At 41.4% G+C, this 144,179-nt stretch overlaps 1 long non-coding RNA gene and 1 pseudogene across 1 annotated transcript; one reads left to right on the top strand and one right to left on the bottom strand.

Annotated features, from left to right (window-relative positions):
* The first annotated feature begins 4,090 nt into the window (after positions 1 to 4,090).
* On the top strand, positions 4,091 to 99,464 carry LOC134476293 (uncharacterized). Its single transcript, XR_010047869.1, has 4 exons — positions 4,091 to 4,299; positions 26,855 to 26,991; positions 83,784 to 84,029; positions 99,043 to 99,464. It is a non-coding gene; the product is annotated as an uncharacterized LOC134476293 (long non-coding RNA).
* Positions 85,679 to 85,807, bottom strand: LOC111755620 (small nucleolar RNA SNORA2/SNORA34 family; annotated as a pseudogene).
* Positions 99,465 to 144,179: the final 44,715 nt, after the last annotated feature.

The raw sequence follows: 144,179 nt of genomic DNA on the forward strand, positions 1-144,179 counted from the left end.
AGGAAAGTTTAAAGACAAAAGTAGTAAAGTAACTCCTCACAAATAATAGTTGTTAGAAATAATGTCATTACTGTTATTTTCATATCTGTGTATCTTTATAGAAAAAGAGATAAATCACTTTAATAAAAATGATGCTAAATACTGTTTTAAAATATGAAGGGTTACCTTTAACTTGACTAGAATTTAATAGAATAAAAATATGCCTAATGATACTACAGAAATTATTGAATAAATAATTCTTTGCTGTAAGATATTATTTCATGAAATATCCTTAAGTTTAATCAATGTGATTATGTGAAACATCCAGGAATGAGAGTCATGCCTGTTGTGATGGCCCATGTTTGTTAATCGCAGTTACTGAAGAGCTGAAGCAGGAGGATCACAAGTTTAAAACCAGCCTGGCAATTTTACAAGACCTGGTCTCAAAGCAAGAAAATAAAAAAGCCTGGGGATATAGCTTGACGAGCCTAGATTTCATCATCACTTGCACCACCAAAAAACAAATAAATAACCAAATAAATAAATAAATAAATAAGTGAAAGCTCGCAATCTCTTTAAATAATTTTTGAAAAGCTGTATTGAGTCCCTGGCTGCCATTTACTTTCTCAAAAGGCACCCTGCTCCCTACTACCCAGGCCCCACATGGAGAGTCTCAGTTTCTAAATCACAGAAGCATCCATCTGAGAACTTGACTGGAAAAAATGGGTGTCAGGGGCCTCAAGTGCCTTCTTCAGGGCCACGTAGCACAGGATGGCAGAGGCGGGATGAGAGTCCAGATCTCCTGGCACCGGAGGTGGGGACAGAGCCATTGTCTCATTCAGCTGTGCGTCAGCTGGGCTTGGGCTGGGCAGGGTAATGATAGCAGTGCTCTCAGACTTCTTCCATGTCCCTTGGCCCCAAATTGGGGTTTTACTAGTTATATCTTCTTATTTTTACATAGTTCTAACCAAGAGCTCCCTCTTTATGCTCAGTAACTAGAATAATTTTCATATTTCATGCAACTATTTAATCCCTGTTGCTCTTGACTAGCTTACTCTCTGTTAGATGGGGCGGGACCCAAATAATAAATAACAAAGACAGAGGAGAGTAATGGGTGGTAGGCTGAAAGTCAGAAGTAAAGCAGGTTCAAGGAGAGTACGATGTTGGCTGGATTGGGGACAGATACATTTGCGGTGAAACGGGGTGCTTCATTGAGAGGGCTGTTCAGTGCTGGAACAAATATTACATGGATTTAGGGCTTCCCATCAGTGCTTTTTCATGGTGTTTCAATTTCTAAACTCTTTGTTTCTTATTTGGCTGAATGTCATTGTGTCATAGTTTTATTTGAGAAGGGCTCCTGGGTGCTGTCCTCCTGGGTTTTGGATCTTGGAGAAAGTCCGTTGCTTCTTTACATAACAGCACTCTTGAGTGTCTGTAATATTCCGGGGTGAGTTCTCTTTTTCTTAGAACACTGTGAATGCTGCTTTGGTGACAGTGTTACCTGGAGAAGGCTGAGATGTGGTCTCGTGTATTCTTAACTGTCTGAATGTTTGAAATGTCATTACTTAACCCGTATATTGCATCTACTTGCATGGTTTTAAATTTTGTGGGAATATTGTATGTCTTTCAAGTTTGCATACCCATTTTTCTCTTTATTTAGATAATTTTTAAAAATTTTACGTTTGGAGTTGGATGCTTATCTTTTATTGATTAGGTGCTTTGAAAATCTATTAGCTTCTTTGTACTTGCTCTCATGTCTTTGTTTTAATCCGCATTTACTGTGATTATCTCAAAAACCTCTTTCGCATAAATAATTTATTTGCAGAGAAATATACCTGTTCCTTGCTCTCTCACTTTTTGTATTAGGTCTGTAATGATGTGGTTTGGGTCTTCAATTTGTTTCCTTAGATCTTCAATCTCCTTTTCTGTTTGTAATCTCATTATCTTATCTTTGAAACCTTTACATTCCTGAACTTATCTTCTTATTAAGATGTTACACAGTGTGGAAATATGGTGAGAAATAACTTCTTATTTTTTTGTTATTTGTTCTCCTGGATTGGTTCTTTCTTTACTTTTTTTTAGAATTCTCTTCTCTCTTTCTTCTTTCCTCCTTTCTTTTTTCTTCCCTGCCATCACTTGCCATCACTGTCCATTTTCTCTTGCAATATGTTTGTATAGTTCTTAAATGAGAGGACTTTCTGTGATGTTGCTTCTACTTAGCACCATCACATTTGTTGCAGCTCATTATAAGGTGTCTGATTTCCCGTCTCCGCCTTGAAGAGCTTCTGGACATGCATTTGAGCTTATCTTTGTGCTTAAGACTCTGGGAGAGCCTGAAGGCCTTCCACCTTGTTTCACCCTCCATCCAACATGGCGGAGTGAGATGGAAGATTTAGAGAGGGGAGAGAGGAGCCCATGGGGCATCCTGACCACTGGTAGCCATGACCTAGTCCAGTGGGGAAAAGGCCAGGACCCAAAACTAGGAGCCTGGAGAAACCTGAGGAGACAGGAAGCCAACTTACCATACCCACACTGAAGATTGCTAGTTGTTTTCTGCAATGGCTGAGAGGTAACATCTAGAGACGGATAAACTAGTACTATATTTAGTCCAGGCATTGCAGGATAACAGCTTTGTCATCTTGATTCTCTGCGTATCTGTGGAAGGGAATTAGTAATCTGACCATTCTTGTAGAGTTATTATGAACTTTACTGCAGTGCTGGCAGCTTTAATAAGTGCTGGCGTTTTCCATCATTATAATGATATATATATATATATATATATATATATATATATATATATATATATTTCTGATAGACATTGATGGGGCATGTATTGTCCAAAGGGGACCCTGAGCAATAGAAATATATATTAGTGAAAGTGACTCAAATATAATTTGGTGCCAGCACATATTTGGGGTGGCTATGGGTTGATTATTCATAGTGGGATCCCAGGCTCTGATTGGGAGGCCATAGAACTCAGCCCCTCCCCCACAGTGTTGGTGAGAGGTGAGGGACAATGGGGAGATCATAGGGGCCAGACCAGGTTCTTACCTTACGTCTTTCAGATGTCCCTAGATGAGCAGCATCAGCTTCACCTTGAAATTCCTTAATAAAGCAAATTTTCCGGCCCCATTCAGGCCCTGTGAATCAGAGATTCAGGAACTAAGAACCAGAGTTCTGTTTTACCAAGGCTTTTGGTGATTTAGGAGGTCACTGAAGTTGAGAATCAGCCTCTTTCCTCCAGTCAGGCTGGTGGTTGGGTAGCTGAGTGGCAGAAAGGGCAGGTAGTAACTTTAGGGTGCTTTGGAACAACTCAGAACCAAAAGTAGGCCGTGACTCTGTGGGTAGAATTAGACTGGGTTGTGCCTGGTAACAGTCAGTGAACATTTTGATAGGCCTACAGTCAACCTGTGTATTTATTCTTCTAAATATATATCTTCTTCTCTTCAGATCATCATCATCTGTATAGATGCGAAATGCTGCTGTGCTTAGCTATTTTTTAGTGAACTATAATTTTGATTATAAAAAGATAAAATACAGAAAAAACACTTGACTCATTTTTAGTTATGGTAAAAGCCTGGAGCTCACAGTAAAACCAGAGTGTCATCTGCCATCTGGTGGCAGCATACCCCGCTCACAGGTTTCAACAGCCAAACTTCAAAGCAGGGATTTCTGAGAGGGGAATCTGGGCTCTGAAGATGTTAGCGAAGCTACTCCAACAAGTCAGGCCATTGTAGTTCCTTTTGGGAGAAGAGAGACAGGGTGGAAAAGAGTATAGACTCTACAGTCGGGTGGACCTGGGTTGGCCAATCTCCCTGTCTCAGAGCTGCTGTCTCCTCACTGTGTAGTGGAGATGGTGGTAATAATAACGTTACTTTCTGCCTCCAGGTTATGGAGGGGGTCAAATGAGGGAACTGGTGGGAAACAGCTGGATGTGTTTGGAAAATGGTGAAGAGCTGCCCAGCTGGGAATTGTTTATTATTTATGTTTAAAACTGCTCTGTGGTTGTGGAATGCACTATTCTCTGTTGGAGGAATTCTAGGTATTTGCAAGCAGGTGGAGGAAGTATTTGGTGTTTGGTTTTCTCTTGAATTTTTTTAAAGGCTATCAGAGAAGGAACTGTGCATTGGGATTATACCAGCTATGATTTAGGAACAAAGGAAGAGTGACCAATGCCCACCCCAGTGAGGCGATGGGAAGAGTAATCAAGCATCCCGGTCATCAGCCATTGTGTTGCTTCTTGGCTTTGAGTTTTCCTCAGCATGGGCAAGAAAGGATAATGAGAAAGAAATGATGGACTGGAAGCTTCCAGAGACAAAGGTAAGACAAAGAGAAGGAAAGGAGAGAGAGAGTGAGACAGGGCAGAAAGGGGAGTCGGTGATGAGAATCAGAGAGAGGAGGAACTTGGAAGAAGGTAGGTGAAAGGGAGAGTCAACAGAAAGAAGCAAGCAGCTAGAGCCCGACACTGCTGTCCTGGGAGGGTCTGGGCCTTTCTAAATGGCAGCACTTTTCTATGAGTTGGCTTTTTGTGACTGAAACGCATCTTTGCTCAGGGACCTTGTGCTTTGTACATGTGAAGAGTTTGGATCCAATGTGCTTAGTGAAAGGGAAGAGTCAGACATCGCTGGAAAAAGAGACCAGATGTCTTTGAAATCATCTAAATTGTCTCTATTTTTAAAAAAGTTACTCTTTCCATTGCTGCCAGATCTGAAAGTCCAATTTGCCAGGATAATATATCCGGTGTGGATAAAGATTTCCAAACTTGAAGTGTTTGTCGCTTAGCAACCCGGAGGCGTGAAGGGCTCACTTGGGCCATTCAACCTTCCAGGGAGACCAAGTTTTCTCCCGCCGAAGGGGATTGGCTAGGAATTCACTCAGGTTACTCCGTCAGGCCTTGGGCCTACTGTGCGGCCCCCTCTAGACTTCCCCACTCAGGTTTTCTCCCAGGAATTTGAGGCTAATGCAGTCTACACCGATGAAAAAAAGAGAGCTGGAGGAGAAAGGGAGAAAAGGGGGGTAACAAAGAAAGACTCCTAGTGACAGAAAGAGTTGAAAACAGAGCAGGGAAAACAATTGTGCCTCAGACTCCATCCCTGGCCTTCAGCACAGATTCAAATAACTCTTCTCAAGTGGTTTGGAACAAAGGTATTTTTGTTCTCTCTAAAAATCTATTTTTAATACTTTTTAAACTCTGCACATTATCATTATTGCTACTGTTCTTATTACCGTTAAAGAGAAGTGTTTTGGTCTTGACACGAGGCTGAGCTTTCTTTTTCTTATAGACCCAGAATCTATCAATGCTTTGAGGCCTCCTGTGTCGGTGGCAATTGCCCGTGCTCCCAACCCCATCCTAGGGGACGAGGAAAACAAGGAGTGGGCATTGTTGCTCATCACAGTGCCCATTCTCCATTGTCCGGGAATCACTGGACTCTTGGCTTGGTTTCTGCCTTCTGTCTCTATATTGTTTCACACTGATTTAAAGGTGATTTTACACCAGGGCTGTGGTTCCGAGCACATAGAGGTACAGACCCTACTTATTGGCTTAGGACCTGATTTTTGCCACTAAGCTACAACAAGAGAAATCTGCTAGGATTCCTGAAGAGCTCGTTGGTGTATCTGGAGAGATATTCTGATGAGGCCTTCGGGTCCTCCCTGGATGTTTACAGGTATGTTGTAATTGCGAGGGGGAGACTAGGGTAAAGCTGAGTACATGACAGGGAGGGTGAAGACAGAGGAACTAACGCACAGAGATACAAACAAGTAAACACATTCTTGATGACATGGTGAGACTGCTGAATCAGACTTTCATGAAGTCCAGCTTTTGATTTGGATCTCCATTTGCATAAATCCTTCATTGTCTGAGCCAGTTCAAATTTGGTTTTCTGTTACTTAGCACTGAACATTCTTCAAGAATACACTGACATTTATTGAGCACCTAACCTAGCCTAGGTTTTACATTCCATAAAAAGTTTTTATGTGTGTTAGTCTCATCTGATCTCCATGGAAGGCTGGCAGGGAAAGCATTGACACCCCCTTTCTTTCAGCAGAAGAAAGTAGTTGAGAGGATTGATATGGACTGGTTTGTGGCACAGCTGGGGTCCTCAAGCAAGGGAGCCTGGCTCCCCTCAAACTAAGGCTCCAGCTGGCAGAAAAGATCTGCTCCGTAGAAACGGAGGGAAAACTGAGGAGGGAGAGCATCTCGGATATCTAAGTTGACAGGATAGACAAAGGCCACCAGGAGGGTGCTAAGAAGAATCAGAAGTAGTGTCGGGTGAACTGGCTCATTTAGGATCCTCATGCAGCATCCCAGGGACCTGATCTGGCCAGGTTCCAATATGCTTTAAAGAACCAGCACTCTGGACACTGTGAGAAGGAAAAACACGATGACAACTTTCCTCCCTAGAAACATTTGCAAATGGATTTGTGAGATTCTGTTTTATTTAACCCGAGACCGTTGGAACACAATGATGCTGATTAATGTTGGTTGATTCAGTATGCAGTAGTTCATGTGTCAATAGTGTTCTGACAGCCTTTTATTGCAAAAATAGACACTGAGGCTCAAGAGAGGTAGGATAGCTTGCCCAAGATCTCTCAGCTAGATCTTGCTGTCTTAACTATGATGCAATAGTGGCTTTTCATGTGGACAGAATGAAACAAATCTCCTGCAAAGGTCCTTGGCAAATAGAATATAGTAGGTCTAATGATAGATTGGGAATTCAGACCCTAGCACCAGGATGACACCATTCAGTACAGGCATGAAATGAATATGGCTATGAAATTATGAGGCAGGTTGTTTTTTATCTAGTACATTGACCTTGCCATGCATATGACTCCCATACTTTTAAGTAACTCTGTACCTTATACCCTCATTTATGGAATTTAAAAAAAAGACTATATTAAAATTTTTGAAAAGTAAAATTGTTGAGGAGACTTGTACTGCCAGACACCAAACATACCACAGAGCAGTAATGATCAAAACAGCATGATACTGTGAATGAAAATAGACAAACGCAGACTGATGGAAAATGATTTGGTATGGACTGGGTTTGATTTGACAGTAAAAGCATGTCATCTGTAAAGGGCTGAGCAAAAACTATTGCCTAGAAATGTGTTAATCTGGATTGCTTCCTACTTGAAATATGTAAATATTTCCCATACACAACATTAAATTCTGGATAGATTTAAAAGTAAAATATAAAGCTAGAGACCACAAAATACCCAAAAGGAAATTTATGATCATGATTAGAGGAGTGTTTCCTACATATTGAATCAATAGCAAAACCATAAACACTTATAGATTTCATTGTATAAATATTAAATATATTCATAAACAAATATACCCCAGAATATGTGAAAGACAAAGAGCACACAGCCTTAATATATAAAGAACCCTTGTAAATCAGTAAGATAAAAAGAAAGCATAGCAACATAAAAACATCAAAAGGTCAGTGTGCCTTCATAATCAGCCAGTGCAAATATAAATTTGTACATGATGAAACACAGTATGGCAAAATGCTTCAAAGATCTTAGACATCTGACCTTGTAATTCCTCTTACAGAAAAAAATTCATCTTGAAAGAATGCCTGGACAAATGTGCAAAAGCATTTGTACAAAGGATGAACACCACACTGTTCTTTACAGTAATCAAAAACAATTGAAATCAAGATGAATTTCCAAAGAAAGAGTAGGTTAAATAAATAAGAGCATCCATCCATTCAAAGCACATAATAACATCGATTAATAAGCACGAGCCAAGACAGGTAGCTGCGGCATCAAAGCCATGTTTGATTTGTTGTTAAATGAAAAAAGAAAGATACCAATAGGTATAAAAATAGATCATATTTAATTAGATATAGCTGTATTTCTCGATAGCTGTATTAATTAGATATAGCTGTATAAAATGCTTGGCAAATTATTCACTCATTCTTTTTCAGTTTTCTTCTAAAATAAATACATATCTCTATGTAATAAGCAGTACTAAATCATTTCATATGTACCAAACAGTATACAATTTAAACACAAATGAGTCCATAGATAATAAAGCTTTTTTCTTTTTTCTGATCTGAGTGGCAGATGGATTGGCCCACTGGGTTGTAAGAAAGTATATGGCCTTCAAAACCAGTACAGCTTGGGCTGAAATCTCAAGTATTCGAATGGGCCAGTTGTGTGAGTACACTCTTCTTAACCTCCTTGACCTTTGGTGTTCTTTTCTGAAAAATGAGAAAATATTCTCTACCATAGTTAATGTATGGGATGTTAAAATGATACTCTGCCCCATCAGCGACACACAGAAGTGTCCCAATAAGTAGCAATAAATACACACTCCTTTAATGGTGAGCTCAAATGTCTCTGAGGGTGTCTTTACCACTACCCCCAGACAATTCATTCTTCCCTCACAGTTTCTCCTAACATTTTACATACACCCGTCACTGCTTGTTATAGTTTTCCTCACTTGTCAATTCCTAAAAGTCAAGGGTCAAGTGTGTGCATCTTGGTGTTTCAAATACTTAGCTCAGTGCCTGGCACATAGTAAGGTTTCAATAAAATATTCATTAAGAGAAGAAAGGAGAGAGTGACTAACAATTATGCTTAAGTACAACAAGGAGCTAAGTAAACGTTTCCTCAAGAGAGTAATTTTGGAGGCATATTCTTACGGTCTCAGTAGATTCTAGTGCTCTAATTTTTTAAACTACCTGAACATTATTTGGAATTTTATTTTAGGAAGAGGATAGCACTGTGTTATGACAGTGCCAAGAATAATACTGAATGCTTACGGTAATTTCACCTATTCCTCTAAAAGTCAGAAAAAGAGGAAATCGATGAGGAGAGAACATGTCACCTGCTTTCGTATCTAGAAGTAGCAGAACCAGGATTTGAACCCAGTCATCCTGACTGATGCTGACTCTTTTGTTTTTAAGCAGAACCTTCTCCAGAAGGGCATTTGAAGAGCTTCATTGAGTGGAACAATGAAATCTTCTGCACAGCTGGACCATGGGTCTCAGCAGCATAATATAGAAGGCTGAGTGGAGGAGAGAAAAGAAGGAGAAATGTTATATCCAGAGGGACATTGTAGAGGGTTAGCCCAGCTCTCAGTGACCATCTTGGTCTGTGGCCTTGGGAGGCAGCATTTTACTACTTGGGCAAAATTGTGAAGCTGGTGACACTTGTAGCGTACTCAGGGCAGGGATGAAGATCAGATGATCTTGTGCTGTATCTGGAACACGTGCTTGGTAGAATCCAGGATGATACTCGATTTGTGAACTGATTTAAATGCAGCACTTTTAAAAATATATACAAATGAGGGATTTTATTTGATTGCGAAGATATAAAAGATCAGCCTTTTTCAAACTAACAACGTTTATTTGTTATCAAATTAAATCAAATTGGCTTGGCCATGCAAACCTCAGCAGTAGGAAGAGGAGAGGTCTCCCCCTTCGCCACAGACCCTAACCTCCCTGCAGCCAGCACCCCCAAGCCTTTTGGTGTTCTATTTCTGCTAATCCTTGCTAAGAAGTAACTGGTGAGCCAGAGGTTAGCTGATAGGGTCTCAAGGTGTGACCTTTCCCAGGAGTATTTGCATGTTAATAGAGGACACTGGGAACCCAGGACAGCCTCCAGGTCTCAAATGAAAGGAGTCCTGAAGGTGGACAGAGGGGTGGGCACAGCCCCCCAGGGGCCCTGCTGCGTGGGCCACGTTGATTCTGCCTGTGCTGTGCGGATGGCCACTGGTCTGGGCTTCTCTCCAGCTGCTTTTACAAAGCAGTGGCTTGGAGAAGAACAAAGCAATTGTATTTATCCTCAGGCAAGGACTCCATTGCCAGGGCCAAGTATGCAGTGCCCAGCTCAGTCTGGACCCAGTAGGCCTTGCTTAATGGTTATTTGTTGAATGAATGAAGAAATCCTTTTCCACCCCTGCCGCTAACCACACACACCTTTAGCTTTCTTGCCCATGAGCTGTTAAAGCCGAGACCCAAGCCTAAGACCTGAGCAACTTCTTCCTGACGATAAGAACATTTCCACTGTTTGCACTTTACTTTTTTTCTTCCTTATAACCAGAAAACCTCAAAACTTGTGCTGAATTGCATGACCTCACTGACCATGTTTCAAGTTCCTTGTTGAACTGTGGTGAAAAATCTCTTAACTATGGCCAAACTGCAAAAAATAAAATTCCTTCATGGACACATCTTCCTGCACACACACACACACACACACACACACACACACACACACATATTTCAAAGCGGTGTCCTAGAAAGAAGAGGGGGGGGGGACTGGGAGGGAGCCACGAGGACAAGACTACTTTTCTGTTTGGCTGAATTCATCAAAAATGTCCAAACCCCATACCGAACATTCATCACTAATTAAATCCTAGCACCATAATTCAGAGAAAACAATTACAGCATTTAGAATTTTTAAAGGAACTATTATTGCTGCCTTGGCCCTTTTAAAAATTATGCTCCCCAAAGGACAAAATGTGATCCATTAATATGTATGTATTATTACTTTTTTGTAATGGGAAGACTGCTGATGCCTGTGAATATGGAAGCATTTATTGGTTGCCGACAGCCGCGTAGTTGACTTGCAGTTTTAAGTGCAGTATTTTCTAGAATCTAAAAGGCTGTAACATTAATTACCTTTTTGCCTTCAGCTGGTGTCCTGCTAGTTTCTATCCTGTGTTCTCTTCCCGAGCTACGTTGGAGACTGGTTAGCGAGTGAAGGGATTGGTCGGACCCAGGGAGAGTCACAACCATCACTGGGAAAGCTCATGCAGTAACTCATTTGATTTCAGTCAGTCCCTTCCATTTATTTACCTCTAGAACCCAAGAATATACTCTGCTAATCCCCAGGCTCAAGGCGTCTTGGGTTTCTAAGTCAAATCTGAGATTCTTCTACTCGACTGTCCCTAGCTAAACTGGGATCTGATTTTTCTCTCTTTCATTTTATCCTTTTGAAGCACAGGCTTCTTTGTCTTGATAATTTAACAGAGTAATTGAGAGGTGAGTTATCTAGGTCTGGCACTAAGGGACCACAACTGGCCTTAATACGTTATGATGTCCTGTGTGTTTGACTTGTGTGCATGCTGTGTGTGTGACCATGTGTGCGTGGGGGGTGCACACGGCACATAGGTAGATATGTTGTGCATATACGTGCATATAAAGGCACGACTCCGAAATTTCCATTCAGTGCTCTGATCAGTCTATTGTCACATGCATTTGGCATTCATTATCCATGAGCCTCCGGCGCCTTTGGTCCTGTGCCCTGGCTAGCAGTGATTTGGTTTATAGAGATCATATGGCAGGGAAACAGACCTTGAAAGACAGAGCTCTGAGAAGCACATTTGATGAATTTCCTATGATTTGAGTCTGGGTTTATTCTTCCCTGTGGCGGGGCAGACACCCCAGAGCACACGCAGCCAGCCCAGGAGCCCCGGGAGGAGTGGAGGCTATGACAATAAGCACACTGTTTTTTCTTCACACGTCTCGGGTTGCATTTCCTATCTGGGAAAAAAAGAAAAGGCAGCCTTGTAAAGGATCCAGAATCTGGGCAGGAAACCACACAGAGTGAAGGTTGCCATTGTCATTAGCAATTAATGTAACCACCAGGGCTGGAAGGAGGAGGCCTGCCAAGGCTGTGGGGGAGGGGAGGGCAGGGGCTGCAGGGGGTGGGGTGGGGTGGGGGGTGGGGGTGGGGAGCTGCTCACCGCCACTTGCCAGCCACAGCTGGTGGGCGGGATGAGCCGGACACTGCCTCTGGTGCTCCCCAGAGAGACCACTGCACTAACAGTTTTGATTTTTAAAACAAGGTGCCCAGAACTTGATAAGTTCTAAAATTTCTCTGCCACCCATTTTTCCTTTCTGTGGCTCCAAGTCCAAATCCTTAGCCCCTCGGTAGATGATTTTTTTTCCTAAGGAGTCGTTTGAGATTCATTTACTTAGCAGTATATATGGAGTGCCTTCTGTGTGCCAAGTTCTTGGGGTGCTGGGCGTAAGGCTGATGCTGATCTATAACAGATGTCGAGCGTGTGTGCAGCAGGCACGGAGCGCTGTGGTTTCCATTCATTACCTCATTTGGGCATCATTACAACTCTGAGCTGGGTTTTCTTCTTACTCCATTTTACAGATGGCATAAGTGAGGCCCACAGAGGTGAGGGAATTGTGTTCCAGGTCATAAAATCAATATGTGAGTCCACATTCCCAGTCCTGGTTTACACCCTGAAGGAGCCTACAATCTCGGGAGGATTCAGAAAAGTCAGTGGTGACTGGATGACAAGGTGATGTGCTGGAGGAGAATGTGGTCTGGGGAGGCTCACGGAAGGCTTCCTGGAGGTGGTGTGGTTGTCTGGCGAATGCCATGTTGGTGTCTGCACTGCCCACCATGTAGGTGTAGGTACGTCCTCCAGGCCTGTCCAGCCACTGAAATGTCTTTTACTCCCTTCTTTGTTCTATATGAAGTCCCCATGGAGTTGTCAAAGGGGGAGTTGCAGTATTTTTTCTATATTGTGGGTAGATTCAAATCCTTCTCCTGTGCTTTCTTCTGCCTCCTGGTTTTGTCTCTTCTTTTCATACGTCTCCTCTTCCCTCCCAAACTCCTTTTCTTTCTTTCTGGTAGTTTAAAAAAAATGCCACTTTTCATTAATGTGACCAAAATGTCATCAAGTAGTTTAATGCTCTTTAATGTCCTTGTATCGTTTACGTTTTGTGAACAGTGTGGAAATGAATCCCATCTGTGGGTTCAAGAACATCAAAAAAGTCGGACAGGCTATTTAGACGTGCTGCTTCACATTGCATTAGTGTGTACAATGTCAGGGGGGCCCAGCCAAGCGCCGACCGTCCATCCGGGCCTCCACCGCCCCTTCCCGGGGCCTGGGAGTGACAGATCGCTCACCTCTGGAACTCAGAGTCTGTCCTGGGCCCAGCTCTGGAAGGCTGCCTGGAAGCCCCTGGAAAAGTATGAAGCCTGATTCAGGAAAAGCTTTCTCTTCCTCTCAGGTGCCAGTGTACCCCAATAATAGCTTCTTCATCTCTTGGGTGAGAAGCTAGTTATAGCACTGTCTGCTTCAAAAGTGCTTAGCTCTGCTTTGTCTGGGTCCTTGGAGCTCCACCCCTTTGTTCCCAAGGGAGGGAAGCTCTGAGCCTAAAATTAAGTTGACAGCTTGTAAGGAAGCTGTTAGAAACCTCAAATCACTGCAGAACATCAAGCTGGGGGCCAGGAGAAAGTATAAGAGAGGGGCTCTGAGGGGGACCCTAAAGAAGAGGTCTTATAGCTTAAATCAACAGAGTGCTAGCCTCAGTATGGTTGTTTCATGGGAGCATTTTTGCCGTGGCTTGGCCTCTGGCTTCCCCACTTACTAGAAATATGGTTACATGTACCTTATCTGCAAAATGGGGATATTGATTATATCAACCTAGTTAAATGGGTGACTGCATGTTGGAGGCTGAGGCAGAAGGGTTGCCATGAGTTCAAGGCCAGCCTAGGCTATGTAGTGGGTTCAAGATTAGTTAGAAATACATCATAATACCCTGTCTCAGAAAACCAAATCAAACCAAACATAGCACACACCAAAAAAATAAATAAACGAGCTGCTGGGCCTGAAGTGTATAGCCTTGTGTCTGGCCAGTCAGTACTCAGTAAACAGGAACAGTGCTCCTTTATCAGGACCCCCTGCAGCCCTCCTCTGGCTACCTCTCTCCACCTGCTGTCAGGTGCAGACAGCCCCTTCCTCCCTCTAGCTGAGTACTCAGCCCAGGCCTTCTCCCTATAAAGATGGAGGCGGGGTGAGGGGGACCTTGACTCCAAAATATCCTGGCTTTTTTCCAGGTCTGGAGAAACCCCTCATTCTAATGCATTCCCTGGAAAGAAAGATATGGCTTTTTGTTTCAGAAAAAAACAAAAGCTCCTATTCTTCCTCAGACACGGGGAACAGCAAGAGTAGAGTTTTGACTGTTAATCATTAAAGCTGCATGAATAATAATCCACCTCTCTGAAGGCCCCAGCTCCTTCCCAGTAGTGCAAGCCCTGTCCTATTTTGCATTTGCCTGTACACATATCCTAATATGCTTTAATTCTTATTATAAGTCTCAGGAGAAGCATACACTTCCAATTGTTATTTCACAATTCTTAAGATAGCGTCATTTTGTTTTAAATCTTGAGTTAAACAAACAAAATCATTCCTTCGGTGCCATTACCAGGACGGTTGTTTCTAAGTTCTTTATAGGCTGAGCAGAGGCCCCGTCGGTTATGTATGCTAGGATGACTGGGAGATTGAAGATGCCACTGCATTAGATCTGGAAGCCTCCGGGGATGTGTGAGTGCAGCTTACGCTGTAGCCACTGCTCCAAGCCTTTGTGCTCGGGGAAGGACACCAGGTTTTTAAAAACTGACAAATTTGCTCTAACATCTGACTGCCTTCCCTGACCCCTCGACTTTCCATTTTAACTCTCTTGTTGGCTGGGACATAGTTATGATGGCGCAGAACATAGACTCAGGAGCCAAATTACATGGGTTTGGATCTTGGCTCTCTTACTTGCTTACTCTGGACAAGTCACCCATCTTCCTAGGCTCATAATAGTATCTGTCTCAAAGGATTCTTATAAAGATGAATTGGGTTAGTATGTGTTAGGTATTTAGTCTACTGCTTGATGCATAACAAGTGCTCTGTATAAATATATTAGCTGGCATTATCCCTCCAATTATTTAATATCACCTTAGCACTGCACTGTGGGTTTTCTGAGGGCAGATACTGTGTGGCTTCTGCAACTGCCACCATTTAGCACAATGCCGGGCACCTGGAAGACTTGCATTGTTATTTGCTAAATTGCATCGAAGCAAAATAAAGGATCTGAATTTGTGTTGTAAACTACCAAGCAAGAAATTTTCATTATTAGCTCTGGAAGAAGTTTATTGAATACAATATCTCCAGGGCTTTCGCAAAATTGCTTTAGTTGCATGTAAGATCTCGAGCATCCACTGACAGTCAGTTAGTGAATCACCTCTGTTGTCAGTGGTTGGGTGTTTAATTCTTTCTTTCCTTGTTTGTGCTGAGTGATTTACTAATATTATCTGGAAGTTCATTTCTTCACAGCTGTTCCTTTTCTGGAGATTTTCACCATTTCCTTCAACACAAGTTATCAGGAAACCGCTTTGTGACTTAGTGGAAATTGATGCTGGGAGCGACCGTAGTCATCCTTTGAGGACTGAGCTGAGATCAGCTGGAGATGAGGAGACTGCAGTGGAGCTGAGCTCTGCAGTTGCCAGAGGTGATATTTCTAGGCGAGGAGTGACACTTCCCTCAGGGTTTCTGATTCCAAAGCTGGTGTTCTTATAGCTTCACGGGGTGGCAGAAATCGAACCCATTTTTTTGGTAGTGAAGGTGGGAAACAAGCTGAGAGAGGAATGCTCTTGTTTGGGGTTGTAGTTAATATAAGAACCGAGGGTAGCAGCCAGGTCTCCTAACTCTGATTCTGGTGTACCTAATGGATTTCAGTGACCACCTGAAGAGGAATGAAAACACTAAGTGATTTATTCATTCACTCCACCAACCAACCCTAATTTCGCATTAGAAATGAGGACATCGTACCCCAGGGCCTTCTCCAGCAGTGTCCGATTGGCTGGAATTGCACCCCATGTGCTGAAATCTAGCCCACTCCCTGGCTAAAGACAGGACCGACTGACATCTCTCCTGACTTCCTCCTCACTCTTTCTTGTCCCTCTAGCATCCCCACAGTGTGGTCTAGCAGGCATCTCAAACAGAACACAGATGAGTCCTAGTGCTAGGTCTTTTTCCTTTAGGAGTGCTCCTTCTCCCATGAAACACTCCTATTTACTTAGTTGTGTCAGCTTCAGACTTCAGAGTTTTTCTTCACTGTCTTTTATCCTATGTAAAACTCATCAATAAATTCTGCCTTTACCTACAAAACAGTTCCCAACCCTACAGGTGATTGCCCTCCACCCCCAGTCTGGTGCCGTCCTCCATCTGGCTGGTTACTTGCTCCGTCTCTGGTCTGTCATGCTCTGCTTTTCACGTGGTGGCCATGGTGATCCTCTGAAAGTGTAACTCAGGTAAATTCCTGGTGGAAGACCCCCGAGGATCTCTCATCACATTGAAATCAAACTGCAAAATCTCTCCTGGGACCAGCTGGCCCGCACCCATCTAGCCACACTGGCTCTTCTCATTCAGCACCCGGATTATTCCAGCCTTGAGGCTTTGACCCTGCTGTTTTCTCTGACTGCCATGCTTTTGCCTTAGAGTTTCACAAGGCTGGTGCCCACCCTTCGTTCATGGCTCTGCTCAAATGCCACCCCCCATTTCATCTTATCTGAAATAACAGGTCATTTCCCTCTCCCTTTATTCAACTTTATTTTTCTCCATACACTTAGATTTCTTGGCCTGACATTGCATGCTTGTTATCTAATGTATATATTTGTGTGTTTTTTTCCTGTCATAAGCTGAATTAAGGCTGCAGGAAGGCAGTGGTTGGTTTTATTTTTCATGAGTTTGTCCTTAGTGCTTAGCATAATGCTTGACACAAAATGGGTACTCAATAGTGCTTATTGAATGAATGAATAGATGGATGAATGATGGATTCAGACTAGTGAAGACTCACCCCCTGAGGATGGAGATGGGCCATGTTCTAGAGGAACATGCTTGTGTAACAGCGTTGGGTCCCAGTAGTCCAGGAGAAATGGGAGAGGGATGCCCACTAGATGATCAGCAGTGCGTGCCCCCTCAGTCTTGTCCATTTGCTCTGATTACAGTCCCTGAGCACTTTTGAGAAAGCTTCACGTGTCCCACTCTGTGGTTTCAGTAATGTAGACAGGCAGAGTTTTCTGGGGCTCAGCCAGGGTGAGAGCACAGGATGTCTACTTTCCAGGCTCACTGCAAGACCAAGAAGTGAATTGTGACTTCTTGGGGCAGCAGGAACTTGTGGCTGGGGTCCGTTTGTTATCTCCCCTGGTGACAAGTGGGTCCCCGATGATGTCATCTGAGCATCTGCAGGCACCTCTGCCAGGAGTCCACTAACTGGAAATGACATCAGCCACCAACCAAGTGGAGACTTGGGCATCCAGCAAACACATCCCTCTGAATCCCATCTGAAGCTCATCTCCCTGCCTACCTGGAAGTCTTCTGGCTGGCACTTTGGCAAACAAAGAGGCATTTGAGAGGGAATTAAGTTGAATTTAAAAGATAACCTCAAAGTGTTTTCCAACACATTGGGCGCTTGCATTGAATTATAGGTGCTAATAAAGCTGTCAGATCCCTGGCCTGCGAATCAAACTCAAACTGAAGGATCCCTGGGAAATGATGAGAATTTATCTGGGCCTGCAAAGTTAGTCCCCAGCCCAACTGCAGGCTCACAAACATTCACAGGCCAGGAAAGGGCTGGAATGACCCATCTTCACTGGATTGTTGATTGGCCAAGGGCTTGCCATGGCCTTAATCTAGAAGACAGCTTCATTCTTTCTTCTCCCTAGGCTACTCTTCCAAGGCCAGAGACTGTTTCTCCAACTATCATAAAGTGGCATGCCATGCAATGAACCTTCTGTGCTATTCCTCTTTATCTTCTTATGATACTGATTCCTCTACATCTCATTATGTCTTGAAACTGCCTTGATCCACTCTAAAATACTCAGTGTGGCCTAATTTAAGCATGGTGACCACTGGTATTGTAACAGAGGCACAGTCTTGAGACTGCTTGGGAATTGAAGATATCACAGAGCATTTCTCCTGGACCTGACCTAGGATCAGGACCCTAAAATGAGTTTATGATAAAAAAAGACAATTAGTAAAAGATAAATCCAAGATCTCACATGGAACTCTACTTTCTGGGAGTTTTTTATATGGTAGGCTCTGTACCAAGTTATTTACATTTGTTATCTTTTGAAAGCATCCATTAGTTCTATGAATAACTGTATTTACTCATTTATTTCAACAAATATTTATTGAGGGCCCTAGACTGGATTCTCAGGATATGTGAGGTATAAATAAATTACATATTTTGTTCTGGCTCTTGGATTTAGTCATATGAGAACATTACCAGGGAGTTGAAAATATAATGAATATGAAGAAGCCCTTCTATGAAAGGCCTTTAACCAACTTTAGGCCTTTACTTGTTAAGATCACTGAGTTAGCAAGAAGTGGGTGTTAATTCCCAGTAGTGGGATTCGAGGCCTCGAGGGTTGGGAAGAAGGTGCTGTATACTGCCCTACATGGTCACTGCAGCCACAGTGATGAGAATGAAAGAATCAGAGCTCCCAGACACACCTGCTCTAAAGGCCCCCGGGAGACCCTTCTGAGGGTGAAGCCTGTGCTTCAGCTCAGCTTCTTTCTAAAGTGCTCATCTCCAGATAGTGAATCTTTGACTCTTACCCCAGCTTTACCCTTCTCCAGGTTCCTCCAGGTAGGGTTCTCTTGGTCCTTCACAGCTCAGACTTTGCCCTTCCGGGCTGCCGTGGCAGTCAATGTCCGCAGACCACGAGGACCAGGAATCTCACATTATGCAAGATTCTTCAAGATATGAGTGGTAGATACTGAATTCAAACTACTTTAGAGTATGTGAGGTGAGACTATTTCTTTCGTAGCTCAGGTACCGAAGAGATACTCACCTGATGTTTGCAAAACCCATCATTGTCCCTGATAGTTTGCCAAGTCATAAAACCAAAGCACCAAGGAGGTGTGGCTAGATCTAGGTGCTGCTGACAATTTATTTACCTTGCCTTATTTCTCAGAGCTACTTATATTTGTAGTGCCTTCCCTCAGAGTAGTTCATTCCTGACAAATACTTCCACTAACAATAATACCGCCTCAGCTCAGCAATTGCAATGGAAAGAACTTCCCTTTTGCAGTGGTTTTAGGTTGTGAATCTCATTGGATCTACTTGAGTCCTATACCCATCCCTGAGCCAGTCACCCTGACAAAGGAAATGATATTTGCAAAGTCCACCCTGGTCCCTTATATGCTCACGGATAAAAGTACACCAAAGTTACCACTAACAGCAATGCTTTAGTTAGTGAAATGAAGTGGACGTTTCATTTCTTTTCACCTCTTCCAGCTCTGTACACCTCTCACAGGTGGACCTGTCTTGCAGAGACACTTCCAGCTGGAGAACTCTCGGCAAGTAGCCAGTTAAAATGCAGAACTGGACCCCACCTGAGGATCCTGACAACTGGCTACATTCTATTTCATTTCGATCTAGTTTTTCTTACTATTTTTTTTTTCAGGATTAAGGATTGTCTCTCGACAATCTTATACAGAATATATTATCATTCCTTTGTTTTATATGTGGAAACTGAGGTTTAGAAAGATTAAGTAGACTGCTTTACTCTAGGTTTTATTTTCATCCTGATTTTTATTTTCCATCCATATGGTCTTTTTAAGAGGTTTGCATTTCTTATTTTAATTTTGCTTTCTTTTAGTAAGGCAGAAGTGTTTAGTTGAGACACCAGTAAACTATTTTGTAAGAGGCCAGGGTATAAACAAATGCTGACCTGAAGAATCATTCACCCAAGGATACCCGGACCTGGAGCTACAGTCTCAGCCAGTCCACAGCCTGTGCTCCCTGGATTTCCTGCTGCTGAAGGTGCCCACCTCCTGCGGCGGAGAGTGGAGGTCTTTAGGAGAAGGAGTGGAGGATAGAGTTGCACTTGGAACTCGGAAACAATATGATTCACTGACCATTAGCCCTCAGATGCCTTTTGCTTTCCCTACTAGACATGAGCTCATGGAACCAGTTCAGGTTCCTTTGGTGGATTTTCCTTTTCCTGCAGTCAGGTTAAATAGAGCCATCACAGGGATGCATTCATCAAGAGCAGCCATTGGCTCGTAATGGGATAATTGTGCTGGCCATGGAACACAGAGATGATCACTAGCAGTGCTATAAGAATGCACAGAGGCCACATTTACCTTTTAGGGCAGCTCCTTTGAACACTTTGGCATAGGTCCCCCACACTGCTTTTCTTCCCGCAGCGTGATGTGAGAACACCGTTACAGTGCGTGCCTTGTTTAAGCACAAGCCAGGCACTGTGTGGCCTGGGAGGAGGATTATGCCCCAGATGAATGGCGGAAATCCTCAGCAGGGATGGGTTCAGCTCCCACAGGCTCAGCATATATATATTATGATAATGTCTGTGCCCACAAACTCCACGGATATCATACCAGTGTAAGGAATGGCTGAATGTGAAGGAACAAACAGATGTTTTCATTATTCATATTCTTGATCTTGACATTGAAGGCGCCTCTTGTTTTAGTTCTGTCTTCTTTTCCAGGTTTATTTTCTACTGCTGATGTGTGTGTGTGTGTGTGTGTGTGTGTGTGTGTGTGTGTCTGTCTGTAAGTCAAAGGAAAAATAAACTGTATTCTATGTACTCACTCTGAGCATGTGAGAGTGGTTGCCTGGGACACAGTTTTGAGAAGGACTCTGAGGCCACATCCTTTCTTATTCAGCAGGACAAAGCTCTATGATTGATTAGTGAGGTCTGTCATAGGCAAAAGTGAGGAGGTGGTGGACAGACACACATCTTCCATCACCTATCTCTGCCCAGCATATTAGTTTTGTTAGATAGATTACAGACTTTCTTGCCTTTTCCCATTTATTAGAAATTCTTTCCTTGTGAATACCTGGTCAAATTCTTCATTATTAAAGAACCATTGCAGATCTGCAGTTTTTCCATATAGCTCTGAATTCCTCGAGGTAAGCATCTTTTTGTTTCTTCACCGTTTCTTTGGTCTTTGGCAATACTCTTAGTTGAATACTATTTTCTAGCATAAAGAGCGATGCCTTTTAATTCCCGGAACATTGAATACTTCTTGATGGCAGAAATGAAATCTCTTTACTTTTACATCCTCACAGCCATTTGTTGGCAGAAATGCTTGATTCCAAGAATGGGTGTCCGCTTTCTGGGTCAAGTGACCACATTTTACAGATGGAAAAACTGAGGCTTTGGACAGGATGGGAGAGTTGCCAGTCACAGCAAAACACAGACTCTTGGGGCGTGAAAATTAGGACTCTCACAGGCTACTGGGAAGCTCTGACTGTGGGGACCTCTCATCTTTGCTTGCTATTCTCCGTTTTGGACTTTGATGATCTTGTTTCATTGTGTTTGCTTTTTGTAAGCATGACTTTATTGTGAACTGTACAAAAGAAACATTTGTGGAAAGAAGCTGAGAGTAAACAAATAAGTATGAATCAGTCCATTCATTCACACATTTATCCAAAGAAAATTGTTGACCTTATTCTAGATTCATACGAAACAGCCAAAAATCTGGGCCTTTATGGGGTTTGAACTTAAGCAGTATGATTATGTTTGGTTCTACTTACGTAAACTCATTAAAGTCTCACAAACTCTTAAGTTACAGTGTTATAATTACTTACATTATATGGACGAGGTTATCAAGGCTCAGAGAGGTAAATTAATTTCTTCAATGCTGCATCTAGATGATGATTGGGGTAAAATTTGAACTCAAGTGCTCTCACTCCAGCCCTGCTCCCCACATCTAGATCAGCCACATCTAGATGGCCACATGTTACACATGGACCATTGAGACTCAGGGAGGCTAGTTTCACTAGAAGCCACACAGCTGGTTTATCTGACTCTTACACTAAGTTTTGCTAAGGATGCCAGTCTGTCTTTCTTTCCCAAACTGTGAGAGGGCATGGGACAGACTACACTGATGGATACTACGGCCTGCAAGATCTGAGAACATGTAATTCTCTTGTAGACTAGACTCAAGATGTTTCACACTTTGGCAAGGTGGTGGGAGGGTGGGGGGCAGACTTCCAACACACTAAATATTACCCTAATTGGCTCAAAGGCCATGATTGTATCAAGTTCCAAAAATTATGAGTAAACCAGACAGGCCACTGCAGCTGGGCAGGAAATTATTGGCCCAAGTATTGTGATTATTGAAAGAGAGAAGGAGAGAGACAGAGAAAGACAGAGAGACAGAGACAGAAACAGAGAGACAGAGAGAAACTCAGACACTTAGCCCAAGATAATTGATCCAAAAATTATGGGTTCCAAGAAGGCCAACACTCACTTAAATTTAGATTTGGACTCAACTCCTGTCACACGCACAAAAATGACTACTGTTTCCTGGACACCCACTCAGCACACACAATCGGCCCCTCAGCTCTGCCAGCCCGCAGGAACAAAAGGGATTTTGATTCTGATTATTTTTAAACTTTAATGACAAATCCTTTCCTTCTCCACATTAAAAAATAAAGGCTGTGCAGAGTACCATTAAGGGACTGCTTGCTGCTGCTTGATTCTCGGAGGCACTTACGTTGTTTAAATTTTAATTTCCGGGTTGAAATTTTTATTGAAAACATCACTATCTTTCTAAACAACAAAAAAAAAGTTTCTTCTCTTGTCACTGTACTCGTTTGTCGTTTTACTCATTCTCACTCTGCCTCAGTGGGAGGTTTTCCTGCTTCTCCAGGGCTCCTTCTGGAAAGCCCTGTGATCTAGATTTGCTATCCCTGCCCAAACAAGTGGTCATTATTACTATTATTAGGATCATTATCTTTGCTGTATAATCCAGAGCCTGTTTTAGGGGCAGGAAAAAGACTTGAGCCTTCTGATCACTGAGAGGCAAAGTCTCTCCAACTATGGTCATGACCATGACTGTGACACTGATGATGATGGTGATATCATTATAGTGCTCATCACAAAACCCTTTAATAGCTCCTGAGCATTTCCCATGTGCCAGGTCCAGCTGCAGCACATCAGCTTCCTGCTTTGTTTAACTCAGTGGGAGAAAACTAGAGAAACCCTCATTTTGGAGAAGTGACAGAGTAGAAGGGGTCACTGCATTAAGGACAGGGAGATGCGGCTATGTATCACTGGAAACTAATGTTGACAACAATAGATGCCATTGGAAAATCAGACGTGAAGGATTCAGTGAGATCTAAAGTGAAATGTTTTTAGCAAGCCACAGGCAAAAACCAGGAAGATTTCATAATAAAGACCATTTGAGATAAATGTGGAAAATGGAGCAGGATTTAGACATAGAGAAAGTAAGAAAAAAGCCAGAAAGTATCTTTAATAAAGGGAAAAAAAGTAGTATGTTTAGGAGAAACTGGCAGATCTGTTAGAGGAAGAGGAGGAATGGAGGTGAGGCACGACGCAGGGAGGCTGTGGTGAGTTCTTAGACGGTCTTGGACATCAGCCCACTGACTTTGTTCTTCCCCACTCTGGTAGTGGAGTCATCCAAGCATTTTAACCAAGGGAGCAACTACATTGGAATTGTGATTCAGAACGATCACTCTAGCAAAGGGGGAAAGGAGATTTAGGGGAGGTAAGGAGGAAGGCTGGGAGACCAGAAGGTGACTTTGGCAGACACACTTCCCAACTCCATTTCTTGTCCGACCGACTGTGCTCTGTCTGGTGGCTGGCCTTGGATCTAGGTCCACCACTTTGGACTTTCAGGTGGCCCCAGGGGGTCCCAGTTTGACCCTCTGATAGCTCTCTGCTGCCCCCACCTGGCCAAGTAGCCCCTGCCACAGTTCCCTCAAAGGCCTGGCCCCAGGCTCCAACTCCTGTGAATGTCACAGTAAGGAATACAGCGACATTCACAGGAGCTGCCACTCCAACCAGCGCACATGCTCTGTGTGGGGCATGTTCATGGCTTTTATAAGCATAAAGTGCTTACCAGTAACCTCACAGGAAAATGGGCACTAATATTACTTTTTCTCAGCGATGAGGACTAAAGCATAGAAATTCTCTGTCTTCAGGGTGGTAAGGTGGGAGGGTTTCACCAGGTACCCACTCAAAGATCTGGAATTCCTGTCTTTGAGCCGCTTCTGTCTGGATCTTGTGGGAGGGCCTTTCCAGAGTCCCCAATGGGAGAAAGTTGAGATGCAGCTAGAGTGTGGCTGTCTCAAGTGGTGGCCTGGGCCTGGGCTGAACCAGCCTGAGGAAAAGGGCAGGACTGTGGGACCAGAGGGAAATGGGAAGCAGGAAGAGAAACAGAAAAAGCCAGAGAGGAGCCAGGCGGATATCAGAGCTCTGCTCCGTGTACAGAGCGACTGGCACAGGGTTTTAGGGCTGGCTTGTGTATTTGTTGTTTTTCTTAAACAGACAAGGTTCTTATTGCTCCAAGAAACCTTTCCAACTTGATATTTTGGGGTTAGGACTCTGGCTTTTAGAAAAGTCCTATTAAAGAACCTTTCAAATCACCTCTCAAGTCAAGAGCAGGGGCCCTGAGGAGGTGGGAGACAGAACAGATCATTTTAATGGAAGCACAGTGGGGTGAAAAGAGCCAGGTTGGGCCAGCTCAGAGTCAGCAGGAGGGAGTGGCCTGGAGATGGGTGGGGAGAGGCAAATGGGAACTTCTCTCACTTCCCAGTTTTGCCTGGGGCCAGCCCTGGGCACGGTGATAAGGTTTCTATAAAACAATTCACAGGAAGCCTAGTAGGAGAGGGCAAAGAGGCCTACCTTCCCATCGTTAAGTGCATGCTGCCAACTGAAGACCTTGCTGAGACCAGCTCAGGCTATGACTGTGTCACACCAAGTGTCACACCAAGGAAGGGAGTAGGGGCTAGAAGCCTGTGTGTTTGCAGTGTCACTATTTCCTTATGCCTAATAGGTCATCTTGGTGTCCCAAATGCTTCCTGCCTTCTGGATGATGGTGAAACGCAGCCACAGCTGAGCCCCTTCTCAGACAGACTAATGAAAGGATGTGAATAAAAGTGGGAAGGAAACCTTCTGGGGAGTGTTACTCATATTGTGTTGGCAGAAAATGGGGACCATCTTAAGATCAGAGAGTTTTTTTATAAGGATATTTGTAGGCCAAATAGGATATTGGCTTATGCCTCAAATCTAAGCCCTGTGAACTGACTTCTCTCCTGGGCTGTGAAGTTCTGAGTTAACAGAATCTTTGTTTCCATCTACTCGGATCAGACCCCAAGACCAAGGGAAGAGTTGTGGCTATGCTACAGCCCAAGCTGTGGAGGGAGTCCGAGTGACTGGCCTAGCTGATTACCACTGCGTACATTGGAGATCATGTCGCAGGGTACCACCTGGCCAGCGGACAAACCAACCTTGGACAGTAGTGGTCCAGTTGCTGGCCCCCTGGTACTGCAAATAGCTTATGGTTCCTTTAGTACATGTGTATCCAGGTTGGTTTGCACAGAAGAATGTGCAGAAATAGATCTCATGAATGATATATGGAAGTTATTCTAGGAGTAGGAGAAGGAAGGAGGGAAAAAAGAAACCAAAGGACATACATAGAATTTTCTGGAACTATAAATGTCAGAGGTGACATAAAGGAAGTTGATCACTGGAGAAAGGAACCAATGTTCAGATAATAAAACAATTCTTTTATTTCTAAGGCTATCTTCTTTTCTTCAAACTGCCCATCTGTAAAAAGAGATTTTTCAAAGCAGAAGATTTAATGGATCTGCCAGTCTCTTTATGTGTAAAGGATAGATCTGTCCTACTCATTGAGATTCACTGAGAAGTGCTTAAGTAAAGATCTTGTCAATACAAAACAATTGAACTATGTAGGATTAAGAATTAAATGTAGGGGATGGAGGTTTAGCTCAGCGGCATAAGCACCTGCCTTGCAAGCAGGCGGTCGTGAGTTCGATCCCCAGTACCCATAAAAATGAAAAGACCAAAAAAAAAGAATTAAATGTAAAAGAATCAAATCACACAAATTAAAATATGATTATTTGAATTAGAAATGGATTTTTAATTGTAAAACCAATGTAAGTACCAAAAGGAAAAGTTGGTATATAAAAATATAATACTTCTGTATGAGAAAATTAGTAAACAAATTAAAGTAGAAAAATAGTAATTAGCATAAATGGCAATGAATTAATTGCCTGATTGTATGAAGATTTCATAAAAATTGATGATTAAAAACACTAAAGTCTCAATGGGAAATATGGAGAGGATATGAGCATGCATGAAAAGGGGGAACTATATAATTAATAAATATTTGAATAAAATGTCTGCTAAACTAATCAAAGCAATAATTAAAATAGTAACTCAATGTTCTGCTACCCACTTAGCAGAGATTCAAAACTATATCTTATTGCAGGGCCAGTAAAACAGCTGCCCATTTATAAAGCAGAAATAAATTTATAGGGATGTTCGTTTTTTGGAAAATAACACAGGAATAGGTGTCTGGCAGTTTGTTACAGTACCAGTAGAACAATTCAGAATTTAAAAATGTTCATGAAAATATTTATCATAATTATTAGGAAACCCTTATCTTTATGTGAACCATGGCTTCGTATGTGTTGATATATATCGATTTAAGGATATTTCTAACAACCCATCCAAATGCTACATCATTTGGGTTAAAGTCAAACTTCAACACACAACTACGACCATGTACAAAGGAGACAAAGCTAAAAAAAATAGCACCACAGCACATGTGTAACAGTGCTGGTGCTTCTAGTACTTAATGGACAATTCTGAATCATTCTGATTTTGTTTCTTGTTTCGTCGTGTCACTTTTTTTCTTTAGCCTAAATGAACATGTATTATTCTTATAATATAAACAAAATAAAACAGAAAGCATCAATGTGAGATGTTGTTTGAAAATGACTGCAACAGGTAAATAAATAAATGGGCTTGGGAGTTAGGGGAGAACGATGTGGGGCTGAGGCTTCTTTTCTCTCCGTTCTTCCCCTGTGATATGGCAGCTTTGCGATGGGATCACTGGTTTGAGCTTGAACTCTGAGGATGGGCCCTGGCTGCTGGAAACCAGTTCCTGTGTGCTCCTGAAGCTATTTTGTCTTAGTATCCCAGGCACCACCAAAGGGATCCTGATCATTCTCCTGGAGAACTGCCCAGTAGGCTGAAGGAAACCTTTTCAAGTTGACGCTCACAGTATTTCTTCTCTGTTTTCCTGGTGTGAATGAGGAAGCACTTGGTTCCAGCTCTTGATGGTTGCCATCCCACAATGCTGAAGGAAACCAGCCTGTGAGAAAAATCAACACAAGAGGAGGACAGAGCCTGGAGGACTGTGGGGGAACTGCAGAGCTACACCCTCAGGCTTTTCCAGTAAGTGAATTTACAGTGCATTCGTCTGGCTTGAGTTTTGTCTTGTTTTTAACTTGATACAGAGTGATGTGAGAGACTGCTTTCCACTGATGATCAGAACAGCAGCAGGAGGAGAGGGTAAAGATAACTTGAGGGCATACATCTGACTTCACTGTCAGGGGAAAGAAGAAGGGCCCAGAAACCAAGATGAGTCTCAGAAGCTTATGATGAAGAAACAGGTGTCAGTGGCTTAGAAAGAAAAAGCCCTTTAGAAATGATGACCTGTGTAGCACAAACATGGCCTTATTGTCTCTTCTTCTTATCTCTTCTCTTCTTATCATCTCATGTCTTCTTAGTCTTGAAATTATGTGGATGTGGACTGGGAAGAAGAAAAAATGCTAGTAATGCTAATGTTTCCCAAGAGGGATCTTATGCCCTTGCTTAGCATGTCAACCAGGTTCCAGATTGCCTGGGAATCGCGGTGTACTTGCTGGCCATCTGGATGAAACCTGATGTCGTGAAACACGTGGTATATGCCATGGTCAGTGGTCCATTCTATACTGACAGCTGACTCCACCAATGAGCTACCAGTTAGGGATGAAACCAGGGGAAACCCTCAGTTTTGGGTTTTTGGAAGAAACTTCTTAGCTCATCTAAGAAGTCTCATTTTGAAATTAAATGCACATTACCGAATGTGTGTGTATGTGTGTAATAAAGTGGTAATAAAACAGTGACTTTTCTGTTAGACACTAAGTTGCTAAGAAATCTCTGCATACCTGGTAAATCCCTACTCAGTCTCCTGGACAAATTCCATTATTCATTTAATAATTTGCTCGTTTTCACAAATGTTTGTTGGGAACCTATCATGGGTCATGTGTAGTACTCTGGCTGGAATATACACAATGCAAATAGTAAAATATATTTCTTTACTCCTTTCTTTTTTTTTTTTTTTTTTCTCTTCTTTACTCCTTTCTAAACACCAAGACTATACTAAGTCCTTGGGTCACATTATTTTATTGTATTTCACCTACCGAACATGCCCACTACATCTCAGAGCTATTATTTATTTCAGCTTTACAGATGAGGGAACCGAAGATCAGAGAGTTAACTTATCCAAGGGCACACAGCTTGCAAGAGGTGGAAACACAATTCAAATCAAAGTTCAAATACACTTAACCTTCATGCCAACCGAAAGACAGAGGGCCAGATAATGAGTTAAATTCCCAGGGTGATCATATTGGGGAGAGAAAGTGAGAGGTTACTGATTCTGTTGGGGAATGCTTAGAAGAGAAATCATCATCTAAAACAATGTTGATGAATACAAAGAATAGTAGGTGTTGAGGAGGAAGTAGATTCCAGCAGACAGAACTTGAAAGAAGATTTGGAGATGAACGAGTGTGGTGAGCCTGCCTCTGAATGAGTTTGGTGTGACTATAGAGACCAGTTCAATTGCAGCAGGAAGAAAGATCATGACAAAAGCTCTATATGTAAAACTTTACCTTGTAAGCGAGGGCTTCTCTAAACAGGGGTTTACTAGCCTAAGACAACATGATCATATTTGTGCTTTAAACTCAGCTCATACGTAATGTACCAGCTGGATTAAAAAGGGAGAGACCAAATATATAGACACTTATTGGTGGAGGCTCTCCAAATGCCAGACACCAGCAGTAAGACGATTTTACCCACCCTTACCCTAACTCATAGTCATTAGCTGCTAGCTCTAATATGGAGTTCTGGATTTCTAGAGTTATGCCTAAAAATGGAAAGGCAGTGTAATATAATAAAGGTAACTTTGGTATCAAACTCTCTTGCCTTCAAATCTTGGATCTACCATTTATCTAATAATGTGTGACTGCCAAAATTTACTATTCTCATGTAGAAACTAGTAAAACACCTAACTCATAGGATATTAGAAAGATCAACTGAGTACTTATATAAAATGCCTAGCAAAAATAAATACTATAAATTATAGTTCCCTTCTCTACCTCTTCATACTAATAAAAAAAAGGACAGACTGGTACACACAGATCAGTTATAAGACCTGCTACATACTGACCATTTTCAAAGTTGAACAAAAACATTTAGACTTCTGACTCCATTTTTAAATTCTATTTACCAAATTTTTTAAGTATAGTATTTTTCTACCATTCTAGCTATGCTAGTCAGTACAGACCAGCATAGACTAGCCCATGCTGCAATAACAAATTAACTCTGGTAGCTCAGTGACTTCATAACATCGAAGTTTACTTCTTGTTCACTTTATATTATCCTGACCAATCATCAGCGGTAGTGTTACATCATCAAGTCTCTCAGGAACACAAGCTCATAGAGACCCTGCTCCTGTGTGACTACACAATTTGAAATGCAAGGTCTTCAAGTGTCCTATGGAATGGAGGAGGAAAAAGAGAAGGCACACAGGATTGCAGCGATTCTTGTGTTAGAAGGGGCACATGTCACATCCACTCCTGGCCCCTTGTTCTGAAATAGAAAATGGCCTACTCCAGCTACAGGAGATACTAGGAAATGTAAGACAGAACACAGTATGGTGAGCTCTAATAAGTTGCCTTTCTGCAAAAACTATGGCCACAGAAAAATTGTAAAAAAAACAAAACAAAAAAAAACAAAGAGTTCTATTTTCTTCTGGTTAGGATTTCCAATCATTCTTTGCAAATGAATTTATTCTTTCTTGTGTTATTTCTCATCATGAGACTTTATTTCAGAGTAACTCATTATGAAAACCCCCACACCCTTTATCATGAAAGACTCTTTAAATAGCAAGAGGTATCTCAGAAAGAACTTCGAGATCAAACTCTTCATGGAAATTTGGGGTCTTGATTTGTTGTTTTTATGAGACATACATAGTGAGCTCAAGGCGTAGTGAGCTCAGGGCTGGCCTTGAGCTCACTATGTATCACAGGCTGGCCTCAAACTCCTGGTGATCCTCTTGCCCTAGCCTTTCCAGTGCTGGATTCCAGGCATGCACCACGACATCCAGCTATACTTTGTTCTGACTCTTGCTGCTTTACTTAGAAAGTCCCTATATGTGCTAGGGTTTAATTCAGAGTAACACATACACACAGACAGACAGACAGACAGACAGACAGACAGACAGACACACACACACACACACACACACACACACACACAGACTCCTATAAAAAGCATTTAACAATGCTTAGTCTTGCTTTGAGAGTAAGCCCAAGAAAAGGCGATCCATTTAAATGTTATGATTCATTCATGGGCACATCTGTAAGTCTTGGTGGGATCAAAGCAGGAATAGCTATATTTGACTGCAAAGAGCCATCTCATGCAGGAGTCAGTGAGGAGCAAGGTCAAGTGTTGCCCTGAGGGAGGGGAGTCTCTCAAGGTTGATCTGTCCTCAGAGGATTATAATGACCTGTGCCAGAGAGGGAGACAAAGGGGACATTGTTCTCCATGCAGCAGCAGTGCCAGCCACAGGGAAGAGGACCAGGGCTCTACAACGGCATCATGTGGTGGGGAGAAGCGTTACAGCAAAGACAGGGATACAAAGTGACAACAGAGTTCTTGTTCAGAAGCCCATGTTCTGGGGATCCCTTGCTCACTGTTCAAGCCTTCAGGGTTTTTGGCCAGTGGGTGGTGAAGCGCTCTAGAGTGGGATGTTAGTTGAAATATCTGCTTAGGGGTTAGAAGCTGGGGGATATTTGAAACTGAGTTTGAAGAAATGAAAGCCAGAGTCTTGAAAACGGCCAATTAATGCAGATGAATACATTTGATATACCTAATGTCACTACTCATGTAAACCACCAGAGGCAATTCTTAGCTCAACAACTTTGTTTACATAGTTTGTATTTCTTCTTATCAGACATGAAAAACCATATATATGCAGTTAGACACTGTGTATGGTGTGAAAACTATTTGACCTCTCTAAGCCTTGTTCCTTGATCTATAAAATAGATACACTCAATTGCCTCACTGGCTTAAATAAAACAATGTAATAGTATGCCTTTTACAGAGCCTGACATATAACAGATAATTAAACAATCATTGGCTTCTTTCTCCTTTTAAAAGATCACTCCTAAGGAAGAGAAATGCTAAAACAAAAATACAGGAATGAGGAACCCCAGAATTCTTACTGACACTTGCCAGCCCACCTGGGTGTTTGGCAAATGTCTCAGCACTTATAAGCAACTGATTCTGAAAGTCAGATACTACACTAAAGATACGTGGGAGGAAAAAACCATTGACCTACTTCCTGGAGAAAGGGAGAGATTCTGCCAAAACAAAGATGTTCCCAGAGAGTGGGTTGGTTTTGATAAACAATTAGCTCGTGGATTTCATTGTGTCTGGAGGAGTAATTGCAGCAGCATGTTCACGCCCCTGGAGTTCTGTTGTTGTCACATTTTCCATGATAAAATCTCCCTTGAACAAAAAAATGTGCTCAGCAACTTGGCTATAAAACAGGGCCCTGCTCTGAAGAATGCCACGAAAACTTTCATAGTTTATGGGTGACATTTCACTTGGATCAAAAGATGTTCTATTGTTTCCAACTGGCCTTAATTAAATCAAGGTGAATGAAATTGTATTGCCTTGGGAAGTATTTCATGACCACCAAAGTAGAACAACCCTCGTGTTGTCCTGTTGAGAACATTACTCCACTCAGCAGTTGCTAAGCATACTGTCACTTGCCAAATGTCTTTCTCTGTGCCAGCTAGCTGTTAGCTTAGGGTGTGACTACAGCAAGAGCTAGAACTAAGGAGATGTTTCATTATGATATAGTAGGGAAAGTGCTGAACTCAAGAGACTGATTCAACTATAAGCTCTTTTGCTAACAAAATTTAAATGTTTCAATCTCCCTTTCTATGACACAAAGTAATGGATTAAATAGAAAATAACTTTGAATTTTTGGGTCAGTACTGGTGGTAGAGCCTGCATTGAATGGCATTCTTAGGTTATGGTGGGAAGGAGCTTTATGCAAGAATAAAGGAATACTTCAACTATTCTGCATGGGACCATAGAAGAAGAATAGGAAGGAGGAGGAAAGAATTTGAGCACAAGAAGGAATTAAAGACACCAAGACAGAAACGAAGCTGTGTTCTCATCAATCTTTATTTTCCTTCTGGGACTTTTATAGCTACATTTCCCAGCTTCGTTTACAGTTGAATGAGACCATGTGACAAAATTCTGGCCAATGGGATATGGGAAGAAATGTGTGCCACTTCCTGACATGACCCCTGAAACACCCTGTGTAGTTCCCCGTACTCAGTCTTCCTTGCTTGATCCTTTTTCATCCCAGTTGGATTCAGTGGATGGAAAGGAGAACTCTGTAATGGAACCACTAGAGAGAAGGAGACTGGATCCCTGGAGCACTGCTTAAGGCTTCCTTCTAGATTCCTATAGGGCAATGATATAGAGAAAAAAATCCTTTTTTAAACTATGAAAAATTTTGGATTATTTGTTACAGCACGTAGCTTATTCTGCCTGGAAGACTGTGGGAAATTATATGGGAAGGGGCCAGAGGGAGCCTCCCAGTTGTAGATGGTAATGCTGAATATTGGTGTGGGCATCCCTAATATCTAACTTAGTCACCTTCTTATGAGAGCTATCCTCCTTCATCTCAGCTGAACCTCTGAATGCTTTGTGAAAATACCAGTTTTTGGTGAAGTTTCAGAAAAAGGACAAATGTAATATTTGGATTGATACAGACAAAAGACTACCTTAAATGCAGAAATAGTGACGTAAATACATCCAAAGGATTGCCTAGATCCTCTAGGAAATTACAATAACTTCATAGAAGACATGGCCTGAGATTTTGACTCATGTTTGTCTAAATAGTATGGGGCAAGGGAGAATCTAGCTGACCTCAGGGTTACCAGGACTAAAGGATTCAAAGCACACTAGCAATCCAGGCCTTCTCTGAAGCTAGGGTCTCCCTTAGTACTTTCCTTCGTGTCTCCTGTCCTCTTTCAAGACTACTCAGCCCACAGGAATGCTGTGCTCTGGAGAAGCCTGTCAATCCGGTAATGTAAAGGTTCAACATCTTTTGGTGATGGGGCTAGAGTTTGGCTTCGGATTTTAGATAAGCGAAATAAAATTAAATCTTGTGGAGCAGGGCAGCCTATTTCTCTTCTTGAGGGATGGAGCTGCTTGCAAAATAAGCTTGAGTTCTATGACATTCCTGGGATAGATACTTGTCTGTTTTCTTAAATGACACTTAGATAAAAAGTTGGATTGGTATTATTAGCTACCAATGAATCAGTGCCAATGGGCAGTGGAATGATTTCCTTTGGATCAAGTTTTGGCATAACTCTAAAATATATATATATATATATATATATATATATATATATATATATTTAGATGTGTATTTCAGATTCAAAGTGTTTTCCTTTTGCTAAGACTTTTGGGAGTGGTGCCAGGTGAATGTGCTGACTTTCCAGACCAGTGGTTGAAATCCGAACTATTGTTTTCCTTTGAAATTGTTTGTTAAATCTTAATGTTTCAGGGCTGGGGATTCCAGATCTAACCCCTGTGCTGTTCACAGTTTGTGTGTTCTTGGATCCAAGGTGATTTAATGATGTATTAGAGCCCAACACCTCTTTGCTTTTCTGCTCCCTCCTTAGAGCTCCCAAAGCCAAGAGAATGGGAATTCCCAGAGATCCAGGGCTAGTACTGTTCATTTTAAGAACATCTAGTATTAGGAGATACTGAAATAATGCTTGATGCAAATTAGTTGCTTAGGAGCTGGACAAAATATGATCAAAGAGGTAAAATGATGAATCTGAGTCAGTAAAAGAAAGTGTCAAGTGATAGAATATTTTTGATGTACTATAATTTGATTAAATTATACTGTAAAACAGTATGGGTAGAAATGAAAAATAAAAGTAAGAAAAAAGGATAAAGGTTTTAGAATGAGAATATGAAAAGAAAGTTATCCCTCCAAAAAAGATAATCTGTAAATCTTTCTTCTTCCCCAAAATAAAATTCAAGTAAACAGTAGAATGAACCACAGCTAAAACTAGGCAAGTGCCCCATGTAATACTACAAGCAATTGGAAAGTGGCTTTCAGATTCACAGCAATTTGGGTAGAATTGAAAGAAAACACCTGCCATGGGTGTCCTCAGAAATATTGAAACAGAATAGGAAGAAAAGGGAGGAAAAGCAGAACTTTGCCTATATTCCAGATTTGGAGGCATTTGGATTAAAATACAGAGTGCTCCGGGGAACCATGTCCCATTAAGAAACTTTTCTCTGTGTTGATAAAAATGGACTATAAACTCTGGGCTGGCATCGCTGCTAACATTTCTTTTGACCTTTAGCAGGACAGATGGCATGAGAGGGGTAATTTCTTGGGACTCAGTGTTTGGATTGATCCAGAAGCAGCAAACATAGGCTCAGTAGGGTGTGAAAAATCAGCGCATGGCTAAACCAAGCCAAAGACATGTGAAAAACAAGGACAGCCAGTTACCTTGAGTGGGAAAGTCAGCCCAAATCCAAGTTCTGTTCCTCCACGATACAGCGGAGCTGTGTCACCAGTGTAGTGCTCACCAGCTTTGGTTATTTCCAAAAATTATGGAGAAAGAAAGCAAAGACAAAATTCTTTAATTGTGGTTACACAAAACCCCGGTTCCTTGTCCACACCCTTTGGGCACTTAAGTGACTACAGGGGAAAAAATTCTAGTGTTCCAATTCATATTCCAAGGAAAAGATTCAAACAGTGCTCACAGCAACAGGAAATCCACACCAACTTGGGAAAAAGCAGCTCTAGATACAATGGCCCTGTTCAAAGGCAAGTTAAAAGCAATTCTTGCAAATAGGAGACCATAGTAAGAATTAGGAATAATAAATAATACATGAGTAAATGAACCACAGATATAACAAATACAAAGAGAAAAAATTTGAAAGAAGATACACTTAAGGAAATAGAAAAAACATTTCAGTTGTAACTAATTCACACACTTGAGAAGAAATATTTATGAAATGGGAACTGTACTGATCATTATGCACCTGATTAAAATAGAAAGCAAATTGGCAGAGATGAGTAAAGAAATTAAAGTGAAAAATAATGTAAGTTTAAAAATGCAGCAGTGGGCCATGGATATAGCTCAATGGCACAGAGCCTGCCTGGCAAGTGCTGCGTCTTGAGTTTGATTCCTGGTACCAAAACAAAACAATGAAAAAAGAGGCATTAATTTCCAGAGACCTAAATTAATATCTGAAAATGTTAAATCAAGACTATGGAGACAGCATTGAGAAAACAAAAAGATGAAGACCAAATAAAAAAAGATTGAAGCATGGGATAATACAATTAGGGGAGCAGACACTAGAGGGGAATCTGTGGTAAGCGGAAATAAATGTATTCCACACTTACAAGAACTTTTCAGATTTGATGAATAACTAATATTCTAATGTAAAAAGCTCATCTGTGTCAGGAAATTTACCAGGGAGGAAAAAAAAAAATAGCCCAGTGAAACTATTAGATTTCAAACAAAAGGGAAAAAAATCTTTCACATGTCAAGAGAGTTGTATTACTAAAGGAGAAAACCAAACCAAGTTGACTTTAAGATGCCTCCCCTGCAAAATTGAGCTATAAACAAAAATTCTATGACCAGTTAAGTTGCCACCAATGTGTAAAACCAATGAAAGTTATTCTTCAGTACAAAGGATCTTGAAGAATACTTGGTCTACACGTTTTCCTGCAAAATCTACATAAAGATGTAACTCAGACAGATAGGAGATTTAAAAAAATAATGTAAGAGATCAGGAGTGGGCAAATATGAGTATGAAAGGGCTGAATTGAACATTAAATATAAAATATAAAATATAAAATATAAAAGCGTAATTATACCTAAGAACTGCCAATTACAGTTAATATGATCTGTAAATGTTACATATTTTAGAGAAAAATAAGATAACATTAAGATAAAAAATAAAATTAAAATCTCAAAAGCATTGTAATAGACTGGTGAAAAAAAATCTATAGGATCCATTTTATCATGCAGAAAGGGTTGTCCTGTCAATGGTATTGGTTTTTGATTTCTTACTGTATTTCTTGTACCCTTGCATTGCTTTGTTTTGTTTTTTCTATTTTTCCTTTTAAATAAAATTTTAAAAAATTCACACTCCCATCTTATTTATACATTTTGATATACAAGTTCAAAGAAATGAAATATTAGATGTGATATTGCTGGCTTTGAAGATCGAGGAAGAGATCACAAGCCATGACATGTGAGTAGCATGGAAAGACCAAGGAAATGAACTCCCTTGGAGCTTCCAGAGAGGAACGCAGCCCTGCCCACACCTTCATGGAGGCTCAGTGAGAATGGGCTTGTGAGCTCCAGATTTGAGGTAGTGAATTTGTATTGTTGTGGTAGGTAACACGGAAGTCATAGAAATAATTATGTCTACTATCTACTATTAGTATTGAATGCCATGAATGTGAATATTAGAAAAGAAATAGCAATTATTGCTTGTTGGTATGACTGCATAGCTGGAAAACTCAAAATTGTCAACAAATAAGTAGAAAATAGCAGATCAAGAGGATCATTTAAAGATTAATGTAAAAATTAATATAAAATACAATAGTATTTCAATAATAAATAGCAAGTATGATTCAATAAAGTACCTATTTATTTTAGCAAAAATACATATAATACATGGAGTAAATTAAACAAAAATGTGCAAAATATGTTTGGGGAAAATTGATACACAACACTTGAGAAACATGAAAAAGTGAAGGCATTTCCTCATTCTCACTTTAATAATAATATTATAAAGAATTTCTGAAAAATTAAATTGAGTAAAATCCCAGACCACAGCCCCACAGTCTTAGAGATAAATTTTTTCAAAATTACTCTAATATTCATCTCTGGAAGATTAAATGTATAAAATTAAGTAGGAAGAATAATGCCATATAATAGAGTTTTTAGTAAAAACATGAAGGTGTGTTACTTAAAATAGTTTAGGATTAAAGATAGTTCAGTTACAGAACTGAGCATTTCAGAAGTAGATTCCAGGAGATAGAGGAGTGTATTAGATGATAAAATGATATTTTAGGTGAGCTATAGAAAATAGTTACATGTTTAAAAACTAGTAGGAATAATTAATTGGCCATTTAGAAAAACAATGAAGATGAATTAATACTTTATATATCATACAAAAATAAATTTCAGACAGCTCATATATTGAAATATAACAATTGAGTTTCTGAATTTCAAACAGTGATGATAAGCATTATTATTTTCTTAAGCATAAGATCATAAAACAGAATTTATAAGCAATAAAGAGAGATACTGACTTTGCTGAGCATTTCTGTGTAGAGAAAAATACATGAAGTCAAAATTCCAGAAATAAACTGAAATACCTTCAAGTAAGAAAAAAAAAAACAAAGAATCTGATAATATATAGGCTAAAAATTATAGGTAGCCATTGGGGAAAAATAAATATGAATGCCCCTACACAGCTGAAGAAATAATTCAACTTAATCTTCAATAAAATAAACACATAAAACCTGTGACATTTCTTTGTAGCATATCAGATTGGTCAAGAGAGATAATATAGCTACCATTCAGAGTTTGCAAGGATATAAAGAAATGGGAATATTCAAATAAAAGTTGATAGGTAGGGGAGTACAACGTAGCTGAAAGGCAGAATTTAAAAGGTACGTGTCCTATAGCCCTACTATTATGAATTTATTTTATCAAGATCATTGGGAAAAAAGCCAAGTGCATAGGAATATTTGTTATAAAGAAAGGTAGAAACACTGCAGAAAGAAGCTTATGTAAGTAATGCTCGTATATTTGTACAATAGAGTATGTATAGCAAACAATTATGTTGATTTTATCTATTTTGTAGTTTCTCAGATTCTATTAAAACATAAATTAGCCCTAAAAACATGTAGATGTCTATATATTGTTACGTGAAAAATAAGAATCTGACACTGAGGGGCCTAGAAAAATATTCATCATATCTTGATGCTGGAGGTTTTGTTGTTGGTTGTTTTGTTGTCGTTAAAGTCTACAAAACATATTTTTACGTAATTTTGGATTTTCTACAATAAAGATACACTTATTTTTACAAACACACTTCAAGCTCAGTAAAGTTGGTGAACATTTAAGAAACAAAAAACTCAAACCACTTATCACAATGATACTGCTAAAATAATTTTATGAACAAAACATTTCATTTTCTCATAGCTATCTTATCAGAAAAAAATGTTTAATTTTCTCCTAACAGATTTCCTGTTATGGAAACATTTTAAACTAAAAACAATTGCTTCAAGTTATGAATTATGAAAGGAATTATACTCTGGGCTGGTAAGACTGTTACATGACCTAGAACCATCTTTCACCCCTGAAAGTATTTCCTTTGGTACCATGGTAAGAGAGATCACTCTCGTGGCCTTGATATAACCTCATGGTGGGTTAGCAGATTTAATGATGAAATATAAGAAGCCATAGTATTACTGAGGTGAAACAAAGCTTATTTCCACTAGCTTCACTTTACAGTACAGAAAATCATGCTTTGAAGTTAAGTGATAAGGAGACTCACACAGTGAGTTAGTGAGAGGTCGGAGACTTGCCTCATAGCGATGATCTACAAATTGTTTTCTACCATGTTCTCTCTACCTTGTCTATGGAGCTGCTTCAGGGGCCTTGTGGGTGGGAAGGGGTCTCTGCAGATGGATGCAAACAGAGAATCTCTGTCTTAGTCTATTTGATATATTGGCTTCTAGCACTGTTTGAAAAATCAGTCTACTAGGTCACATTCATCCTGCTTAGCTATTTGCTCAGTGAATATAAACTAAGTCCTCTGGTGATCCAGCCCTGGGTACTTTCACCCCTAGATTTATTGCTATCCTTTGTCCACAGGCTAAGTTCCTCAGATTCCAGTCTAAGGTCTTAAGTCAGTTGGCTTGGCCAGCTGGTTAAATAGCATTCTCCATCTTTTCTAATTATTGGGAAGATTCCACATCTGGATGTGATGCCACTTAGAAACTGTTAGAAAGTGTACTTGATGATGTATATGCTTGCTTATCTGGGTAAATAACTCTGCCTAAAGTAACTGAATGGCAGGCAACACATGCTGTCCAAAATTATGACTGTGGTCAGGTATTTGTTGCGGTCATTGATGAAGTCAAGCACAGCACACTCCTCAACCTGTGAATAACTCGAAGCTGAAAGAAACAGTGAAAACCTTAGTTGAGCAAGAAGCAGGAATATAAAAGATTCAAACAACTTGGACAATGGGTATGAATTAGGTATCATCATTGTCCAAAAATGTGTCCTTGTTAAATGATGAAGTCCCATTTATATCTGGAACATTAAATCATCTGTAGTGACAAAAGAGAGATTCTGGGACTTCTGTTATTCTTTTTAACTGGAATTCTAGTTGATACACACAGTTCTCTTTAAGAAGTGGTATCAGTGAATTCTTCCTTGACATCATTCTTCTCCTTGCTCAATAAGAAACCAATAGGATGGGTGCTCATTGGATACTGAAACCAGTGCCACTGGATTGATGAAGTTTTTCAAGGACTTTGCCAACTTCTGCTTGGTGGATAAACTGACTCCTAAGCCTCTGATGAGACTCGAGGTTGCTGGTAGAGTTATGGGCCAAGGTAGAAAGGAATATGAAACAAATCTGAGAAATCACAGGGTAAAGCAGAGATCCAATGAGAATTTGTGACAACCAAGGTGACTTCAGTCCAATTCATCTTCTCCACACCACTCACACAAGGCATCTCTAAATTCTTGAAATCACCTATAAGAAAGAAAACCACCATTTCCAGTCTGTATATCTGTGAAGACAGAACTATGGGTGACAAGGTTTATATTCTTCAATTTTGTTTATATGTTACGTAGTGTATCAGGCAGTGTGGAATGAATGTGTCACCCCAAATTCATATATTGAAATCCTAAGCCCCAAAGTGAGATATAGGAAGTGTGCCCATTAGAGTAAGAGCAGGTCATGAGGGTAGAGCCCTCATGAATGGAATTAGTGCCCTTACAAAGAGAGTGTAGAGAGCTCTGGATGCCTTCCTGGCATTTAAGAACATTGAAAGACAGCACTCTACACCTTAAAAAAGGCTGTCACCCTGATCTTGGACTTCCGGCCCCCATCATTGTAAGAAATGAGTTTTAATTGCTTATAAGCCAGTCTATGATTCTTGGTAGAATCACGGAATCCTGAACTGACCAAGACAGTAGATATATCTATCACTTAACTTCTGTCTTAGTCCATTTGGATGGTTAAAAACAAAAACAAAAACAAAAATATATTTCCCATAGATCAAGTGGCTTGAACAACAAATTTACTTTTCATAGTTCTGGAGGCTGGAAGGACCAACAAGGCGCTGGCAGACTAAACGTCTGGACAGGGCCTCCATCCTTGTTCACAGATGGCCATGGTCATGTTATAATATTTGCTATCTGCATGTAAGACTTTACAAAAAGGTCTGCTGACTCCTTCTTTATTGTATATTTCTGTTCACTTCTACACTTTTAATTGAAATTTCTTATTTTTCCCAAACCCAGGGATGATTTTAATTTTATTGTTGTTTTTGTAAAATTTGGCACATTGGTTATTTGTAGGCAAGAATATTCTGGCACAGTTTCTAACACACATGAACCTTTATGTGTGTGCACCATAGCAAAGCAATGACTTCTTGGGTTTCACACCCTTTTTATAAGGTTTGCCTGTGGCCATGGGGGAAGGGTAGTGTCCTGCTCCTTTTTTTGCAAACCTCGGTCCAGACTAGAGAACAGGAGAGCTGTGTGGTCCAGGGGTCTATTTTCTTTGCTGTTCCTACTGGTGGACTCATTAAAGACTAGTTAGAGCCGGGAAGCAGGTGCCCAGACAAGAATGAATATTTGGCTTTATTGTATACAGACCCTGAGGTCTGAAAATATTAGTTTAAAGCACAAGTCTTAGGACTATTTTGAATGTTTCAAAAAGTCCTATAGAAGTTGTCCTGTTCAATAGTGAACATCAGAGAACTGATTTTGCTTCCATGTGTTCCCTGTGTTGCAGGACCATCTTAGTGAAATAAGATGTCTTTATGTGGCACTCATGGTGATCCTGATGGTTGGCATATTTACATGCTTCCTCTTCTTGATCTTGCTTTTCCACTGCCCTAGTTTTTTTTTTTTTTTTTAATTTCACTTATTTTTGTTCAATATTTGCGTTTGTGTAGTGTGGCTACTTCAAACAGTTAGTGGAAAGAAATGGGGCATGAATGCACACCAACAAATATTCGGATAAATAACTAAGCCTAATGGAAAATGTACACTTGCACAGAATAAGACCAGGCAACATATAAACATGTCATAATTTCTGTGCTGTGGGATGGAATTTCTTTGGCTGTCCCTAGGGATCCTGGTTATTTCGTGTGGATGAGAAGTTCTGATTGTCTGTTAGAAGGACTTTTGCAGTCCTTTGGAGGGAACGTAGGAACAGCAGTTGTTAGCACTGAAAAACAGAGCACCACTGGGTTAAATCGAGTGTTCCAGACCCACCCTGGATGTGTTTTCCTTGGCACCATCCATGAGCAGTTATGACTGCACAAATACATGCGGGCAAATAAATGCAGATCTTTGGAAGAGTGGGCCAAGGCTTATGCAGAGTATCAGAGAGCAGAAAAGTGCTAGACAATATTTTGGGCAAAAGAATATGATCTAAAATTTTAGACAGAACTGGTTTTGCAAAACAGGTGTGATGTCGACAAAGATCATTCCCAGTGCCCCTTTGCCTGCCCTTACCACTTTGATTTTCCTGCATCTTCTGAGTTTGTTGATGTCATATTGCAGCCTGGATTAGCTCCTTATAAGATCAACTTGTCCCTGATTAATCTCCTTCATGAAAAGTTATCGGTCCCTTAGAGTTTTGTTTCTTGCATGAGCTAATGTGATGAGCAGATTTTGTAATCCACAAAGAAATGGGTTTTATTTAAGTCAAGACCTCTTACAGGGATCTTCTCAGAGATAACCTTTGGAAATTTTAGTCATTTAACAACCAAAAAAATCTTGGGCAGAATGAAAGATTGCCAAACCAGCCATCACAAGGTCTGAGTTGTGTCCTGGCTCAGTTGTACGCCGCATTGACTATGTGACATTGAGTAAGTCATTGAAACTCTTCCTATATCAGGTTGCTAATCTGTAATATAGGGTTTGAAATCCTACATAGACAGAGTTGCTATGAATAACAGATGATTATGCCTGTGAAAGTATCCTAAAACCCTAAAAGTCTGCATAAATATGAGGTACTGTATTATTACCAATAGTTATACTTTTCATTTCATACCATTGTGACAGTTGATACAAGGCCATTGTAAAAAGTGACAGACAATAAAGTGATATTTCCAGTGCATCTCCGGACAACCTATCATTCGGTGTTTTGGCAACTCCGGGCAGTGGCACCACAGACAGAGTAAGGGTGGCCAAGTGTGGGATAGATGATCATATGCTTACTTTGGCTTCTGGCTCTTTGAAAGTTTTATTCAATAGGAAGTGAAGCTAATGTTAAAAGTGTACTACTATCTGTGTGGCAGACTTTTTTCTAAGCATATCTTATAATCATTTAATACTTACACTAATCCTGAGAAGAGGAAATAAAACATACCAGCATTGGGGAATCGAGACTTGGATGTGCTAGCTAGCATGGTCTCTCCAAGGCTCTAAGCTCCCACTAGGGATCATTACTTGGATACTATTCCTACTTATGTTGTGTCTGGCCCATCTGAGGCCTCTTTGCTCATGAGCAGGACATTCACAGGTAATTGCTGGAGTTCTAAGAGTCAGTGTAATATTGGAGAACTACACCAGTCAGAACTGGCGTAGTTTTAAGAGTCAGTGTAATATTGGAGGGCCAAAATACCAGGTACAAAACATAGAAGGTAATGCAAAAGAACAATGCTCTTTTAGTTTTAAAAATTATTTAATTTTAAAAATTAATTGTCCAGAGAATAAGATTCAAAAGCCTCGTTCAGGTATATGTATGTCAGAAGAACATTCAAACACTTTAAATAGATAAAAACTCAAAGGAACCACAACTGTTTTGCAAGTGCTTAAAAAGGTGGAAGGTTGTATTTATAGAACTATGTCATTCAGACCAAAGTGGGCGATTGGCACTGCTATCTGTATTGAGCAAATACTGCTGTTGAATTCAGCTGATAGGGTAGAAATGATTCAGTTTTTCATCAGGCTGGAGAAACGATCAGAATCATAAAAAAATAAAAAGCAAATCAGGCGGTTAAAATTAGAAAGGGTGGAAGCCAAACGAGGCTCATAATGCTCCACACATAAAAATGGGATTAACTGGGGTCATTGCTCAGATGCCAGGCCAAAGCCCATGCAAAGGGAAAAACAAAACAAAACAAAACAAAACAAACAAACAAAAAACTTAAGGTTGCAGAATTTGACTAATATGGGAAGTAACTTGCTTCTCCTATTTTTTAATGCAGTGAAGCTTACTTTTGCTGAAATAAAGCAATCCTACTGGTTTGAGAATATTTTGCAACATAGAAGAATGCAGCTAAAAAGAAAAATTTAAACCTGAGCCCTGACCTTGGCATCCTGAGATCATGGTGAACTCTGAATAGGCTCCATGAGAAGCAGAACCATACAAAATCCAGCGAATTCTTGTCGGACAGTGTGGTGATTTGAACAGAAGAGTATGAAACATCCGAGAGCCTATTCTAAGGGCTGATTCCATTCGTTAGAATTGTGCATAGAACACATTCAGCCTTGTGCATCCCAGAAAGATCACTGGCACATTTCCACAGAACTTCTGTACGGGGTTGATAATGTTCAGCATTCCAGACCCTAGAATGTGACCAGTATCGGGGAGGGGGAGGGTTATTGTATGACTCTCAAATCTTATGTAGTGGCAGCTGCCACCCCTGTCAACCTCATTTATGTTATACCTTATGGAAGTTTAGAATCAAACTATCACTTAATTTTAAGAAAAATCTCCCCCTCCTCCAATATCAAAATCTGAAAATTCAAGATGTTCTCCCCTGAGTAGTTCTGAGTGTGGACAAGAGAAAGCAGGTCTGGAAGTCAGAGAAGGCCAGTACGGCCATTCATGATGGTCTGGGAATGCAAGGGACAGGCTATGTCCAATGGACAACTCAAGGGCCTAGAAAGTGAATCAAGTTTAGCATCTGAGTAAAAGCCAAGTTAAAAGGAAAAAAAAAAAAAAAAAGAGGAACTAAACAAGTAACAAAAAATAAGCCCTTGAGCAGGATATCAGGGAACACCACTTAGAATGGAACTGTCCCCATCCCATCCCAGTAAGTCCTTTTTCCCAGTCCTAGAACTCTCTGTCAGGATCTCCTCCCAAAGCTTAGTACTAATCTTTAAATGGTAGATGCAAAATGGGGAGATGTGATTCAGAACAGGGCTGAAGAAAGGAGTCCTTGTAAACGGAATTGGTTTCATACGGCATCCTGATGACACAGAGAGTATGTTCTCAGGTGGTTGGCGAGTGCACTGAGCCAGAGGCTGCCTTTGATCCGCTAAAGCCAGTGTGGGTGCTGAGGGTGGTGGTTGCCACACAGTCCTGCCTGCCCCACCCCAAACCGCGTCAGTGTCACATGGAAACAGCCACACCATCCTGCATTCCTCCCAGTCTACTGTAAAGCCTCCAACTTCTTTTTTCTTTCTTTCTTTCTTTCTTTCTTTCTTTCTTTCTTTCTTTCTTTCTCTCTCTCTCTCTCTCTCTCTCTCTCTCTCTCTCTCTCTCTCTCTCTGTCTCTCTCTCTTCCTTCCTTCCTTTTTTAGTGGTATTGAGAATTGAACCCAGGGCTTTGCAGTGAGCTACATCTTCATCTTTCTTTGCTTTTTATTTTGAGATAGGCCTTGTAAAAAGCTTGTAATCCTCTTTCGTTAACCTCCCAAGTGCTGGGATTACTGTGCCTGGCTCCAATTCACAATTTTTGAACAGTAGTTAAGTCTAATTCAAACTCAGTGAAATACAAAAGGAGCTAAATCAGGAGAAGGAAAAGGTTCCCAAGGAACTTTTTAATCTGCATAAAATGCTTTTCTCCTTTCAAGTACTGAGTAGAAATACTAACTCTGAAACTCATAGATTAGAAACTATTACACACAATAATCATAGGTCTGTTCTTTTTTACTTTACTTACTGAAGCAAACTTCAGGTCAAACGTCCTCTAAAGGGTCTCTCATTTTACCTTTGATATTCCAGCTTTTGGCAGGGTCAGAATCAGTAACTGAATGGCTACTGTGAAAGTAGTTGGTGTTTGCTCTGGCTTTCTATTTTGCAAAGGCCCATGGATCCTCTTGCTCCTTTTATTTATTTATTTTTTTTATTTTAAAATTTTTGTTTGAGGGGGCACTGTTTTGAGACAGGGTTTCAAGATGTAGTTCAGACTGGCCCTCAACTCACTATGCAGCTCAGGCTGATCTCAAACTCATAGAGATCCTCCTGCCTCGGCCTTCCAAGTGATGAGATTACAGGCATATATCCCCATCCCCATCCCCTAGCTGCTTTTACAGGCTGGAAGAGCACCTTCTGGCCTTCAGGGATGGATATCATGCACCAAGACAGGGAACCATAGACTCTTAGACTCACTGATTCAGAGTAGTTTGCAATTTCAGAATTATGAAGTCCTGGAATCTCAGACTGAGAAAGGTCATGAGAGGTCACCCAGTATCCAGTCCCAAACTTTGGCGTGAAAAACATTACAGTAGAAAAGAGAAGGGACAAGGAGTCTAGCCAAATTTCAGTAGCTCCACCAAGAGGGATTTAATCCATTTTGTTTAAATTTAATTTATGAGCACTCTGGATTGGTAACATTGTTGGTAATGAAAGCCTAAAATATGACTTAGTCTTTGATTCCAAATAATATCAGATTTCTTTATCCCACAGAGTGGTAGGTTTATTTTTTGTTGTTATTGAGCTTTGTTTTAATGGCTAAATCAAAACATATCCAGTGCTTTTTTTTAAACTCCAGCAAAGGCTTCAGGACCTTTATGAAACATTTTAATGATGAAAAGAAATCTTCAGGAAGATAGAATACTTAGCAAGGACATTGGAAGCGACATGCCATTATAAAGGCGCATGTCTGGTTTGGCCCAAATCCTACCTTTGTCTCCAGAGCTATTTTGCTGTAAATTTAGAACAGAAAAACCCTTTCTGGAATAAAAATGTAGCTTTGTTGGCTACAAGTGCATGTTTGCTGCTTCACAATTTTAGAATTAGACGATGGACTTATTTAGTAGACATCGGAGGGTAAAAAGCAAGAGCCCATAATTTAAAACATTCCACTCAACCACAGTCCAAGAAAAACACGGACCGGTGAACAAAACCAGCAGTATTGTAATAAGAAAACAACTAGGTGCATTTTTTCCAAAACCTAAAAACCAAGAATCTAAATGTATGAGTTACTGGCTAAAAGTTCTATTTTCATGTCTCAGTTTGCAGCTGGAAAAAACAACCTGGACCTGATAAACATAGTTTTAAAAAATGCACAAGTTTCCCTGCAGCCCAAGGTGTGGACAGCGGACTCCCATCCCTCTTTCTATGCTCAACGGCGCTTTCCAAAGCGTTGCCTGGAGGGAATCTGCTAAAAGGATTTTACTTTGCATCGATTCATGGACTTCCCAGTCAGGCCTGTGGTGATTTCTGCGGTTCCTCCCCACAAGTTATTTGGCAATGACATTAAGGTATTTTATTTTTTCCCCCCTAAACACTTTGAATATCTGTTCGAGACTGACAGAGTTTTCCAGGGCAAATGATGTGGTGACTCTTACACAGGTGGGCTTGCCCAGGCCGAAGGCAGGGGGAAGAGCTTTTCTTCAGGGTAGACCAGAAGCAAACACACAGGCCTCTGTTCTAAGATGGTTGTCATGGGCTAGTATGTAGTTCAGGCGAAAATGTGTTTCTTTATGCACTACCCTGGATTTGATACTTGACACCACAAAAGAAAGAAAGAGAGAGAGAGAGAGAGAGAGAGAGAGAGAGAGAGAGAGAGAGAGAGAGGAGGAGAAAAAAGGAAGGGGAAGGGAAGGAAAGGAAAGGAACTTATAAACACCCCCCCCAATACAAAACTCTATAGGTAAATCACAGCCCACCTGAGAAGGGAAAATGTGCTCTTGGAGTTTTAAGCAAGGCTAACTCAGCAAAGGCTAAGAAATTTTAGTTCTATCGTAGTGGAAGCCCCGATAATGAAAATGTCCAGGAAGTTAGACTTTTGTGAAGAAAGAGACAGGAGACAAGAACTTCTAGAGAAGATGAAATTTCCAGAAAGGACAGAACTTTTCCTCATCCCTTTATTTCTAGGGCCCTCCCCCACCATGCTCCCACCTCTGCGCCTTGGTTCTGGGTAACACCAGGCAGCTACCAGGCTGGACACCTCAGGGAGGTTTTGAATATATGAATGACTGTGAAAGAGTTTGCACAGCAAGCTTGAGCTGACCAGTATAAAAGTCAAGATATCACAGCAATTGTGATTTATATCACACACACCCCAGTAAAATCCCCTGTTTAACAAAAGTTACGTTTCTTTCCTTTTGTGTGTGTGTGTGTGTGTGTGTGTGTGTGTGTGTGTATGTGCTTCTGTGGAAAACAAAAGCAAATAGTCCCATCACTTGCCATTTAAATAAAAGAGGGCTTATTACCTTTAACCAGCTGTTATGGCAAGAATGCACAGCAGAATGTGTCAGAGGTAGCTGAGTTCCCAGGTTCCTGGGTGACTTTCCCGGCCTCCAGAGCATTCCATTTCTGTCTCCACTGCCTACATGTCTGGAGTCGGGCCCTCTGGAGTGTAGCCAGCAGAGAGCCACAGGCTGGGCCACTGTGACCTCGCTGCAAACTACGTCTGGTGGCTCCAGAGCTGTGGCTTCTTCAGAATGAAAGTAGCTGCCGAAAGATACCTGTCCCTTCAGTGCCCACGGGACAGTTCGTTCCTTAAAGGAGAAGGAAGACCACAGTTCGCAGGGATTTAGGTCTCGATACCATCTTGGGCACCAAGCGGTTGGTATCTTAAGCAGGATACTAGAAGGATGTGGGCTGCTGAAGTTGGGGCTTCCATCAAGACCTCACGCTGATCTTTGTCTGAAGACTGACCACAGACAGGTCTTTAATTAAGGACAAACCGACGAGGGCAGGATGCCTTTCTAGACACCCAAAATATTGAATATGAAATGGCTGAGTGTTTGTTGTAAGAACAACTTGAAACTGACCGGCTAGACCACTACGCATACAGCAGGGAAGGCAGAACGAGCCTTTCGTGACTTCTCCCAACATCTGACTGACCTGAACTACAGGCTGTATAAACTTATATTCTAGGGAGCTCATAATCCACCCTGCAACCCTGGACCCATTATCCAGATCCCTTGGTGTATTTATATTACTAGTGTATTCATAGTGTATTAGTATTTTATTGGTGATAGTATTGGGGATTGAACTTCCTCCTTTTTTTTTCTTCTTTCTTTCTTTCTCTCTCTCTCTTTTTTTTTTGAGACAGGATCTCACTGTGTAGTTCGTGCTGGCCTTGAGTTCATTATGTAGCACAGGCTGACCACAGACTTTCAGTAATCCTCCTGCCTCAGCTTCCTGAGTGCTAGGAGTACAGGGCATGCACCACCACGCCTGGTTCAACTCTTTTTCTTTTTGTTTTTCTTGTATTTTCTTTATTTTTTTCATTTTGAGGCAGGGTTTTGTTAAATTGCTAAGTTTCCAAGGTTAGACTCAAAATTGTGATTCTCTTGCTAAAGTTTTTTAGAGTCCTGGGATTATAGATGTGAGTAGCAAATGTACTGTTTACTCTGACTGTTAGTATTATGCTGTGCTTATTATGGATTTAATAAACTCTCTTTTTGACTGTAAGTATCTTGAGGGCAAGGGTCAAACTTGGCTCATCAACACAGAGCCTAATACAAAATAGGTATAAATAAAAATACATTGAATAGGCTTTTTAGATGACAAGGGAACTGAAGGATGGAAGGAGAGGGTAGAGAGAGTAGGAAAAGTCAAGAGTTAAGATGTGTTATACACACGCGCTAGGTCCTCATAATCAGTGCAGTCATAGACACTGCAAGCAAGTACTAATAAAAATAGAAGAACTTCCAAAAATATGGGAACAAATAAAAGAATAAATGCTTTATCTCAGCTATCAATAATTATATGTTTTGTAATGTTAATAATTAGGCATGTTCATATTTCTGTAGCAATTTAACTTTTCAAGGACTTTTGTTTTTCTTCACCAGTTTGCCGTAGGAGGGTACAGTGGAAGTTAAGAGCCCAGACCCCAGGGATACCCAGCAGTTCCCTAACCCCAGACTGCGACAGTTAATCCCTGAAGGAGACAAGCCTCGCAGAAGTGCCTCTGTAGACTTCTTTCTGCACCATATGCTCCAGGGTTTCTGGAGTCGACCTGGTTACTGTACTTATTCCATTGTCCCCATGGATTAGTCTGACTTGTCAACCATGTGTCCTGATTCTTCCTTTAGAAAATATGGTCACCATGTGCAAGTTATAAAACTTGGGTCCCTGGCCTAACTTCACCTTCGGATGCAGGTGTTGCCAAATTTCATTTCCTGCTAAATTGTCTGAACGTGCTTCAGACAAGTGCTGATTCTGGCCCTTTGCATTGATCATGAACGGATATATCACCAAGTACATTAATAAGTGAGTTGTCCGTAGGAGATGATGTCAACAACTTATTAGGGAAACTTTCCTTTTCAAAGCATATTTGAAATGTTTCTCTAATGTGTGGGGTTTTTTCCCCCCTAATCAGCCTCAATCTTTTCTGATTTATATAAACAGAAGGTTTATGATGACTCATACAGGGATCGATGAAATTAGAAAAATAAGATTTGACCTACTATTGGATTTATTTATTTATGTATTTCCCATGCAGGAGACCAAGTCAAATGGATGTGTGTGATGAAGTTGATTATCTGATTCCAAGGGTTATTCTGGATGGATGTTAGAAGCAGTCTGGTAATGGAACAGACACTGTTTCTTGTTTAGACTTGGACATGAGTGTATTTGGTGACTTTAAATCCACTCCTTCTACTCTCTGGGCTTCAGTTTCTTCCTTTGTAAATTAAATAACTCGGTCATTATGATTGTCTTACTTTGTCCCATGGAACCTGTCATTTGTATACAGTGGAATATTATTTGGGACAAACTTTTTTCACAACTAAAATAAATGATGTTTTTATATCCATATGGATCTATAGTTTCATCTTATGTCTTCACTAAAATATTATATAAGACATCTCAGATTTGTATGGGCAGATGCAGGACCTAGTCTTGCATACGAGAATGATTAGCATGAGGTGTATAGCAGTAAAATCAGCTAAAGGAAAACAGGCAGAGTTTGGAAATAGTGTCAGTCTGGAAAGAGTTAATCCTTGAGTATTTTTTAGATCTTCTAGAGCAGGATCAAAGTGATCAAAGTGAAATTTATGCCTAGATAGGCATCTCTGGTGGGAAAGATGTAGTCATACTATGAAAATGGACTTTTAAATTCATCAGATAAAATGACATATATTGACTTCATGACATGAGTCCAACAGATATGTGTATGCAGGGAACAAATTGGGTCTAACTTGGAAAGTTCCAGGGTCAGTTCTGGACATCACGAGTTGCTGACACTGGTGCCTTCAGTCAAGGCCATTTGTCTGAAGAACATTTCTTAGACTCAGTCCTGTCTCTAGGAGAATACAGAATTCTGTTTGTTGCATTCGGCGCATTAATCAGTAGGGCTGGGGTCATTTGTGGTTCCAAGTATCCTCTGAATTGTAGATTATTCTATTCAAATTAGATTTTTATTTTTATACTAACTTTGTGGGTAGATTTTTCTTTGACCTAAACTGGAGCTAAATTCAAAATCAGGCTAACCACCCTTATTTCAACATTTATATTTGGCTCTCACCTGAGAGTAGCACTGATCCTTTTGCTTCTAGCCCATCAGACTGCACTGCTGAGATTCTTGCATAAATTGGAACAAGTCTGTCAAAGTTATAACCATGAATCTCTCAAGCCAAGATGCTTAGAAAGCACAAGGCTTTGGGCTGGAATCTTAAAGATCTGTTCATTCTAGCATTCTAGAAGTCTAGAGAAGGGCGCTTTCCCATGGTGGGACCAACCACGTGGAGGGTCACTGTGAATGCAGCTGTGTTCCAGCCCTGGCAGTTTATCCAGGACACTAGGCTTAGTGGTTGCAGCATCCTGTGGCGTTACCCTGCCTCTTGAGGTCTGCTGTGGCCACTGTAGCCGGGAGCAAATTTAACTTTCCCTCATTTATTTTCTTTTTAGTTCTTGGCACCACACACTGTGAATCCATGGTGCTGTCTCTATTAGTGTATCTCCAGCCTTGCCCCTGTCCTGGCTCTTTTCCAGGAACTTTTGGTCTTTCTCCAAGGACCAGAGGCATTTCCAGGAACTGAAAGCTATTTCAGAGGACAACTGGCTTCAAAAAGTTCCCTATGTCCCTTGGAACCGAATTCTAGCACCACGGGGCTAGCGTTACCTCACCTTGTACTCTCTCCTCTAGGACCCTGCCCTCTTGAAATAGCAGAGTCCATGACAACTTAGTTGATTTTCCCCAAATGTGCTGTGACGAATCTGCTTCCCCTAGAGAGAGGTGGTGTGACTGCCTCATTATATATTCTGACCTTCAGAGGCATAAACCGCCCCAGTCTGGTGCCCAACTCTGACCTTCTTTGCAGCCCTCCGATCCCTGTGGTTCTGACAAGAGCTAGTGCAATGGTGATATCTGAACTGTGTATTCTGCTGTCATTTCTACAGACATATTTGCTTTGTTCTCCTGTGGTGACTCTTCAAGATAGGTTCAATCTCTCCTTCCCTGTTCAATCCACTACCACTCGACAGAACTCAATACTCAGCATACATGATAGTTGAACATGGGTTAACAAAAACCTGTGTGCTTGTCCTGTTTAGGAAGCACATTTTCTTATTACATCATGAGCTAGAGGAATCAGGAAAGATTGGTGATCAGCTGCCCTCAGCTAGGATGCTAAGATGGCTGTGTTTTCTCCCATCTTTCTGTAGTTGAGGACCGTTCCCTCTGCCTGTGACTTTTCCATTTTATTTTCCTAAGTATACTTTTCAGCAAGACTTCTTATAATGGTAGCTCATGACTCCTTAAGGTTCAAAAGTGGTCAAGTATTATGAAAGCTTAGAACCAGTTTTGGCCCTGAATAATCCTACATTCTGTTGGTTAAAAATGAGTCACAGAAAAGCCTATATTTAATGTAACAGGATATTACAATGGGACATGAATCCTGGAGGTCTACCAGGCATCATTTTGTCTTTAAACACTACAGAAACAATGTGTGGTGTGTTTTTGAGTACAGGGCTGTGTTACTCTCCTAAGTTCTTGGCTGATGAGAAGAATGGCCAGGTAATTAAATTAGTGACATGAATTTCTTCCTTATGAGAGAGGGAAAAAGTAATAGTTCCGAGGAGGGAACTGGAAACTATTTAGAGGGAGGAACTGTTAGCTCCCCAAAGAATTCTTTTATTAAATTAAAGTGATGCTCTGAAGCCTTCAATTGAGGATGAAGACAACCTTTGGCATGTGACTAGGTTAGTCTTACCAAATAAGTAGGTTGTGCTTTTCCTTACAGTGTACCTGAATGCACAAATAGAGATAGATTAGCAGCAAACTAGAATCTGTCTCAGCCTGTCCACTCGTGAGCCCAAAAGAAGTAAGTGGGAGAGGTGTATGGTGTGCACAAAGGGCAGGAACATCTCAGTGAGACGATACAGGTTCAGGTCCCCGTGATTTCACTTAACAGCTAAGAGAGCTGTCATCCCTGTTTCAGAACAGAGATTTCATAACTCGTAGAGTTTCTTTTTATCATTTATTTTTGTGCATTTCAGATAAAAAGGAAGGAACATTTGGAGAGACTAAACAGGTAATGATCTCTGTGCTTGAAATGTTGATACTTGATGGCTGGAGCACTTAAAGGGTGAAAAAGAGAGAGAAGTTGAGAGTTACTCGTCAACTTGCAGCTTCTGGAAGACAGTTAGATGGCAAAGTCATTCACTGCATTGAGGAAAGCAACCGAGAAAGGGCAGTTTCTTGCAGCTGGTAGGAGTTCCCGGTCATTAAAACACCATCTCTGAAGCACTGGGGCCTTGCCTTAGAATTCACATTCCTGGTGTGTAAGTAGATGTTAGCTCTCACTGCTAAAGGTTGGCATTATGTGGGAGCAAAAATAAACCTTTGTTTTAGAAACCACTCAGACTTTAGGCTGTTACCATGGTCTTACCCAGTGAAAGCTGACTAACATCAAAATTGGTACCAGAAGTGAGGTGTTACCATAACAAAACAAAACTGAAACAACCAAACCTTGTGTCTTTAGAGTCAAGCAGTGGGTAGAGAGGAAACTATTATTGAAGATGGCAACATAGTGACTCATGTTAGACAGCACTTAAACATTTGGTAAAACAACAATTAGGTAATTTGAGAGACAGGCAATTTTTCTAAAGAAGCTTTTACCTTAAGTGAAGAGATTGGCCATTGGAGTGAGACCTGTAACTTGACTGTACTTAACATCATGTAAGGAGATACTATAAGAGAGAGATACTTAGAAGAACACGACCAGTTTTCACACAGAAATAAAATGGAAAAAAAGAATCTAGAACTTTCAGAGTTTGCAGGGTGTAACTGATTCATATACGCACATTATATATTCATATATAAAAGGTAGAAAAGTTAAGCTGGGAGATATGTTGAGCAACAAAAGCTAATTACATCATGGTCTCAGGGAAGTATTTATGTATGTAACCTCCACATCCCTTGTCAAAACCTTCAATTCCTTAAGATGGCTGTTAGTAAATTATTTGAATTGGACAAAATGGTCCAGGAAAAGGAAACCAACAGATTTCTGTTTCATTAAAGTGAAACTTTGAAGCTCTTCAAATTAATTCTGGAAAAAGAGATCTGTCTTAAAAAAGGAATCTGAGTATAGCTATTACATGTTAGGTTGGTTGATTAATAAAAGCCAGTAAGATAGTTTTGAGCACCAGGACCCTCAGGCTGAGCTATGAGAACGTCAGTGTTGGGGACATAAAATAATTTAGGCTGCAAAATTTCTTCCATTCAGCTCCACAGAGAACATTTTCTCTAGTATTCTTTGTCAATATGTCCAAAGATATAATGAGTATTACAGCGTAGAGTCACAGGATGAGAAGTCTCTGCTGGCTGTGTACAGGATACAGGCTCTCTCCCCGAGCACTGGGGCTACAATATCTTCCCAGCCAAATTTCAGAATTGCTATTGAACAGTGACCACCCGGTGCTTTGTTTCTATTCTTCTCTTTTTCACATGAGAGAGTTCACTGTAATTAGCTTTGCCCAGCATGTGTGTGAGTACTGACGTATATTGAGTTTAGAAGAACAGTCAACTATGTTTTGTTTTGTTTGTCTTTGGTTCACAGGTCTTTTGATCAAGAGGAACCATTTACATAACATTTGCTATACACATTATTGTAAGAACCTGGGCTTTAGACTTAATGTCATATCCCATTAGGCTTTTGACTTTGTCCCTTGGAAATGCTGTAGCTACATTTCATGTGCAAAAGGAAGGGAAGCAAATATTAATGTGCAAGATGTGTTCTGCAGAAGATTGCATCATTGTTCCCAACTTTGGCCTCCTCCTTTTCCAAATTATTTATCCTTGTCTCTTGCCATGTGGTTTGGAGAGCATCCCTGGGGGAAGTACATACTTCCTTGTCCCACGTTTTGGTTCCATGTATGATTTTTCTGATCAGTTAAATGTGAGTGAAAATCTCAGCTGTCATTGTCAACAGAAGCTTGAAGATCCATTGCTTGTTTCCACTAGTTCTCTTGATCCTTTGTCATGATGCAAAGATAAAGGATGATTTCCCTGCCTCGTTTCCAGGATAAAAAGTCCGCATATAGCAAAGCCATGGAAAACTGCCAATCTGCAGTCAACAGGTAATATGAGTAAGAAATAAAGCTTTGCTGTTAAAGTCTTTGAAATGTGGAGGCTTTTGATATCACAGGCTTGCTGTAGTTATACAAGTGACAGATGTATATGGATGTTGGACAAATAGCCTCTTGAGATCCAGGTGGTCTTGCCCTAAGAATCTTGGATTGCATCCCTAGAATGTCACTAAATAGTTTCTTTATTAAGCAGATTAATAAATATTTTTATTAAAAGGAATTTACCTCCTGCCCTTCAGAAGTTCAAGCAAGTAAGAGATATTCTTCTTTCTGAAGGAAGCAGTCATCTTATGACAAAACTAAATATATTGCTGTAAACAAGTACTTGCCTAAGTACAATAAGAATAGTACTAATAACACATATTAAAAACTGTATTTAACATGTGTGCATGCAAAATGTTCCAATATCTGTTTATCTTTTTCTCTCGGTCACACACCAACTATAGAAATTTTTTTTTTTTTGTCTTTTTCATTTTTATTGGTACCAGGGATCGAACTCACGACCGCCTGCTTGCAAGGCAGGTACTTATGCTGCTGAGCTAGATCCCCAGCCCCAACTATAGAAAATTTAACAGATACAAAAAAGCATAGCATACAGAAAGAAATGGTCCCGCACTATTATATCTTCAACTTTTAATTTAAAAATAATTATGTGTCTGAAACAATTAAAACTGAATTGATCACATGGTACTTCCTTATTTCTGAATACTTAAAAATGTAGTTGCTTTAAAAAAGTAATTGTTTATCATAATTGTTTGTCAAAACTAGGAAAGGATTGTTGATACAATGCTATCTTCTAATTTGTAGATTTTAATCCAACTCTTTAATTATCCTAGTAATATCTTTAGTGGCAAAAGAAATTGTGCTTCAAGATCAAACCTAAAGTTATGAATTGCATTTTTAGCTGTCATATTTCTTTGGACTCTTCAACCAGAATGGTAAGTTCTGCAGTCTTTTTTTGTTTTGTTTTGTTTTTTCTTTTATGATTTTGACACTCATGCAGAGTACTGGTCAGTGTTTTTTTCCACATCAGCCTTCAGTTTGGCTGTGACTTTGGTTTTCATGACTGAATTCAACTCAGGCATTTTTTGGCATGAACATCACAGAAGTAAAATTTTATTTTTCTCATTGCAATATATGAGCCCCAGGATATAGATTTGTTCCATTACTAAGAAAGTTAACTTTGATCACTCAGCTAAGGTAGTATCTACAGGCTTCTTCATGTAAAGTTACTATTTTTTTCCCTTTGAAATTAATAAATATTTTTGAGAAGTTGCTTTGAGACTGAATACATAGCTTGATTCTCATCAAAATTCTACCCTCTAGTGATAGCATATTTGATAATTCTTGCTTGAATAGTTTATTACAATGACAGCCAAGTAGTGATTTTCTAATTTTATCAAATTTTTGTATTCATTTGCTGGCTGGCATTCTACTGGAAGGAAGAATTTTCATCTTTTCCAATTTTGTTTGTTTTAACTTTTTAATTCACTTGTTTATTTAATTTACTTTTTACTCTTGATTCACAAATTCTTTTTATTATTGCATAGGTTGTAACTTGTTATTTTTATTCATTCAGATTGTCAGAGTGGTCTAGATTTAGCCAATGAGAGTCTCTTCAAACTCATTGATGGAAGATCTTTTGATATTTTCCTATTATTATTGAGCACTTGCATAATGCTTGGGAAAAGATAGTGTTCCAAGCAGATCTTCTGTTTTCCCAGCTCCAGTATTAGAATGAAACATTTCTCCAAAAATTCATGGTTCTTTTTGTGGACTGTGGAATTTAAAAACTATGATGTTGATGTTAAGTATTGTTATTCTTACCAAGAAAGCCATCCTTTTAACATTTTGATGTTTCTCTTCATTTTTCTTTCTTTTTCTTAAACATTATTTTTACAAACTTGAAATGCACCATACTGAAATTTTTATTTCCAATCATTTATCAGCATAAATGTCTTCTTGGCTATTCTGGGGTCTTTTTTTTTTTTTTTTTTTTTTTTTTTTTTTATAGGTACCAGGGATCGAACTCACGACTGCCTGCTTGCAAAGCAGGCGCTTATACCGCTGAGCTAAATCCCCAGCCCCCTCTTCTTGGCTATTCTAAGTCACTCTTTAAATAATTAGATAACTTTCACCAGTGGATAATGTCAAATATTACTTTTTTACTTTACATCATTGATATGATATTTGTAGTTTATTTTTGTAACTCACAGTAACCAATAATGGATACTTTAGTTTCTAAAGTGCTTCTCAAGCAGCCTTTACTGTAATTCCAACAGCAATCCTAGGAGGTAGGCATTTTGGTGCCCTTTAAGGGAGAAAGACCTGAGACCCTGCGGATTCTGTGCCTCAGAGATGAGCAGTGGTGAGCTAAGCTCAGTGGAGATAAGCTAAAGCCCAGGCCTTCTGGTTAACTCCTGCTGTGGTTGGTAACTTGCTCATGTGTATGCTTTTGTCTTTTGAACTTAACTGTAAATCACTTGATGACAGAGACTGTGTTTTAATGTGCGGAACGTCCCCTTAATTCCAGTCCATGGCAGATGCTCAATAGAAGTTTATCACTTGGCTCGGGAAAGTGTCTGAGAAGTCTTCGCCCCAAGCAAGTTCTAAGAAAGCTTTTCCATGGGGAGTTAGCTATAAAAACACATCTCTCTCTTTTTAGGACATTGGTGACCAGACATCTTAATTATTGCTATTCTTTGCAAGGAATGCCATCAGCAAGGGAGGAAGAGAGGAGCAATCTGTATGGATAGGGAGGGGCAAACCCAATAAATTTGCCAGCTGCACTTGATATCTCAGCAGCAAAACAAGCCATCCCACACTGCCTTGTAGCCGCAACACAAGGCAGAGGACACGGTTGTTAACTACCTCAGGGTAGGAAGACTTATCCGCAGCAGATTAAGGACCAGAGACCTATGGGGACAAATTTGTAATAAATGATATTGTTCCAATTAGGACCTGGTTCAGCTGAAAATTAAAAGCACAAAATCAAAATCCTTCCATGCCTAGCCACTTCCTTGCAGACATCCGGACCAGGAGGCTTTTTGATGTTGATTGTCTCCTTCCAGCTTTCATTGGAGGACAGAGCCAAATTGCACCACTTGTGCTAATTATCCCTCTCCTGAGATTGCAAAGTTCTTAGTTAATCGGGGAGTTCATCCAAACTACTTAGTGAGTTTTCAAGGAGGCAGCTTTGTGTTGGGGACCTGGGTGAGTCTAGTCCTCAGCTGCTAAGGGGTCACCAGCATGAATTTTGCTTCTCAGTTCATTTACTGGAAATTGAGGGATTTTAGGGCCTTGAAAAAAAGAAAAAATCAGATACTTCTGCAGGGTAAGAGGATCCATTCCCACCTCTGGGTCCCTAAGTCAGCCCATGGCCTCCTCACCTTCCTGGCTTCTCCTATTCCACTCTTCAGCATCTGTGCTGTTGCCCCCAGGACCTGAGCATTCATCCAGACCCAGTGCTTGTTCCTCTCGGATTTTCCCCGCATCTTGTCTCATTGCCACTGAATTGAGTCAGTCAGCCCCTGGAGTCATTTAGGTGACAAGAAGTTGAAGTTGAACTTGAACCTAAAATTGACCTACCGAGGTTCATCCTTTTTGAAGCATGGTGTGAGCTTTACTGTTTTTAGTTTACTAGTCTAACTGCAGTGAAGTTTTAGTGGGGTTTAAAATTGTGCAGCAAATACTGAGCAAAAAGTTTTTCATTGCTCCATTCTGTCTAGGAAGGTGTATGGAAGCCATCTATCTTCTTACTTAACGGTTAAGACCATATTGCTATCACTGGAAAATTCTTTCTGGGATGCTATAACACAGTGAGAAAGCATTTGCACCAAATCTCCTCTCTAAGCCACCCACCCTTCTCTCCCCTGTGCTGTGCCCAGGCACTGGGCTCCTGGGAAGCTCTGCTTGGCCTCTCATGCTCTCTGCTGTAGTTGAGTTAGATGAAGTTGAGTTAGATGACTGGGAAACACCAACAGGATAATGGAACACAGAAGCTGGCTACTCCAGTCAGAGAGCTGTAGTGGGCTGGGTTCCTTTCTGAAGGTTCCAGCTTGTGGCAGGTGACCTTCTTAACAGCTCCATCTTCTTCTTCTTTCAGCTTTCTTAACCACTGCCCCACTGCTTCCTCAGGCCAAGGAGAGTTGTGGAGAGAGCATCAGTGATGCTAGTCCTGGGGTGCTGTAATACTACGTGTTGATTTGCATTTAATCCTCCTTGTACTTCTAAAAATGCCTGCCTATTAAGCCCTTATCTTTTTGAATGTGTCATCATTCCATCACCAGGACCATCACTCAGGTCTGGGCACACAAAGCAGAGATGCTACATCACTTAACAATAACCTTGTGAAATAGGTACTTTTGGGGGTGTGGGTGGTGATGGTAACTGAGAATTGAACCCAGGAAGTACTGAGCTACATCCCAGTTTTATTCTTAAAATCTTTATTTTGAGACAAGATCTTACTAAATTGCCAAGACTAGCCCTGAATTTGTGATCCTCTTGCCTCAGCCTCTGGAATAGCTAATATTGTGGGCTATTTTTATTGCTATTTTATAAATGAGGAAACTGAACTGAAAAGAGGTTAACAGTCATATTTAAGTATGTCCATCCTTTTGTTTTGACTGACTCTGTTTTGTTTTGTCACGTTTGGTTTTATTCTCTTCCAAAAAAAGTAATAGGAACTGTGGGAGTAATAAAACCCAAAATGTGTAATTGTCATTGTACAAAAGAAAGGAAAAGAAAGTGCTCTAAAGAATATAACTGCATGTATATTTAAGTGTGTAAGATAGATAACCATATTACTAAGTTTTCATTGGATCATTGAACAGAACTATTTGCAGTCTCACTGTTTGAATCCACTCTGTATGCTTTAATTTTGTAACTATTTCTAAGATGACAATATGTAATCTATTAACTAGTGATTTCTTACTGTTTATTTTTTGAAATTATGTAATACTTGTACACTTTTTCTGTTTTGTTTTGTTTTTCTCTTTAAATAAAATTTAAAAAATAATCATATTTAAGTGTCTGCACCTTAATCTGTAAATCAAAACCAGGTAGTCATATTTCAGGGAGCCTTAATTCTTGATTGACATTTCAGTTCTCCATTTGGACAGGAAGTCAGATGTACTGATAGATACATAATAAGACTAGATTTCATCACTAAAATCATAGAATCATCTGAACATAACTTTTAAGAAGTCATAATGTATAAAAATTATTTTTAACTTTGGGATTTTTAGCATAAATGCTAACACCCAATAGGGGCATTGTTAGCAACCTGTAATTTATCTGTGTGCATGGAAATGGGTATTAAACACAAGTCTGGATGTTAAACACTATTTGAGCAGAATCACACTGTGTAAAGGACTTAAGAGGCTTGGGTCCTGCCATCCATTAGCTGCATGACCTTGAGAAAGTCACTTGGTCTCTTGAAATCCTACTTTCCTCTCTCAGGCTTCATGAATCTCCAAACATTCCCCTAATCCGATTTACCTTTTCTTATATCATCATTCTGACATGACTACCACCATCCTGACATCACCAACTAGTATTTTGTTTACTGGTTTTGGCTTAGACCATCCAGACACAGAGAAGTTCTGCCTTGGCTTAGGGAACCAGTGCACTTGCAGGGCAGTTAGAGCTCCTGTGGGTATTCAGGTAGATATGGTGTTGTATTCATCCCTATGGAGAACAGGAGCAAGGAAGTGTTTTCAACTAGTAGTGAAAGTTTAGAAGTGCAGCTAACAGGATGATGGATAAAAAGGATGGTTTAGCAGAAGGACTGTAGGAAACCTCTTTTGAAATGAACATTTATTATTACCAAAAGGTTTCAAGATTGGCTGGTTTACTCTCCTCTGAAATTTCTCTTCTTTTTTCTCTCCATTCCTTTGTGGATGCTATGAAACCTTCCCTAAAAGGACCTGCAACTCTCATGGACAGAAGTCCTGGGAATCCCATCAGAGGTCCTGTTTCTTCCTTCCTCCAGACTTCTGTGATGTTCAGCTTGGACCTTGATCATAGCATGTCTGCTGTGCTGTGCGTTGTCATTATATGTGTACATATCAGGTCTCACCCACTAGAGGAGAATTCTTTGTGCTTGATTTACACGTGCATGTCTAAATACAGGGAATTGGGTCTTAAAATCTTTGCCAAGACAGATAGACACAGACACACAGAATTCTCAGATGTTACATCTGTATACTTATACTCCTCAAAGTGGTATTTGAAATACTTGTGATGAAATAGTCTTAGTTCTCAACTCTAAGAGATACTGGGAAATACCTTGGAAAACAATTTGAAGAACAAGGATATACTTTTACTCATAACTTTAGGTACTTTTTATGACCTTTTTAGGGTAAGTGTGTGTGTGTGTGTGTGTGTGTGTGACTAGGAACTGAACTCAGGGCCTCAGGTTTCATGCATGTTAGGCAAGTGCTTTTCCACAGAGTTGCCTCCCTAGTCCTTTTAATTGTATGTTAATACAAGGTCTCGTTAAGTTACCTAGATTGGCCTGGAAGTTGCTATTCTCTCGTCTCAACCTCCGAATTATGTATGACATTTTAATTCCCCAACTGTATTAGCTCTCAGGCCAGCCAATGACGTCACTCAGTGTCAAGGGCAGCCACCAATTCTGAAGTTGTCCAATCCTTCAAATCTTGGTAATTACCAGTTTCATACCCTGTCGCAGGCCAAAATCAAGCCTTTCTTGCCAGTCCTTGCGAGGCTATTGGCTTGCATGACTGCACTGACCACTATATAAAAGGCCAACTTTAAAATGGCAACTTTTCTTATTCTGCAGAAATAGTAAAGTTAAGGCAAACAAAGAAAATCTTGTTGCAGAGGGTTTAGAACCACAGAGTAGTATTTCACCTCATCAGCAGATCGCAGCCTCTGAGTTATCTTTTTTGGCTGTACTCTGGGGAATAGAAGCCAGCACCTGACAACTTACAAATGGGAGAGAAGAAAAAAGGGTGGAATGTTTGTTGAGATCTTCGTGGTGCAACCAGGCCACACCTGGAAACTTATCTGTGTTTGATAAGCAAGAGGCTTTTCATTGTAACAATATTCTTTTGGTTACAAGTAATCAATCTCCTGGTGTTTAAGTAATTGTTATTTTTTTCTCTCTTGAAATAACCATAAATAGAAGAGTTAATATCAAAGCCTGGAGGGAGAGAACAGTTCAGCAAGGAAGCCTAGAGAAACTGACAGCAGAGTGTGAGTGAGGAGGGGAGGCTCCTCTGCAGATCCAGGAGAGACTCTGAGAGCTTTGAGGAAATCAGAGTCCGGAGAAGTCCAGAGCATGGCAGAGAGCAGCAGTGGAAAGGACAGGGGAAGCTGGGCTGGCCCGTGCAAGGTTTTCTGCTGGGAAATTGACAACATACTCATCTGGGACACTTGGTTTAGTTACTGATTTCCACTAGACTGTAATCACCAGGCGGACAAGGGTGCCTGCTTTAGCTCATCTTTCTATGCCTCAAACCTAGCTCATGCCTAGGACGCCACAGGCATCTGTCACTATGCACCTATTGAATAAATCTCTTCCCTAGTCAAGCCCTCACCTCAACCCCTGTACTGTCCCCAGCTTCCCTGCCCCCACCCTAGCGGTCCTCAGCCTGAGCCTGGCATCTTCTTCTCACCTAACCCTCCTTAGCCCACAGGGCCACACCTTGACCTTGTCCGGCTCTATATGGCAGGTTTAGGGGATGCAGCATGTTGAGCCACTGACGGGAGGCTGGCCATCAGTGTCAGGTCTCTGGAAGGCACCTTACGGCGCACACTGCCCCTCCTCTTGGAACCATTTTATCTGTATCAGGACATTTTTTCTGGAACCCTCAAATGCAAGGAGAGGGACGGGCACAGTGCAGGACTGTGCTTGCCAAGACAGTCCTCGGCTCTTGGGAAAGGAGACAAGGTGTTGGGCCTCTCCCTTCCCTGGGGCTATCAGGTGCGGATCAGACGGATCAGACGAGCTGACAGTCATCTGTTTATCAGGCCGCTTTGTGCCTTTCAAGGGAGCTGGGTGGCACGTAAGGGGCTCTCTGCAAGGCAGGAATCTGCAGGTTGTGAGGAGCTCAAGTGCAAGCTGTCATCCTGCAGCACTGTCCTCTCTTTCTTGAGGACCCAGCTAGCAGTGGTGACCCTTTCACAGTATTACAAGTAGCCTCAGCCTTCTGCTTCAGCCACTGTGATCAAGAAAGGGAATTCTGGCCATTGATGACTTCAAATTAGATGATATGATAATAATAATAATAACTTGTATTAAAAGCTCACTCTATACCAGACGCTATTCCAAGGACTTTCTTCTTCACTTGGGAGGAGCACTGTGATTAAGCCCCATTCCAGGTGCTGCAGAGAAACACAGATCACGACTTGTCCTATCACACAGCTATTAATTATTAGAATCATGAGCCGAACATTGGGTGCTGAGTCCTAGCACACATGGCTGAGATTGTCTATTCTGCCCCTTGCGTGGATTTTTTGGCCTAGCAAATTCTTTTCTCTCTCTCCAGACAAACCAGATTTTGTTGTGTTTTGGTGACTTTGGACTGGTCCCTCTTCTAAACAGTCAGATGTCAGCATAAATGTGACCTCAGAGAAGCCTTTTCTGCTCACCTGCATTTGTTTGTTGTAACTAATTTATTCTGGCACTGTTTTAGAGGCCACAAGTCTGAAATCTTCCTTGGCTGGTAGATGTCTCATCTCATCGTTGCCTCTTCTGTCTTCTCCTCTTTGGTCTGTCTCAAATCTTCTGCTTTTTTCTTGTGAAGAAATTTGTCATTGAATCTTCCAGGATGATGTCTTAATTTAGGATTCTCAGCTGTAAAATCCCTATGGTATCGGCAAAGACCCATTTTCCAAGCAGGTAACATTCATGGGTCCCAGGGATGAAGACCAGGACATATTGGTGGTGGCTTGGCGGTAACTACCATTTAACCTGTTAAGTTACCAATGTAGAATAAATTCCACTGTTTCTCCCTGCCTTCTGGCCGTGTTTTCTTTCTTACTGAATATCTGTCTCTACCTGGAGCCTTTGTATTTCTTTACAAATTTTCCAGTGTTCTCAAGCAGGTTATAGCTGACATTTTGAACAGGGTAAATATTTACTGTATAGAAGAGAAATTTTCATTGCAGGGGATTTAGCATTTCATATGTGTAGGGTGGAGGGAGATGAGGAGAGGAGCGAATCTTTATGGTAATCAACCCCCTGTATCTCCTGCAGATGTCCATTGTCCCCACCATACGGGCAGGATCAGCCCAGGGTCAGAAGCACCAGGGTACCCACATGTTCTGTGCTTACCATCTTTCTCCTTCCACAGGAATGAGAGCTCCACAAAGGAGGACTTAGCCTGTCTTTCTTCCTGCTGTCTTCCCCAAGCCTTGCAAAACATCTGTGCAGGCACTCAATATATATTCTGTGAATGCACAGAGAAGAGAGGGCTCCTCTTTCTGGAAATGCATGCAAGACATCTCCTTTTAAGGGAACTCAATTTAAGAAGAGAACATCAGGGGATAATGACACAGGTCTCAACTACAGTGAGGAAGAGATAAGGTAAATGCCTCAACTCTTCCCGAGGTCTCTTACCTCCCACTCCTCTGCCCCATTGTCTCCTTTCCTGGGCAAGGTTTCATGGGGACTCAGAGCCTTTTTCTCCTCCAGGTGTCTTTCCTTGACATGTGGTTTCTTCAACGTTTTCCAAAGCATTGCTCTCATACTCACCTTCCAAGGGTTTCCTCTCAGGTCACTGTTGCAAAATTAAGAGGCAAACTTCAGGCCTGTGATCTTGCCATATGGCGGGGACACTGCCTCTTTGCCTCTGGAAGATCACCAAAGCCAACTGCCTGTTTATTTATCACTCATGTGAATGTGGGCATGACACTTCACACCTGCAATTCTAGGAAACTTCATTTATGAATCAGGAAGGACACTATGGATTTTTCATAGAAGATCATCATTATACTATAATGCTTGTTTCTTTCTCTTGCATTTTACAGGAAAAGAGTGATTAGAGGGGACACAGGGAAGTTTCCACCTGTATACGAACCACAAAGGAACTCCAGTTTGGAGGGTACAAACAAATCTAGAATTGGCTGAAGGGACCCAGGCAAAGCCTGCAGTTACTGGTAGCTGTATGAATCAGATTGGGTTGGTGGAAAAATTAGGAAGGCAGTATTGCCTAGGGGCTCGGCAAAGGGGCTTTAAAGAAATAGAAGGGACTAGAAGGGACTATCACTTTGAATCTTTGTGTCTTTCAGCAATTCTAAGTGTGACCTTGCATAAAGTATCTGTAAAACAGGGAATATAAATAACTATCCAGGTCATACAGCTGGACATGGAAGAGCTAGGAACTGGATTTTGCAATAACAGAAGTTTGTGCTTTTCCTACCGCACTATGCTGCCTTCCTTGCATAGTCTCACAGGAACAATTGCTGCTGAAGGACCCGGGCTGAATCCAGCCAAGAAAAAGGGCTTCGTGCTGCTCAGTGTATGACTGTTTGAAGGAATGCTGTAGGGCGACATGTTAAGAAACAGAGGTACAGACTGTAGAGATCACTATTTCCCCCTCAGACTCTATGTCAATTTGACTAGGATAATTTGCAATATGCATACAGACACACATGCATTATCACAATGACTGCCGCCCTATAAACATTGCCCCAGCTTGAGCCAGCTCGGGAAGTCAGCATGGGCCTGAACAACCACAGGAAAAAAATATCAGCAAGGCTGAAGCAGAAAGCTATGTGCAGGTAACAGAGAGGTGATTGTGCAGGGATCATCGCCTCCATTTAGGTGTCAATTGTGTAATTTCCAGCTGTTCCTCAGCTCAACAGCTGGAGTTCAATATGCTCAGGGTGTATCTGAAGGCCCCTAGCCAGAGAACTCAATATTAAACTGGCTTCTAGGATCTGGGTGAAGCAGCCTGTGTTGCAGCAAACCACAGAGGAGAGGCTCCTTTTTTCCATCCACTTAAGCAATGGTGGCTCTTTGGGAATAAAACCAGCATTGCCTGAAAGTGGCTGGTCTAAGACAAAATAAAACAAGGGAGGAGATATCCTAAGACAAAGTACATAGCTTGCTAATTCATTTCGTCCATTCCGATGTTGTGATATTATTAATATTATTATTATTTTATTTCTCTTTTACACAAAGAAGATAAATTGTTTTTGCTATCCCAAACAAAGCATATTTTGCAGAATTGATAGCCGAAGCCTTATCTCCTTGGCTTTAGAACCTGGGCTATGCATTCTCTACTAATCTGAAGCAGTTTCCAGGCAGCACTGCGCTGGTTTGGAAATATGCTACCAGCTCCATCAGATTTTGTCACTCAGTAAGTAGCCCTAGAGGACCTGTTCCAGGTGAGAAGAGAGGAGGACTGACACGGAGTTCTCAGAGTATTTAGCTGGCGGAAAACTTGCACTGAAACTAAGATGGAAATGTCTCCTCTTATGATGTCAGCATCAGCATCAGAGTAATTGGGAGGTAAAAGATTGTGGCTTTTATCTTTCATCTCATCTCTGATACCAATTTATCCCTCTTTGTCTTCCATAAAACAAAACGGCATGCTTTCCTTCTTCTCTTTCCTTGATGCCACCTCATTATTTCCTCCAGAGTAGCAAATCTCCACCACTCTATGCCATGTGCTTCTGAGCCCAGGGCTGGCTTTGCTACCTACTCACAACATTTTTTCCCAGAAAGTCTTCAGTTTTTTTCTTAAAGAATAACTCTATAGAGACTTACTCCTAAGTTGTTGGTTTGTGAGCTAAAACCTGACTGAACATTTGAGTTGCTGTTTACTTTTTTATTCATTCAGTATTTACAAAGGACCTATTATGTCAGGGCCCTGTTTCAAATATTGAGAATTCAGCAGTGAGTAATGGAAACATAATCTTGGAATATATGTTTGGGCAGTATAGAACAATCACCCAATAAATGTGATGAGACAACTGTTATGATTTAGATCTAAAATATCTCCACAAAACCTCAGGTGCTTTATGGGTGGTTGGATCATGGGGACACTACACTCATTAGAAGATCCATCCATTGATGAGTTCATGACTGACTATGCTGTTCCAAGGGAGAGGTTGGCTGCAGGCAGATCACTGAGGAAGTGAGCTGGAGGATATATTGTTATTCCTCTCTCTCTTTTTCTCTCTGCTTCGCTGTCTCTCTTTGTGTCTCTGTCTCAGTCTCTTTCTGTGTGTGTGTGTCCTGGTAACTATGGCATGAGCAGCTTTATTTCATCATCATCTTCTACCATATAGTTTCTACCTTGGAGCTGGCAGACCAGGGACTAAACCCCCTGAAACTATAACCTCCCTTTCTTTAAATTGTGGGCACTGGGAATTTTATTTCAATGAGAAGAAAGTGACTAATACAAAACTTAAAGGACAAAATAGTTTATTTCAGTCTATGGTTGACTGATTTCCAGGAAGGAATGTTGCAGCAGAAGGACACAGGAAGACAAACTGCTCACTTCACAGTGAACAGGAAGCAGAACACAGGTAAATAGTGCCAGGAAAAAGTACACTCCTTAAAAGAATTCCCCTGCCATCACCTGCCTTTGACAGCACTTTCTTCTGTGAGCATAAGTGGATTAATCCAGCAATGGATATAGCGCCTTCACGATCCAATCGTCTCTCGAAGGTCTTTTAATTCAGTCAAATTGGCAGTATGAACTGGCACAATAAGAAAGGGAATTCAGAACAGAACAGAAAAAAAGGAAGGAAGAAGAAAATAGCTTATATTGAAATATTCTCAGATGATGGAAAAGACACTGAAGATTTTTCTGCTGACACAAATGCAGTAGAGTTGGATTTGCCCTCATGGAAGTGGATTAGACAACCTGAACAACAGAACTACAAATTAGTGAACAGGTACATAGTATGGTGGCAGGGAAAGCCCATATATGAAGAGCTCCATCTAGGCCCATGGTTTAGTTGATTATTTTACGCTAAAATATATCTCCATTAAAATAAGATGTATATAAATATCTATTTGGGTGTATACATGTACCGTACATCTGTGAGTGAATCCATCTTCGGGTTAATACACTGTCTCTATATCTTAGTCTGACACTTAGCCAGGCCTCAGAATGTTGAATAGTGGAATTGGAAACAACTAATTTTTTCATCTCTAGTGCAGTAATTCCTTCTGTCTTCAGGGGGATGCCATACAAGGGCATATACTCACACTCTTCTGTTCTTGCTCCAAAGGATGCTCTTATTTCACTTATAACTCTCTTTCTTATGGTGCTTTTGATGCACATGATGTTCCAAGGTCCACTGCAGTTTTTCGTGATCTAATAAGGACACTAGCTGGCCACTGCAAAAATTAGAAAAGTTTTCCATACAACTTGATTCAGTGTGGAATAATAATGATAGTATTGATACTGTCAATAGTAACATGCTATACTTTAGATGCTACCATGAGGCAGGAACCATTTTATATACTTCTCACACATGTAAGGGTAAGTTACATTTATTGTTAAAACAATCATTAATATTGTTAATTACATGAATGAACCAAACATGCGCTCAATATTTTACATGGGTTATCTACCGCAATCTTACATATCTCTGTGAAACAGTAATTAATATTTGCTTTCTGCAAATGATGTGATTGAGCCCTCAAGAGGCCTGAGGAACTTGCCCTAAGTTACGTAGACAATGTGAGGCCATCAGAATTCACACCCAAAGGAAGCTATCTTCAGAGCCTATGCAAATTAGAATGGGACACTCAACCAGAAAAGTGATGAGAAGTACAGGCAACACATATCACAGGCTCTGAGAAGGGGGAATCACCATCGTGGCAGGTCCCAGGGTAGCAGTAGGACTGGAAGAAATTACAGGAGTCAAATGTCCAGACTGGCCAGGTGAATAGAAAAGTTTAAGCATCAGTGGTTCTTCCCCTGTCCCCTAGGAGCAACGGATAGCGTGAAAGGTCTAGACTTTTTCTTTTTTGAGTGGCAGGCACATATTTCTAAGGCAGTTTTGATGGGGACTCATTTTCAGTGGCTGTAGAAAAACTCATAGAAACGTTCCCATTAGCCTTGTACCTCTGATGGTCTCACACACTGATCTTCACGGCAGAGGTTACTGTGATAGACCAATAATAAAGCTAATAATAGCGAAGTGCAAAACCCCCTGACTTTTTTAATACTGTAAGATTTCTGTCTGAAGGATATCATTTCTTTCAACGGCTTCAACTTTCTTCAAGGCAGAAAACCATTGAAGCTGCAGCGTAGCTGAACATCTGTCTTATCATGTGGGCAGATATTGGGATTAAATTAACTAGAAATGAATAGAATGATGTATGACAGGGTGCAGATGTCCCAGGCACAGTGTGATAATTTCATTGCAAAACTATGTAATGAATTCCATACATTATGGAAGTACAAATGTACCACTTTAGGTAATTGTGATGAAAAGGTATAATGTGCAATGCATAAACAGAGTGAGCCCAGGGGCACGTCTCCTCTGCTATTTCTCTTTAGTCATTTCAGAATGACTTTCAATGGTTTAATGGAAGCCTATTATTGTTATTAGAGCTTTAGTTTTTTGGTTGGCCCCTCCAGCATTTCTTGCCTGGTTGGTATAAGAAATTTTTGGAGTTGAGGAATAGAGTTTGGTCAGGCCAGAGCTTTGACCTCCTGGAGAGTGATTTCTGGAGACAACACAGAAGCATTTTGTTGTGAGCATTTCAGAGTCAGAATCTCTCTCTATATATCTCTGTCTGTCTGTCTTTCTCATCTCTTTCTCTGATTATCTCTCCTTTCTTTCTCAAGGGCTAGGGAGACTGTCTCTACTGACTTGTGCATGGGTTTCTTGTTTGTATAATAAGAAAGGACATAAATTTAAAGCAGAAACTGAGGTTCCTCTCCTGTGACTGCCCCGTGTCTTTGGGTAAATCACTCCATCTCTCTGAGCTGTTATTTCTAAGTACCCGTAGTACTTTATAAACAGAAATAACAGCTCAGAGAGATGGAGTGATTTACCATCATCGTGTTGTCAGGTCCAAAGGAGGGAGCCAGAGCACAAGCTTGGACAAGATAGAGACTGTGACTCTCTTGCTTACTGTTTTACTCTCAGTGCCTAGAAAAGTGTTCACATAACCGTTAACGTTTAATAGGTAAATCAGAGAAATATGTGCTCGGCAGAACGCATAGCACAGTGCCTGGCCCTTAGGAGGCATTTAGTTAATATTTCTGGACTTTCTGCTGGTTTGAATAACCTGCAGAGACCTTCAAATTGAGTTGTTTGCAGCACATTCAGTGAACAGCCTGTTCTTACGATTAGAGATGAGCTGAGCACCAGATACACTGGAAGCCCAGAGCAGGGCTGCAGCTCTTGCAGCGTCTGATGGCACAGTAGAGACAGGGCCAGATCACCTGTTTGGTGGTCATGCTCAGTCTGCTGATCACCTGCCTCAGTTGCCCATGATGTCTCCCAGGCTGGGATAAAGCAGCCAAGTCTGCTGTGGGAAGCAGAAGTCTCTCCTCTCTGAAGAAACAGTGTACCTTTCTTAGCATATTTCTGATTGAGGAATAAGACGAAAGCTTTATTTTGCAGTGAAACACGGGGCCCACAGCCCTGGCTGCCAAGTGAGCCGGAGAGCTGCGTGATCACAGCTGGAGCCAGGCCCAACCTGCTTTTCCCTCTCTCCCACCACTCAGTTCACACAGTCTCTGTCTTTCCCTTTAAGTCTCCTCTCCACCAATTATTTGCCTGGGGTGACATCAGTGGAAAATTTGAGGAGATGGCAGCAGAGCCGAAACCTTAGCCTTCCCTGGGAGGCCAGAAAAGCCTGTTTTTAATGCTCCGATTGGTCCTTGATTTCCCCAGCTTGTTTGTGCCATGTAATGCTTTCAGCACAGTTGAAGAGGGATGCCTGGGGGTGACTCAAGGCCACCAAGGGCCTGGATCCCCTTGCCCACTGGACAGATGCTTTGCTGCCTGGCCTCATTTCTTAGCCGAGGGCACCGTGGAACCAACCCCAAGGAAGACTCACAGGAGGAATCCTCACGGTGGGACTCCCTCCTCACGGTGTCCTCCTCCCCTTGTCCCCAGTGCTGTAGCCTCTTCCTCTCCCCTCAAGCTTCAGAAGTCTACAAGGCAGTTTGCATGCCTTGAAAGTAGCATTGTTTGAAATGGCGAAGGAGAAAGGTGCTAGTCTTCAGCTGCTTGTCAAATTTGAGCAAAAATACGTTGACATCCCACTTTCCCATGTGCTGGCTCAGCTCTTTTGTGTTTCATGGGAAGACAGGAACCAGCTGTGCATGTTTAGCGTGGAGGAAGACTTCCCAGCCCTTGTCACCTGGCTCCACAGAGCCAGAGGTGGGACAGGCACCCAGGTGCTTTGAGTCCCCCTCCCGGCAGCACCGCCCTCTTCCCACCAGGCACCTGTCCTTTGCCTCTGCCACATTACTGCTTAAATTTGCAAGGAAACAAATATCATTGTGGAGAAGTGAGAGCTTTAAATATTAGAGAGAGCTTTTCATTTTCTCCCGATGCAAGACATATTGGGAATCATCTGGCTTTCTAAGCAGATGCCCAGTTTCTCTCACTTTAAATCAACTCTTTCTGACTGGACCTTTTCCTGGATGAATTAATTGAGCGTAGCTAAAACCAAAATGCTCTTGCGATTAAGGAGCCAAGCAGAGGGGCGCCAGGTCAGGGATGTCAGCCTGCGAGGAGGGTGGCGACTTGTTTACTTCTCTGAACAGAAGGAGCAGGCAGGCGCAGCCCACTGGAAATAATTTTGAATAATCTCACTCTATTACTCTGAGCGAAATTGAGTCTGCACAAGCTACCCCAGTGATCCGACATTTCAGCAAAACAGGGGAACTAATATCCAATTCATGCAGCATAAAATAAGTGACATAAGGAAAAACAGGACGAAGCTGGAGGAAATCTGGAAGTTTTTAGTTTTCAATTTGTACGGCTTGTCTTCCATTACTGGATCCACTTGCTAATGCAGCTCACACAGAGGAGGGAGTTTTTATTAAGCTGCTGGTCATTAGTTTTGGTGGACATGTGTGTGTGTGTGTGAGTGTGCACGTGTGTGTGTTTCTGTGTGTGTGTGTGTAGTGGCTACTGATGCCTGACGCTGATATGAAGTGCACATTTCCTGCATAAATCAAATCTAGAAGGAGAATTTGACAAAGAAATGGAGGTGGAACCCTGAGCTTTCATGACTGAGGGGGTAGGTGCCCTAGAATTTAGGTCTGACCTCTTAGAAAATACTCCCAGTGGGAGGGAAAAGCTTCATTAGCTTCACTCGCCCACCAGGCCTGAGAAGGTCTCTGCTCCCACAGACATGCTGTCCACTGTGGAGCTGATCTTCAGAGGCAGGGGAACTCCACATCTCTCTTAACTGCTTCCTCCATCAGAGCCCTTACACAATACCAGTGTCTGGCTTTAGATTCTCTGTTGTATCCTTTGCTTCCACTATATACCTGGTAAACTGACAGACCCCATTTTTCTAGGAATGCTAACTGCTCTTTATCCTGCCTAGGTCTTACTGCTTTAAACCATCCTTGTTCTGATTTCTAATTCTGCTCAAAAGTACCAAATGGCTCCTCACTGTACTTCGGTTCCGGGCCTCTTTCTAACTCATCCTCCCACATTTTTCTTCATTCATCCCAAGCTGTGGCTGGGTAGAAGTCATCCTGATTTCTTGCCGTGCCGCTGTTTCTGTCTGTCTTTACCTTCACGGTTTCCTGTCCTCGGGGTGCCCCGCCTTGCCTACCCATCTCTGCGTATATGGATCCTGCCCATCCATTTAGATCTACGACAGGTGCTACCACTACCAGAAAGACTTTCTGGACCTTGTGATTGGAATGAGTTCCTTCCCCACAGGCCTGCCTTTGCTCTTACGGCTCAAAGCAGTAATGCATTAGATCATACATCAAGTAGTGGGCAGTGGAGTCAAACACCTCAGTCAGAATCATAGCTGTGGAGCCTACGCATAGATTCCGTGTGCCTCCGTTTTCCTTATGCGAAGCTGGCTGAATGAGAGTGTTTACATCTTAGAGAACTCTGGGGCTGTCAAAGGGATGGTAAGGGTGGTGCAGGCAGCATGGTGCAGGTAGCATGGTGCTGTCTTCTTGGTAAGGAAGATTCCACAGAGATTCTTTTTGCTTAGTTACTACTCTCTCACAGCACAGATATTAAAAAGAGGACTTGTAGCTTTTTGCACATCTCAAACCCCTTGCTAGGATTTGAGAATAAATGAAGATAAAGAAGATAGAGTGTCTGCCCTCAAGGAATTCAGAATCAGGATGAGATGTTTCTTCCTTCTTGTGAGAGAGGGAAGAAAACAGTAATACCCTGTGGATACAGGTGAGGTGGCTTAGCTCTCGGCTCTGGAGCCAGGCTCCTTGGCTTGGAACCAGCATGGTCATTCCTAACTGTGCGACCTCATCCTTTACCTCTCTGTACTTTAGTTTCCTCACTTGCAAAATGAAGATGCTAAGCAGTGCAAACCTCAGAAGGTGGTTCTGAGTGTTACATGGCTTGGAAACCAAGTCACTCCCAGAGTGAGGCCTGACATGTCCTAGGAGCTCAGTCATGGCTAGTTATCAGCTGGTAACTTTGAGATCTCACAAAGGCTTCGAGTTTAGATGATTTGTTTCCCTGCTAGAGGAGTGAGCCTTTTTTGTTTGTTTGTTTGTTTTGTTTTGTTTGAAGATAAAGACATCATGGCTGAGAAAAGCATCCCTTCAAGGGACATAGGCTATTCAGCTGTCTCTTTGGTGATGCCTTTTGAAGGCTTGCCCTCCTCTCACTCTGCTGAGAGACCCCCTCTTTTGGAATGCACACTACTCCTGCCCATATCTTGGATACAGAGCTTCCCCTCCCTCTGCTGGGTATAGGCAAGGCCTGTCACCAGCCAGAGTCTTTAGCTCAAAGTTTTAAAGTTCTCTAGAGCTACATGCAACAACTGCTTCTGCCCTCCTGGGCTCTTGCCCAAAGAGTTTCCATCCCAAGAACGCTCCCACCCCTGTCATTATGCATGAACTGAGAGACTTGATATGACAGGGATGGGTACGGCTTGGCCAGCCAGTTTTTGTGGTCTTGGCACTCAGCCCTTGTGAGGCAAAGAAGCTCTTCACAATCTGCACCCCAGTCCTTACTTCCTGTGCTGGAGTTGCTGCGTTTGGTCGGAGCAGGACTGGGACTCACAGCTCAGGGAACTTTGTGGTGTGACTGGGTCAGGCCCTTCTGATGTGACAGCCAAGGGTTTCCCTCCAGACAGTGCTGTCCTTGAGGGAGGAGTTGACAAAGCAGGGCATCCCCAGCTCTGACAGAGCCTTTGCTCAGGCTGGATGTGGACAGTGGCTACAGAAAGGTAGGAGCTTAAAATACCGAGAGATAATGTGCAGTGAGTGTCAGGGCGGGGTAGAGAGAGGGAGATAAAAGGGAAGATTTACTGAAAGGAATCTTGTAAATAACAACTCTTAACAAGTTCCTGGAAGGGAAGGACCATTTTTATTCCAGAAAAGGCAGCCATCACTAGAGCAGGATGGGTCAGGGCTCTGTGTGTGCAGTGTGTATGTGTTTGTGTTACTAATGAGAGGCAAGACTGAAATACAGCAGTCACTCTGAAGTCAGTGCATAACTGCATATCCGGGGTGTCTAGCTCAACTGCCTAGGTGAGGAAGATCAGTGGGTGTGTGGCAGTGAGCATGGAAATGACCCTAAGCCCTCCTCAGCCCCCTCCATCTCCTGCAAAGACCTACCTGACGTTGGCACCAGTTGGGATTTCCTGATGCCTACTGAAATGGGAAAGGATTTCTTCCCTTTGGTGTCTTAATCAATCTTTTCAGGCTTCCCAAAGGGAGACTTCACTCATCTCATAAATGTTTTTTGCCAAGGATGCAGGTCTGGGGCTAAGGGATTCGAAGATCTCTGCGGGTCATCTACCAGCATCCCAGCTCAAAGCCCAAGGCCCCCAGATTCCCTTTACATCACAAAACAACTCGTGTCTACTGCAACCCTAGAAAATGACATGTATTCAGACAAATGTTTGTGGTCTGGGACACAGGGCCTCTGGGCTCTCCCTGACCAACCAAAGCAGCACTCTTGTGCCCTGGGAGGAAATGCGACTTGTGGGTCCTAGGATGGACCTACATAAGAGCCCCATTCTGACATTGCCTAGTGATTTCACTGCATCATTCCAAGCGCCATGTTTCTTAATTAAAAAATGGAAATAAAATACCTTCCTGCAAGATCATCGTGGGAGTTTACCATGACGCATGCAAAGCAAATGGCCTGGTGTCTGGCAGGCCTACACAGTGATAACAGCAGCTTCCATTGATTTCCTTGCTCATCAAGTGCCAGACCCTGCAAAGAGTTCTCGGCACATTTTAGGAGGGTTGGTTTTCACTTGTTGCTTATTTTTTCATGCCTTTCTTTCTTTTTATTTATTAATTTTCTGTTTATGAAAACTGATTTCAATCTGCCATCTTGCTTGATGGCAGACACCCATGTCAGTCATAGCCAGGGAATCTCCATTGCGTCAGTGGTTTCTAAGCTATTTTGTGTTTCGGCTCAGTAAATTCCAGCTTCTGTTTCTTTCCTTTCCTTTCCTCACATTCTGGAGCTGAGACGCAGCCGGTTGTAAGAGTGAGTATGGGAAAGACTGAGGCTCTGGCTCCCATTTTTCCCCCTGGTAATAGTGCTGGTTGTTAGGATGAAACTCCTGGCCTTCAGTCACTGGCATCTCGTCCCCAAGCACGCTGGCACTGAGTGCACTGCCCCTCCTCGTCCTTAATGGTTCATGCTGTCTTCTCTGGTAGCACCTTTCTCTCTGAATTCTAAGGCCATCTCATGGGGGTCCAGGGGACTTGCTTTCTTCCGGGGCGTGCTGGGGCCACTGGAGCCTTATGGATTCTCAGGGTCTCTGGAACCCCGTAGATCTGTCTCTGCTATGAGGTGTGATGGAGAAATAGAGTAAAAGTTTAAATTTAAAACTTTTATGATAGTTAAAGACGTATTGACACGAATACCTCTCTAAATACACCCCCTCTCTTTGACTACAATTATCTCACTATTCTTGCCGCTGTCTGAAGCAGTTCTGGAAATCCTCTTTTATGAATACTTTTAGTTGTACTGTCCGGGCTGCCTTAGTGTTCTGAATTGATTCAAAACATTGACTTTTCATGGTCATTTTGACTTTGGGGAAGAGCCAGAAGTCTCACAGTGCCAGGTCCAGTGACTAAGGCGGATGAGGAGGACACCATGGAATATTTTTACAAGCCTGTCCCTTCTTTGGATTGCACTTGGCAGTAGCATTCACTATATTTTTGATCACATCTTATAAACACTCATGAAAGAGAACTTGCAGAAGATGGTAAGAATGATGGGATCACTGTATGAAAAGATGGGTCTACTCTGAGAAGGATTAATAGCAATGTGTCTGCTACTGCATTTTTTTTTTTTAATTTAAACATTCACCATACATTTTAATCACATCTCATACCTGCTTCTGAGCCTGTGTGAGCTGCTATCCCTCACATGGCCAGACTGGAGCATGGTGACAGGCCCTCTGCTCTTGTATCCCCAGCTCTCCTGACCATGCTCCCTCCTACAGCAGCCACTAGAAGGAGGGGAAGGGCAGAGTGGAAGGGCCATTTGTTGGAGAGAACTCTTCTTTCTCTCTGATGCCGTCTCTTTCCTCTCTGCCTTACAGGATATTATGGGGATGGATGTTGGAACAGGCAAAACTGGTTCTACTTGATCACATATCCTCCTAAATACTTTTTGTGTAACTTCTGGACTGAGAGCATTGAACTTTAAAGCCAAGAACATGATGTCTCTATTCTATGGTTCTATCATGACAGCTGTTCTGATGTATTATAGTAGGACCACAAGTCTTATTGCCCCATGGGAAAGCCTTGAGCTGAAAACAGGAAAAGCAAGGTGGATGAGTAAGGGACCTATCACCCTCTCTCTCGCTGCACAAACGCTATTCTGTTAATCCTTCAAATAATCCTATGAGGTAATTTCTATTATTAACCCCATTTCACAGATGATGAACTCTGATTCAAAGAAGTGACTCATGCAGATCCAATTTATTCAGCCAACAAATACTTATAGAGTGTCCACTTTGTGCCAGCCACTGCTCTGATTTTCAAAAATACAGTAGCAAACAAAGCAGACAAAAATATCTGTTCTTGTGGGCCTGGCATTCAAGTGGGGTGGTGAGAGCAGGGAAGAAAGAGTAAGGAAGAAGACCAACAGGGAACCGAGTAGTTTAACCTATGAAGACAAGTTTTAGGAATACATAGTAATCACAGAGAAGGGACACCAAGAAGGACGTGCCTTTAAGTAGGGTGCCTCACCAAGACAGATCAAGAGAAGGCTTCGCTATTAAAGAGAGACCAACACCAGGAAGCAGCAGGAAGAGCAAAAGTGGAGGTCTTGAGCTGGGAGTGTGATTAGCTGAGCAGCTAAAGGAAAAGAAGAGGCAGGATTTGAGCCCAGCTAATCTAACTGCAGGCTTTAAGTGCTTCCTTATCATCTGAGAGAGCTCAAATTATGATAGTCATTATCGCTATCATTATGTTTTCACCTTTGGGTTGGCATCCAATGCTCTTCCCCTTTATGCCTCAAACAATCCAGATGCCCCTTTTCTAGTTCTTTCTATAGCCATGGAACAGAGATTTGCCCCTGGAGTAACCAACAGAAATAGTACGAGAAGTTAGAGTTGGACAGAGGAAAAGCGTCTTATGGCCATGGTGGTTGGAAAGCATCATAGGTGGCTGTGGTGGAAGTCGTGTGGGACAATATCCATGGCTGGTTATAAGTGCGGGCTGTAAGATTAGGGCCCAAGGCTTGCATATGCACCTGACCAAAATTCTGTGATGTGACCTTGGACATTGTTTGTGGTAAAACTGCATATCCTGAGCCAGGTCCCTGACTTTATGGCCTTGCATCAAACTAGCTACTGTCCATTTTTCTCTCTCAAAAGTAACATAGCTTTATTTTTAGTTCAATAATAAAAATGCACTAGATAACAAACACTTCCCTTTTTATTCACCTACCCTAACCCTTATATTTAGACTTTGCAATTTTTTTAAGGTTTGCATGATGATAAATAAGAAATAGAAATGTTATTAAAATGGAAGTGAATTTCCTTTTGGGCTGTGGAAAATAATGAAAAAGCTATTTCATCTGTTTTTTTTTTTTTTTTCCTGTTTCAAAATATAAGATGGGAGATGAGGATGCTTGCTGTTTTGACACTGTCAGGCATGTCTCAAACACCCCGGGTGGTTCTCCCATCACTACAACAGGGCCTTCCAGCCACTGAACTGAAGTGGTTCCTATTCATCTCCTCTATTCTGATGTCTAAGAGCAGTAAAAAGACCAGCATCTTTTTGGCACATTTGGCTTCACTTGCAAAACAATATTTTTGTTTTTTTCCCTAAAAATACCTTTGCTTATATGAACCAATTTAAAATTTAAAAAAAATCTTCTTCAGATACATTGCATCTTAAAGATACTCATACTTTTATTAGACCCTGTATTTTCCTCTTTTAAATGTTTTCCTTTGTTTTTATTTTTTACTTTAGCCAATTATGGACAAAACTTGAAGAATTATATAGCGTTAGCAGTCTTTGGCCCCAGATCATTCTTTTTCCAGGAGTGGCAGCTGCCAAAATATGACTCCTAGTCTGCTAGAGCACGAATTATGGAAATTATGGTTAGGTCAATTGTGGAATAAAATCTGAAGAATTAAATAGATTTAAAAAGCCAACTGCACCAATGAAGCTCCCTGTCCCCCATCTCCTCATTTCTCCCTTCTTGGAAGCAGTCACTTCGCCCTGAAGAGCTAACAGTTTTGTTAGAGGCTCCTCTGGCTCTGAGTAATGGTTATTTTTCGAGGGTTCATTTAGACACTCTCTATGGATTTCCCACAAGGGACGATGAGAATTTAGCTTTTGCTACCCTGACCCAACTCATACTATTTCCATAGCTCACATCTTTCTAATTATAGCACAATGATATTATAATTTCGTGAGATAAATATTCAGTGTTTATATTATTATCCTCATGTAATGATTTTTACAAACAATTCATTTAGTCAGCTTATTTTCCCTTTCCCTCACAACATTTCGCTTTTCTTAGAGTTAATGTTTGACCTTTTCTCCACTTGCTTAGTACTGTATGTACAAATCAGCAATTAAATAGCAAACCCTTTGCCAAATATTTAAATCTCCTTCCATGACTCATTTGCATGAAGGCTTCTAGTGATTTCTCTGCAGGAGGCTTCTGACCTCCTTCATTTGGCCTCTTGCTTTGTGCATAGCAGCTCCCAAGGTCCAGGAGCTGCCTTCACCTCTCCCTGTCTTGGTCTCCTTCTGTGCTTGCTCCCATTACTCCCTCATTTTGTTGGAGTGCATCCTCTAGTGGCTCCCCGAGAAAGCTGAACTGAAAGCAATTTTCTGTGACTTTGCTGGTTTAAGAATGTTGGTTGTACCTTTTTACTATCTTGCTAGTTTGAGAATAGAATTCACTGCTCCGTCACCTTTCCGCCTCCTCCCTGATAGTGGTTACAAATCAGTCTCATTTCTGAATCTTTGTGATACATTTTTTTTTCCAGAACAGAACAATTTAAGTAACATAGTGTTTCACCACAAGATAACCGGACATAAAGGTAGTTACCATAGTGCCTCTTTCCCTGAAATATTTGAGTATAACTTCATATACCATAGCATCAAACATAACAAGACAGTGTAAAACCATTCAAGAGAATAACAGTATTTAAGAATAACAGACTAACAGAATAACAGGGTATTTAGAGCCAACTAACAGAAAATGAACAATGGTTTCTATATTATCTCCTGATCTATAAAAGTTTTTGTTTGTAGTATCACAAACAATAAAATCCAATAAGATACAACATGTTAAGACCAATGGAGACAGAAGAACAAAAGCTGATGGCACTTCAAAACAAGATGATATTAAATCGACACTAGCTATTATGATGTCTTGTTTTCTTCAAAGTAACTATTCATGCCATCATTTTTACACCTCTGGAAACTTGTAGGACTTCTCTTGGTCCTTATTACATAGAAATTTAATAATGAAATGCTTTTCTACAATTCTTAGCATTTTCCCTCCATCGAATTAAACCTTCGATTATATTTTTGATGACTGCTTTTCTTTCATTCCATCAAATATCCTAGAAATCCTATTATAGTTTTATTATTTTTTTACTAGATGTCTTATGTTTAGTTTATTTCATATTTTACTACCTGATTTTTCATCTGTATACTTTCTGGGAGACTATACTATAAAACTTTCTATTAGATTTTCCTTTTGTTATTTATTTTAATTTTAAAATCTTTTTACTATCTGAATTTATCTCCAGCTTTTTTCATAGTTGCAATATTAATATTTTAAGGATGTAACTGATAAATATTTTTAAGGTTTTCTTCTCGCCAGTTATTCATGTAAAAAATTAGGATATCAGAAATTCTCCTTAGACACCTAGATGTCTGATAGGCTTTGGTTGTCTGACTATATTTCAGAAGGGAGGAAGGTGAACCTGAACAGGGGCATTAGACACACATATTGTAAGATATGTCAATTCTGAATTTAAAGGTAGGTGATTTGCCTGGGCTTTCATTGGAGAACTTCCCATGTTGGTACTTTTAGGTCTTTCTGGTTCTATGTCAGATTTCAAGTAGAGTCACTTTTGGTCTCCTTCCTGAGGTCCACATGTAATATATTCTGTCGACCAGCATTGTAGAATCAAAGAGAAAATAAAACCGAGGATCACCAGGCTGTAAGAAAACTTTTACTTACTTCCCATTTTAATGTAGTCTATGTATCTTAATTATGCTAAGTGATTTGCTGCTTTGTTTTAGAGCAATGGCTCTTAAGATTTGCTGGGGGACTTGTTAAATACCAGAAGACAGCCGTGTCTCTCTCTCCCTAGAGTTTCTTCTTAAGTAAGTGAGAAGTGGGACCCACAATTTGCACATCTGACAAGTTCCCAGAAATGCAAAAGGTGACTTCTAGGGACCAAAGAGGGAATGGACCCCAGGCTTTGCTGAATGAGCAGGAGGAACATGCCTGGCTCTTCAGAGTGGCTGAGATCTAATTGATCACCATACAGATTTTAGGTCAGTTCACTTGATTTTAACATCATCTTCACCTAAGTTTCCAGAATTTCTCAGTTGCCTATGAACGCCTTAGCTCTGGCAAGGGTTCTGTGGTAGAAACTTGATTGTCTGTCAACTTTTCTCACTGCTACTTTAGAAATCAGATTTCTTAAATTTACTAAGTTGGACACTTTATGTTTGATTTTTAACTTTCAAAAGTTTTGTTTGCTACTGTTTTGTCCCCTGTTTCTTCTTTCTTTTCTAATGGCTAGCTTTAAAAATTTCTTTCTTGTCAATTTAGTGAAATTTTAGGAGTGCTAAAAGTGTAGTGAACGTATCCAGTCCTCTGTCTTTAACTAAATGTCTTCATAGTTTCAACTCTGGAGAATTGTACTGTTCTATAAAATGCTACTGTTTTTTCATTTCCTGCATGCTGTTTATCAGAAACTCCAATAAGATATAGGCCTCCCAATCTATCCAATACCTCTTTGAACTGTGTTTTTTTTTTTTTTTTGCATTAATGAAACAAAGTCTTCTCTTTTTCTGTTTCAGCTGAGATGTGGGTAAATTCTTTGTTACCTTCTACTTTGCTGATTCTTATTTCAATTATGTCTGATTCAGAGTTTATTTGTATTTGCATCCAATAACCACATTTTCACCTTCTAAGAATGTGAACTGGTTCCTTTCCATATATACTTCTCATTCATTTCCTGACAATGTTAGATTCCCTTCAATAGGACAAAATACTTGACTCAAAACTTAAAGGAGGAGAAGTTTATTTTGGCTCATGGTTTTCAGAGGGTTCAGTCCATGGTGGATCAGCTGCAAAGAAGAAATTGCCTGATGACAGATATGATGAAGAAATTCTACTCCAGCCATGGCACTCAGGAAGGAGAGTGGAAAGGGAGCAGATGTAGACAAGAACACATCCTTCCAGGTCAGATCGTCAGTGATCAGCCTCTTCCACCAAATCTCACTGTTCAACACCACAGTCAGCTGTTAACTCATCAGTGCACTAATCTGCTGATAAGCATAGCACCCCCTGTGAGGCAGTCACCTTCCAAAAATGCCCCTCTCCCAACAGGAAACTCCTGTTTTGGGGAATAGTTTTGAACTAAACCATAACACCGACTTTTTGATTCATTGTTCCTTGTTCTTTATTTAATGGATTTATATCCTAATTGTTCTTTTTGAGAATTTTAAGTATGTGGACATCTTTGATTCAATAAAAATAGCTTTATTTGTAGAGAATACACAATCTAGTTTCTATTTTTGTTAGCTATCTTCATTAGGTTTTGGTTTCTTGTTTTATACTTTTGGTCAGTAGGATTATTTTACACAGGAGGTTTTCTTTTTTGACACTTTGTCTTCTATGTTTTGAGTCTCTCTCTCTGATGGGTTTTCATCGCTAGTTTTACTGGACCCAGACCCCTTATCAAGATTCACATCACCTGTTCCTTGGCATTATTTCAGAGCTTCAGTCACACAGGTGACTCAGTCTCTTCTTCCCTCTTTATCTTTTCCCCTGAAGAGAGCATGCATTTTTCTCTCTTCTACTATGTTGTAAGTTTTGCAAGAGCAGAGTGTCCAATTGGGGGAAGGTTGGGCTGCCTAGCATTGTCTGTCAGTCTAGGAGTTCTAGCCTGGGGTTCAGTGTCTGATGTGTTTCAAATGCCTAAAAATATGGTACTGTTATTAGTAATAACATGATACTTAGCCATCCAGGTACCTGACTCTATCTGTATCTTGGTACTGAACTTGATGGGGATATAGAGAAGTGTGCCTTTATTCCCTAAAACTCCCTAATGTCCATATGTTTAGAGTTGAAGGGTGTCATCAAAACCTGAACTTACAAATCTAACTTTATTGAAAGTATTTTTACTCCTCTAATGCTTTTATATTAAATCTACTCTAACATTCTCTTTTAGCTTATGAATTCAGTATGTTAATTTGAGGACATTGTAGATGTGTATGGAAGCATAATAGATGTAAAAGATAGAGGCTATCTAGTATATAGCACATATTTTACATATATTTTATAATATGTGTAACTGCTTATTATGTCAGTGTTTGTTTATATTTAACATATCTGCCGATTTCTTTGCTTGCCTTTGAAGCTAAATTTTTCCTTCTCGTTCCAATGTATTTCTTCAAAACATCATGTTAAATAGTTTTTAACATGAAATTCTTGTTATTGATAACTTTCATAGTCTTCATACGTGCAGACATATCTTTCTCCATATACAACTAAAGAGTGATACTGAGTTGTCTTATGGAATTCTAGGTGCTAATTATTATCTTTCAGAACATTGGATATAGTATTTTGTTATATTCTTTTTTCTTCTGTTTCTATTGAGAACTATTCTGTCAATCATTTAAATTATTAAATTATTTTTTCTCTTATTGCTTTTTAGATTTTTCCTTCAGAGTTTTACAGTTGCATTATAATGTATCTTCCATTTCTTTCGCTCCCTCTTTCCTTTTGTGTAATTTTTAAACTCGTGTATTGAGGTTTTCTTCATTTGTTTGTTTCAGTGGCTGAATTTGCTTTTCGTTTTTATTATTATCTTTGGTTAATTCAAAAATCTGCCTGATTTTTCTACTTAATGTCTTGTACTTTCCTCATATATTTCATTTTGTAAAAAATTTTATGCTTTTAATCTGTTAAATTTTTATAATTATATTTCTACAGTCATATTATTTAATATTCTTGGAAATACAACCTTGTTCTTTTTGTTTTTCCTGCAGACTAGACTCCTGGAGCAATAACCATCACATCTGTGCTACAAACAGCAGGATGAGCAAAGGCCAGGAGTGACAGGGAATATACCAGCTGTCTTTGGAGGAAATAGATTGGAAATTCCATACAATACTTTTCCTGGTATCTTATTAGCCAGAACATAATGACACGGCCATGTATAATTAGCAGGGACTTTGAAAATATCTAAATCCTCAGCAAAAGAGGAGAAGAGGATGGAAATTTTGAGATAAACAGTAAGTAGCCTCTGCTGTACTCAAATAGTTTATAATATTGTGTTATAAACATGTAGTCATTGGGGCTTTATATGCAGGACCTCTATGACATCTGCGTGAGGTACCATTCCTCCAGAAAAGGTTTCAGTCTTTTCTGTGCCAGGAACCCCAAGGTATCCCTTGCTTGGGATCTGTTTTTGTTGTTATTTCTTACCTTATAGGGTGATGTGGTGGCTTGAAAACCAATGGTCAACTAAAACATTAGCTGAACTGAATCAACGTGGTGCTGAGTGTAGATGGCCGGACTGAGGGCTGTTGCCAGCATAAAAAGGAGACTTAGAAAGGGTAGTGTTGTTGTTTTTGGAGCTTTTAGTTCTCCTGGAGGAGTTTGTCATGTTGGCTTCTCTGATATGAACTCGGCTGTTAGCACTGGAGGAGCTCGGACCTTGTTGCTGAGAATGGCTGTGGTTCACTTTGGGGGAGCTCTGGTCCTTACTTTGAACACTGCTTCTGGGCTCCAGAGGGAAGATATGTGCTGTTCAGTCTCCGGGAGAAGCTCGTTGTCATGGAGAGTGGCTGTGGTACTTTTTGGGTGAGCCCTGGTCCTTACTTTGAGCATGGCTTCTTGGCTCCTGTGCAGAATCCTTCATCCTGCTGGCACAGACTTTCCTGCGTCCACCACTGACCTTTGCACCTTCCCAGAGCAGGTCCATGAAACAGACTTGCATGAGTCATTGTCGTGAGCTCTAGGCCTCCAGTTAGACTCTCATGTGCTCTAGGTCTTCAGCTGGATTCATGCGGGACACTGCTGTGGGATCCAGGCCCTCAGCCGAATTCTCTAAGATTCTAGTGTATGGATAGATTTCCTGCACTTCCTTTGTATTTGACTCCTTGGGTGATCATATAAATAATATTATAAACTATGTGTCCTGTTTGTAATTCTTTTCTCTGCAAACCCCTGACTATAACAGGTGGTACACCAAACAATGGATTTCATAAATTTCAACCCTAGGCCCATGTGATTATGTCCTTAAGAGATATATCTTTTTTTTAAAATATATTTTTAATTTTTATTTTAAAGGGAGTACAATTAAACACAACAAAACAGAACAAAATAGAACATCAGAAAGCTATGTAAGAGATATAAATTTCAAAGCTAGATGACCTGAGATCTTCAATATCATACTGTCTTGTTTTCTTCCAAATAGTTGTCCATGTCTACACATACAGAGAATTCATACAAAACAACATAGTATAAAACTGATCCAAACAGAATAAAGAAGGCAATGTAGGTCTTCAAAACCAGAAAATAAGGAGTGGCTCTCATACAGTCTCTTGTTCTCTTCAAAATAGTTGTCCATACTTTCATATACATTGAAGTTCAACAAAATAAATCAGGCAGGGGGGGAGGCATTGCTTGGTTCCTGGCACTTCAAGTCCCAGCATGGCATGGGTCCCAGTAGGCACTGGTGGCTCCCGTCCAGTGGGCCACTGGAGCCTGCCATGCTCACAGCCGATCACCAGGGTGGGGGGTGGGGCGGTTGCTTGGTTTCCCAGTGCTCTGTGTCCCAGCATAGCACGGGTCCTAGTAAATGCCAGTGGCTCCCATCCTGGGCCACTGCAGCCTGCCACACTCACACAGCTGCTCACGGGGCAGGGGAGTTGCTTCAAGCTCTTTATTTCTAAAGAATTGACTATTTCACTGCCCAAGTTCTGACCAGACCTCAGAAAGACATCTCTTTAGACTCCTGCTTGAAACCAACAGTGCCAGGAAGCTGCTGGCCTTGATTCAGGGCCATAAGGGATATATTCTTGGAAAAGAGTTTTTTTGTTTTTGCTCCTAAAGTTTACTCAAGATAGATAAGCATCCTTGTACATAGATAGCAGATGGGGGGGGTTAAGTTTGTTCTTTTGCATATTGTGTAACACTTTGTGTACCCTGGCTTTATATAGGGGCCTCTGTTTAGGTGTCAAATTGTGCAGGACCAAGGTTTGGTCTTTGTTCCAGTGTAGGCATAAAAACACCAAGCACTTAGATCAGTGATACTAAGAGTCCCTATTTTTTCCCCTTTCCTACCTCCTCATTTATTTACCAGGACAGTTTCAGATGCAGCCTACAGAAGTGACAATTGCTCTTTATTTTAACATTTTGGAGGTAGATTTTACTTTTTTGAGGTAGCACAAGGTCAAAGGTAGGCTTTGTTTATCATTGCATTTAAGCATTTCTAGGGTTTTGGTAGAGGAAGATTTCAAATTAACATTTGACTTAATGAAGGAGATTGCCCCAAATATCTCTTTAATAAATTCTTCTCACATTTAAAATTTTTTTCTACCCTGTTTTTCAACACCAAGTAATACTGACCAATAGTATGTGTTTCAAATTTTCCCTCTTGGATCTGGGGCTGATTCTAGATGGTCTCTGAAATTTCATGTCTTGTTTGAGAGTTCCAGACAGATAGTGCTAGATGGCTGCTCCCCCATTCCTGATGGGACTCCTCAGTAGGCAGTTCACAATAGGTCAGAGATTCCACATAGGTCACATTGTTACCCCATGAACTTATCACTCTCCTGTGAAGGCTTTGCAAACTCCAGCTCTTATACTCCCCTGGCCAGAGATCAGCAGCTTGAGGGGTTCATACAATCTCATAAAGAGCACACTTGTTCCTAGGACAGACTGAAGTTCATCCCATTGACACCAACTTCAGTGAACAGTCAGAATTTGTCAGTAAGGTTTTGGAGCTTAGGGATGAAAACAGACTCATTCTACAGAGAAGGAAAGACCTCACATTCTGCAGGGTCCATCTTGGATCAGGTGCTTTCCAGGCCAGCTCTGAGCTGCTGTGGGGTCAGAAACAAGGCTCAAGGGTGGAGGAGGGCTGGAAGCATGTGGTATGGAGCAAAGCTCATCTTCCTTTTGGCCTTGGGACTGCCACTCACCTGCGTAGTCACTCTGGGATCCATTTCTTAGCATCATTCTCCTTACTAAGGAAGCAAGGATAAGGGTGCTGGCCACGCCTACCTTAAGTGGCACAAAGACAGATACTTCACAAGTGTGATATATGCTTGAGAGAAATACACATTGTTACCTTCTTAATTTGACAAATGGAGACACTGGAGCTCAGAGAGATGCAATGAATCCTTAGAGATAGCACACAATTCTAAGGCTGTGGCCCCCAGAACTCATTTCCTTTCCACAATGTCACCAGTATATAAATAAAAACCAGTACACAATAAAAACATGAAAAGGGGAACACAAATGTGTATTTCCACGTGACCAGCTGATCTGTGTATAGTCTGTCATTTACTCTGACAGTCTCAAGCCAAGGCTGGTTTTTTGTTATGCTTATTTTACAGATGAGAAAACTGGGTATCAACTATTGTCCATGATTTAGCCAAGGCAGCCTAGCAATTTCCAGAGCTGGAAGTTGAACCTGGCACTGTCTGATCACAGACCCTGTGTTCTTTCTCTGGTGGTGTCTTTCCATATAGTACTCTCCAGGTATTATTAGCATTTTCTTCTAAAATCCATATGCATTTAGACAAAGTTCAAATCAATTAGTTCACACTTTGCTGCTAAGACTCCTCTGTGCCAAAGGTAAGCAAGGTGCTCTGGGTTTTATGCTTTCAAACCCAATAAGGCCTCTTTCTTTGCTTGCATGACAGCCCAGAATTGAGAACTCTGGTGCATATGGTGTTTGCAAAATGCTAGTTGTGTATGGGTGTTTAAACTTTAGTTTTGCATCTTCTAATTTATTTATGCAAGCAAGCCGCCTTTCATGAATTTTAATCTATGCTGTCTTAAAGAAGTGCTTTCCAAATGGGACAGCATTTGTGATCACCACTAAGCCACTCTAACTGCTTGCAGGCCTGGGGAGAGAAGCAGCAGAGAATATTAGCAAGCTCTGCACTGTCCCTGTGTCATCTCAAGCATTGTGGCGTAAAATGTACTTCGTGTCTAGGAAAAGGAAAAAAAAAAAGAAAGAAAGAAAACGAAACAACTGTGACTCGGGTCTTTGGTTATTTTTAATGCTGAACAGCAGAACCACAGGGAATTATTATGAGTTCCAAGATTTCTGACAAGAGGGACTCACCACTGAAGTGCTTTCTTCAGGAGACAGAGAGACTTTGCTACGAGTCTTTATTCATTTATTTATCATGCTTCAGTTCCTAAAAAAAGAAAACACTTCTCCTGTGCAGGGAAAATTGCTTCAATGGATAGATTGCATTTAAATAATTTAAGTATAAAATTACTACAACAGGCCGACTGATATTCTGAAAATGAAACAGTCACAATCACTTAAGCGCACTGGCAAAGTTCATGAGGAGGTGTGCGGATGAGGCACTGGAGGGCTTCTGGAGACCTTGGGGAGGATTCTAAGTCATGTCCCCTGTCTCCCCCAGAGGAAGGCGCTTCGACACATGTCAGGTCCTACAGGGACAGGATGGACCAAGCAGATTTCAAGGTCTAGAAAAAGATGTAAACTGAACATGATTTCTGAGCTTTAGTCTGTGTTGAATGGCTAAATGAAACACAAGACACCTCGGATCTGTGTTCACAAGCTCTGACTTCAACTGTCGAGCCCTCTTCCCAGCCTCCATGGTCCTAGAGATTCTTGCCTGTGCCACGGGAAATCAAGCAGACTTTAGGGCTTTTGAGGCAGACTGAGGTTCCAGAGACAACCTAGCCTGTGCCCTGCCGTGTAATTATCAACAAAGAGCATCTTCAGTGCATTGCCCCATGCTTGTGGGAGGCCATTCCCCCCGAGATGCCTTGTGGGCCTCAAGAGGGTCTCCCATCCTCAGGGACCACACCAATCTTGGCACAGCTCTCTGCGGTCTGCCCCTTACTGCCCATATACAACCTTGTGAGACTGAGCCGATAACATTTCTTCAGTTTGGTTTCATGGTCCAGCAGGATCCTGAAGAACCTGGCAAAGGAACAGACCCTGTGGTCAAAGGCAAGCAAGATGCTACACACTGCATGACTGTGGCAATTCTACAAGCACCTTTGCATGCCAAAGGCTCAGAGAAGTCCTGCAGATAAGAGGACTGTTTATATTAAATTCAACTTACGTCTGCAGGCATTCATTTTACTTGGCGATGAGAGTCCTCCACTCCACCCTCACACCCAAGTGGCTCATTAACGTTCTTTGGGAGAGAACTTAGGGAAACATACTTAGGGAAACTCTGTCCCAAGATGATTTTTCTTCTTTCCATGAAACTCTATTACCTTCTGTCTTATTTTTCCTCTGGACACTACATGGGCTGGCTGCAGTGGGTTTCAAGGTCTTCTGTTGTTTACTATTAATTGATTAATGGAGCAAATCCACTGAGTGCCGAATTTAAGATCAATAAAGCATCATCCATACGCTTCATGATGCAGTCAAGACAGGAAGCAGACACAGAGCTGCAAGGGCTGTTGCCTCATGCCTGATGCTTTAGTGTGCATGCAGGAAAGGCTGGCGGGTGACAGAGGAGCAGATGGAGACAGCTCAGGGCTACCCTGGGAATGTCAGGCGAGGTCTCCGGGAGGACAGCCCCATGTCTCGCTGTCTGTTGTCAACATGCTTGGGGAGATTTTGCCTTCGAGGCATTTAGGGGAAGCATCGTGCACGGGTATGAGCTGCAGCCTCTCAGTAGCCCCAGTGTTTACTTTGAAGAGAAAATGTCTGCTTTGTAGGCAAATGTTTTCAGCATGGAAATGATCATTGCAATTGCTGTGGTTGTCACAAATGTTTCATCAGAGCCGATAAAGCAGCTGAGTGTTGGCAAAATCGATGAAAACATCTTGAGAAGTGTTCGCTGCCTACTTAGCCGTCTGTGGCTCATCTGGTGTAAAGGAGGAGGGGAAGGAGGCGGTGAGCTGAGGCCACACATGAGATGCAGAGAGGCGGTACCATGGGGTGGATGCACACACAGGCTTTGCAGACAGACTGCCTTGTGTGAAACTCTCACTCTGACTCCAAGAAGCACTGTGACCTCAGACAGGTTACCTAAGTTCTCTGTGTTTCTGTTGCCTCATTTGAAAACTGTAGGTAATAATGTAGGTTGAGTATTTCTTATGTGAAATACTTGAGACCAGAAGTATTTTCAGTTTTGGAGATTTTTGGATTTTGGAACATTTGCATAGACTTTACCTGTTGAGGATCCCCAGTCTAAAAATTCAAAATCTGATATGCTCCAGAATTCTAAAGATTAGGAACATAGTGTTGGAGCATTTTGGACTTCACACTTTTGGCTTAAGGATGTGCAATCTGTAGTGACTTTAGTGTTTTTATAAGTATTTAAATGAGCCAAGCATGGTGGGGTGCAATGTGATCCCTGCAGTTGGGAGGCTGAGGCAGAAAGATCACTGGGAGTTTGAGACCAGCCTGGGCTGCATAGTGAATTCAAAGCCAGCCTGAACAGCACAGCAAGAAGTTGTCTTTAAAAAATAAGAAAACTACATGTATTTAAATAAGACAATATATTTTAATGCATTTAGCACTTAATAGATATTTACTTATATGAGAATTATTTGAAGTTAAGAACCCTTATACCCTGGGTCTCAAGTGCACTGTTCTTTCCACAAGAGTTCTCTAAGCATTTTCCACTGTCAGATGCTGTACTCAGGGCCAGAGTTCCAGAGGCGAATGGGACAGCCCACCCTGCTGTTTTCTGGAGTTCTGTTTCTCTTGAGCAAACAGATTAACACAGAAGAGACCTTGAGATGATGTTAAATGCTATAAAGAACAGAAATAGAAGCAATGATCAAGAGAATGTAGTAGAGTCACAAACTGCCCACTATCCTTAGATGGTCACAGAAAAATAAAAACACATTTTACTTAAATTTCTAAACTTCTCTGACGGGCTTCATGGTTGCCTGATGGTTAACAGAGCACATATTTAACATTCTCAGTCCCATTTGTAATTTTAATGGGATGAAAGACATAATAGCATCCTTAGGATTTTGCTTCCCTCCTTTTGGCTATGAACAAGAAGACATCAGCATGTACAGACAGGGAAGGCATTGTCACATGCTACTCCAGGAGAAAGGGATGTTCAGGTCCACAAGATGATGCTGGACCATCCTCTTGCTGCTCTCATCAAAGGGTTATGTCCTCCTCTGCCTGATGGTGCCACCCTGTTGTGGAAGAGTTCATAAGAAGATTTTTCTGTGCCTCACCTGCCTCTCTCAGTGTAATATAGATCTGGACATTTTTTCTAATTGATTTATTTTCATCTCCACGTTTTTTAGCATTGTAAACCTAGATAAGGATCTGCAAAACAAGCAGAAACTTGGAAACGACACCCAGGATTTGGAGGCAGATTTATTTAACATCGACAGACACTGATTAAGATCATTCCCCAAATATTAGGCTTAATCTCTGGGAGTCTAGGGCTTATATGTGACAATCAAGCAGTACAGATGCAGAATGGCTTGTCAGTTGGGGACTGGCTCTTTCAATATGCATCACAGTGATTAGCTGTTTCTAGGAGACAGAAGCAACCAGAACTGCAACAGGAACTGTGATCTGGGCAACTAAAGAAACTGAAGCATTCTGGCTTGGATCTAACTCTCCTGATGTTAACATACCTGGCTTGGGAGAAGGTGGATTTCCTGGGAGTCATCAGTGCCTCTGTTTGGTGGACTCCACCGAGGGTCCAATGTCTTTTGAGTCACTTTTCAGAAACACGCCTCATGGGAATCAAGAGATGCTCAGTAAGCAGTCAGACAGCTTCACTTCCTGCCCTCTTGCAATATTAGAGTGTCACAGAAGGGGACAACTGCCAGCAGGTGATTTTCCCCAAAGTTTTAACTAAACCAGGGCAGAAAGGCCTTTGTTCAGGTTCTCCCTCCTTAATCTGAATATTTCTATTTTCCCCTTTAAAATTCAGCCTTGAGATTGAGAAAGAAGTAAGATGAAAACCTAACAACACATTTTCTCTTCCTTTCTTATGTTTGTATTTTTTCCCTCAATTCCCTCAGGTAGAAAAGGGTAGAATTCTCCTTCTATGTCAAAACCTCCTACTCTAGAGCTAAGACTCACTGCTGGATTTCCAGCTGCAGCTTTGACCAGTTTTTTCTTGACTGATAAAAGAAATGCAGTGATGAGATAAAGCAGTACTCCAAAATTTGGAAAGACAGGTAGACCAAAAGAAATACAGATGCTTACTTGGAGTAAAAGCTGCAGGATCCATAAACTGGTAAGGAGATAAAAACGATAATGTTGGAATATTGGGCATTGCATGAGACTAGGGGTAGGCTAGAATGAGAGTGGGAAACTCCTATGACCATCAGCCTGAGGAGGCCTCATATTTTTATGGGTTTTGCCTCTATGAATCCCTTAAGTCTCTCATGGCTTAGATACAGAAATGAAAGAGTAATTATGGTGAAATATATCTAGAAAATTCTCCATGACAGTGAGTTACTCTCTAGAGACAGAGGGATTGGGTCAAAATCAAAAGTCATTACTAAAGGCCATATCCTACTGAAAGAAGGCTATTTCTCCTTCTGTAGCCTATTTCATCTAATGGGAAAAACATAGTAAGCCCATGGAGAAAACTCATGCTGAAGATCACAGTCCACGGGTAAAAGCCTATTAAAAGGTTGAGATTTAATAACAGTTAGAATACCCCCATTCTTTCAAACCTTTCTGCCACAGCAGCAAGTTCTCAGCATAATTACGGTGGATTATTGCTGTAAGAACTGTAAACTGCAGTGTCCCCTTTGAAGAAGAGTACTTAATAAGTTACAAAGACAGAAACACAGACAAAAAATGACAACAGCAGAGGAATTTGAAACCTCTAGCACCTACAGCTGCACCAAATATTAACATAACCTAAGTTCAAGCCAGATTACCATAAATCATCACATTAAAGACCTTTGGTTCCTAGAATTCAGCACAACATGTCTGTCTTTCAACAAACAAAAAATTACTAGCATGCTAAGAGTCAAAACTCTGAAGAGACAGAACAAGCATGAGAACCAGACAAGATATAACACAGATGTTTTAATTATCAGATGCGGCATGTAAAATAACTATGATTAATATGTGAAAGAGCAGACAACATGCAAAAATGGATGAATCATGTGAACAGGGAGATGGAAATACTAAGAAAAAAATCAAAAGGAAATAGTAGAAATCAAAAACACTGTAACAGAAATAAAGAATGCCTTTGATGAATTTTAGGCAGACTGGACACAGACAAAGAAATAATCAGTGAACTTTATTGAAACCAGTAGAAACTTTGGAAAATGAAATGTGAAGAGTAAAATGAAAGAAGAAAAGAACAAAAACATTCAAGAATCACCCAATAATTTGGAAAGTTATAATGTGTATAATTGGAAAATCAGACAAGGAAAGAGGAATAGAGCCCAGGAAATGTTTGAGGTAACACTGGCTGAAAATTTTCCAAAATTAAGACAGAGACTAAAGCACATACCCAGGAAGCTCAAATGGCATCGAAAAATACAAAGAACCTACCCCTAGAGATGCCAGTCAAGGAAGAAAACATGAACAGAAACACCAAACTAAAACAAAACATAACATAACAAAACAAGACAGAAAATCTTTAAAGACATGAGGAAGGGAGAGATTGTTACTTATACTGGAACAAGGAAAGAATTACAGATGACTTTTCATCCTAAACCACATAAGGAAGAGAGTGGAGTTAAGCACTTAACAAAAAAACCAAAAGTATCGGCAACTATTTAGATGATAAAAGGATGTATTAAAAATAAATAAAAGGATGTATTGTGGCAGCCATTGTTGATTTTCTATTATCTGGGTTTGAAGTCTTGTAATGGTTTCCTTTTTTTTATTTTGATTGGTTTTATTATATTTTGATTTGTTTGATTTTATTATATCTGATGGTATGGACAGCTATTTTGAAGAAAAAAGAAACATTATGGTAGCCATTGTTGATTTCCTGTTATCTCGTTTTGAAATCCTGTATCACTTTCATTATTCTGTTTTGGTTGGCTTTATTCTGTTTGGTTTTATTCTCTTTAAATATTTTATTCTCTTTAAAATAAAGAAAAACACACACATATACACACACATACACACACAAACTCTACCAATGTGGAATTCTATATCCAGTAAAATTTCAAGAGTAAAGGAGAAACAAAAATACTCTCTAATGAACAAAATATGTGAGAATTGATCACTAACACATCTTCCTCACTAAAGAAGTTTTATAGCTGAAGGAAATAATGTAAGTCTGAACCTGACTTTATATAAGGAAAAAAGTATGACACAAAGAATAAATACAGGTAAAAATAATATTAATTTTTCTTACTTTCAGTTCATAATTGTTTAAAGTAATACTAGTAATAGATCTTGGGAAAGCTGTGTTAATCAACTTTCCCATTTCTGGGACAAAATGCCTGACATATACACCTTAAAGGAGGAAATGGTTTATTTGATTCAGGGTTTCAGAGATTTCAGCCCATGGTTGGCTGACTGCACGGCAATGATATTATGATAGAGAAGTGTGGCACAGTGAAACTTCTTACTTCAAAACATTCTAGAAGCAAGACACAGGGGACAATCAGCTGTGAGAGATATGCTCTCCAAAAACACAGCCTAGAGTACACATCCACCTGCTCACAGTACAATCAGCTATGAATATCAGAGCGTTAATCCACAGATGAATATAGTACTCCCATGATCCAGAAGACTCTTATTCCAGTGACACTGAAAATTAAAATTAACTTCCAAAAGTGATTTTAACATACTTATGAGCAGTGTACAAAGTGAAGGAAGGAAGTAATTGGTAAGATTCTTACGTGATATCTTCACATACGAAAATGAAACAGTACAGTAGGCCTCCTTGGACGTGGGAGATACAGTCTAAGATCCTCCAGGGAATATCTACAACCTCAGACACCACTGAACTCTATACATACCCTTCCCTTCCCTGTATGTAAATGCCTGTGATGAAGTGTAATTTATGAATCAGGCACAGTAAGAAACTGATAACAATAACCATCAAATGGAACAATTATAACAATACACTGAAATAAAACAGGTAAATGTCAAAATGTCCCCAGATGCTTAGATATGCCGTATTGTAGCGTACAGTATTATATTTTTAGAATATGAAACATCAGATAAGTGGAACTACCGGGTAAAGTTATTTAAACATAGAATTAGATTAGTTAAAAATGTAGACTGGAAACTCCATAAAACTAAACCTTAATCCTTTTGAATGATGATTGTGTGAAAGTTTTGGAACAGAGGAGCAACATCTCTTCTCTTCCTCCCTGTCATGTTGAGGTTCACGAGGACAAGCTATTGTACGGGTCCATGGTCATCAGTGCCCATACTTTAAACTATCTAGTTAGGTGCGGTTCCTTTTCTAACACTTGCCTCCTGGCCAGAAGTCCTGATTCTCTTAGATGCACCTTTATGAAAATGTGGAAAATCCACTTTGTGGAGCCGATAAACTTGTAACAACTGAGAAAATGTTTGCTTTATTTCCTATGTCAGAATGAATAAAATGTAGAGGTCCATATTAGTTAAGAAGATTTAAAAAGTCATTTAAAACAAGGTAATCACAGTTTAATCAGATTGTAGTACTAACAGCAAACTGAGATTAATTCTTTGACTTGGAGAGAAGGAAAATGAAGCATATTTTATGAGAAGAGAGAGAAATAAAATTAGAGGTAACTTGACGTCTTGAGGAAAGATACTGAACTTTTCTCTGCAAGCCTCTCATATAAAAATAGTAACACAGTTACGGTTTAGATTTGAATGTCTCCAAAGAGCCTTTGGAGCTCAGAGGCAGGTCTTCTGGAAGGTGACTGAATTATGGGGGTGCTACAGCTGACCTGCTGTTAGGTCCTGGTAAGAGGGTTCTACTAGGGGCATGGTTAGGAAAGGCTTTTCTCCCTCCCTGGTTCTTCTCTTCTCTCTCTGCTTTCTGGGCACAGTGACACAAACAGGTTTTTCTTCTGCTCTGCTCCTCCAATGTGCTCTTGTGCCTTGCAGCCCGTGGACTACGGACTGAAAATGTGAACCACAATAAGCCTGTCTTCCCTTACAGTGAGTTTGTCTGAGAGACAAGAAGGTAATTTAAACGACTGTTGACTCCCTAAGATGCTTGTGAGGGGTTAACAAAATAATCTACATAAATAGTTATATTACTGTTACTAATATTATAATGGTTGTGTGTTACTTCTATGTAAATTTACTCCTGACTTCCTGTTACAATTTTATCTTTATTTCCCGTCTGCCTAATATTTTTAGTCTCACAACTTTTATTTTGTAGCATTTCTAAAATTTGTTTAAGATATGGGTGGTGGCTCACACATGCACTATCAGCATCTGGAAGCTGAAGCAGGAGGATGGTGAGTTCAAAGCCAGTTTGAACTACATAGGGAGACCCTGCCTCAAGAAGAAGAAAAATAAAAGCCGTGTAAAAATAAAAGCTGTATTACAAAAAAAGTCCTTTATAAACCAATGACATGAATATGAACAAAATATTTGTATAGACATGAATTTCCACCTCTTTGCTAAGTCCTACACTGGAATCTTGGAGTGGATAGAGCATATTCTCGGGTGACCTTGTCCCCGACTTTGTTGTGGCTCAGGTTTAGGAGGAGCTGCAGCAGGAAAGGGTCACACAGAGTGAAGGTCCTGCCAGATACCTTCCGTGTAGAAGAGAAATGTGATTTCAAGCAGTGCAAGACCCGTGGCAACTGAAGGAATTTGGAAAGGAATAAGGAGATAAATCAGGTTGAAAGAGTAGGATGTGTGAAATGAACACATTAGCAAATCCGATCATAAAGGAATCAATCGCTGAAAGGAAAGTGAATATCATACTCCTAACTTTCTTTTGTAGAGCAAGGTGCTTATCTCTCTGTGCCCCACTTTGGTTGGCCTGGAAATGGTGACTCGAAGGAGGAGAGACACACTTCGCAAAGTTTCTTAACCTTTTATTTCCATGGATCCCTTTGGCAGCTGATTGATCTATGGGCTGTATCTTCACTTGAGCTTTCCCAGAAGCCATCCCTAAGTGCAAGTAATTTACTTGAGAGGTCCAGAAAATATTCATAGGCAAGTCGGGGAGAAAAGAAGTCACTGAAGTACATGAAAGCTTTATCCAACAGGGCAATCTGGACATGATACAAAACCCTGTCTCAGAATTTTCCCAGGGATGGCCAAGGGGGCTGGGGTCAACACCTTCTCCTGAAGTCTTAAAACTCCAGCCTGCTGCATGGGTATCCCGACCATGCTGCATAGTTGGCGGAGCAGAATTCTCAAGCCCAGAGACCCAGAGGCTGGCGCTGGAAGCCAGCTGAGACATGTGTAAAGGTTGGAGGGATATGTGGAGGGGTACTTCCAGCATCTGCTGCAGATCCCTTCTCAGAATGTTTTGAAATGCATAAAATAAAATACGTAGGATTCCAAAGAAAACCAATTATATTGAAATTCACTTCTATCCACAGACCCCTTAGGGGACCCTAGGTTAAGGAGGTCTGCTAGGATTGCTTTTCAATGTGAAATTACATGATTTTATGACCTAAGAGCTCAGATTGTGTTACTCTGCCAGGAGGTGGTTGAATAAAGCTCTGCCTACTCAAGTAGAAACTCTTTCAAAGGAAAAATACACTCACCCAACCTGACAATCCCCTGCAGCTCAGGGACCATAAATGATGTTGCTGGACTCACTCCATTCTCTTTTTACTTTTCACAGTGTTTGTTTTGCTTTGTTTATGTTTTTGTGCGTTTAACGCGTCCTGCTTGAGCGCGGAAAGCATGGAGGGGCACCAATTTTCCCACGTGGCCCTGGCAGCAGCTCTGCCCCTCTCAGCAGTCCCCAGGGAGCTGCATCTTTAAAGCCATGTGTCTGAAGTATGAAGATCCCATGTAGCCACACAGAACCAGGGTCCACCATGTGGCATCCCAGTGTCAACAGGTGGCTGTGTGTCACGTGCTGGAGCGGCCACCCCACTGGGAGCTGTACACCACTGAGACACTATCCCACCTCCTAATGGGACTCTGTGGCTCTGTTACTCATAGCTAAATTACAGTATTATGACTTCATTGTTGAGTCCCAATTCTCCTAATTATAGCCTAGACATCTATTATTTGATTTGGTAACACCAAGTGCTTCTTTTCTAAATCATGTAATCTCTTGTAGCTTATTAATGTCAGGTTTGCGCACACGCGGGGACTTGGTTGTTTGCCAGGCAGAATCAAATTTTCAAATTTTCGCTGTGTTATGTTACAGGGCTTTGCTTGTTACAATCTAATTATATTGGCACTGAAATACCGAAAACCAATTTATATTAGAAAGCACTTTAACTCTTTCTTTGGAGTGAATTTACGTGCCTAAGTGTCTGCCACACCATTGATCTTTTCATTTTTCCACTGGGAAATTCCTTTTGGGAAAGAAGTAAAACTAACAGTCCCTTTTTATGAAAAATCTGCTGTTTGTGGAGGGGAGGGATCCCAAACTGAACGTGGCTGCAACTGAAGTTGTTTGGAGCACGAGGAAGCCTGCCCCCTCCATCCTGCTATTTGCTCCTTGCTGGGAAAACCACTTGCCCCAGGCCCCTGGAAACCCCCTCCTCCTTCTGAGACCTTTAGAACCACCCTCAGTACCACCCTGTTAGGGTTCACAGCTAGCTGTCCCCCAAAGCCTGATGTGCTCATGGGTGGGACTTCCTGGAGGTGACTGGATCAGGGGGACATGAGCCTCATTAGTGAATTAATCCACTGGTGCTTTTTTTTTGCTGACCTGGGCTCTGATCAGAGCAGGTGGGCCCGTGGGGGTGTGGTCTGGAAGAGTTTATCTTTTCCCTGCTCCTTCCTTTGCTCTTTTTCTTCTTCCCCCACCATGCTGTGAATAGTTCCCCTCTGCCATGCCACCCTACCTTGGAGTCACTGACTGTGAAATGAAACCTCTACAGACTCTGAGCCAAAACAAACCTTTCCTCCTTTAATTTTTAGGTGTCCAGTGCTGTATCTCAACAACAGAAAATAGAACACCTGCTCTTCCCCTTCAAATGTACTTTCCTGTTCTGTTTTTTATACTACAGGCCAAATGGCTACCTTGCCCTGAAGGCCAGCGGGACTTGCTGCCTGTGGAAGTTGCTCCAGTGGTGGGACCTTCTCAGGAGGACCATGTGTCTGTTACCTGTGACCACCAGCAGTTTTTTCTTTCCATTCTGTAGTCTCTCTCCTAAGAATGAGGAACGTTATTTCTTGCTAGACTTAGCCAGGAAAAATTAGTGAAACCCTCCCACCTGCTACCTTTGCAAAGAAGCTCCAACTCCTTCCTGGCTTTTGACATCTGCCAATGAGTCCCTGGCTGTCTCGTAAGGCGGTACCTTACACTCTGCCTGAACCAAGCCTACAAGAACGAGATCTGCGGCCTGAAAGACTCAGGTGGAAAGAACTCCCATAGGGTGGGATTTTGATGGCATGAAATGAACAGTGGGTTTAAAATAAAACAGATCTAGATGAGAATCCCAGTGCCTCCGCTTCCTGCTGTATATCTTGAGCAGGTTACTTAATCTTTCTGACCCTCAGTTCCCTTTATCTCTAAAATGAATACAATTTATGTCGCGTCATAGGTAGTTTTGAGGAGCTAATGGAACAGTGTGTTCAGAGCACTTTGCAGCAGAGTTCTGATATGCAGGAAGCATCTCCATGTGTCATTATCTCCCAGAGCATCTCACCCTCCAGGCCTGTATGGCTCCAGAGACCAGGCTCCTCCAGCTGAGGACGGTTTCTCCTCCTCCCGTAGTCCTTTAGGCCCTGACCGGCACTGCTCCTAATGACCACAGCTCTAACGTGACTTGCACTGTTGAGCTATAAACTTTCTATTGTTTAGCTGTAAATTTACTGGCCAGCACCCAGCTCCAGAGATAGATCGCAGTCACTTTAGAACGCGTACTCATAATGCATGTTCTGTGGCTGCTGTGGGGAGAGATTCACCCACTGACATTTCCTGGGCAGAATTAATGTTGGCAATCACAACCGTAACTTATCTCCAAGGCCTTTGTGCATTTCATCTGTTTAATTTTATTTTTTATTATGCATATTTCAAACATTCTGAAGTGTGTTGTAAACACTATAACTAATGCTGCATTCTCGACCACCAGCTTTATCAAATTTGACATTGTGTCATGCTTCTTCCTTTTTGTTCTGGGTTGCTTCTGCACGTGTATATGGCTTTATAATCCATTTCTGATCTCACTTTTCCCAAAGGAGACCAACCTTCTGTGTCTGGTTTTTATCATCCCCACGCCAGTTTGAAGAATTCGTATATTCGTCTATATCCAAGGACTATACAAACCTGCAGTATTTTGCTCAGCCAATAAAGGCATCCTACACAGAAGACAGGATTACAGAATTTGCCATTATATGTATCTTAGCCTCAGTGTCCTGATCTATAAAATGGGGATGATAGTATTTTCTTCACCAACTTGCCCTGTATAGATAATTGGTCCAGTGCTTGGCACTCGGTGGCTGCTGTGTACATTTTTGTTCTTGTCAAAATGGACATAAAACTTGACATATGTATTTAATTTGAAAGTTATTGGTAAGTTCTCTTTGTTTACTTCATGTTTTTGTTTTTTAAAAAACTCAAACTAAAATAGACGAGCATAGAAGGTTTGCGTGGACCCACCCAGGCTGCAATGATCAATGTTTTCCAAACCCTCCACACTTCCTTTACGTTCCAGCTAACTTTCAGCACAGAATCCCCTATCAGCTAGCACTCGGTTTCTGCACTATGTCATGTCAGCATACACAGCGCAGACCCGGGTCCATTGCTGGAACAAATGTGCATTTCCTAGTCCTGCAGTCAGTCTCTACCCTCTACAGATGGAAGGTTTTGCTACAAAGCCTTGAACAACCAGAAATTCGGCTACATTGCCACATTCACGAAATAACCCAAGTTCTGTAGTCAGGAAAACAGCCCAATAGTGCGATGTTAGTCCCTTGGCCTTAAATACCCTGTGATGAGGACTCTTCCTACTTCTGCATCTCTAGGGAAGCTTGAGCATGGCCACCACTCAGACCCTGATGGCCAAAGCCCCAGCCAAGCAGCACAGAGCAAGGTTGACCCTATATCCACACGCCTTTCCAAGCACCTGCCCCATTACCTCTCTATAAACTGCTCCCTCTGCCTGCAATAGTCTCATGCCTGCATTTCACTTCTAGGTAGAGAAATTTAACCTATACTTCAGAGCCTGGTGGGAAAGTCACCTACTCAGAGAAGTACTTTCAGATCCATCTGCTCAAAGTTGTACTCCGTCCTCATGAGCCTCATAGTAAGATTCTTATGCTTCTTATATCTAGGATATACATAGATCCCATTTTGGTCAAGACTGCCCTGATTTATGCCTTGTCCCAGTATAAACAGTAGCATCCTTTCACTCTTAAAAAAGTGTTTGACTTTGACAATAAACTGCACAACAGAGATACCCTGTGTGACCCCAATGAGTCAGGCTCCCATGTAATCTCTATTCTTTGACCACGTCACCTTTTATGAAATGGTTTTAAGAAAGAGTTGGCCCTGCAGGGTCTGCAGAAGTGAGCTGCCACAGTGTGAACTGTGTAGGAAAAGTGTATCCAGAACCGTGGGCAGGCTGAAGGGCTGAAGGCCTCAGTCTTCCAGGAGAGAGGAACCAATTTTTGCCAACAACTATGTAAGCAGGAAGAGGACCTCGAGCCTAGAAAGGAAGACAGCTTTGTGAGACCCTGAACAGAGGACTTGACCGAGCCACGCTTGGACTGCTGATCCATGGACACTGTGAGATCATAAACAGGTGCTGCTTCAAGCCACTAAACTTGTCACGATTGGTTATGCAGCAATAAGAATTAATAAGATTACCATAGTGATAATACTAACCAAGGGCTTATGTGTTTTATCTCTCTGACAGTCCGGTGTTTCCTGAAGGCATGGGCACATGGATTCACTTCTCTCATTCCCTGCAGCGAAGCACTAACTTCTCTCCTGGGACCATGCCAGTCACTATGGCACAGTACTTAAAAGAGCAAAATCTAGGGAGACCAAGTGCCTGGGTCTGAATCCCAGGGCCATCGCTGTCAGGCTATGTGAATTTAAACAAATGATTTCACCTCTGAGGGCCTCAGTTTCTCATTTTCAAATGGAGTTACCCAAGAGTACTTTCCTCTGTGAAGTGAGTTTATCAAGAGACTCTGTGGAGTTTGTATAGAAATGCTTTGGTCCGTCAGGGTAGTGAGCTGGATAAATTTGCTGTTACTCTGTTTCATTTAATCTTCATGGCAAAACTGCTGTTATTATGTCCATTTGCAGATGAGGAAACTGGGGCTCAGAATTACGCACCTTGCCTGAAACTACACAGCGAACAAGAGGAAGAAAGACTCACACGAAACCCATGCTTATTTTTTCCCATATTTGTGTCTTTCATGGGGATGTACTTTTGGAAAAAGTGGATTCTACAACAACCAGGGGTTCAGACACCCAGACTGCAACCTGGGTATGGTTTTGGAGCCACGTTCTTAGGCTTCAGTGGGTTTCTGGAAGCACAGGGAGCCAGCAGACAATTTATACTGGTTAGTGGGATATGGTGACCCATAAACGAGCACAGGGGCCCATTAAGCTGACATACCACCTGACAAATGATGAGGGACTTTTAAACAATTCTAGTCTACTAAAACTGGGTATTTACATAAGTGCAGATTATTGGGATCCACAGATAATTTGCTACCTGCTCATTTTTAATGTGTTTGCGAACACTAGTGAGGAACTCATTAATTCTAAGTGTCTGTAAGCTTATTGTGTTGTAAACCAAGGCTGACAGCACAATAGATACCTCTAAAACGAAGAGGCCCCTCTGCCAGCCCAGCTATACTGCAAAGGAGAAGGCATGCAAATCAGCGGAGGGGTAATTGACAGGATGGGTGGGATGCACACAGGCCCTTATCTGAGTGAGCTCTCTGTCTCTGTCCTTAGATAACCCAGTAGAAATACAAGCTGTGGTGATAAGGGTGACTCTAACTGCATTTACCATGGTCATCAGGCAGGGTCAGGCACCGCGGCCCAGTAATCGGGAAATCCGTGAAGGCCATGGCCTGACAAGGCCCAAATCCATTTGTTATTCTCGGCTCGGAATGCCCTTGCTCCTTTTTGAGGCTGCTGATCCTGACTCCTCTTGCAAGACAGTCAGCTCCTCCTCGGGGCTGTGACTTCCCTGGAAGAAACATGTCTTCTCTGGGCTCTGTCAGCCCCTTGCACGTTTTCTGCAAGAGCTTGATTAGGAGAGTGTCTGAAATGTCTCCCCTTTTCTCTATGCCTAAATGAGTACAATATGCTAGAGTCCTTCAGGACGCCCTCCAGAACAATATGTCTTCATGATGCACCACACAGAGGAAAGCTTCAGAGAGGGGCACGGGCTCTGAGCACACAGCCAAAGGGCTCGGCCACCTCTACCACCAATATGCAGGTCACTTTTCCCCATGCTGGGCTCTCTTCTTGCCCCATAAGCCACAGAAAGAAAACCTAGCCTGGCCAATCTCTACCCACAGCAGGTGTTTCAGACATTCATTTATTTTATTTGAATGAAGATGAGTTTCTAGGAGAAATTGCCTTCCTAGCAACTAAGAGAATATAGTTGTGTTTTGATGTATGTATAGTAATTCCCTTTGTCCATGGAGGAACATTCAAGAGCCTGAACCCACAGAGTCCTGAACTGTATATATGCAAGTTGAGCATACTTGACCCCAAACCCCCAAACGTGAAATGCTCTGAAATTCAACTTTTCAAGGACCAACATGATCTTGGTTCCAGATCTTTTTAAAGTCTGCCTGAAAAAGTCTAAAATCTGAGACAATTCAAACAATTGAAACAATTTCAAATAAGAATCTTCAACTGTAGCCTTGACTTACCCACCTGCCACAAATGCTAGCGCTTTCATTACAAGAGCCTCTTGTAGACACTAATGCACATTTTTCTGTGCCACACCTTTGACAGATGATGAATTTCTCTAAATGAATTCTCCAGTAATGGGCTTTTGGATGATGTGTTTGGCAAAGCATTTGCAGAGTTCAGTGGGCAGGGCTTGTGCATGTGCTGCAGGAGGCCCCTGCTATGATCTGCTCAAGACTTTAGTCCTGAGAGTATGGCTAGTGGCTACTTTTGATGGATTGTCTGCATGTGAAATGAATCCACTTAAAACTCTATCTGCCTGTTAGCTGCTATTAAACAAGCTGGAGGAAGTTAATAAATAGCAATCAGATAACCATTGTTGATAAACTTGTACTCTGTTCTACACCATGTGCTATGTCTATCCTTGGTATTGACTGACAGCTTTGTTTTGCCATATTTGACTGTATTCTTCCCCCCCCCCAAAGAAAGTAATAAGCACTAAGGAGTAATAAAATCCAAGATGTGTAAATTTTGTTGTAAAAAAGAGAGGGAAAAAAAAAAAAAAGAAAAAGAGCTCTAACGGATATAACAGCAAGTGTGTTTGGGGGTGTTAAATAGCTGACTTTATCAATGTTTTTGGAACATTGAACACAGCTGTTTGCAGTCTCCCTGTTTGAATGTCCACCTTGTGTTCTTTGATACTGTGATTTGAGGAACTATTTTCAAGAAAATAGTGTGTAATCTTCTAGCAGGTAATTTCTTACTGTTATGGTTTTTTGTTTTGTTTTGTTTTGTAGTTCTGTATTGCGTGTACCCTTACACCGCTTTGGTTTGTTTTGTGTTTTTCTCTTTTTCCTCTTAAATAAAAAAAAAAATAGCAATCAGGTATGGTGGTACACACCTACAATCCCTCACTCCAGGAGGCTGAGGCAGAGAATAGCAAAATTAAGGCCAGCCTGGGCAGCTTAGCTAACTAAGACCCTGTCTCAGACTAAAAGATAAATAAGGACTGGGGATGTATCTCAGTACAAAGGCCCTAGGCTTACCCCCAGTACCATAAATAAATAAAGCTAAAGAGCAATAATTGCTTTTTGTTTTATGCTTACTTAAGAGTGCTTTCAGATTAATATCATCAAAGGTCCATCTAAAATAACTTCAAAATATTCTTTAATCTCACAGAGCAAGATGTTAGGGGGAAAGGCTTTGGATCAGTTTCTCTGCATTTTCTTGATTTTCTTCTCATGGTCACAAAGTAGCTGATGCCGTGCCGTGCATTACATTCTCATAGAATAACATCTGGAAGTGAAGAATAGATCTTTCTTTTGGAAAGCTCCTTTTCCATCAGATTTTTTTGCATCATCTTCCAGCACAGTACTGTTTAAGCCTTATTTCCAGAGCAGTCACTACCTAGTGGGAATGAAATTATATGACTAGTTTAAAATTAGTATGATTTGTATTTTGAGACTGGGTACATTATTCCAAATTTTATCTGAGCTAATAGACAGATGTGGCAGTCTGCTAGATCTAACTGATCTGTATTCTGCTATAAAAAAACAGAGATCATTTTGGGGGTAAGTGATCAGTTACATTTCCTGTATCCCTCAAGGGCTTTTCTAGCTTTTTCATTGTACTAAATTAAATGAAAAGAGAACAGTGTTCTTGGATGATATCACTTCTGTCCACCCACAGAGAAGCTTTTATAAAACCGTGCTTTAGTGTTAAATCTCACTCTCCCCTGAAGCACTGCTGTTTACTTCTGTCATAATGACTACAATTATTGAGTGCTTCCTCAGTGTCCAGCGCTCTATTAAGTGATTCAAGTGCATCAGACGATTAGAGTCACAAAATAAGCAAGACGGGAAGGTACTGTGAGAGCTCTTCATTTTACAGATAAAGGAACTGAGTTTTAATGTGTTTGAATACTTCCTCCCCAGTTCACACAGCTAGTATTTGATAGCAGCTAGATTTGAACCGTAAGCATTAGTTTCTAAGTCCTGAAACAGTATCATACTTTGTTTCCTATATTACCAAGGGTCCTTCATACAGATATTCCTATGACCAATTTCCAGATACATCTTGAAACTTGGAAAAACGCATCCTTGTTAGACTTGCTACAAGATTTTGGAACAATATTTCAAACATGATGTTTGGTTTCTAGAAAGTTTGAGTATTTTTAAAAAATTCATTTGCTGTCATTTCATTTAGTCAGATTCTTGATAAACTTTTTTTCCTCTCTCTTATTATCATGTCTTTTTATTTAGTATTTAACTTTTGACATTTGCAAAGCTTTTGGTCCTAACTGATCTATGCTTTGGAGAAAGAAGTGGGTACACAGAAATCTACGGCTCACATGATATGCGTGCCAAAGGTTAAGGAATGAAAACTACTAATGCCTGGAACTTATTTTTTGAAATGCATCAAAGATACTTTAAACTTATCCATGAAGGGGAAATAGGTGACAGGCATAAGTACACAACAAAGCAAATATTGTGAAACATTAATGATAAAACCTAAGTTGTGTATATGGATGTTCACTGTACAGTTCTTTCAACTGCTTTGCCTTGAAAATTAGCATTAAAATGTTAAGAAATATGTCAGTAATAATCTGGCCTCATTTTTATAAAAGTAACACAATGGACTAATTCTCCCTCACTATCTAGACTTTATTTTTGGTTAATGCCAGTTTCTCCACTTGCAAACCACATAGCTCATGTGTGCAAGCATTTGTGTTTGCACAAACACATACAGTCTTGTTTATTCTTCTTTATTGTTCTTTAAAGGTCCAGGATTCCATGCAAGTTTATATTTTACATCTCTAAATGGAAAGCTCTTTGAGTAGCAAAGAAAAGATGTCTTTGTGGGTTGAGCAAATCCTTCCTTCCTTCCTTCCTTCCTTCTTTCATTTGTTCTTTTCTTCCTTCTTCTCTCCTTCTGTTCCTCTCTCCATCCTTTTCTCCTTTTCATTCTTTCTTTCTTTACCTCACTCCTACCATGTGCCAAGTTTGCATTGCTCACAAGGGATCACAAATATGGAGGCAGTAGCTAAATAGACAAGATCACTATATAGTATACACAAAAACAGACAGAGCAGCCTGAGGAATGCATAAAGAAGAAGACCTATGATGATTTCTCAAGGAAAGGGGTGTTAGCTTTGGAAAGAATATGGAGTTTATCAGCCAGACAGGAAAGAAACAGAATTTTAGGGAAAGACAACACCATGTACCAGTCAGTAAAGTCACTATTCAAATCTCAATAGTTGAGAGAGTCTGGAAGGTGCTGATGTGATGGGAGGAAAATGCCCAGAGAGAAGCACAGGCTGGCTAGTGAACAGTCTTTTCCATCAGTCAAAGAAACTGGGACTTAGTGGGTAATTGAGGGGCACTGGAGGATTTTAGCAGGGAGCTCAAATGTTAGATAGCCCTGGTGATGGGGAGAGGAACGGAGGATTCAAGGTGAAGCAGTGAGCCTTGAGGACTCCTGGAATAGTGTAAGGGAGGGTGACATGGCAGTGCTTGTGTAAAGGCAGCTACAGTGCCAACCGATGAAGATAAATTCAAGAGAACTCCAAGAGAATAAGGAGGACTTGACATCTGAAAACTTGTGGAACCCTGGGATATTGGGTGACTCGTTTTCTGGCTTGGGGAAGTACAAGTGTGATCTCATGTTCCGGGTTAGGGGTCCAGGACAGAACCTTGCAGCTGAGTTGGAGTAAGAAAGGCATATTTGGCCTCCTCTCCTTCTGCACAGATCTGCCTCACTTCCAGGAAGTCCTCCGTGCCTCTGCTACCTACTGAAGCTCTAGATTTCTTCTGCATGGATGTTTTACCTTTTCTTGCTTTTAAGTGCAGTAAATCCATGCTCAGCCTTCTCCTATGGTATGGCCAATGTCTGCTGGGAAAAGTGTCACAAATGGCTTTTGAAGTGCTTTGCGTGCCATCTGGAGCACAGGTTGGAGGGAAACTTCTGGCCAGAACCAGATCTGACTCCTGAAGCCGTGACTTCACATCCCCGTGTCTGCTGTCTTTCAGAAACGAGCCCTATGCTGCCTTCCTTTATTATGAAAGAAAATTTGTTTCCGAAGACCTCAGAAGAGGAAAACAAAATTATTTTCAGCTTTGATTGTGGTCATCACAGGAGGATTGAGTTATTCTTGGATAAAGGAAAAACGAAAATACTTTTTTACAGTTTGCCATAAAGACAGCAATAGAATTTTTCATAAGACAAACATAATCAATGGTTCAGGGAAGATGAGAGCATTTGTATTTGTTCTTCCTTGGACATCGTGAAGTAGGGTGTTGGATTTTACCCAGCTGGGGAAGAAGCAAAGCAGGCTGTTTTCTCAGCAATCTACTTCGTTCTAGATGTTAGGACAATGGCATCTGGCCTTGTAGTAACCACAAAAATGGACGACGAGTCCTCATCCCACTGACAGTTTCCTCATGCCCTTTCGTTGTGCCTCACTCCCAGCTTCTTTAGCAGAATTGGTGTCTCGAGCCTGCATGGGATTGAGTAGTCTCTTACTGAGCCCAGCTATAAATACTAAACCTGTGTGGAATCTCCTATTTCATTTGATCATCCATAGCAACTCCAGAAAATAAGGGACGACTCTTCCTATTTTCCAAATGGGAAACAGACATAGAGAGGAAAAATGACTTGTCTAAGGTCTCATAGTTGGTGAGTTTTAGAAACTGTAAACTTTAAGTATGTCTAAAGTTATTTCTCTTACCCCAAGTTTGCTCTTCTTCAGTTGGGACCCAGGATTTTTCAGGGCATCACCACTAGCATGGTCCATGAAAATGGTTAATAGCCAAGCCCCATGGCTTGGGGAAAGTCACTCTGAGAAGCTTCATCTTGATATTCTCACTGAGAAAAAAGGAGAGAAATACATTGCCTCAGGGGTTTGGATTTTAAGTAAGGAGCAATTGTTAGGACATATATAAAGTATTGATTAAAGAGGAAGAACTCAAAGATTCCTTAAAGAAGCATCTGTTAGCTCACTTAGAAAGATATCTTATTCTTATGAAAGGGGGCTAGTTATAAAATGACATATGGTATTTTAAATAAGTAATTTCCATATGGCATGCAGCCCAGGGAGTGAGAGGTACTTTGGACTCCATGACTTGGAGTCACCTGATAAATCCTACAATATAGGCAGCCATTCTCTCCCTTTCAGCCTGTGCCCCAAGGTAGAAACCAACAGAGACAATTCTGTTCCTTCTACCCCGAAACAAAAGCTTTTTCAGTTCCAATGTTCCATGTGTACTAGCAGAGCGCTTCCAAAACTCAGAAGAGTACTCACTTTCCAAATGATCCAAAAGGTGTTGAACAAAGGTTGCAGTCTTGATCTTCTGAGTTTGTGAGACAACATTTTTGACTAGGGAGGTCTCCAGTCTGCAGCCTCCTGAATGCTAGCATGGAGTACCAATCCAGCCTCCAAATCCTGGCTCTGAGAAGAAAGTGGTGAGAGGAACATAGTCTGTGTACTCACTGCCTGACCTGTCCTGTCCCCATTTACCTCTTACTGCTCACCTGAAGTGACTCACTTTTGATGCAAACTAGGACTATACAAACATCCTGCCTTCTAACAGCCAGACCTGACCTCTTCAAGCCTGGCTCTGAACGTGTAGACTTGAGTTGCTGCCAAATAGACACCTCTCCCCATAACTCTCTTTTTAAGTCTACATATTTAAAATCCTGGCCTAGACACTTCTTAGGCATTAAGTATTTGGATTCTTTGATTTTCCAGTAATAAATAAATTAGATATTAGAGCAGGAGTTGCTGAAATCTCAAAAATCTGCCTCCAGTTTATTGCAAATCTCTTTATGTATTCAGATGCATTGGATATACATTAAAGATTTAAACCCCTATTTATCATTTGGAACACAGCCGTGGCTTTTGACAAATGCATTAATAATTGGCAGGGGAATGAGAAGGACCCATGGCGGCTGATGCCTCAACTACTGGCCTCTCCTGACAGTAAGTCCTGACAGTTATGATGAATTAAGGTTCATTGACGTCAACAAACCCAGATCCTTGGTCATCCAAAGATCGTGTGCACATGGTCTGGGACCTCTGGAGTCCTCAGAGAAGTAAAATTATCCTTAACATCATCATCTGAAGACAAGTGGGACATACGGTTCCCTTTCTTAAAAGTAGGGAGGGTTGATGGTCTAAGGATACAGGGAGAAATTACTCATGTATGGACAGTCATTTCAGGGACATCCAGAGCCCCACCTTCCTCTCTATATCTTCTTTTGTGTCTGATCTGAATCTAACAATATGGCCTTCCATGTCCCACATGAGGGAGTAAATGAGTCAAAGACACACAGGGAGGAAAAAGAAAAGAATAAACATGAAGGACAAACCCCAATACATTCATAACTGACTTTTTGATTAGAAGAATGACATTATCAAAAGATCATTGCCAAAGCAGAGTAGGCATATCAGGGAGACCAAGCTACTAAGTGCACAACAAACCATACTATGTGAAGACGAACCCAAGAGCTAAGGCTGCTTAGTGTGAAAGAAAAGATAATGTGGCAGAAGAAATTATTTTTCATTATCTGAAAGGTGAGCATGAGAAAGACTTGCTCCTTGTGACCAGAGAAAGCAGAAGTAGAAAGCTACAAAGGAAAATGTTCCCGCAATATTCTAAGAGTCCCTACAATGGAAGGAAGGAGAGAGGGAGTGTAATTTATTAAGCATTAAGGCCTCTACAATGCATTATTTATGATTATAAAGTCTTTATTGTAGTCCTGAAATTTACATGATGAGATTGCTGAAATTCAGAGAGACTGTAGAACCTTTCGGATTCCAGAGCTAGTGAAGAGCTAAAAAAGTTTGATTTTGGCTTCTACCATCTCTCTATGCTGACTCAAAGATGTTCAGTGCTGAAGCAGAATTTGATCTTATTTGGGGGGAAGAGGAATTCCTGGACGGATGAAGACTCATCTTACCTGTTCCCCGAGGTCTCTTGCTAACCTGAGACATTTTGTGCACAATCTTGGTGGCCTAAGGAAGTGTGGCTGGAATACCAAAGGCTAGAGAAAAAGAAGAGGAGGAAAGCCTTGTGGCTAAGTCATCTGTTCAGCAGAGAGAAGTGAATGGCAAATGGTTCTCCCCTGGGGCTGATTTCCTCCAAATGTGCCTGCCAATAAAATGCTTCACAAAGAAATTTAGCTGTTAATTCAAAACACCCTTCTCCAAATGCCTGTAACTACAACCTAATTGTTACAAGGTTGGTGGTTTATTAAAAAACAGTAAAATCACATTAAATACAAATGTATATTTTTTCTGCAATAACTCATTCTATTCTTGTATTCATTTTTCTTTGCATTCTTTTATGTTACCATAAGATTCTTAATCTCAACAATAAAAATTTATTTCTATGAAAAGTTCAATGTCATTTCAAGAATTCAGAGGCTTTCCACTCTCTCTTTAACTTATTGGTAGAAGCAATCTGGCTCTTAAGGTTTGGACTTGATTTTAAGCCTCCGATGGAGCAGGAGCTAGCCAGCTACTTAGGCAACTTATTTAATTTTTCTTAATTTTGTTTCCTCACCAATAAAGCAAATAATAACTACATTATGATTTAGGGGGAATGGTCAATAAGAACAAGTCTATGAAAAGATCTTTTAAGCTGTACTGTAAATACCAATGTTTGTTACTCTTTTCTAGATCCAAGGGCTTGGCTCAGGAGGGAATTCTGGGGGGTGACAAACTCGCTAATCTATTGTCTATTAACTCATTCATCCACCCATTCTCCTACCTATCTGGCTTTCTAGTTATTTAGGATTCTACTGTGTGGCAGACCTTGAATTACGAACTAGGAACGTAGACATGAGTAATATATAATGTAATTCCTATTGCCAAAGTCTCTGTATCCAGTCTTTCTGCAAAGAAGTAGCCTTGGCAGACCTATTAAACCATTGATGAAGTACAAACATTTCAGATCATTTTGTTTTGTAAAAATCTTTACAAACAATGGCGAGTATCACCAGAATTTTCTATTAGGAAGGACTTGGAAGGGAGAAATTTTCCTAGAAGAGGGACCAGAAGTGAGATGCTATCTGTGGGGTGTCATCAGGAAGCTCAGGAACAATTCGAGTGGCAAACATCAACTGTTGAAGGTAGAGAGGTGAGCAGAGACCCTAAATCACTTCTCCCTCCTCTTGAGGAATTCCCAGTGATGGTAGTTGTGGAGGGTGTTTTGTTTTGAAAACTGCTTATTTTGACAAGTAACAGTTCAGAAAACCAAGAGTTAATCTGAGGATTTGAAAATAGATACGTAGCCCACAATCACAGAGGAGAGCTATTTTTTTGCACAGTGGTATCCTTAACCCTAGCTACCTTGGCTTAATGGGCTCACCATGGGAAAATGGTCCACCTGCATGCAAAAGATGAACCTTACTAGATACATGGGTGAGACAACTGGAAAGAAATCAGAGTTCTCAAACTCTAAACTTGTTATGCTGGGTTTAGGCTAAGGCTTTAGGCCTGTAGGAAACTTGAGGTCCAACAGGAATTGGGAGAAGGAGACCTGTGAGGTGGACCTTTACCTAAGTGTAACGTAAGCAGGAACCTTCTATCATGTCCTCGGTTGCAAAATTAATTACACTCAATGGTGATGACGGGACTCCAGGCGACTTCTCAATGACTTGGTGATGTGTTGGAAGGTTTCATTCTTTGCACCTAGGCTGGCTGAGTTGGGCAGGAACTGATCATTTTTATCATATACTATCCTCTTCCTGTGCTCCTGTACATCCCAATAGGAACACACAGTTTTCAGAGACTGGTATATTTTACAGCATGCCACTTCCTTCTATGTAATTATAAGTAACATTTATGTTTCTATTATTTTATGGCAGTTCCTACACTAAATGCTTTGCATATATTAATTTCTTTACATGAAAAGCATCAGAAGATCCAACTCAAACTGGTTCAACATACAGAGTATGTGAGTTTATGTAAAGGGAAGGTTTTGAGGTAGGTTTTAATTCAAGGTATCACCAAGATGTAGTCTCTGTCTCTCTGTCTCTCTGTCTTCTCTTTCTCTCTATCTCTCTCTCTCTCCCTTTCACAGTTCGGCTTTGCCTTAACATTGGCTTTATGTTCATGAGATGACTATAAACAGCACTTAAGTCTGTACTTAACCTTAGTCAATATACAAGAAACCTTTTGCCCTATTGGCAAACAGTGTGGGCTACAGAAAGGAGAAATTTAATCCAGGTGTCAATCCCTAAACTATCATGATGGCAGGAGGATACAGCTACACTGATTATCTAAGACCTAATTCACTCAGTGCCTTACATGGACTTCTTACCTACCTCACTTCTGCATTTCTCTCCCCAGTTTCTCGAGATTTGATTGAAGGGGAATCGAGTATGAAGCAGTATCTTTTCCTCACTGGAATCCAGACATCTGCAGTCATCCTTGCTGTACCCAAAAAAGTGCCATGGGCAGAACAGCTGCTTAGGAGGTGCTGAATGGATGAATGAATCTTAATCCAGAAATGTGATGACCATTCAGAACAGAACTCGGTCATTTGTAGGCAAAGACTGTGACCACAACCCTTTTTCTTTCTTCCCCTTTAACTATCTGCCCTTCAATAACAGAGTAATGTCAAGAAGATAGAGATGAGTCTATTTTAATAATCCTTAGGATACTGGCTGATTTTAGTGACATCATGAAACTGTTGTTGGTTACAAGACAATCCCAAAGAAAGAATGCTCAGAGATATTTTATAGATGAAGTCTTACAACTTGGTATACTAACTTCTCAATCTTACTTCATTCTCTATACCATTATAATTCAAGTCCTGGAATAAAAGTTAGAGGACAGATAGAAAGTGGCTTCTGATAACTTTTTTGACATTTCAAGAGGTGTAGACGCTATGGATTAGGCAATTTGGATGCAAAATATTTCTAACCTGTCTAGAATGTCTATCACAGAAAGTAAGCCAGGTTTTACAGCAAATGATAAAATGTTATTCCTAAGAAAAGTTTAAAACACAATAGAAACATTATCAAACAATAAGCAAGTGAAATAACATTTAAGAAAATAACCCCATGTCCCTGGTTACTAGGTTAGGATCTTTAAAGTGGAAGTAAATAATATTTATCTTGTTTTCTTCAGAGTTTTTAGTTCTATTTAAAATCTTCAGATTTCTCCAGTATAGCTAATATTAGGGCTATAATATTCAAAGAAATAAAGACAAAGGGGATGTGTTTGTGTACTATGTGTGTATGTCAACTTATGCATACAGAAATTTTGTACCCTAAGATTAAATTCTAGGACAGTGAAGTTTACAGTGAAAAGAGATGTAAAGGGAAGTTAAGAGTGTCTAGACCTTTACCACCTAAATATTGATCCTCATTGTTCTTAAAGACATTAAGTAATACTTAAAATGTATTACAAGAGTAACTGGACTATTTGGATATTTATACTTACTTGAACTTCACTGAAGTATCACAGAAGCCTACTTAGGATTTAGGCAAAAGGAAAAAAGAAGGGGAGGAATTCAACATGTGTTATAACGAACAAGTTAAATTCTAAGTAAATTCAGAAACCATCTAATTTTTTATAATAGCTTTTTGGTAACAAAATTGGCCTCTAGTAAGTTTTCATATTTCAAGTACATATGATTTCACATTGACATACATGTTCTGTCATGAAACTACCCTTGCAACCAAGAGAACATATGTAACAATTGACACAGTTGATAGTTTCAATTTATAAATTAAATGGCTGGACCTTGTATAAGAGTGAAATCTTAAAACTAGACGTACAGTTATAGTTTGGGTCCCTCTCACTTCTGGGGTCTCCTTCAGTGGGGAGGCTGCAGAGACGGAAAAGGACATAGGTGGCCACATTGTCTTTCTGGACTTTTCTGTCCCCTCTCGCTTTTCATATCTCCAGGCCTTGAGCACAATGATCAGGAGGAGAGAAGAATAAAAGCACATGGTTCTGACATGAGTGGTCCCTACTGAGCGAGTGCACTTGTGTTCTCCGGAGAAACCCACACTTACCTTCATTGCCAGCAGTCTTCCATTTGTGAAGCCCTGATGGTTCCCCTTCCTTCCAGTTAGTTATCAGCTCCTCCTTCGGCACTCACCCTTGATGTTGCCTTCATTCTGTTTCTGCTGGGATCTCTTTGTTCCTCTGGGTCCTCTTAGCTGAGTGCTCGGTGGACCTCATGCCGGTTCTTACTGGTAGTCTATTGCTCTGACCTCTTGACTTGAGAGATTACACAAATGTAGTGCCTTCTCTCTCTCCTTTGTCTCTCTCTGTCAGGCTCTCTGGACCGGCAGATTTATTGGCCACAGCTCCCTCATTTGTGAAGACACATACATATTAGGCTCATTATTTGTCTCTTCGAAGTTCCCTTCATTTGAGACAAAAGTACAACTGTCTTCCAATTCGCTTAGGGAGCTGTAACTCAAAACATAAAGACTCCTTTAGAGAACCCCAGCTTACCCTCACTTTGGTTGTGGGTCAGAATGAACAGTCATACAGCTAGGATTTTATGCCTTTTGTAAATCCTACTCCATGACATCTCACTTCACTTTGGAATATTGCATATACTGTTTTCACCTAAAACTGAGGAAGAAAGAACTCCACTATGTCCTTCTGCGTGAATTCCACATCCTAGAGGCCAGATGATGCAAGCGAAATATGAAAAATTGTGTCCTCTTGAAAGCTTGCATTCTTGGTCTTTTTGTTGTCATTTAGTGCAGTAAAGAAGTATAAAACTGTTCTCATTAAGAATCGCAGACTGGGTCATCATACAATACTATTCCTTCCTCTTCTTTTTGTCAGTCTTTCTTTAAGATAAAATACAAAATAATAGGCTGACTTCTAACGAAATGTGCTTGATGTAAATAAATAGCCAAAATGTTAAAAAAAAAAGTCACCAAAGAAAGTATATTTTGAGAAAAAGAACATGTCCTTTTGACTATGACTTGTTCATCTTTGGACCTTCTTAAGCCCCTGACACAGGGACTGGTATGTGAAAAGGATTTATACAGACATTTTTTTCCAAACATGATTAACAGTGTTGACTTCTGAGTTATGAATCAGGCCAGCAGCTATACCTGCCTTGTGGTTAATTATTGGCCAACGCCAAACAATCTTAAAGGGTCCACTCTAAAGTCTACGTCTTATGCCTACAGTTATTATCTACAGACTTTCAGATCTGTCCTTTTTCATACAGAGAACGTGGGATCAGATTGCAATTTTCCATTCCACAGTCTCAGGAAATTTTAGTGTCCACATAGAACCAATCAATAGCTAGCCTTTATAAATTAAGACTTTCTTATTCTTTTTCACTATGCACCCCAATCCACTTCAGAATCCCAACTTACCACACAGAACTGTTCCCTTAGAAAAATCTCTCTCCTGCTTCTCCCACCTTGAGGCCAATCCTACCTCCTACCTGGTCGGATCCTCTTCTCCGTGTACTTGCATAGACACCCTTGGTTCTGCCATGCTCACCCACGGTCCCAGCATCTCATCCTCTTCTTCCATAAGGATCCCACAGTTGAATATTGAAATTATTTTTTCAGAAGTCCCTCCATTCCCTTGTCCTTCTCCCCTTCTGCAATATCTATCTGACAAAGCCTAAACCCTAAGTTGTTTTTACATTCTACTTGCTCAGTTTTACACTTGGGCAGCTAAGCAATCAAATTACCATAACATCAGTATTCTGAAACTTCATAGTCATTAACCTCATCTTTGGTCAGTTTCCTCTAGATCTTACTTAGATTCATCCCAATCTTCACTTTTCACAAGCCTCTCGTTCAACCTTACCTGTCCTCCTCACTCCTCTCTCAGCTCATGGCTTTTCCTGTACTGTATTAAGATTTGCTATGTGCTTTGGGTCTGAGCATTGGCATTTTTAAGAAATTCCTTGGGAAATTCTAATGCATAGCTTCTGTTGAGGACCAGTTATCTACAGAAACCCTGCCAGCACCTGAATAGCAGCTTGGCGTATCTGCCTCAGTAACGGCTTTATAACTCTTCTACTGCTCTGAATCAGAACCCATTCAGTATCCTGCAACCCCTGCCAGTGGGTTTCCCATGTTGGTTCCTCGTGCCATTGTGATTTGATGACCCATTTTCAAACAATTGATTTGGACCACAGTGACAACTTGTGATAAATTCAGCTGCACGTACTTTAATAGTTGGCAAACTTCCGTGAAGGTAAGATATCAGACTGCAGGGATTGACTTTAAATGGCTTCATAAATCAGACTGTGAATTAGCACTGCTTCAAATTGCCTACTGCCACCTTAGCAGCAGCATCACCAAGCCCTGCTGAGGATAAACCGCACTTTCAAAAATGTGCTTCCTTGGAGAGTTGTGGATCACTTTGCCTGAAAGAATGGAAGGTAAAAAGGACGTGGTCATTCTTCCCAGATAACTCAGAAAGCAGATCCAGTGGGTTCCTGGATCTCTTCCCAATAACTTGCTGTTTTCAGGGCTGGAGAACTCCCTGTCCCAGCATACCAGCTCCCATTCTAGAGAGGATTTCTCTGAGCCTCAGGTGGGAGTCATCTGGAGAGATCTTCTTTCCCTCATCTTCTCACATTTGTGTAAATTTTAGTTCCTCTTTTAAACCTTTTATTCCCATAATATGCTGGAGGCTTTATTTCTTTAACTGAATTTAGGCTGACTCAGGGCTTAACAACCCAAGCAATGGGGAACTTCTGAAGACCCCTGACTAGAAAATCACACCACAAAGAGAATATTTAGGGAAATTACATATTATGAAGCCAACAACATACCTGACAAGTGATGTTAATAGCTAACTTATTTTCTGTGTCATGCTGTTCTGCTGTCACATGGGATGAGTCCAACTATCTGAAACAGGGCAGGTCCTGGTGATACGTTCTTTTCCTTAACTTCAGTTGAATGCGTGTCTGTAGGTGTGTTTGGATGGGGTGGAGATACATGGGGAGCACGAAGCTCAGCTCTCTTTGTTCCTACCTGGCCCTGCTCTGTTGTAAGTCCAGGAAAAAGAGCTGGTGTGAGTGAGATTCAGATTACCTGCCTGGCTCTGGCTCTGATCATTAGTGTGAATTTGCACAAGTCACTCCCCTCGGTGAGCTTCAGTTTCCTCATCTGTTTAGTGATCAAAGTTATTTTATTAGAGGTGTCTTTCAGTTCTAAATAACTACAAGCCCATGAATTTGGACAGCAGTTTGATTTCCTTGGCTTGAAATGACCATGTAGGCCAGACCTGGGACTAGGTCAGCAAAGGCTAAGTCAGGCCTGGAAGTGGGAAGCTTTCTCCTGGGCCTGTGGCAGCTGATTTAGGGGCATGACCTTGTTCTGGGTTAGGACCCAAGGGTAGCCAGGAGGTGAGAACCCACAGGCATCAGAGAAGCAAACAACTGTGCCCACAAGTCAGGGCCCAGGAGGACTTGGCCATCCCAGCTGTTGACAGACAGACAAATGGAGGGACACATCTCTTTGCCTTTCCTTTGCCACAGCTATTGCCACCTCTGAGAGTGTGATGATTAGGTCACAAATAAGCCACACTGCAAATTTGTGGTGCCCATAAGCGTCCCATGTTTTCTTGGGGAAGATTCCCTCTCCAAAGCCATCTCCTTTTCCGCCTGTCCCAAGGTCCCAGGCCTGAGCCACACACAAATCTTGATTTCATCAGGAGCACGTGGTTCCCTCTGCTGCGGCTTCCCTTCTGCAGATGCACACCCTTCTCTGGAAATTTTATTGCTCCCCGCTGCCTCATTTTCTCACGAGTTCCTTCCTGGAGAGCTGGGAACCAGCCAGCCTCTTCCTGTGGGAAATAGACCCCGGCACCCACAAAAAAGTCCCCTTCCTTCTTGATTATATCCCCTGTCGGCATTAAAGAAAGAAAGACAATAAAAACATCTCTTCCCCTGGTGCATTTGATAGATTTTTCTCATTAAGGGAATTAAGAGCAATCAAAGCCAAATTCATAGCTGCTTCTCTTCAGATGGATCATCTTGAAAGTCTTTTGCTACTCAAGTCAAATATGATGACTTTGACTGCCAACACTGAACTCCCGTGGTAGGTTCCTGTTGTCTTCTCTATGATACAGCAAGAGGGTAAGGGAACACAGGTGGTGGTGTTGGAGACTGGCCGTTTCTGCAGACAGCCACGCTCCTCCAGGGTGAAGAGGACTCCATACTTGGTTTCTGGCTGGGCTTCTGACACCTGTAGATTCATTCCCTTCAGAAACCATCTAGACCCAGGAGGGGTTGAGGTGGTGGGCTCTCCATTCCTGGAAAGGTTCCCATAGAAGATGGGTGCTTCTCTATTAGCTGAGGAACCAGACTCTATTACCACTAGGGAATTGAAGTCTTCTAGATCTAGGCAGGGCCCATTTGTCACCAGTCTTATAATGGCATGGGAGAAATAGGTCTATCAAAAAAGGATCTGATGGCTAAAGAGCCTGAGTACATCAAAGGAAATGGACCAGTCCTCAGAAAAGTTGCCCTTGGCAGCACGGAGATGTAAACCCAGGTGCAAACAACCAATCAAATTATTTGCAGCCAAACTAGAATTTCTCAGGGAATAGGTGAGCGTGACATAATATGTTACAAGGGAACTGGCACGCTGTAGTTTCCAGTGCAGACTGAAAAATACATTACAGTGACATTTTACTAATGATTGTTAGACAGTAAATTATATTGGTGCATGTAATGATCTGTGGGTTGGGAGGATATTTTTATGTTTTCCTTCTCTGTGTGATTTTGAGGCAATTTTTTTTTTGTATGTCCTGGTTTCTCTATCTGTAAAAATATGTTTAATCTACAGCTGAATTTCCCAAAGAAGGTTCCAGGGAAACTGAGTCCCATTAGTTTCTTCATGTAGAATGATTTTGTGGAACCCCATGTGTAATGGGTTCCCTTAGAGGATGACAATGTTGACATGCCTGTGAAAAGCTCCCAAGAGCACCCTAGTGAAGATATTTATTTATTTATTTAACTTTGTGCTTCAGGAATATATTTGAACACAGAAGTACATGCCTATATAGACCAAGGAATCTGCACACATTCTGGGAAATAGGGAGCTACAGAATCTTTAGAAAACTCCCCTAATGTCTGTGGTTCCTTAGTCCTAGGACATTCAGTACTTCTTTAGTTAGCAAGGAGAATGACGAACAAAAAGCTGTAATGTCAAACATTCATCTTTTTTTTTTTTTTTTTTAAACCGGGGATTGAACTCACGACCTCGCGCTTGCCAGGCAGGCGCTTATGCCGCTGAGCTAAATCCCCGGCCCAAACATTCAACATTTTTATGTGTTGGGAATTTTATTCTCTTCTTTTCTAGTTATTTTGAAATATGTCATAGATAGTTGTAACCAATAGTAATCTTACTCTGCTATAGAACTAATTTCTCCTCTCTGCATTTTGGTGCACCTTAAAAATGTACAAATACTTTGTCTCAGGAAAAACGAGGAGAAAAAGCTTTTCTGTGATGTGTTTGAGCAAGACCCATGCTGCTCACCATCCTGCTGGTACCACTGATTGTATCCCTACCTATGGGCTCTGTGTGCCTGCTCTTTCCTTGCCTAAAACACTGTCCTAACTCAACTTTCTCAGCTCAGCTCCTGTTGAACTTCCTCTGGGGTGGCTTCCCTAGCTCTCAGGTCTGAAATCGATACCTATTTTATATTTTTTACATTCTCAACCATGTCCCCATTGGAATACAATCTTCTCCAAAGCCAGGGCATGGCTGTAGGGTTCTCAGTTCTAACTCCTGGGCCTAAGAAAGTGCTTCCCACACGAGCCTTCAGTAAACAGTTCTTGAATGACTTTTGGAATTGCTAAGGTTGAGCTGGAAGAAAAGCAATTGTCTTTTATGAAAGAGGAAGAAATTTATTTTCTGTTGTTACAGTAAAGGAGCTATAGGTAGGAAGACCTCAAAATTGTACAAGGCAGAACAGGCTGTCTGTTTTAGGAGGAATGAAATGCCGGCCACAAACTAAAGGAGAACATTATCAATTAATATTTATGACATTGACACTCCCTGGTATTGTTCAGAATCTAGGATTATATTCTCTAATCAGTATTTTCTGTAATTTATATTTCCCTATAAAATAAGACCTCTTTTGTTATATATCTTTGGTTTTTAAGAGCTACAATTAAATTTAAATAATATTTAATTTACTAGTAATCTATTACCTTAATAATAGCTATCTAATGCATTAATAAAAATTCATCTTAAGTGTTGGGTCAAGGAAAAATTGAGCTATATTTTACAGCTTTTGATGATGACAGAGAGGATCTTTTTTTTTTTTTTGTCTTTTTGACACAGAGTCTTGTTCTGCGATTCAGGCTGGCCTTGGGCTCACTTTGCAGCCCAGGCTGATCTTCAACTTGCAAAGATCTTCCTGACTCAGCTTCCCTAGAGCCGGAAAAGAGAACATAATTTTTTAAAGTTTATACTGAAATATTAATTGAAAATACACAGACTGGGCTGGTCCGAGTGCAGTGGTGTTTACAACTAATTGATCACAACCAGTTACAGATTTCTCTGGGCCTTCTCCACTCCCACTGCTTTACTTGACTAGCCTTTTAAAAAAAAGAAAATACACAGACTTAAGCATTATATGAACACTGCAATAGCAACTTGATTACATGCTGAGGAAAAAAGATGGCATTCTGCACAAATTCAGAATATTTGGGTAAGGAAGATAGGATCAGAAGTAAAATTGTTTTTTTTTTTGTCTTTTTCCTTTTTATTGGTACCAGGGATTGAACTCACAACTGCCTGCTTGCAAGGCAGGCACTTATGCTGCTGAGCTAAACCTCCAGTCCCAGAAGTAAAGTTTTCATTGTTTTTAAACTGAATGTATAAAATTTTTCTTTAATTTTTTTTAATGTGTTTGCCTTATTTGTAAAACTTTTCAAAGATAATAAGAAGGTACACAAGAGAAAACATGTTCTTTGGCTCTACAAGTATTTCTTTTATTTTTCCAGCTGAGGTTTTGGATCCTAGTTCCGAGATTACTGGACCAGAACAGTAGCGCTCCTCTTCTTCCACTTTTCCAGCTGGTTTGAAGTGTCTCTTGTAACCAGACAAAATGGCAAGTATCACCCACAAACGCCAAGGTTTCATCCAGTTATTGACAACCTCCAAATATCCTAAAGTGGAAACTATGTGAAGATTAAAATGTTGAGAAATTTGGCCTTCATCTGTCCTCATTTTGGGGGTTAGTTATTTTATTAAGAGAATGGAATTAGCCCAAGTCAGCAACCTTTCTCTTTGTCCTAAGATAAATCCCAAAAGCTATTACTAGGAAAAAGAAAAACAAAAAAGTTTCTGTTTGGCTTTTTTCTGCTCTGGTCATAAACAACAGTCCAGGATCATGGGTATTGTGGGTGCACAGAATTTAATCCTCACCAGGTTTTCTTCCTATAAACATCCTTTCAGCTGTCCTGGCCCAAGTCATCTTTTGCTTTGTGAGGTCGACACCTGGCTTTCGGTGGAGTGGCCTGATGATTTGCTCTCAATGGATCCAATGACTGATTCTGACCCTTCATGCCTGGGCAGCTTCAGCCTGCTCATGCTTGAGATATTTGGACCCAAGACAGTCCCGACTTGGCTGTTAAATATAATTCAATGCAACAGGGATGCTTGCCATAGTAGAAAGACCATGACTTTGGGGAGTCAGAACAATTGAAGCTTGAACCCCAGTCCCTCCGCTTATAAGCAGGGTGACTTTGGTTAGATAATTTACTTACCTTTCACAAGTCCTCCTTTCTCTGTCTGATAAAATGGTACAATCATTCCTACCCGAGCGTTATTTTCTGGTTCCAAGAAAGTGACAAAGTGCCTGATAGGGTAAGGCTGATTTTCCATTTCCCTGGTAGCTACTGTCACAAAGTGAAATGTGGCAAACACATTTCCAAAATACCATTGATGACCTAAGCCGAGTTGTAAAGAAACAGGTAAGGACAGTGATGGGTCTGGAGCCCAGATTCCAAGAAGAACAGGTGAAACAGCCGATCACAGTGTAGAGAAGACCAGGGAACCAATGTGTGAGATGCAATCAAAACTAGAAGAGGGAGCTGACTTTTTGTATGATTATTTTTTTACTAGTTACTTATTAAATAACTAAGGGTGGACTAGAGAATAAGAGATGTTTTGCTCTCCTTGAGCTTAAAACCAAGTGGAAAGAGAAACACTGAATGAGTGATTATGATTGTGGTTGGTAATGCAGAGGAGCATCTAGGGTACTGTATGGTTTTATCACCAGCCAGAATTAAGACCAATAGATAAGAGCCAGGGCCTGGATGATTTCTACATAAAAACTCAAAGAGAAGCATACAGAACCACATTTGGGCAGTTATGCTCTGCGCAAGGTTCCAGTTGAGAGGATGTGTGAGGATTTCTGTGTAGGCCTTACTTTGCTTTTCAAACTATGCATCCTCTGGGTTGTATCTATCTTGGGGTGACATCTTTTTTATAATATAGCCTACCAATGGTCTTGTACCAAATGGTAACCATGGCAATATCTGAGGTAAATGTATTCTTTGTCACCCTGAACATGATTTTGCTTGCTTGTTTCTGTTTTTAGTCTGAATTAGTTGTCAGCTTTTAAAGTTCAGGATATCTCATGTTAGAATTCAGATTTCTGGGTCCTATGGAAAAAAGAAAACCTGGCTCTTGTGTTCCTACAAGGAGAACTTTAGATAGAAGAGAGTGATGGCTGCTGGTTTTACCTTTAGAGAACTAAGGATGCCTCTACCCTTTCCAGTCATTTCAATGCCTAGATCCACGACACTTGTATTTGTGACCCCAGTTTTTGTATTTGCAGAACTCTACAAGATGCCTTGGCTACCCGTAGGGCTTTCCAAACAGCCTCTGTAGGAACCCAGGAAATAACAGTACTAGGCAGAGCTTCTCATTCCAGGTGAGACATTCCAACAGAACTTCAGGTTTCACAGGTACATAAAGTTGAACAAATGACTGTCATGTGACAGATGACATATTCATTATATAGGAGACATCAAAGTATGTGATCAAAATAAAGCCTCCCGTTATATATTTATTCACACAAATATGTCCAACATCTGAATCTATTTGACAAATCTTTAGTGATTTCTTGACGTGGACCAGAGGCTCTGGATATACGTGTGCTCTCTGTGATGTCCTGAGTTGTCTTGTGACTCTGCCAACAGGAATACCATCACCAAATGCAGCCCTTTGACTTTGGACCTCCAGAACCAAAAGTTAAAATAAACTCTTTTTATTTATAATTTTCCTGGTGTGATATTGTGTTATTAGTAACAGACTAACATGGTTAAGGATTATGTGGGCCTCGAGGCTTCTGAAAATGCTTTGGTTTCTCCTTCGAGTGTTCTGAAGTCTGTGGAAGTTTACAGAATAAGGAGTGACATGATCTAATGCTTCAGAAGAATCCTTCTGGCCACCCCATGGGGACAGGTAGGAGGACACATGGGTGAGGCACCACTGTCCACCGTGAAGCTGTTCCTCCTGCTCCTTGATTCTGCCATTCCTTGATCTGTTGTGGTTTCTGGGCTCCTTATAGATCTGGGGACTCTGAACCACATATTCTCTCCTGCCCCCCACCTCCTGAAGGTGATCAGAACCCATGCTGTGGAAGCAAGGTAGTATCACGCCTTGTCTGGTGGGGACTCAACTGTTGGCCTTCCCTCAGAATCAAATGGGTCTGTCTGTGGGTCTTCACTGCCTGTATCATTGTAGTCTTCACACCAAACTGAAATTACTGGCATTGGTGTCTATTTTCTTAACGGATTCTGCTGAAATAGGAAATTCCTCATTTGTATTTTAATCTTAAGCACCCAGCAGAGTACCTTATGTCTTAGTTACTTTATGCTCATCGCTGAGACAAAATACCTGATGCCCAAGTTGGGAAAGGAAAGGTTTATTTCTTACAGTTTTTGGAGGTTTCAGTCCACACTCAGTTGGCTCCAAGACAGGCGGGCATGGCTGGACCACTGTTCATGGCGGCTGCAAACAGCAAGCTCAAACCAGCAAAGAGAAAGACACACCTTCTTCCTGCCATTACATCACATCCTGGCTCCACCCCTATGTGGGTGGAGCACTGACACCATCAATCCAAGCACTATACAACGAACCATCACAAATGAACAATGCAAACTCATAAGGCCTGGGGGACACAAACATAAACCATGACATTCCACCCCTGGCCCCCAGGACTTATGTACATCCTTTATACAAAAGACATTTAGTCCACCTCCAAGAGTTGCCAAAGTCCTAACAGCTTCAACATTGCTGATAAGTCCAAGTCCCAAGTCTCCTCCAAGATCTATGGCAAACTCTTAACTATAAGCCCCTGTACAAAAGAAACAAGGTTAAACATTTCTGAAATGCAAAGGCACAAGATAAACATTACCATTCCAAAAGTTACAAACAGGAGAATAAAAAGCATTCGAAACAAAGCAATTCCAACATCCAACAGGGCAAACATTAAGTCCTAGAGTTCTACACTCAGCATCTGAAGCAATCTGGTTGCAAGTTCCAAAAGCCTTGGGTGATTCTAGCCCCAGGGCACTTCCAGTGATTTCAACTCCTGCAGCTTTTCTCTTAAATCCTCTCTGCTCGCTTTTGCAGCTTTCCTTGGATCATCCATGTTCCTGGCTTTTCCAAACTTCTGGTGTCTCCACTGCACCTTCAGCTTCACACTTACATCTTCACAAATTGCCCTCTCAGGGGCACACTGCATGGCCAGCTGGGCCCTTTGCAATCGAGGTGGAAGCCTTCTTACCCTCAGAATTTGTGCATTTTCCTTGCATCTAAAATCAGCACCTTGTGGATTCCACCAAGGTTTGCTGTTAGCTGAAGCAGTAGCCAGGCTTTTCTCTCTCTTGGCTGTAGGGATCAGTTGCCTGGATTGCAGGGCTCTGTTTACCTGATTGTGAGAAAAAGCTTCTCTGTGTTGCTGCCATTCTGGAACCTCATGTGGCCTCTGTTGCCATTCTGGAGCATGGCACTCTGTAGCTTTTTCCTCTGAGCAAAATTTTTCATCTTTGCTGTGAGGCTGCACAGGGTGGGGACCTGCTTCCTGGGATGCCCCAGGGTCATCTTTCTTATCTCTCTGTTTCTCCTCAGGAATCAAAATCTCAACTCTGTCTTTACAATCCACATCCTTCCTGGAATCTTCCTTCTGGCCAAACTCACAGCATTGTACATTATCCTGCTGGGCTCTTTGCTCCTGATTTGAAACATAAAGCTGGCTGAAAGCCCCCAACAATAGCCATGCCATGGCCTCAATGTTCGATTGCTTTTTAATTTCTTTTTCAAGATTAATCAGTCCATTGCCCTTTGTCTCAGTCTCAGGCAAAGTCTCTGGGCAGGAGCAAAATGCAGACAAACTTTCTGCCAAGCCATAACATGTGGAGTCCAACAACCAATGCAGTCCTTCCCAGCAGAAACCTCCCAAGCCTGGTCTTTACCAAGAGGCTTTCTATCATCAGCCTTCTGGTCTCCTGAGCTCTGACCAGAATCTCCTCTACAGAATCTCCTCCACAGCCTAAGCTGCTCTAGCTCTATGCATCCAGGGGACATGTCCGAACCTTTCCAGACTCCGCCCACAAGCTACTTCCAAAGCCTCTCGAAAAACATGGTCAGTTATAGTCACAGCAAACGACCCCAGTCCTCGGTACCAAATTCTGTCTTAGTTACTTTATGCTGGTCCCTGAGACAAAATACCTGATGCCCAAGTTGGGAAAGGAAAGGTTTATTTCTTACAGTTTTTGGAGGTTTCAGTCCACACTCAGTTGGCTCCAAGACAGGCGGGCATGGTTGGACCACCGTTCATGGCAGCTGCAAAAAGCAAGCTCAAACCAGCAAAGAGAAAGACATACCTTCTTCCTGCCATTACATCACATCCTGGCTCCACCCCTATGTGGGTGGAGCACTGACACCATCAATCCAAGCACTATACAATGAACCATCACAAATGAACAATGCAAACTCATGAGGCCTGGGGGACACAAACATCAACCATGACACCTTACATAATCAGGATTTCATGTTGTGTTTGATAAGTGAACAGATGAATGAATAGGGCCAATGGATGGACATTGCAGAGAATTTCAGCTTACTTCAAAATGTTTCTAACAACCAGAGCTGGTCAACAGTGAAAGGATCTTTAGGGGAGAGAATTCTCCAACATGGGGAGGCTTGAACAGAGGCTGGCCAACACTGGCAGGGATGTTAGAAATGACATAGGAAGAGCTGAGATAGAGGCTCCAGAACAATACTCATTAGTTATGGCCTATACAGCCTCTATTTTAAAGATGTCATAAAAATATATTTTACCTGTGGATTTAGAGAGTCCAGAGAGGAGTTACAGGTATTGGTGATATTCTGCTAGGTAGAAAGAGTTTGAGGGGGTAATACTTACCTCACCCTTCAAATTTTAGGTCAGAACATTTAAGAAAGCTACTAGAGTAAAGAGAGATAGAGATTTTAAAAATTAGTATAGTACTGAGTGAAGAAAATGGCTTGAATCTCCATCTAGTCTAATCTCTAATTCTACCCCTACCTTCCTAAACTGAGCTTCTTGATCCATTTAGAGTGGATGTGCAATCACAAACCTCTACCTAGGAAGTAAAATAAGAATTTGTCCTCTTCAATGACCAATTTGGGATGAAGAATGAGGGATCAATGTAGTGCCCTAAGCAAAGTGAATCCACCTTTCCAACAGATGAGGCTGCAAACTGGGTCTGTTACCCTTGCTTAGAGCTGACTGAACACGGACAGGATTAATGAGAAAGAGCTGTGGCTCTGTTTGGTGGAGACATAAAGACTCTTACAACTGAAGCTTTTACTTTAAGGCACAATAAAAGACACTGACATGCTGTATAAGCATTGTTCTTGGCTGTAGTTATTCCAATTATTTTTTATGCTTTCTCTTTAAATGAGAAACATATCAGGCTCTAACTCAAACATGAAGATACCTATTTATGCTTCAGGACAAACAGTTTAAGGGCATTATATACAGATGTCTAAATATTTAGAAAGTGTCTGTTTATGGGAGCAAAATGAAAAGTACCTGTTTTCATTTGAAGGATTTTATGTGAAATTTGCATGTAAAAAACAGCAGCCTCAGTGGCAAAGTGGTGTTAGGGAGGAGAAGGGTGTGCAGACTGGGGGGAGGACAGCAAAGGACTATGGGATTGGGTCACCCTCAGCTGTTGCTGGTACCATAGTTGACCCAGAGCTAGAAGGAACTGGAAAACAGGCTGGGGTGATGTTTCTCTGTTGGTTGGGACATAAATAAATGTCTTGAAGACATCTGGGTGTTTTAATGACCTAAAATGGGCTTCTGAGCTCTCAGTTTTATCTTCTTCTCAGACACTCTTCTTAGCCTCAAGGGGACATTTAAACAGAAATAGGATTCTGGCTGCTTTAGAAGAGTGTCGTAAACTGGGGAGTGATTAGATGATCCGGGAGTGCTCTGGGTTCTCCCCAGCTAGGCATCATAGAAGCACACAGCCAAGACATGGTAACAGTATCTGACATGGGTGCCACCTTAGACTTCCCTACCTTCCTCAGCATTTGGCATGTGGAGATACTAGCAGAATCATTTGCTCAGGGGTCCCAGGAGGCAACAGATGTTGGCAGCCTGGCTGTGAGGCAGAATAGAATGTCTTGTTTTCTCCCTCTCTCTGCCCCTTCTTGGACATAGCAGTGAGAGAGGCTGCTCATTGTGGCATTAGAGCATAGTGGGGAAGGCTGAGTTGCACCTTTGGGTGTCCTCTAAACTATCTCAGCACGACAGTGAATGGTGTGTTTGTTGTGGGCCAAGGAATACAGCTGAATTAGATGTAAGAGTTAAAGATTCTCCTGTGGAAACTGGAGAACTGCCCTTGTGCCAGCCCTTTCTAGTCATGCCTGAGAGTTGACACTCAAAGTTGGTCCTGGAGCTTGCACAAATGATCAGAGTGTATATGTCTAGAGTTTTCTGGGAAAGGGAATTCAAGGATGGGGTCCCAGAACTCACCAGATGGAGACCTGGCTTGTTGTGGGCAGATTCATCTGCAGAGCTTTGTGCCAGAGGGACTTGACTGGCCCAGACAGGGAGGCAAGAAGGTGGTGGGAGGATATGAAGGAGGACTTGGGCCAAGGTGGAACTTTCAGGATCAGCAAGAGGAACTGATTGTGATAAGACTGAGATGAATATGAGATTTGGGGCTGAAATTTTAAATGACAATGCTCATTCTGTTTCCCTCTTAACCTCCAGGATAGCTCTGAGGCTAGGGGCACTCGCCTTTCCATTTCCTCATTCAATATTCTTTCAGTATCATATTTGTAAGACAGGTCCAATAGTCTGGAATAAAGTCCCTGAGTGGTTAGTGGTTAGTGGTAGTGCAGTTATCACATCCTCATGGGGACCTTAATGCCATTGTCAAAGTCCAAGGTGGTGGGCATGGGAATTAGGTCCCAGAGACCAACTGGGGACACAAAGCATTTCAATAACTGGGTAGGAGGCTGGCAAGAACAAAACAGTACCACTCCCCTAAACCTTTTCGAGGGAACAGGTGGCTAGAGAAGCCACCAGAACTTGGTACTAATCAATCCAGTCCTCCACCACAAAGCACTCACGTAAAAGATCCAGCCCAAACCCTAAGTTCTCTGGAAGTGCCTCAGCTGGTTGAGCCAAGCATAGAGGCCTGAGAATTAACAACCAAACAGAAGAGTTAGAGGAAAACAGGAATTCATGAAGTCAGGCCTGAGGAAGTGGCTCAAAGAGGAGGTTTGGTAGCCAGCACTAGCTTCCTTGGACTGGGTTTCTGTTGTATTTGAAAGTTTCCTGCTTTGCTCTGGAACCTGGGCATGGTCAGGCTTCTGGGTGGGAGCAGCATCAGCTCTGGCTACAGGTACCTTCTTTGATCTTGATAGAATTTTTCGGCGTGGAAGGGAACCATCTGATAGGATTTTGGAATGGCTGAAAAGATAAGAAGTATGAACTATAAATGGCCTTTATTTTAAGAATGTGGGAAGAGACCTCCTGACCCTCTGGGGTCTGGCATTCTCTCTAGGGTCTGGCATTCTCTCCACCAGACATGTGGTGTGGGGGCATACATGTAGCTTAGGTTTGGGGTGGTGCCGAAGGGGCATTAGTGATGTACAGGTAACCCATTGGTATTCATTTCATGCCACAGGTGAATTCCTAGGGGTGGGGAAGATGAGCTCAAGCTAGAGCCTCTTGATTCTGCCTCCAAGGCTTTACCAGCTACAGTGTCCCATCCGGGGCAAAAAACTTTCATTCCCATCTTTTGATTATTATGAAAAAGGGCAAAGATTTCTTTCTTTTACTGCTTCCTGTTGGAAGGGGGCATTGTACTAGGGTTTAGGAATGTTGATGGGATGATGGTTGATGTCGATGTAGAAGCTGGTGCCAGATGTTTTAACCAGGACAACTTTATCACTGGTGAATGCCCATATGTTAGACTGGAAAAACAAAGAAACAAGGCGTATGAGGAGGCAGGCCACTATCATATTTAAAGGCCCAGGTGAGGTAAAAGGAAAGGTACCTTTGATTTGGATATGTCATTTTATAAGGACCACGATGAGGTAGAATCATTGCCATGGTAAGGCAGAATTCTGAAAAATAAGTGTGGGTTTATGAGAGGTGATTATACCCCCATCTGAAAGGGTAAAAGTTAAGAGAGTAGGTAAGTAAGTCTCTGGTATCCATGATGTGGGAGTCTTTCGACTGTTGAGAGTTCTGCTGTAAATAGGATAAAAAATTAGGAACCAAATTGGATAACAAAACATGATAGCCTGAGAGTTATGGCTGTGAGGCCTTCGTGAGTGGAGATGAGTGGGCAAAAGGATGGTTAGATTTAGGGCTGGAAGGTCTCCACTTAGCCTGAGTGATGTGAAACCAGGATGGCAGTCTAGCAACTTTGATCGCTGTTGAGGTTGCCAAGAAGACCAGGTATGGATCGCTCTAATTTGGTTGTAGTCCTTGGGATGATTTGCTCTAACAGGACTTTAGTAAGTGTATCAGCAGTCTCCCTGGTTGTGGGAAAGGCTTTTATGTATCATGAAAAAGTATAAACAAAGGTGAGAAGATAAAACTTATCTGTCAGTCTTAACCAGGGTTGTGTCTGAGAAACTGGTGAATAAGAAAGGAAGGGGGTGTTATATATCCCGGAGGAGAGGTTTAGTAGCGATAACAGGTATAAGCTGTTGAGGCCTCAAAGTGTCTGGGTCAGTCTGCATAAACACAAGGGAATAAAAAGCATTTTTAAGATTTAGGACTGTAAAGTGAGTGGTGGAGGGAAGGATATGAGAGCATGGTATAAGGGTTTGGCACTGGGTGGATTAGGAAGAATCAGTCTGGAACTTGCATGAAATTAGGCCCTGTTTATAAAGGCTGCATAAGTGGGCCATCAATACCCCTTATAGAGACTGAGGATTTAATGTAGTGGCTTAAAGACTCAGGAAGAACCCTATACATGGCTTCTATGTCCACAAGTATAGAGAATATCTTACCTGAGACCTCTAGTGGGACTTGGGACTCAGAGAAGGATACCTTAAAGGGGGCTGTGGGCCTTGAGCCCCATCAGTCTTCAGTAGCAAGTTTAAGCAGATCTGTCAGCGATGAATCTGGCAGTGTTGGCATTTTCTGTGAGGGCTAGAAGTCAGGATGGCTTATCCACTCTCTGGTGGCTAGGACAGTCCAGAAGCCCTGGGGTAAGATCTCAAAGGAATGCCAGGATGGGGCACTTTCTTGCCCAATGTCCTTCTGCTACATTCGAGGCATGGTCCATGGGGGCACTCAGGCAGGTCCACCTTGTGTTGGTTTACCTGTCTCAGAGCTCCAAGTGTTACTGTTAAAAGATATTTTTTTTTATCTCTGTTGTTGAAAACACCAAAAGCCGTATTAAGGTCACCCTGTGGGGTTTGAGGGCCAAGTTTAGCCTTTTGTCTTGGGATCTGGTCTACAGTAGAAGGTATCTGTAGAAATTAATTAAGTATGCAGGAGTCAAATACAATCAACAGGGTATTTATGGTTTTAGTAATGGCTTCCCATAAGGAGGATAAAGTCTAGGGAATTTTAGGAACTGACATGTCATTTATGTCAGATTTCCTCTGTCCACCAGAAAACCTGTTACTTAACTGTCTATGGCTGTTTGTACAGTGATTGGATTCAACTCGCACTTACTTTTTGCTTGTCTTCATACCTGGTTATAGAGATAAAAGAGATAACCTCTGTTTTGGAAGAAGTAAGCATCAGTGGAGAGCAGGCCTCTTCAGCAGACAATTGGGTTACAAAGTGCTACAGGCCTTATAAAGGATTTGAATGAAGACTGGGAGTACAATGAGGAATCTGTCTCTAAGCAGTACCCAACTAAGGCTCACTCTGTTAAGTGTTTTGTGTTTGGTTGGTTTCAACCAGTTTTGGTACAGAAAAAAATGGTCAGGAAAAAAGTCATAGAAAAAAAAATGAAATTTGATGATTTCATCCTAGCCTTAAAAGATGAGCGTGCAAAGAAGACAATCCTAGGCAGAGGTAACTTCAAAAGGAACCTCATGGAAATTTAAAAAAGAAAAATGGGCTTGAGAATAGGTGACTTGTTTCAGATGACTAACAGGAAGGTAGAGAAGACAGACAAAGTCACTGGGCAAGACTTCATGAACAGTGTTAGTCAGTTTTGCTGAGTAACAAACAGCTACTGGAGCTCAACACATAAGCTTTGCTTTCTAGCCAGTGCATCTGTAGGTGGTTGGAATGATTCTCATAGAGGTTTGGGATTAAGTTTAGGTCTAACTACACATCTCATTTTGGGCCCATAGTATAAGATGACAGTTATCTGGGGGTGTGTTGTTCTCCTGGGAGAGTTTAGGAGCTTTTAAGGAGCAAATAGAAGTATGCAATGTTTCCCAAGGTCCGGGCTCAGAGCTTAAACCACACTTCCACCAAGACAGCAGCCATGCTCAATATGAGTAGCAGAAAACATTTCTTCCCAAGAGAGTGGTACAGGAAGTGAACTAAAAAGTTATATAACAACTCTTTACCTGATATAAATACTGTGCAATTTTGTTTTGATTCTGAAAAAAAAAAGAGTTGTTGCTAGTTTATCCTTTCAGATTCCATTTTAATATGCATGGAAAGTTATGAAAGGAGACAATTAATTCATATCTGACTGGTTGATGTTCCACTTTGTTTATACACTAGAATTTCTTGAAGGCAGGGGCTAAGATTCATTTATCTCTGTAACCTCAGCTCCAAGCACAACTCCCACTGCAGAAGAAACACTTAGAACATTTGTTGAATGAATGAATGACTTTGCGATGGGCTCAGTGCATGGTTAAAATTTGATGGGAAATCCGTGTTTTTCTGAATCCATGGACAGTTCAGGTACAACAACTGAAGAGTAGACATGACCTACTTGAAGTGGGAATGAAACTGCTAACTAGGGAAACCAACAGTGGAAGGAAGTAGGTGGCACAAACCCCAGCTGTTATAATCAAGGGAGCCCTTGATGCTGAGACTGGGTAATAGAGTTTGCTCTAGGTAACTGTCAACTTAAAATGGAAACTTTATTTGCAGTGATAATAGCTGACAAATATCGAATGTGTCCTTGTTTTCTATATTGTATTATTTTATTAAATTGAATCCCTCCTTAGATATGAATGGAGCATATCTTTCAATAGAAAAAGTGTGTTTCCATTGTACTAAAGTTGCATTTTGTGTGCTATTTCTGTGACAAACAAGGGCAGAAGAGATTAAAGCAATATAAATAAAATTGAGTACTGTAAGCACAGCTGATGATGTCAGGAAAGTTAAGCAATTGCAAAGCAAAGACTGGAAACATATTGTTAAGAGTTGGTTGTAGCTCTCAAACAAATGGGAGACCAAATCAATGACAAGGAAGAAGGAAAATAAAAAAAAGAGGAGGGGGACCAGAAGATGAATTCCTTTTAGCTACTTTTGTTTCTGCATTACACCATTGTTCCTGTGATGTGGAACGTGATCTATCCAGATATCCAAACCCTCAAGAACAGGGATGACTTTGTTAGCTGATGATGCCCCGGGGTACTATGAGCCAACACCATGCACTTCAAAGATCTGAACTTGGGCCTGTTGAATGTGGAAAGAAGCTTGAGAATATTCACTAGCATATCAACCATGCTTCGGCAGACAGTCTTTTTTCCTGGCCTTTCCTGTAGACTTCTTGGTGATGGAAGCATCATCATCCCACTAAGGTTCAAGGGTCTATACCTGCCTGTGAGTTTTCTCTCTCTCAGTTTCAAAATATAACCTCTCCTCCAGGACCACTCCTGTCTCACATCTGGATGGCATCCTGGCCTCCAGGAAATAGCCAGTGTCAAGGTGCCATTGAGTAAAGCCCAGAGTGCATTTGGCAAGGTCCATCGTCTCAACACAACAGGGTAGAAGACCTGAAAGAAAGAGAGTAAAGCCTGTTCTACATCTTGGTTGAGTCATGCATCATTTCTGACTTTCAGTTACTATAATCTAATAAGATTAGAGTCCCTGCCCACTGTAATTCATGAGTTTAACATTCGAACTATAGAGGGAGATGATATCAGCAAGATGGTGGAGCACACCCAGCAAACAGCCACACACAGGTCAGTTTCTTCTGAGAGAACTCTAGAGTTGCAAAGCAGAGCAGGAAGGGCCCTGGGAAGTAACCTAATCCAGAGGTTTGCAGACTGTGTTCCCAAGGCTGCTCTTAGGATGGAGTCCAGCTAGGTTGGATCTTGTCTCTAGTTTCAGGCATAGCAATGGTGCTTTGCTGAGTCCTGGACTTCTGGGTGTGAACTGATTCAAAAACAGTGAGGTTGGGGTGCTAAAAGGTGAAGTCTGACAATCACTGCACTACTCCAAGCCTCCCATTTTATAATCCAGGGAAACTGAGAGGGCCAGAAAGGGGAAAGGAAGGATTCACAGGAATCTAGTGAGTCAGTGGACATGAACAGGAGACTGTGTTTCCTCTTACCGAAGAGACACAGGTTCTCGTGCTCATTTCCTCCACATCAATCAAGGTGTCCCCCTCCTTCCTCTTGGAGGAGTCAGGCTCCTGCCAGGAAGAAAGACAAAGGATCAAAGTAGAAAAACAAATGCTAATTCACCCAACCCTGCTGGCCACCTACTGGGCCCAAGAGTTTCAAAGCTTCCAGACCTGGGAGGCAAAGCCCAGCCCCCTTCTATCACCTGGGCTCCCTGCTGCTTCTCCAGTGCCCTACACTGGAACACCCAGGTGCTCTTTCCCGTGGCTTTTCAGGACCATTCTGGTGTCCTCACACTCTTGGACCACAGGCTTCCATGAAGACTGATGCCTAAACAGCCCCCTTGCTGTGGGGACTGTGTGTGGGGTGTGCTTGGCGACATGGGGTTATCTGCAGTGAACTAACTCTTCCATCTGTTTGGAATGTATTTACAAGGTGCCGGCAGAGACGGGGATTGGGAAACACACACACTTCAACTCCTGAAGAATATTGCGAAAGTATTTTGTGTGCTTTTAGGCAAACCACTCCAGTTTTCTGAGTCTCAGCTTTCCACTTATAGAAATGAGCAGCTGGAAGAGTTATTTCTAAGGTCCTTATTGGCTGACAAATGCAGCTCTGCCTTGTTCTTTTCTATTCTCCAAAGGCGTTTGTTGAAGAGCATTTTTTTTTCTTTGTTTGTTTTGTTTTTTCTCCCATTTTCATGAAGGGAGTGCTTCAGAGGGGGGAGTAGTATGTGTCCCCTGGGGTTATCTTTAGTGTAGTTTGGAGCAGCACATGATATTGTAAAAGACAGGTCAGGGAAGGCAGCGTTGGCTTTGGGGATTTGCCCCTATTTTTAAACAGTAGAAAGGACCGCTATTCATACAGCAGTGCTCAAAGGCCCCCCAAAAGCCAAAGACATACGGGGATGGTTTGATGAGCTTTCCGGTCCCGGGACTCATGGACTCCAGTGAAATCTGAGTGAGACTCATAGACTCCAGTGAAATCTGAGTAGAGATGAATCTCAAAATTAAGTAACAAGAATATAAAGTGGAAATGATTAAAAGGCAACCATTTGTGCCTTTTGTTTTTGTAATTTCTGCTTTGAATACTGTCTTCTGATGCTAACAAAAAATGCACGTGTGTAGACCACTTTCATGAAGTTATTTTAAAGATCCTCCTTCTCTCTGGCAAGACCGACTTACTGTGAGTTCACATGCCAAGTGATAAACCCTTGTTTCAGGTCAGATTACTCTGTCCTGTGCAATACTAGATTGTTCCATATTTTGAATATCACCTCAGCCCTCCAGGATGTTTCATTTGGGCTGCGGGAGAAAAGAAGCATTGAAACACAAAAACTTTTAGGGAGCTTTCGCCAACATTCAGTGAAGACCCACTGTGTGTGAGACTCTGGGGCATACCTGCATTCCATAAGCCTAGGTTGCTGATTCCCCAGTATTATCCAATTCTGGAAAGTGCTCAGTAAGAGAAAGGATGTCAAGTTAACCCAGACCAAATCCTAGAATGTCCTTCCCCATCGCCTGGGTGAGAGGGTCACTTGGACTCTGTTCTACCAAAATGTTTGCAAGTCCTTGAAACAGAGGGAACTGCAAGGTATCAAACCCTCCTAGCCTTTCCTTACCCAGAATTCCTGTCTTCACTTTCTCTGGTTACCCCTTTTTTGAAGTCATTGTTTTCATATCCATAAGTTTTTATATACCAGCTTTTAATACATACCAGCTACTTTATTCCCCTCCACATTTGACTGTATTTATCTATTTCAAATATTGTATTCCCCAACCAGACCTGGATCTTCTCTAAAACTAGGCTGAGTTTGATCTGTTCTCTCCTAGTGCCCATAGTACCTAATAAGGCTTTCAGAATACCTGCTAAATGAAAAGTTGAATGACTGAATAAGTGACGAGGAATAAATAAATGCAGTCCAGTTCTCCCTGAAGGCATTACTAAGTTGTGTTACTTACCTGGCTTCTCCCTGTATTTGGGTTCCAGACTCCTGCTGTAGGTGATAATTCATTAGAATCAGGATCAGCTAGAGTGTCAGGAATTCCTGAATAGCAGTTGCTTAATCAGACAGGAGCTGCTTTCTCCTGTGACTGTGGAAGGAAAGGTCAGGGTCTATATTGGGCTCCCTGTGGTTCATTTCTATCTTGTTATTCATGATCTTCACGGCCAAGGTCACTTCACAGCCTAAGATGATTACTCCAGCTCCAACCATCACATCTGTATTCCTTTTTTCAGGAAAAAAAAAAGGATGACAAAAGAATATGACTTTTCTTTAAGAATACTGCTGCAAGGGCATGGAGGTCAAAACCTATAATTCTAGCACTCTGGGAGGCTGAGGCAGGACCATAAATTCAAGCCCAGCTCGGACAATTTAATGACTTAGCAAGACCCTGTCTCAACATTTAAAAAGAAAACTTTAAAAGGGCTGGGGATCTACCTCAGCACAGAGGTCCTGACTTCAATCCCTAGTACTATGGAAAAAAAAAAAAAAAAAAAAAAAAAAAAAAAAAAAAAAAAAAACCAAAACTGCACAATCTATTTGTAGGTAAATCCCATTGATCAGAAATGAGACACATGGTCACGTCTTGTGGCAAAGGGGCTGGGAAATGCAGTCGTTGCTCTGAACTGCCAGCTAAAGTGTGAGAGTTTTATTATCATAAAGACACCATGGCAGAAGAATAATGTCCACTGCAGGAACTACTGAAGGGTTTTTGTTTGTTTTCAGTGAGGGAATGACTGGATCAATTCAGCAACAGAGAAATCTCAGTACTGTGACTGCAAGCAAGAAGGGGCTAGAGAGAAAGTACAGAATGGGGGAAGGAGGCAGCCAGGTAAGTTCGGGTGCTGAGGGCATGAAACAGGACAGTGGCAGAGGGAGTAGATAGGAGGATGTGGCTTAGTCACATAGTTTGTGATGAAAAAGACAGTGCATGGTGTGTGCTGCTGGGGTGTGAGAGAGAGGAAGACATCTGCAGAATAAACCTCCTCTCCAGGGCGGCCTTGGACACGGTTCTGACCCTGATTGATCTGGGGCCTCCAGGAAGATCGCAGCAGGAAGGGAGACGTGAACTCTGGGAACACTAGTTTCAGTGTGAGGAGCTGGGCACCCTCGGAGGAAGGGAGCTCTAGGATGCTCCTGCTTCCCCAGGCAGCCAGCAAGAATGGGTTGATGGGAGCATGGGGTAACAAGGAGAGGCACACCTGAGGTCAGGTCAGATTCTCATCCTCACCCTGTTACTACCAGTGGGGTCCTTACTGTCATAGGAGCCGCCCAACAATTCTCCAAAGAGTTTCAAGACAGAAGCATTTCAAATTCCCTTTAATTAAAAGGAGCACATATCAGTGTATTCCTGGAGTCCGCTGCTGTTGGAGAAGGGGAGGGAGGGGGTTCCCAAATTCACAGCTAAGCCTTTAGGCAGCATCATTCAGACTTGGAGGGAGGTGCTGGGGCCCTGGGGAGGGGCAGCCACGTGCCAGCTGGCTGTGCCAAGTGAGGGAGCCGCGCGCCTGGGGTTCTGCCATGTGTTTGTTTATTTGGTTTGGCTGATGTATAACATACACACACAGCCTCACAGCCCCAGGGCCTGTGTGCAGAACCCACGTTCAACCCTCAACTCAGATCAGAAACAGCACAGAAAGTGAAGGGAGCCAACTTAGCAAACACAGCCAGGTAGTGGAGTTGGTTTGTTCTTTCATTCATTTATTTATTCATTCACTCATATTGCAAACGAATGCCAGATGGGAATGCAAGGCACTGGAGCTAGAAATTGGGTACAGCACAGTCCTCAAGGAGCTCACATACAGGGTCAGGGGATAGAGATAAGGAAAGAGCTCATTTTAGTGCAAGGTGAGACGTGCCGGATGAATACATTGGTACATCTCTGGTCCAGTGATTTCATAGCTTAGAATCACACAGAGGTCTTCTTCCCTCATCTCTGTCTGGGGTTTCATGGGCCTGATACTTGCACTCTGAAAATCCTATCCATGCTTTAAATTCAGGGAATCCCAAGCAACCCCAGGATCATACCATGTGTCACACTCACTGATATCTATACACTATTTCCCTTGCTTAATTGGGGTTCACTCTCTTTGCTGCCACGTCCCACCCCGCCATGAAGGTCCAGGGTGACTGTCTCCCAGCTACCGTCTTCTGGGGCCTGCTAGCATCTCCTTCAGTCTTTACTACCAGCAAAGTTAACCAGGCCCTGTTTACTTGCTACTTTTCTAGTTCAATCGCTTACTTCCCCTGTGGCTGTGAACGGTTACAAAAGAGACAGATTTTACCATCTCCAGCCTGGCAGCTCCTTGATGACTGGCACAGGAATACGCTTCTTAAATGCCTGCGCAAATGAATGGATATACTTAATGTCATCATGGAGAGCCTCAATTAAAATACACAGGGATCCTGGAGTCAAATGCCTCTGTGATTCAATTCCTGAGCTCTGCCACCTCTCACCAGCCCGTTCCCTTCTTGTAGCATTAGATTGCATATTCATTAGCACAAGCTGATAATAATCCATGAGTACAATTTAGGTGAGAATTCTTTTGTGTGTGTTCATCTCTCTTTCTTTTAATGTACAGGCTGCATTTCTTAATTTCATTATTATCATTCTAAGAAGATAAGGCCCTGCCCTAATGCAATCTAGTAGGCAAAAGGATGACTGAGTTCCAGTTCATAAAAGATGTCTCTCGTGAGTGTCCCACGGTGTCCCCTCTCTGAGTGTCCCCCTCTCTGTTTGTCTCTGCTCTCCAGACCTCCCCCTCTCTGGTAACTTCCTCTGAACACTGTTGTTTGAGCGCAGTGTTACAATGGAACCAGAACACAGGGGCTCAAATCCTGCCTTGGTTGGACACAAAACTATGTCATTCTCAAACACATACCTACATCCCTCTTTTTCTTCTCATGGTTGGACTTCTCTGCCATTTCTTGACTTTGGTGGAATGCCACATCATAGTAATAGTATCTGGTTTCTTGAAAGTAATCGTAGCATCTTTATCTTTTCCAGGTTATGGCTGCCACAGTCCTTAGCCCAAATAACCTTGAGTATGCTTCAAAGACCTGGGGTGGCCCAGGCACCTTGAAGGTGGCTCCTTTATCAGTGTACACACCCAGGGTTGAAGTGTGACCAAAGGGTGCCAGTAAGGGTTATGGACAGAATTTTGTTCTCACATGTGGAGTTTGAGGCTGCTCATGCTGGAGAGCCAAGATGAGGATGGGTGAGTAGGGAGGCAGCTCAGGGGATACAGGGGGGCTATGCTCTACTCACCCTACCCAACCTGGTGCCCCACAAAGATCTGAGAATGCTGCATTTTAATGTGGGCTTTCAGGTCACAATGAAAATGTGTTTGACAAGATAGAAGAATAGAAACACTCTATTCATCATTTTCTTTTCCTTGTGTGTGACTTCTAAATATTTATATATATTTTATGTGGCTCTCTATATTAGTCAGCTTGTTTAGTTCATTCAGGCTGCTGTATAAAAAAAAACTTAGAATGAGCAATATATAAACAACAGGAATTTATTGCTCACAGTTCTGGAAGCTGGGAATCCAAGACCAAGACAGTGATGATTCAGTTTCTGCAGATGGCCACTTTCTTGCTTTGTCCTTACATGGCCAGAGTTGGAGTCAGTCTTCTCTTATGAGAGATAATTCGAAATGAAAGGTCCACCTTCATGGTCTAATTATCTCCCACAGACCCCACCTCCAGATTCCATTACATGGGGGGCTTGGAATTCAAATGTAGTTTTGGAGGACACAATCATGCATAGCATGCCTAATTATGTAATCTTGCTCTGGGTTTCACAAGTGGTAGGGGCAGGCCTGATGTAATACCATTTGAAAGTATTCAACAGTGTACTTAGCAAGATACTTAACTTCCTATGGGGTGATCCCTAGTCAGTGAGAAAAGGAAATCAGAAAAAGCCAAACTCATAAAAACCATATCCTTCCTGTCCTTTGTCAACTGCTCTGAGAAGTAATTTCTCCTTGGAAATCATCCAGAAATATTCCAGGTGCTGAAGTTTACCTCCTGGGGAAGCTACTGAATCTCAAGGAGGCTGGGGTGAGATGGCAGCCAGCTGGTGCATGTGGCATTGCATCTTTCCTCAACTCACTCCCCTTTTAACTCATCTCTGTACCCACTGGGACTTCCCCCAAAAGGCTCTGATTTTGTCATTCTATGTGCCAGTACTTTAATTCTGACCTTGGGCTCTGCTCTCCAGAGGACTTGGAATAGAAACACTCCTCTGTCACTTACCAGTTATGACCTGGAAGCAGCTACTCACCTTCTCTGTGCCTTTTGTTTTCTGATTAAAATGAGAAAAAGTGACAGCAAATTTCACAAAGAGTTCATAGAAATGAAAGACTAAGTTGATATATGTCAATTTACTGCCCTGTAACTGTAGAGTTTTATCATTGCTTTTCTTTCAAAAACACTGTATTAGTCTTCTTGGGCTGCTCTAAACAACTCCACAGACTGAGGGGCTCAAACAAAAACATTTATTTGTTTTATAATTATAGAGACCAGAAGTTTAAAATCAAGGCATTGGTAGGGCTGGTTATTTCTGAGGCTTCCTTTTAGGTGCGGGTGGCTGTCTTCTTCTTGGGTCCTCATGCGGTCCTTTCTCTGAGTATTCATCCCTGCTGTCACCAAATTTCCTTTCCTACCATGACATCTGTCAGAGTGGTTTAGGGTCCCCCGATGGCCTCATTTTAACTAAATCATCCATCTGAAGGTTCTATCTCCAGATCAGGTCATATTCTGAAGTACTAGAGTGAGGATTTGCACACCAAGCATTGGAGAACCACATGCCATCCCATAACAGGTGCTCTTTAGTGCTACCACCAGGGAGGGTGACCAGAATATCCAGGATTTCTCTAGTTTTAGAATGAAAATTTCTGCCTCCCAGGAAATCTTTCAGTCCTGAGCAAGCTAAGAAGTTTGGTTTTTCCAGAAGCCCTGCAATGGTCATAATATGTAAGGACTGGAAGGACCAGAGGAACTTAACGCAGGTCTTCATCTTACAGTGTTTTGACTTAGGAGTGCTTTGACTTTATGATGGTACAAAACAATTCACATTCAGTAGATGCTGTACTTCAAAATTTGTATTGTGATCTTTTCCTGGATTGGAAATACGTAGAACAATGCTCTGGTGATGCTGGGTGGTGGTAGTGACCCACGGCTTTTAGTCAGCCTGTGATCATGAGAGGAAACATCTGGCATTGTACAGTGTACTATTGCTAAGCCATGGTAGGTTAAGTGTACCAAATACATTTTTGACTTAAAATATTTTTAAATTGCCTTGATTTTATCTGGACATAGCCACAGTATAAGTCAAGGAACATCTGTGTATTTAGAATTCCATACTTCCTTGTGAAGTTTGGCACCTATTAATTCCCTTAAACCACACTTCAAAATTGTGAAGTACTGGAAATAATATTCCAATTACAAAATCTGAGAAGTGAGCTCTGAAAGATTCCTTTGCTAACTGACCCTGTTTCTCTTTCTCCTGGTTATTTTATGGCTAGGTGATTCCTAAGCCACTATAAAGTCACCATAGTGTCTTCTTCAATCCACCTGCCCACGGGCCTAGGCAAGAAGCAACCAAAATGGATGTGAGAGTGAGTCCTGAAGCTTCTGTATATGGATGTGAATGAAAAACAGACAATTCCTCCTGCTACCTGTGTGGGGATGGTAGGTAGGCCACAGGCTAGGCTTGGGAGCAAATGCTCCTGGCTGGAAAGCGGGGAGGGCCTGAGGACAGCAAGGGAGATGTAGAATGTGTTTGATGATCTGCAATGAAAGACAAGTAGGGAAGCCATTGATTAGTGAGCTTTGTTTGATCTGCCCAAGGATCAAAGGGATAAACACCACGTGTGAAAATGAAAGTTGACCTGAAAACCCTGTGTCTTAGCATGCGGGACTGCCAGGCTGCCCTTGACCCTTGGATTATGGAGGAAGACTCTCACAGGAACCAAGGGCAAGATGGCAAGCACATTTCTTTCCTAGCATGACCTCTGAGCTCTCCTCTCACCAAGTGCCTTTAAGGAGAGCTTTCTCTTGTCTCTCAGGCCCTCTAGGTTCAGGAAGCTCCAGGTTATAAGGGGACCCACAAACCAAGAGTTACCTCTGACCTTTGAAGACCATGGACAAGTCATCTGGCTGAGTTTGGAGGACTGAAGGTATACCACTCACTTAGCATGAGGCAGGGCACAGAGGAAGACATCCCAGCTCCTAATCCTCAAAGAATACATTTACGGAAGAGGTTTCCTTTGGAGATGAGGAAAAGGAGAAGCATATTCAGAGAAAACTAAGGAGGTGAGAGACAACATCACACACTAGGAACTGGCCAGTATTAATTGAGTATGGAATGTGGATCATCACCTGTATCGCCTCATTAAATTCTACTGAAATCCAGTGTGGGGGCCCTGGGATTATCCCATTTCATGATGGAATGAGGCAGATGATGCTAGCTAAGGTTGAATGATTTACCTGAAATCATGCTGTTGGCATATGTTAAAGCCAGGGTGTAGACTCAGATATGCCTAGTTGATATAGAAACACGGTCATATGCATGTTCTAGAAATTTCTCTGAGTACTGGAGAGGCCAAAAGTGTAGACAGAGAGGTCAGTCAGCATTCTAGTATAGTAGTTTGTGATAGCTGGTATAATATCTCAATTCACAGGATCAGGTGTACAAAAAATGAAATTTATTTTCCATAGACTGGAATCTAAGTCTTCTGTAAATAGAAATGTAATCTTGATTCAGGGGTCTCTTCTGCTGTTCCTCATCCTCACAGAGGCATCTGAGCTCTAGATGGGGAAGGCCCTATGACATCGAGTTATGGGATGCAGATAGGATGAGAGATGGGGGAAGTGGCAGTGTCTGTTATTTGTCATACTTTGACACTCAGGACCCAGCCAGCCTCTGACCATTGATTCACACAAGTTGAATTTGTGGTCATTTTACTTTTTTAGACAGTAAGGTACAGACTCTACTTTTAGAGGATCTTTTAGTCTTACTTTGTGGCAAATTCACAGGATTCAAATTAGGTCCTTTGTCTAAGTGTCCCATAGTACTAAAAGTTCCTGTTCCCTTTTGGTAGATAGCAGATTTTTGAGATGTTGCCATCAACCAGAGCCTAAGCTGAGAAGTGGCCCATAGGCTTCTTTGTTTTCAGATCCCAAAGCTAGAAGGAAGCACTCTGCCCCTCTCCATGCCTAAGTTTAACCTAATTGTCCTCCTCTCTTACTCTGCAAATTTCTTCCAGTTCTGTTGTACTTTTGGTTTTCAGTAAGTATTTTTTCTCATC

The sequence above is a fragment of the Cavia porcellus genome, unplaced genomic scaffold (genome assembly GCF_034190915.1).
Source record: "Cavia porcellus strain 051 isolate PalLab524CR breed Dunkin Hartley unplaced genomic scaffold, mCavPor4.1 scaffold_6, whole genome shotgun sequence".
In the NCBI taxonomy this organism is placed as follows: Eukaryota; Metazoa; Chordata; class Mammalia; order Rodentia; family Caviidae; genus Cavia; species Cavia porcellus.